At 36.1% G+C, this 144,179-nt stretch overlaps 9 protein-coding genes and 1 long non-coding RNA gene across 23 annotated transcripts; 6 read left to right on the forward strand and 4 right to left on the reverse strand.

The window, feature by feature from the left end:
* Positions 1-3,558: 3,558 nt before the first annotated feature.
* LOC140830833 (apoptosis inhibitor 5-like protein API5) lies at positions 3,559-17,491 on the reverse strand. Of its 2 annotated transcripts, XM_073194342.1 has the most exons (17): positions 17,307-17,491; positions 17,048-17,209; positions 16,370-16,469; positions 16,223-16,288; positions 14,598-14,710; positions 14,442-14,516; positions 14,047-14,196; positions 6,670-6,735; positions 6,521-6,586; positions 5,859-5,969; positions 5,420-5,506; positions 5,229-5,335; positions 4,723-4,837; positions 4,563-4,628; positions 4,164-4,258; positions 3,950-4,074; positions 3,559-3,919 (listed from the first exon to the last, which is right to left on the reverse strand). In XM_073194342.1, exons 1-17 carry the CDS (start codon positions 17,382-17,384, stop codon positions 3,876-3,878), a joined length of 1,626 nt encoding a protein of 541 aa, XP_073050443.1. In that variant the 5' UTR covers positions 17,385-17,491; the 3' UTR covers positions 3,559-3,875. The 2 variants fall into 2 exon arrangements, with proteins under 2 accessions (XP_073050443.1, XP_073050441.1); XM_073194340.1 differs by having other exon boundaries at positions 3,560-4,074.
* Positions 17,492-18,629: 1,138 nt separating this feature from the next.
* LOC140829754 (uncharacterized) lies at positions 18,630-19,305 on the reverse strand. The gene has a single exon (XM_073193047.1). It carries the CDS (start codon positions 18,984-18,986, stop codon positions 18,630-18,632), a length of 357 nt encoding a protein of 118 aa, XP_073049148.1. The 5' UTR covers positions 18,987-19,305.
* Positions 19,211-19,543, reverse strand: LOC140830051 (uncharacterized). The gene has a single exon (XM_073193330.1). It carries the CDS (start codon positions 19,541-19,543, stop codon positions 19,211-19,213), a length of 333 nt encoding a protein of 110 aa, XP_073049431.1.
* Positions 19,544-32,090: 12,547 nt separating this feature from the next.
* Positions 32,091-34,366, forward strand: LOC140830052 (uncharacterized). The gene is made up of 3 exons (XM_073193331.1): positions 32,091-33,103; positions 33,315-33,510; positions 33,848-34,366. The coding sequence occupies exons 1-3, from the start codon at positions 32,091-32,093 to the stop codon at positions 34,364-34,366; spliced, it is 1,728 nt and encodes a 575-aa protein (XP_073049432.1).
* An 8,127-nt stretch (positions 34,367-42,493) lies between these two features.
* Positions 42,494-44,924, reverse strand: LOC140830834 (uncharacterized). Of its 4 annotated transcripts, none has more exons than XM_073194346.1 (5): positions 44,491-44,924; positions 43,940-44,158; positions 43,353-43,378; positions 42,997-43,277; positions 42,494-42,756 (listed from the first exon to the last, which is right to left on the reverse strand). In XM_073194346.1, exons 1-4 carry the CDS (start codon positions 44,872-44,874, stop codon positions 43,055-43,057), a joined length of 852 nt encoding a protein of 283 aa, XP_073050447.1. In that variant the 5' UTR covers positions 44,875-44,924; the 3' UTR covers positions 42,494-42,756; positions 42,997-43,054. The 4 variants fall into 4 exon arrangements, with proteins under 4 accessions (XP_073050447.1, XP_073050446.1, XP_073050445.1 ...); XM_073194345.1 differs by having other exon boundaries at positions 42,974-43,277; XM_073194344.1 differs by having other exon boundaries at positions 42,837-43,277.
* Positions 44,925-64,295: 19,371 nt separating this feature from the next.
* On the forward strand, positions 64,296-71,336 carry LOC140830835 (nuclear/nucleolar GTPase 2). Its single transcript, XM_073194347.1, has 11 exons — positions 64,296-64,605; positions 65,106-65,239; positions 65,362-65,491; positions 65,631-65,788; positions 66,185-66,286; positions 66,370-66,474; positions 67,051-67,179; positions 67,951-68,091; positions 69,855-69,955; positions 70,279-70,336; positions 70,859-71,336. Exons 1-11 carry the CDS (start codon positions 64,374-64,376, stop codon positions 71,129-71,131), a joined length of 1,563 nt encoding a protein of 520 aa, XP_073050448.1. The 5' UTR covers positions 64,296-64,373; the 3' UTR covers positions 71,132-71,336.
* Positions 71,337-80,794: 9,458 nt separating this feature from the next.
* Positions 80,795-81,349, forward strand: LOC140830053 (uncharacterized). Its single transcript, XM_073193332.1, has one exon. It carries the CDS (start codon positions 80,795-80,797, stop codon positions 81,347-81,349), a length of 555 nt encoding a protein of 184 aa, XP_073049433.1.
* Positions 81,350-105,737: 24,388 nt separating this feature from the next.
* Positions 105,738-111,276, forward strand: LOC140830836 (protein FAR1-RELATED SEQUENCE 1-like). Of its 8 annotated transcripts, none has more exons than XR_012117684.1 (5): positions 105,738-105,992; positions 108,865-109,009; positions 109,158-110,194; positions 110,380-110,427; positions 110,987-111,276. XR_012117684.1 is itself a non-coding variant. In XM_073194349.1 (2 exons), exon 2 carries the CDS (start codon positions 109,181-109,183, stop codon positions 109,922-109,924), a length of 744 nt encoding a protein of 247 aa, XP_073050450.1. In that variant the 5' UTR covers positions 105,738-105,988; positions 109,158-109,180; the 3' UTR covers positions 109,925-110,212. The 8 variants fall into 8 exon arrangements, 1 of the variants encoding a protein (XP_073050450.1); XR_012117685.1 differs by having other exon boundaries at positions 108,868-109,009; XR_012117686.1 differs by having other exon boundaries at positions 105,738-105,988.
* A 13,111-nt stretch (positions 111,277-124,387) lies between these two features.
* LOC140830837 (protein SPA1-RELATED 4-like) lies at positions 124,388-129,150 on the forward strand. 3 transcript variants are annotated; one of them, XM_073194351.1, is made up of 8 exons: positions 124,392-126,064; positions 126,209-126,366; positions 126,749-126,963; positions 127,066-127,691; positions 127,777-127,923; positions 128,058-128,369; positions 128,589-128,648; positions 128,738-129,150. In XM_073194351.1, exons 1-8 carry the CDS (start codon positions 125,180-125,182, stop codon positions 128,924-128,926), a joined length of 2,592 nt encoding a protein of 863 aa, XP_073050452.1. In that variant the 5' UTR covers positions 124,392-125,179; the 3' UTR covers positions 128,927-129,150. The 3 variants fall into 3 exon arrangements, with proteins under 3 accessions (XP_073050453.1, XP_073050452.1, XP_073050451.1); XM_073194350.1 differs by having other exon boundaries at positions 124,393-126,064; positions 126,749-127,691; positions 128,738-129,149; XM_073194352.1 differs by lacking the exons at positions 128,589-128,648; positions 128,738-129,150 and having other exon boundaries at positions 124,388-126,064; positions 126,749-127,691; positions 127,777-127,969; positions 128,058-128,321.
* An 8,320-nt stretch (positions 129,151-137,470) lies between these two features.
* LOC140829755 (uncharacterized) lies at positions 137,471-138,105 on the forward strand. The gene is made up of 3 exons (XR_012117519.1): positions 137,471-137,747; positions 137,836-137,885; positions 137,968-138,105. It is a non-coding gene; the product is annotated as an uncharacterized lncRNA (long non-coding RNA).
* Positions 138,106-144,179: the final 6,074 nt, after the last annotated feature.

Here is a 144,179-nt window from a genome sequence, read left to right on the forward strand (position 1 = left end):
TTGAAGTTGTTCTCCCGAAGATCACAACTTGCTATTAAGTATTATAGTTTATAGTAAATCAATTGATTCTCCTAAAGTAGCATAATCTTTTAATTTTATGTTGATATTTCTGAAGTAACACACAATTTTCTATCGAAAATTTAGCCAGATCTAAAATCTATCGATCTTTTTTAAGAATGTCGATGTTAAAATTGTAAATCTAGCAAAATCTGTGACTTAATATTTAATGATCTGTTTATATTCCTAAAGAATATTATATCTATAATTTAAGATCTAAGATATGTCAGTGTTTATGAAGAACGTTAATCTTATAAGACCAAATATCTATCAATATTTCTGAAGAATATTGATCTAAAATCTACTATATGATCTATCAACATTCACGAATAACATTGATATGAACTTAAGATTCGTTTAGCTTCTCCCAATGAATATTGATATAATATTTTATTGATACTCCATATGAATATTAATCCAAATCTAATATTTATTGATATCTTTGATAAATATTGATCTTAAATATTAATGAATAATATTTATTTAATATTTGTCGATATTCAATAAGAATATTAATTTAAGGAATGAGTCTCGTGTGAGACCGTCTCACAGATCATAATCTGTGAGACGGGTCAATAATACTCATATTCACAATAAAAAGTTATATTCTTAGCATTAAAATTAATATTTTTTATGGGTGACCCAAATAAGAGATCCGTCTCACAAATAATACCCGTGAAACCGTCTCACATAAGTTTTTGCCTAATTTAAGATGTAAAATATATCAATATTCTAGAATAATATTAAGAATATTTATTGTTTAAATATGATAGAATTTTTACCAATATTCTTAATTGATGTTGGTTTGATATCAAAGTAGAATCATATATTTGTTGTTAATTATCTTGAAGAAACATGATATATTATTCATTAATAATTAGGATAAAATTAATTTGATTTATTTTCGGTTGAAGGATTTATCGAGGATCTAACAAAAAGATAGATTTTTTATGCAATTTTTTGTTAACTTGTCAAATGGTTTCACCAAATTCTATCGAAAATCCATACAGTTCTCATTATATATTTTCGAACTTTGTTGAAGGAATTTGGTCTCAATCATCATATTTAATCATAAATTTCATTTCATGCAATTCATATTACTATTGAGATGTCCACTACTTTTTAGTTTTAAATCCTACTAGAATTTTTTTTCTTTTTTTTTCATATTGTAAAATTCGAAATTCATCTTTTAAAATACTAAGCATTTCTATAAATCAAAATAGGATAACAAAGTCTCTCGGACGAAGTCTAATGACGCAGCACGTTTTAAACATAAGTAGCAAATAATACATATACAAACACATGTATTGAAAATCATACTTTTATTCAAAATAAATTTATAAACATAATTTAATCATAAATCGTCAAATCGTAAAGCTTTCAATCATTTATCATTTTGGGTGAAGTTTGATACTTGAAAGTGACTAGCTTTTATCCTCTGGTCAGCTGATCAGTCTTAGCTCAGCATTGCGCATGAGGACAGGCACTAGGCACTGACGTAAAATGGAAATACGATCGTTGGGCCCCCTATGGAGCTTTTCCTGTAAACGAGCTACTTCTGGGATCTTCTCCCTCACGATATTCCCAAAAATCATAAATCATTTCCTTTTTGTCACAGTCAATCCACATACTTCAAAATATTTTTTCTTTTCTTTTTAATCATAAAATATTGTGTCCTTTGCACATTTAAAAAGTAGCATTTTAACAGTAAAAATTTCACAGCTTTACTATAAATCATTAAATCTCATATTTTTATCATAAACATTCAAAAATATCATTTAACATGCGTTAAGCTCCCTCGGAACATTGCCAACCACTTTTGTACTACCCGGGTGTAAAATGACCGTTTTGCTTTTGGACTTAAAATTTTTCGTTTTTTATTTTTTCTCACTTTTATTGACTCGAGACTATCATAAATAATTATTTAAGCTAAAATTCAATTTTTAATATTTTTATTTAAGGTAAACTCGACCTTTTTGATTAATTCCTCTTGCTTTCCGAAATCTTTCAAAAAAGCCATATGATGTGGTTCCAAATGAGCATGATTGGGAAAGATCCAAGCTTTTGCTGAAATTTTTGAAACATTTTTGTAAACTCACTTTGCGTATTTCTGGTTCTTTGTATGTTACATCGAACATTATGCTTCATGAAATTAGTGAGGTTGACATGCTTCTTAAGCAATGGTTGGAGAGTGCTGGAGAGTGCTAACTTTGAACTAAATTTGATTGCAAAAAGAATGAAAGAAAAATATGATAAGTATTGGGGATCAACTGAGAAAATGAATATGATTTTATATTATGCTGTGATCTTTGATCTGTGACATAAGTTGGAGTTTGTTGAATTTTCTTTTGATAGAATGTATGGCAGTGTTGGGAAAAATGAGACCATGAAAGAACAAGTGAGACTTGGCCTTTACGAGTTGTTTGATGATTATAAACTAAAGCGTTCTAATAAACTTCCAGACACTTCTAAAAGTTTATGCTCTTCATCAAATAGTTTCACCCTTGGCTCGCAAGATTTGTCTAAGAAACGCTTGTGTGAGGCAGACGATGAGTCTGAAATGGCTATTAGATTGTCGTTGAAGCAAGAGTTCACGATGTATAAGAGTAGAGGAAAAGGTGAACTAGTAAAGTCCGAATTGGAGAAATATTTGGTTAAAGATGTTGAGGAGGAAAAAAAGAACTTTAATATATTGCAATGGTGGAAAGATAATAGTCACAGGTTTCCCATTCTTTCTCAAATTGCACCGTTGCTTCAGGAGCTGCATTTAGCACCGGAGGGCGTGTACTTGATGCATTTAGGAGTTCTTTATCGCCCAGGATAGTTCAATCTCTCATTTTTGCTCAATACTGGTTTTGATGTGATTCAAAACCAATTAATATGGAGGAAGATCTGTGTGATGTTGAAATGATTGACAAAAGTATTTTAATTTTATTTTATTTATTTTAGATATATCTCAATATTTTGAAGTACTAACATTTTATTTTCTTTGTTTATTTTTCAGAGTTAACAAAATTGGGTGTTGATACATCTATTATTGTTGTTTGATTATCATAACTAATTCAACGGTAAAGGTGAAAAAAAATGTAATCAATTCAAGGTTGGAAGTTTATGCATGTGAATCTTATTATTATTTACACTTGTTTCCTGCATTGATGAAAAACATGAATTATTGGTACACTTTATTTTTGTTTTATGATGTTTATTTTGTTAATAAATTTACATCTATGTAGGTAATGAAACATTCCAGATGATATTTTGAAAGTCAAACAAAAAGTTGATTCTGATTTTTTTGGTGAAGATCAAAGTTGGATTTCAATAGTTTATGCTCGATTTAAAGATTTGTTAATTATAATACTCATTCTAAGTTTTGAGATGAATATTTTGTGTTTAACTTTTGTAACATTCACGAGACAATATTGTTTTGATAAGCCTATTTTCTCGTCATATATTATTTGATAGGCACAAAATGATAAAATGTTAATTTGTCAAAAAAAAAAAACCCGAACCCGACCTTTTCGGGTACCCGAAAGACAGGTAGTGGCCAGAATCGGATCGGGTTTCGTGAATGAAAATGCTACCCTAAAAAATCGGGTACCTGATCCGAACTATCCGAAACCTGAAAAACCCGACTCGTGCCCACCCCTACATCAATGTACACAAACGTATTCCTTTCTTGAGGAAACTGAACAGTTGACATTACACAACGCAAGCGGTAATCTGACCATTGGAACCCATCAAATAAATTTAATGTACCCTAGAGCTAGGTTAAGAGTAAGTGCCACCTGGGAAAAATGCCACAAGGAAACGATCTCATTTTAACGGTAACTTCTTCCTCTACCCTGTGCCCTCCACCCTCGACCTCGACCTCGACCTCGACTTCGACTTCGACTTCTTCCATCATTTAACCCTTCAAATGCCTTGTTGAGAAGTGGATTCTGAAAATCCCCTTCTGCACCACTACCCTTTTTTAACGCCCTAGTGCCGCCGGATAAATTGGCAGCACTTCGTTTTTTACTGGAACGGCAAACGTTTGCAAATCAACAAATAGAATGGAAAAATGGTAGGTAATAGTGGTTAAAAAACGTCAGGAATTTTCTTCTTACCTGGCAGCAGCTGCAGCAACGGTGGGGGTGGTTTCTTTCCATGACAAGGTAATTTTCTTGTCACCAATGAATGAAGGTACTTTCGAGTGCAAAGGCTGAATGCAAACCATGATGTATCATATGAGACGAATTAGAAGAGTAATCATCAAAATATAGAAGATCTCAAGTTGGAAAGGAGAGAGACTCGTGTGGTTAAACTCTGCGGCTCTGACGAACGTAAACTAAAGCTTGGGTAATAATGACCACCATTTAAAATCTAGGGTATTGTTGTAAACTCTCTAAAACTGGATAACTACGTTAAATCTTACAAGAAGTTGTTATCGAATGCCATAAATATCATTCAAGGTTTCTACCATAATGTGCTAACAAATACAGTGAAAAGTTGGAAAAAGCACTCACCTGGGTCATTGCAAGTATGTTGTTGCAGGAACGAAGTCCCGTTGTAGCATTCTGTTTCTGCTTCTTCTGCAAGATAAAAGAACGAGGTGAAATTATGATAGGGAATTATACAAATGTCGATGTTGAAAGGAGGCGTCAAAACAATCTCCTTAGGACTTACAATATTGTCTTTTTCTTCTTCTAATTTTGCTGCAACCATTGCTTTATTATGATCCGCCATCCCCTGGGTCAATTTTTTAATCATTGCTCTAGATAAAACCTCAATAGTGCTCAATCTGTTTCATCAATTAACAAGAAATCAAAATTTGAAGGTTCAAAAATGACTGAATGACAATGGCACAAGTCCTAGAAGAAACTAAGTCAATAAAGAAGCTACGAAGCTGATCAGGAGTAGATGATAAAAAAGTTGGTTCAGAACGAAAAATGGGTTTTTACACAAATAAATAAAAAATCAAAAAGCCTCTCCATAAAACCAAGTAACAAAAAATTTTAACATGCAACAATCACTCACTGTAGTTTTACCATTGGCATACTCAGTTTGTCACAGGCAGTAACTGCAGTCATTCCCATAGTTCACAAACTGAAGGCTAATCATAGTGTCCATCCGAATCATTCTAAATTTTGGTTTATTGTAAAGAGTTTGATGACCATCTAGTTCACAAGTACCTCTCTGTAAAGTCTTTATATTGCTCTGAAAAATCTTCTCCAAGCCTGTCAGATGTTTGTCCAGTGACAATCTTGTAGCCACACAGGCTATTTGAGGCGTTAGGAGTCTATAAATTCGTGAATAGATTTGTAAGTCAGTTTAGCAACGCAAGATACACGGATTCACATGTGGAATACAGCCATATCTGTACCTTGTGAGCTAAATGGTGAAATGCATAAAGCAAACACTCGATACTAGTGAAGTTCATTTCTTCAATCTTTCTTCGTACTAAATATTTCTGGGAGAAAAATAGTAATTTAGAAAGAATTCACTGAATATGAATCCAAGCACAATATACCACTCATCAATTTGTTACTTCATTTATATCCACAATAAAAACAAAAACAAAGCTGTTGCTATTATAAGCCTAGTGTTAAGCCGCAATTTATTCGGCTATGCAGGTACGGTTACATTTCCTGTCCGGCTAGAACACTGATGATTTTATAAGTCATCAAAAAGATGGGACCAACTCATCAAATAGCATCAAAATACAAATGAAAGAACAGATTGTGGAACAATATAGCACAAATGATAATATGAACTCAAAACAAATCTTGCACCTTTTCATCCATGATGAATAAAAATAATACCTTCAAAAGCTGAACAACTGTTGGAAGAAGCAGTCTTGAATCTTGAGGTTTTGCAGTAAATGAACTTTCAGCGAGGTTCTTGAGTAAGCTTAGTCTCTGTTCTTCAGGAAGCTAATGCAAAGAATGGTAAACTTTCATCAGATGAGTCGGAAAATAAATTTGTATAAATGAAGCAGTAAAATAATAAGGAAATGTCATGAGATGCCTTAAGCTCGAAGCTTCTCAGTTGTAAAAAAAGAGGCAAAGTTCTTTAAACAATATTTAATGGAGCTGGTCAGGCTTCAACCAATTTCATAAAAACTGTTATCAAGGCACAAAGTTAGAAAACATTATCTATTATAAGCTGCTCTTACAATGTGGATTCTGCAATTACCAAAGCACAGTTTTAAAAAAAAGCAAGACATGGTAAACCCATAAATTTCACCAATTTGAGCATGATGTTGATGAAACCGACAAGGAGAGATAAAAAGGAGACAAAAAGAAGAACCAGGAGTACAGAAAGGTACAATCAAAGGTAGGAGCTGTGCAAAAAGCAAAGCATGGCTTCATCAATAATGGCAGGGATCTAAAAGAGCAAATGAATAAAGCATTGCTACATTAAACTTTTTGTTCACTCAATTTCACAATATAGCCATTAATTTAGTCTGGTCAGTACATATTACCTTGTCAAAAACTGGGAGAATTTGCTTGTTCAGATAGATGAAGAACTTGCTACTTGATGCACCCCTCTAAAATCACATATATGCATGAGATCAACACATAACATAAATTAAACAACTAAAGAAACATAATGATTAGTATTATAGTGCACCATGAAAAATGGAAGGGCCATGTGTAGGCATGATATAAACCGATATATGTGATCTCCATCGGAAACCTGAACAAGGAGGAAGCTTGTTAAATAAAATTAAAAAATATAGACTTTAACTGTTTTTATGTCCAAGAAAGAGCCGGCACTCGCAAGGGAGTGAACTTTTTAAAAACAAAAAAGTAGGCAAATTATGCACACTTTTTTAAGTCAACAATAATGTAATAAATTAAGAAAGAAAATAAGAAACTGCAATCTGGTCTCTGAATAATACAAATGCAGACAAACTCATACCTACCTATTTTCTAAGGGAAGTTTGCTCAAAAAAAGGGCCAAGAATTGCAGTAGTTGTTTCGAATGGAAACAAATATAACAAATTGTAAAAAAGAATCTAGGAACTGAAACCAACATAGGACATATGCAGAGAATCTCACACGCTATCTATCTGTTACGAACCCAATTATTATTAAGCCTAGATACTTAACAAAAAAAACCAAGTCAAGAAGGCCTAGAGGCAGTTACAGATCACGTGGAAGGGGAGAAAAGGAGAAGAATAAATGAGAGGAGAGGAGAGGAGAGGGGGATATTCATTCGGTGGTTTGTTTTGAGGATTGTAACTAGCTTAGCTAGGAAAATACCCGCATTTGGCTAGGTTTTGTGCACAGAGATCATCTTTGGGAAAATATTTCTATTCTATTTGCAATATAATTTGAGTTCTTAATTTGTGGTTGCAACAATCGGTCCGACCTGCCGGATCTCTAGTCGGAACAGAAAGGGCAACCATGCAGTTTGTGTAGCATAAAAAGATGATGCTGCCAATTTCAGATGTGGAGCTGGAAAAAGGACTCACAGCAGTTGGGAAAACGCTTTCTCGGCCTATCTCTATGTGGATAAACTCCTCCGCCTCCTTCATTGAGCTGATAAACTTCTATCAAAAGTGGAGCAGTCACCAGCCAATTCCATGTTAATAGCTTGTTTACCATTAATGGATGCACTGATATCAGAAGATTTTCTCAAGCAATCTGATATTGATGTAAAAGTAGGAATGGCTTCTTGTATGTTACGTTCTCGAGCAAAGGATCGTGTAATAGGCCTTTCGATGGTGAAATCCGACGAATTCAGATTCCACTTGGGTTTATTGGATTTTCTTCCTTGTCGCCCAATTGTGCACGTTGTGGTAAGGCTCGAAAGAGAGAACCTTGCGATCTCGTTACTTGTAAATTTGAAAGATTTTTGATATCCTTTTATTCAACCAACCATCCATATAAATACAAAAGAGTCCTATATCACTTATCTCTAAAAGCGATAACATGAAGTTGGAAAGATAAGTCAGAATCCTAAAGATCAAATCCTAACAGCAACCAAATCCTAAATCTGATAAACAACCAAATCCTAACTACTAAATCTGATAAGGGCAGGAACCCTAATCGCGATGCTTGAATATGCCGTGTGTGTGCCTTTTGTACACCTTGATATCTGGGCCCGATGATGGGCTCGTGACATCACCCACCCCCTGAGAACGGTGTTTGTCCGCAAACACAAAGGAAGGGAAGCGCTCTGTGAATAACGAAGCATCCTCCCAAGAAGCCTCCGCTGGTGACAACCCGTGCCAATGGACCAATAGCTGTGTTCTCCCTTTGTTAACCCGCTGGTCAAGGATTGCCTGAGGGGTTGGGAGTCGCTCACCCGAAGGAATCTCAGGTAGCGTCGGCTCGCTGGTGTCAGTTCCCCGAAATTGTTTCAAGAATGAAATGTGGAAAACTGGATGCATTTTGGCTGTCTCGGGTAATTGCAGCTTGTAGGCTACTGTACCAACTCGTTCCAACACCTTAAAAGGTCCATAAAAGCGAGGAGATAGCTTCCGATTAGCTCTAGCAGACAAGCTTAAGTGTCGATAAGGCTGAAGTTTCAGTAAAACTAAATCCCCCACCTTAAAGTGCAACTCTCTGTGTTTTTTATCAAATTGAACTTTCATGCGGTTTTGTGCATGCAACAAACGTTCCCGAACATCAAGTAACACCTTATCACGCGACAGCAATGCCTGATCCACAGCCTCGAGGCGAGCGAAGCCCGGACAATACGATAAGAGGCGAGGTGGTTTCCGCCCATATATGACCTCGAAAGGGGAAGCACGTAAGGAGGAGTGAAAGCTCGTGTTGTAGCAATATTCTGCCCAAGCGAACCAGTCCCCCCATTTCTTCGGGTAGTCACTTGTAAAACTCCGTAAATACATTTCCAGCACTCTATTAACGGCTTCCGTTTGCCCATCAGATTGGGGATGGTAAGACGAACTGAAACAAAGTTTGGTCCCTTGCAAGCGAAACAATTCCTTCCAAAAGGAACTTGTAAACGTGACATCACGATCACTGACAATGGATTCGGGTAGACCATGCAGTTTAAAAACATTATCAAAGAAAATTTTGGCCACCGAAACTGCAGAATAAGGGTGAGCGATGGCAATAAAGTGTGCGTACTTGGAGAAACGGTCCACCACCACTAGGATCACACTCTTACCATGCGAGGATGGGAGGCCCTCCACAAAGTCCATCGAGATTTCTGCCCAGATCTGGTGAGGGATAGGCAAGGGTTGCAGAAGTCCCGCCGGCTGAAGTTGCTCCACTTTATTGCGCTGGCAAACAAGGCAAGTTGCGACTGCGTCCTTGATATGTAGACGCATACCCACCCAATAGAAGTCGCGAGATACCCTGTGTAAAGTTTTTTTGATAACCCTCATGGAATGAATTATGGATAGATGCAATAATCCGCGGTATCAATGGGGACGTTTGCTGTAGAAAAATTCTGTTTTTATAAAGCAATAGACCTTCAATGACCGACCACTTGTCGTTGGAAACAGCCCCTGTATTAGTCCGAGCAAGCTGTTGAATTTCGGCCGAGGTGTTGTGTTCAGCCTTAATATCCGCTAGGAAATCCCAAGAAGGAATTGAGACAGTGGTGGCATATGCCGTTAACGAATCACGTCGGGACAGGGCGTCAGCCACGATATTCGAACGCCCAGGCTTGTATTCGATTGTGAAATCGAATCCCAATAGCTTGCATAGCCAACGTTGTTGAGAAGGCGTTGCGATTCGCTGTTCTAGGAGATACTTGAGACTATAGTGATCTGTGCGGACCACAAAAGATTGGCCCCAGAAATAGGAGCGCCAATGGCGTATAGCCCTTGTCAACCCCATGAGTTCCTTCTCATAGGCTGGTAATTTTTGGTGGCGTTGCGCGAATGAGTGGCTGTAAAAAGCAATAGGGCATCCATTCTGTTGTAGAACTGCACCAATACCCGAATCCGAAGCATCACACTCAACGATAAATGGTAATGAAAAGTCTGGAAGAGCTAGGACCGGAGTGGTCGTTAATGCGTGTTTGAGTTTCTCAAAGGCCGCTGTGGCATCCATCGACCATTTGAAAGAGTTCTTCCGGAGGAGAGATGTTAATGGTGCAGCAATCAGCCCATAGTCCTTGACAAAACGACGGTAATACCCCGCGAGACCGAGGAACCCACGTAAAGCAGTAGGGGTGGTAGGTTGCGGCCATGCCGAGATTGTCTCGATCTTGGAGCGATCGACTTGAGTTCCCGATCGCGAGATCACATGTCCCAAGTAAGCGACTTCCTGTTGAGCAAAGAAACACTTGGAACGTTTTAAAGAAAACTGATGCTGCTGCAATACCCTTAGCACCGTGCGCAAATGCTGTAAGTGGCTCTCCCACGTTGGGCTGTAAACCAGTATATCGTCAAAGAAGACCAGCACAAATTTCCTTAGAAAAGGCTGGAAAACAGAATTCATGAGAGCTTGGAAGGTGGCTGGTGCGTTGGTGAGGCCAAACGGCATAACCGTGAATTCGTAATGTCCATGATGTGTACGGAAAGCTGTCAAGGGAATGCTGCCGTGGTCCATGCGAATCTGGTGGTAACCAGCCCGTAAATCCAGCTTTGTAAAATAAACGGCACCAAACAATTCATCCAGCAGTTCTTCAATGATGGGTATCGGAAACTTGTCCTTCACTGTTTTAGAGTTTAGAGCACGGTAATCAACACAAAACCTCCAAGTCTTGTCCGCCTTGGGGACTAGAATGACTGGAGAAGAGAAAGGTGAGGTACTATTTCGAATGAACCCTTTAGAGAGCATTTCGGTGCACTGTCTCTCAATTTCATCTTTTTGTGAATGAGCATAGCGGTACGGACGGACAGCAATGGGGTTAGTCCCATGTTCAAGAACAATTTTATGCTGGAAGTTGCGGATAGGTGGGAGGCCCGACGGTTCCGCAAACACCTCCGAAAACCCCTCAAAAAGGCTATGTAAATCTTGCTCCCTTTCCTTGTGTATCATAATTGAAGATAGATGGCCGTTCGATCGAGAATGATCACTGATGTTCCCTTGAAGAGTAATTGGCTCTCCCTGGGACATAAACTGCATACACATCTTGGCGAAGTCCCATTGAATAGGTCCAAAAAGTTGAAGCCAGTTGACCCCTAGAATTGCCCCGAAACTTCCCAATGGCATAATAAAAAAGTCGACGCAGAACTTGTACTCACCCAATTCGAGAACGACGTTACGGCAAACTCCCGAGCATGGTATTCTTCGCCCATTTGCCACCAAGACCCGAAGAGTAGCTTTGGTTTCCATTGCGAGTCCCAAACGTTGGGCCAAGCATTTATCCAAGAAACAATGTGTGCTGCCCGAATCAATTAAGACAAGTAAAGGATTGCGTGAAATTGTTCCCTTAATCTGCATGGTTTGTGCCCCCTGTGTACCCTTGAGTGCATGAATTGAAACAGCTGGTTCGTCCTCTTCGAAAAGAGAATTCTGCACAGGCACGTCATCCACTGTTTCGATCCAAAACAGCTTCTTACAGCGATGTCCCGGTAGGTACAGTTCGTCGCAGTTACAACACAGCCCCTTGGCCTTTCGTTCTTCCATCTCTGCACGATTCAGCCTACGGACAAAAGTACCCGATGATTGTTGGGCAGTAGTGCTGCGGGGAATGGGCGTGGTGTGGGGTTGACGCCTACCAGAGCGTACATCATATAGCCTTGCTAGGCGCATGGCCTTTGGTAGGCCCATAGGTAAATGAATGAGGACCTCCGCCGCCGTGACCTCCTGTAACCCGCTGATAAAGAGTTCAACCAACTGATCTTGCGATAGCGTGGTTGCCCGGGCCATCAGCTGCTCAAACTTTCGTTGGTAGTCTTCCACGGAACCCGTCTGTTTTAATTTAGAGAGTTCCCCCAATTTGGTGCAGCGTAGGATCGGCCCAAAACGTTGGTGACACTGCTCCTTGAAATCATTCCAATTCATATCGGGTATATTTTCTTCTAATTTCAGAAACCAGATCTGCGCCTCGCCCTCCAAATGGAATGCCGCGATCCCCACTCTGTCGTGGATTGGTGTATTCTGATGGCGGAAGAAGAACTCACAGTGGGTGAGCCACCCCAGTGGATCCGCCAGCCCATCATAACGAGGTAGATCCAGCCTTGTATATCGTTGTCCACCAAGAGGGACTTCCCCCCTGTCGTTGCTACCTCTGTGTGATTCATTTGAGAGCTTGGAGGTGCTGCCCAAGTCATGATTATGAATGGCTTCAGTTCGGACAGCTGCCAAGGATAACGTTAATTCTTCCAATTGCGTCCGAAGTCCTTGCTGCGCCTGTTCTTGTGCCTTCTTGTCTTCTAGATACATTTTCATGAATGCATCTAATTGTTTTGAGACTGCCGAATCACCCATTACGCCTGGCTCTGATACCAATATGTTACGTTCTCGAGCAAAGGATCGTGTAATAGGCCTTTCGATGGTGAAATCCGACGAATTCAGATTCCACTTGGGTTTATTGGATTTTCTTCCTTGTCGCCCAATTGTGCACGTTGTGGTAAGGCTCGAAAGAGAGAACCTTGCGATCTCGTTACTTGTAAATTTGAAAGATTTTTGATATCCTTTTATTCAACCAACCATCCATATAAATACAAAAGAGTCCTATATCACTTATCTCTAAAAGCGATAACATGAAGTTGGAAAGATAAGTCAGAATCCTAAAGATCAAATCCTAACAGCAACCAAATCCTAAATCTGATAAACAACCAAATCCTAACTACTAAATCTGATAAGGGCAGGAACCCTAATCGCGATGCTTGAATATGCCGTGTGTGTGCCTTTTGTACACCTTGATATCTGGGCCCGATGATGGGCTCGTGACATTGTATCAGTGAAATCACCAGAATTACTGACAAGCTCCTCCTTATGAAGATGACAAAATGAAGGAAGTTTTCATTTGATTGTATTTTGGTTTGAGGATTTATTTGCACTGCTAGTAGATCTTACAATAAGAAGGCTTCAATTCTCAAGATGATGGCTAAGGTTAGGTATTATGTTAATGTTGGATTTGGAATGTGACCAGCAGATTATTGAAATGTTCCAGCATTTTTTTATAGCTATGAGGGTTGATCACTCAGAAATTATTCTTGAATCCATGGAGACATAGAAAGTACTGATTGTTACCATCACAATTGGGGTTCAACAATTGCATTTGGCTGGGAAGAATGGAAAAGGTTCTTTTCTTGTTATCATAATTGGCCGGATACTTGATCTGAACAAGAAATGGGATAGGGGAGAGAAGTCACCATTTCTAAGGTTCCTTCCCTATTATCATTATTTTTGGCTTAATTGATGCTAACAAGAAATGGGATAGAGGGTGAGAAGTTGCCAAGTCTATTGAAAGAGCATTAGTTGTCATTGAGAAAGGCAGCCTTTCTGAAATTCGACTCTCAATTCTTAGCCTCGAGTTAAGAAGACGGTATTGTTACCAACCCAATTATCATTAGGCCTAGATATTTAACAAAAAAGGGCCCAAGTCAGGAAGGTCCATAGGCACTTACAGATAAAGTGGAAGGGGAGAAAAGAAGAAAAATAGATGTGAGGAGAGGGGAGGGGGATATTCATTTTTTGGTTTGTTTTTAGGGTTGTAACTATATTAGCTAGGGAAACACTAGTATTTGGCTAGGGTTTGTGCAAAGAGATTACCTCTGGAAAAATATTTCTATTCCATTTGTATTTTGTAATATAATTTGAGTTCTTAATTTGTGGTTGCAACACTATCGTATTCTTATGACCCACTATACCATGTACTGCAAATAAATGAGCATTCAGAACCAGAAAGCTGTAAACATCAGAATTACTCATTCTCAAATACCATACTACTCCCAAGATTCAACATTTTGGAAAGATGTAATATAAAAAGAAGGAATTTAATTGTGATAAACAAAAAGGCAAAAATATTACAATAATCCAAACAAATATAATTGATAAAAACTGTTGGCTTGGCAACATCAAACACATATATATAATGATGGGATCGAGATAGAATATATGAACATACATTAAACTGAGCATCTAGATCAGCCTGGCCTTCAATAATTTCAACAAGCTCCTGAACTCGCTCAACAGGTGCGTTCTGTCCAAACAAGCTCAAGCTTTTCAAAAAGTCCATGAACAATTGAAACTCCACTGCAGTCACGTCTTGCAAATTCTGGACCAAGAACATATCAATGTATTGGTCAAGTGGTGTAAATAAGCTTCTAACAAAAGGTTATAGAAGTCGTCAACTTTATGCGCAATCTATGCCCAAAGAATAGAAATGAGACTGTAGAGTATGACCAAGATATTAAGGATTAAAAATTTAATTCCAATGCCCCATCAGTCAAGAATTACCTGTTTGACCAAGATATTAAGGATTAAGAATTTAATTCCAATGCCCCATCAGTTAAGAATTACCTGTTTCACCAAATTAGCTATATGTCTCTCCATTTCAGCTTGTGGCTTCAACAGCTCGGCTTTCAGAGGAAACACCTGAAAAATGGCCACATTTAGATTCACCCAATGTGAAACTTTGGAGGAAAAAATATTAATTTCAAACTAAATCAATTATGCCTTGTCCCGTATAAAGCACAAAACTTTTTCACGGATGGTCTCCCACGAGCTGAGATCCTCAGAATTTCGATCATCCATATTTCCAATGTGCTTGAATAAAGCTGTTAATGAAGCTGAGGCAAACACAGCAAATGGCTTCAGAGAATACACTTAGGCACTCATCTTTTGAATTGCAGTATCTCAAACCATAGACCACGCACTCCAGGCATAGTGAAATCTAGTAAATTTAGTATCTAAACAACTCACAGACTTAAAACGTCAACAGAATTTATGTATACACATATTAGCATTCTGTGTCATGCAACAGTTTAATTTTTGCAGGGTTGCACTAAAGATTTATATGGTTGAGCCATAACTCCCTTCAAGCGGATCCCATTCCATTGTTGCTGATCCATGCACAAGCTATCCATCTAACATAAATAACATCTCCAAAATCATGTTCCCACTAATGCGGAGAAGTTTGCTACACAAAAGACCAAAAAATTCAGGAGGCCAGACTTCCAATAGCCTTATAATGGAATATCCTCGTTTTCAAAGCTACGAGTATTCCATAAGTGTCATTCAGATATACGACTCCTTCCAAGTTTTGGAGTATATAACACCTTAAGAAGTATACAACTTCGTGATAAGAAAAAGTTTGGAGTGAGGAAAAAGTCGGTTAAAGTGTTAAACCAAATTGACTGACCAAACCAAATTATCGGTTTAAATTTTTTAAAGATATTGGTTAAATTGATTGGATTTTAGTTATTGATACAAAAAATCGGGTAAACTGATTTAAACTAATTATTTTAAATAATATTGAATTGCTATACAGGCTTTAATTGCGTTGGGTTGTTGGTTTTCTTTGATAAATTACTGATCTATTCTCGTTCTTTTGCTCAGTAAGGAAGAAAGTAATGCATCGATATCTTCCCATTCTCTTGCCCAGTTGCAGTGTGTGCATTGTGTTATGTCCACAGATTTTTGTCCCCCTAAAAATTAGGTTACCAAACAGAAATAATCGGTTTTGATTCGGCTTGGTTATTTCAGTTTTTAATGAAAAAATCGGTGGGTCGGTTTGATTGAAAAAAATTGGTTAATTCAATTTTGGGCTATTCGGTTCATTCAATGTACTATATAGGACATCTTCTTTTCAACAGTGACACATTCTCATACACAATCCCGGTCTGTTACAATGCTCATGGACAATTTAGTTCTCATTCTGATTTTTAGAAACACAGACAATGCAGAAATGCCAACCAATACAACCCAAACAACTTTTCACATTATAAGAGGCCATTAAATGAAATATTTAAGCCAAATTTCCTTCTAGCAAAAAACTTTTTCAACCTAGCTCCCAAGAATAACATTAACATCCTCACAACCATTATTCAGAGGAAGTGCTTAAAATAACCAAGGCAGATATGTTCCTGTCTTATGTCTGATGATCTTTTATTAGAATATTTCCAGATGGAGAATTTCAAATGCCAAAAAAATTTCTAAAAAGTTTAAAAATTTCAAACAACCGTAGGTTTCGATCGTGCTGTGACACGCGAAAGAATATAAAAGGTCCAGATTATTTTTTGAAATAACTTCCATATACTTTTTTTCTCTTGAAATGGTTAATTTTATTAGCTGGGGCTTACTCTTTGCATCCTGCCGCAATAACAACATAAGGGATTTATGTACCGCATCACGCTCCACATTATCTCCTACAATCACCAAAATGTTTAATCAAACAAAAGAACAAACAAAACTGCAAAGATGCAAACAGACATCAAAAGCTAATATACCAGCTATAAGAAGTTGACCAAGTATGTCAACAATTTTTGCCAGATGTTCAGGTGTATCCTTGCAGAAAAAAGGAAGCCCTCGGATTGCTTGAACTCGAACCTTCAGCAATAAAGAAATGAAGATACAGTAATTGTTCCAAAGGGAATAGGTTCGGTAGATATTCAATCCCATTTAATCATATTTCTTATTAAATACAAATCGCTACTTTTTTGTTTCATACATATTACATTATCCTTGAATTGTGATGTTAATGAATCAAATTTAACTTCATATGACGAGATTAGGCATCCAAATTAGGATTTCAATTTTCTTTTTCATAGGATCAATTGGAAGAATGAGACATTCTTCCGTTTACCATCAAAATTATTAATATATTCTGTTTCTTACCAAAAAGTTAATTTGCAAAAGTTGTGCTCTATTTAGAAAAAATAATAATGATAAAACAACAATCTTTACGATAAATCACAATATCCTCACTAAATATCATGTCCGAGTTTTTTTCCATAGAACTAACACAATATAATACTTATTTGAAAGTAAATGCTTACCCCATAGAACTAATCTTTCAAAAAGCCAATAGCATGAGCAGAAATAATGTCGACTCTACCAGTCTTAAGTGCGAAAAATGAAAAAGCGATCTTCGGAGAGAAATACGTAAATTGATAGTCTATGCTTACCCCTAGCTCCTCATCTTCGCACAGATACAAATGCTGGTCAAGAGCTTGCTCCGAGAGGTCCGGGAAGAATTTGAAAAACTTTGGTATCATCTGTGCCGCCAATTGCTTTGCCTTGACACTTCCATTCGCGGCCGCTATTATTCCCTCGTAATCCACCTTATTCTGCTCCCGAAAAAGCAAAGAGGAGGCATTTGTTAACAGGAACCCAAAATCAGAACCCCAAAATCTTACAGATAACAGAGATAAAAGGTCGACTAACTAGGGACTTGTCTTTGGCTTCGTTGAGTTTTTCGCAGTACTCATAAAGCTTCTCGATTTCTCCAGAATCCTCCGTCATGATTGGATTTGATTGTGAGAGTCAATTTTAGTGGGGAGGATGAGGATTAGGGTTTAAGCAACGTGCGGGAAAACAGACTGGAAGAGATGTTACTTCCTTTTTTAAAATCACAATAGCATCCATGGTAACAAATATATTTCCTGTTAGATAAAAACTTGTGTGAAACGGTGTCATGACTCGTATTTTATGAGACGGATTTCTTATTTGAGTCATCCATGAACAACTATTATTTTTTATGCTAAGAGTATTACTTTTTATTGTGAATATTAGTAAGGTTGACATGTCTCACAGATAAATATTTGCTAAGATCGTCTAACAAGAAACATACTCTTCTCTCGAATATTTGTTGCCCACCATGTCATCAATCAAATTTCACCATTACTCAAATATTTCATATTTTACAACAAAATATTTAACTGTCTCACTTTTATTTTATTAATATCTTTTTTCATTTAATAAAATCTCTATATTTTTTCAATAAATTTATCTATAGTAATTAAAAAAATTATCCATTTAGAGGGTTTCCTAAAGATATATTACTTGTATATGTCAAAAATTCATGTATTTGCCTTCATCTCTAAAAACTCCCTGTCAACATTTTTGAATTATTAACTGTTAGTAATATCAAATTTTGAGAATTTGCATCATTGTTGTATATTTTGTATCTCACGCACGCATTGATTTTTGTGAACGTTTTTGTTTTTAACGAGGATAAATGTCTAAAATGATTGAAATATTATTATTGTGTTGTGATTCTTGCAAGTTGAAGTCTAAGGTCATCTCCAACCCATTACTCTATCTTAGTGTCGCACTAACTTTAAAATAGTGTAATTCTTACACCAAATATAAAATTAATCTCCAATCCATCAACTCTAAACTCTACATTAAAAGAATATTCTCGGAATATTTCTATTATTTATTAACAACAAATAATTTATTTCACAAAATATTTATAAACACAATAATTAAAATATCACTAATATCTAAAATCATTTCTATATTAAAATTCATTATATATATTAATGAATTAAAATATTAATTAAATATATTTTTATAATTACTTTAAATTTTAATATTTAATATTAATTTTAAATACTTAAACTTAAACTTATTACTTAATTAAATGTAATTAACTAATCATTCAAAAAAATTACAATCACACATATAAATATTTTGAACATAAATTACTAACATACAACCAATATTCAAATGATGCTTATAAAATGACAGACAAATATCCAACTTTTAATTAACGGAATTACTATATAAATCCCATAAATGGTCGATTAGTGCATCTCGTAGTGCGAAGTGAGCTTCTCTGTCCCTTATTTTTTTATACCGAGCAAGAAATTCTTGAAATCTTATATTTTGATCCGTAACCATTTCCACATTTGGAGTTGGTGCTTCCAACGCATCTTCGATTGGTGTATCCAAGTCACGTTCATCTTCGATAATCATATTGTGCATTATAATGCATGCAGTCATTATATCTTGCAAGTGTTTCTTCTGCCAAGCACGTGCTGGAGATGCTACAATTGCAAATCGTGATTGAAGTACTCCAAATGCGCGTTCGACATCTTTCCTACATGACTCTTGTTTCATTGCAAAATATTTTTTTTGGGACCGCGTGGATCATGAATTGTTTGCACAAGAGTTGACCATTTAAGATATATACCATCGGCTAAGTAATATCCTTGATGATACTCTTTTCCACCAATAAAGTAATTTGCTGGAGGAGCGATACCTTGCGCAAGATTTGAAAAAAGATTGGATGCCTCGAGAACATTGATGTCATTGTTAGACCCTGGCATACCAAAAAATGCATGTCATATCACAAGATCATAATCAGCAACCGCTTCCAAAATAATGGTCGGAGAACCACTACGACCCGCGTATTGTCCTGCCCATGCTGTTGGGCAATTTTTCCATCTCCAATGCATACAGTCCAAGCTTCCCAACATTCTAGGAAATCCACATTTTTCACCAATATGTAGTAGTCTATCAATATCAATGGAGGTAGTTGACCTTAGATATTGCTCTGCAAACACCTCTACAATATCCCGACAAAAACGTTGAAGGCATTGAATTGTAGTTGATTCTCCCATCTTAATATATTCATCAGCAGCATCCGTTGGTGTACCGTATGCCAACATCCGCATTGCATCAGTAATTTTTTTATTAGTAGAGAGTCTCAGTCGACCAAGACCAATCTACTCGTTGTATGAAATAACGATCATGATTCTTTACAGCTTCAACAATACGAAAAAAAATGCCTCGTGACATTCGAAAACGTCTTCAAAACATTGCTTCATTGTATCTTGGATTATCAGCAAAATGATCGTTGAAAAGATTATGATCCGCCAATTCTCGATCACGCGGAAGTACGATATGACCAGGAATCGACCCTCCATGTTTGACTTCAACTTCATGTTGCTCAGCATATGAAGCCGCTAAAATTGTGTTATTGGTTGCTAGACTCCCCAATAAATTTTCTGTTTCGTTGATGGACTCAAATTGATCTTGAACATGTGAATCAAATTCATCAGATGAGCTAGATGATACTGAATTAAAAAAAATGAAAATTTGGATAATTCATGATGTATATTGATAGTTGGAAATTTTGAAGTACGAGTTGGATAACTTCATATGATTGATATTATATAACAAAACCAAATCTATTCACATTATCTTTATCATCTATCCAAAAATTTTGAACCGATTTATATACCGTCAGATTAGATTTCATTTAATCCGAACCATAGGATCTTTAACATTTATCCAAAAAAATCTGATCTGATTTATTCACCGTCGGATTAGATTTCATTTAATCAAAACTATAAGATCTTTATTTATCATTTATAAAACTTATCGTATTTTGAATTATATATATATATATATATATATATATATAATACAAACAACTAGCCAAAAAGATGATAAGTACTAATAAAAATAAAAAAATAAATAATAATAATAATAATAAAGTTATCATACATCGATGATAAGGATATGATATTATATACAATACACACAAATGGCCAAATATGTAATGATGATAATAATAATAATAATAATAATAATAATAATAATAATAATAATAGGATCATTATCCTATATCCAAAAAATCTGATTCGATTTATTCACTGTTAGATTAGATTTATTTCAGTTGGAACCATAGGATCATTATCCTATATCTACAAAATCTGATCCGATTTATACTCTGTCGGATTAGATTTCATTTAATCGGAACCGCAGGATCTTTATCCTATATACGAAAAATCTGATCTGATTTGTTCACATTGGATTAGATTTCATTCAATCACAACCATCAACTTCATATCATCTAGTATCACTCATTCTATATATAGATATAACATAATTTCATTTCGAGTCACCATTATCATTCTCTATATAATAAATATTATACTTATCTCCCAACATATTTTTGTTTCAATGGCTTCGAATGCACGAACTGCTTCTTATTCATATCAAGAAGACATACACCTTTGTCATGTTTATCTTGACATTTCCCAAGATCCTATCATAGGCATAAACCAATCTCGAAATCAATTTTGGAGTCGTGTCGAGCAAAGATACAACAGTTCCAGGGCACCCGACATGACTGAAGTTCGTAACAAAAGATCTGTGCAATCTCGTATGGGCTTAATATTGACGGCGATTAGTAAATTAAACGCATGCATCCAACAAGTTGAACAACTCCATCCAAGCGGTGCTTCAGATATGGATATTGTGAGTTTTGTTTTGATAGAATATCTATACTTATATTATTATCAGTTTTTATATTATTTAACTTAACTTTAATTTTATATACAGATAATTCGTGCAAAAGAGTTAATGAAACATGATTCTAATTTCAAGAAAGGTTTTAAGTTTGATCATGTATGGTCTATTATGAAAGATATGGAGAAATTTGCAGCTTCGTCAAATCATTCACGGTCAACAATTCAAAGAGGTATTGAATTTTTCGACTCTCAACAATCGGACACACAAGCAACGGATTCCCCCAAATCAACGTCCCTTGGATTATCACTATTTGAGATTAATTTAAGTGATGAAAATATTGGTGGTACTTCGTCACAGCGGCCATTTGGAGTGAAAAAAGCAAAATTAAAAAAGGAAAAAGATGAATATATGTCACAGACAATTGAATCAATGAGATTATGATAAGAAAAAATTCTGGAAATAATCCAAACTGGAAATGCTTATCGTGAACATAACAAAGAATTACAGATAAAACGTATGCAACAAACTGAACGAAAATTGAAACAAAATGAAACAAAAATAGAACAAAATCGACAAATGTTGGATTTGACTAGGTTTCAAGAAGAAAACAAAATTTTGGTAATCGATCTCAACTCAATTCAAGATCCATCTTTGCGTGAAAATTTTAGGGCCGAACAGTCAAGAATTTTGAGTGAGAGGGAAGAAAGGAAACGTGCACGTGATAGTCTCGACTATGGAAAATATTTTGGAGACATTGGAGGATCTGGATCCAGCTTACATCCGTTTTAAATTTAAGTGCTTGTCATCCTTATTTTATTGTATTGTGGTATGATTTTAATAGTTTGTTGTTTATCATCTTGTTTAGGTTTATGTTGTATCATTATCTTTGATTTTAAGTGTTGTCATCTTATTTTATTTATGTTGTATTGTAATGTCAATTTTAATAATTTAGTGTTTTTTATGTTTGTTTATTTAATTTTGTATCATTTTCTTTGATTTTCAAAAAAGTAGTGTTTGAAATCTTAATTTTTTTTGTACTTGTATCTTTGTATTCAATATTAATTACTTTAATTATAACTACATAATTAAGATATTCTTGGGATAATTTATACTATTTTATTTACTACAACTAATTTATCACAAATAATTTATTAACATAATAATAATAATATCTTTATTAATTATGTATTAAATTAAATTATCCAAGTTTTTTAAAATCACTTTATTAAAATTTATTGTTTGAAATAATACATTTTTATAATTAAATTAGATTATAAAACTAATTATATAATATTTAGAGTTTAAGTAAAATTACAATAAAAAACAATTACAAAATAAAAAAATAAAAAAAAAAACAACGTTATTGCTACAGTGTTGCACCAAATTTGGTGCAACACTGTAGCAAATCTCTATTTTGGTGTCAAAACACCATTTTGTTGCAGGGTTAGAGTTGCTCTAAGATGGGCAGTGAGAAGCAACTTCCATGCCATGCACACCAACCAAAATACAGGGCTCTAACAATTCAATAATGAACCTGCACGGGGCCACTTAGTAAGAGAAACTCTCCCTTCTCACTACAATGCAAGGAGTGGCGCGCTTTTACGTTGGATTTCGAGTACTTAAGTATTCGTCTTATCTACTGATTTGCTGATCGTTCCTTGCTTTACTCTTCTTACCATTTCAATTACATGTACTTTCTGATTGCTGGATATAGATCTCATCTCAGTTGTTGAAAGTGCAAATACCTGGTTTCTGCACTCTAAGTGTTTGCATTGCCACAATGAGCACCGTGGGTATTGAACAAGTTGCTACGGAGGTGCAACCGAATACCTCTGCTACTGTTATAAGCATGAATTTCGAGCAGACGAACGAGAATCGGAACTTGCAGGGTAACAATAGCAACTATGCTGATCGATTGGCACCAAATTCTGCACCTACTATGGACCAAAAACTTAACAACTCTCATAAGAGCTATCATGGTTTGGACAATAGGAGAACTCGGGCATCATATGCAAGTCTTTTCAAGAACAACAAAATGGCTAACAGCAATTACAAATTGGAATTTGTGGATACAGGTTCAACCAAGCTTAAATTTGGAGAAGAAGACATTGACTCGGTTGAGAAAACTTATTGGATTTGTCTGCTAGGATATGTTCTGAATAGGAAACCACCTACTGTGGCTTTATTTGATTTGGTACGAAGATGGGGAAAGGAAATACATTTCCAAATGCATGATAGTGGATGGATTGTTTTCACCTTCCCAAATGAGGAAGCGAAAGAACGTGTACTAAGTGGTGGTTCGTATATGATATTTGGGTTTCACTTATTCCACAAAGAAATGCCAAGGTGCTTTCGTTTCAGGGAGGAAGAAATGAACTCAATCCCTTCATGGGTTCAAATTCATGGACTTCCACTGGATTGTTGGAATCACAACATTTTGAACAAACTAGCGCCGAAAGTAGGCAATCCTATCCATATGGATATTCTTACTCATGACAGGAAGAGAATCAAATATGAAAGAGTGTTGGTAGAGATAGAAACTTCAAAACCCAAGATCACGGAGGTACAAGTCGAGCTACCAATTGGGGATATCAATATTACATTTCAATATGAACACGACATCCCAATACGTGAGAACTGTCATCGGGCTGGACATAATGTGAGTAAGTGTATCAGGAAAATGAATGATGTGGTAACAGAGGGTGCAGATACTTAAAATGGTGTGGCAAATTCCAACAAACGCAACAGATCTAGAAGCATTGCGTGGAGAACAAGCACATCTAGGGGACGCTCGAGAGTGGGCAAGAGCTATAAACATGCTCTTCCAAGACACCCCTTGCAATCTGTAGGTACCAACAGAAAATTGAACAAAAGTGCTTCTCCTATTCGTATGATAGAAGGAAACATCACTGAATCCAATGACCGGAAGGCCGAAAATCTAGTTCATGATCCTCCAACCACAGAGGTGATTACTGCTAATGGTAAGGGCAAAAAGCCTATGACTAATGCTAATGAAACGGTACCTGCTACTTCTAGTCTTTCACCAGCTGATAATGATGGATTTGAAGTGGTGTCCAATAAGAAGGAGAACAAGAAGAATAAGAAAAAACAAAATAATAAGAAATCGAATGCTGAGCAAAAAACAGCTATGAAACAGCGGGCAGTGTTCTTTGAAGGCATGGAAGATTCGAGTTCATGTGATACTGAGTATATGCCGAATGATGGTAGTTTAGGAATACATTTTGGGAACCAAAAGAAGGGGCGGCAACCCGAAATTGCCTCCAGTACCCAATGAAGCTAGCCTGTCGGAACATTAGAGGATTTCACAAACCTCTAAAGCAAAGGGTTGTCCAAACTCTTGTGGGCACGCAACATATTGATGTTATTGGTATTCTTGAATCTAAGTTTGATGATAAACCCCTTCATAATTGCGTATTCGATTTCCATGTATGAAAGCTACTCATAACTTTGACATGAACAACAAAGGCCGAATTTTTGTATTGTGGAATCATACTCGGGTGGATCTTACTACCATTTGTTTGACAGATAAAGTATTGCATGCACGAGTTAAATGTTTAATGACACAAAAAGAATTTTGTATCTCGTTTGTTTATGGTTTTAACACGATTGTGCAAAGGAGATTTGAAGAACCTAAAGGGGGGGTGAATAGGTTCTTTTAGGCCCTTTAGCGTTTTTAAAACGAGTTTGCAAAAATTGCAAGCGGAAGACTTGAGGGACAATCACAAATAAAAAATGAATGCGTAAAGTAAGTGCGTAAAATAAATGCGTAGTAAAGTAAATGCGTAAAGTAAAGAGGGATAGAGATGTTTATGGAAGTTCGACGAAGAATCGTCTACGTCTCCCCTTCTCGATGAGGATCGAGGTATCACTATATCGACTTGGCTTTAGGAGCTCCAAGCTAGCTTTTACAACCACGCCTCGATGCGTCTACTTGGCCTTGAGGGCTCCAAGGATAGCCACGAACTTTACAACCCACTCGAGAGTATTACTCTTTTTCTACAACTCTTTTGATATTACAACTCTTTTAATCAACGCACACAAAAGATAGTAGAAAGTTTTGTAAGAGACAAGAGAGAGTGGAGTGGGATGTTTTTGAATGCATCCTCAAAGGCCTATTTATACTAGTCTTGGACGCCAAGGTTCGGATCTTCTGTTTATGCTTCGGAACGTCCGATGTGATTGAAATCAATTTGCGTAATTCTGGGATGACTTCGGATCGTCCGTTCTTGACTTCGTAGGGTCCGAACATATGCTTCGGAGGGACCGATCAAACTACGTTTCTTCCGAACAGTTCTTTCAGACAGTGTATGACAGCTTCGGAAGGTCCGAACTCAAGTTCGTACCGTCCGAACATTCCCGCGTTTCCGGAGATTTGAAATCTTCAACACTTCGTAGCGTCCGATCATGTCCTTCGTAGCGTCCGAAATCTACTCAATCAACAGTCAGATCAATTTGTCTCCGCATTGAAGTGATTTGATTGCTTGTGTTCGGAACGTCCGATCACGTCTTCGGAACGTCCGAACTGGCTCCTCGCAGCTTCCGAACAGCTTCTATTTTGCTTCTGATTTGCATAATTTCGGAACGTCCGAACCAAATTTCGGATCTTCCGAACGTAACCTTGTTCTTAATTTCCTGCATGCCTCAATATAAAACATTAGTACATTTTTAATCCAAGTTTTGGTATCATCAAAACAAAAACTTTGGGATATGTTACAGCATTAAAAACATTAATCTCATCCTCGAGATTTGTATGCGTTTAAGGCGTAACAATCTCCCCCTTTTTGATGATCACAAAACTTGGTTAAAAATTGAGAAACAATAATCAACATAATCTAAATGTTATTAAATAGCTCCCCCTTAATCAAATAACAAATCTAAGAGGTTGAATTAAGGCGAATTTATTTAATAACTATTTAATAGCAATTTTAACCAAATAAATTCTCCCCCTTTTTGCGATAATCAAAAAGACATAAGCATAAAGAGAGACAAATAAACAGGTAAAATATCCACTAATAAATGCAAGATGAGGAACGGTGATTCCGAAGTAGCCAAGATGAGGAACACCTAAAATTTAAAATATTTAGCACATAAATGAATGTTGAGCCATAATTATGGATAAATACAATTAATTTGTATTATCCGACATTATAATGCTCACATTAATAATACTCCCCCTCAATTTAACAAATATGTACGAGAGTATTCGACTAGTGTTTACAACTCAATCATGACAAGTTCACCACGCAAACGAGTAAAAGTAGATTCATCTAGTGGTTTTGTAAAAATATCAGCAATTTGATTCTTGGTGTCAACATAGTGAAGTTCAAAATCATTTTGCTCAATGTGATCACGAATAAAATGATGTCGAATGTCAATATGTTTAGTACGAGAATGTTGAACTGGATTCTTTGTTAGACATATGGTGCTTGTATTATCACAAAAGATTGGAATTTTTGAAAAAGTAACACCATAGTCGAGTAATTGATACTTCATCCAAAGAATTTGTGCACAACAACTACCGGCAGCCATATACTCGGCCTCGGTCGTTGAAAGTGCAACACAGTTTTGCTTTTTAGAAAACCAAGACACCAAGCAATTTCCCAAAAAGAAGCAAGTACCACTAGTGCTCTTTCTATCCACCTTATATCCTCCAAAGTCGGCATCACAGTAAGCTTTTAAATCGAAAAATGAGTTCTTAGAATACCATAATCCGAGATTTGGAGTATTTGAAAGATATTTGAAAATGCGTTTTAAGGCGAATAAGTGTGATTCCTTTGGACATGATTGAAATCGTGCACACAAGCAAACACTAAACATAATGTCAGGTCTACTAGCAGTTGCATAGAGTAGGGAGCCAATCATGCTACGAAATAACTTTTGGTCAACAGGTTTACCTCCCTCATCTTTGTCGAGTCTGACTGTCGTGCTCATAGGTGTGGATGAGGCTTTGGAAGACTCCATCCCAAACTTTTTGAGCATCTCCTTGATGTACTTCCCTTGGTTGACAAAGAAACCATCCTTGCATTGCTTGATTTGGAGACCAAGGAAGTAGTTGAGCTCGCCCATCATGCTCATCTCAAAGTGATCCTGCATAAGCTTAGAAAAATCTCTACACAAGTGTTCATTAGTAGCACCAAAAATAATATCATCTACATATATTTGTACTATCAGCAAATCATTGTCTTTAGTCAAGGTAAACAAGGTAATATCAACTTTACCTCTACAAAAACCATTAGACAGCAAAAAGGTAGATAATTTCTCATACCAAGCTCTAGGAGCTTGTTTCAAACCATACAAAGCCTTATCAAGTTTGTACACATAATCAGATAAGTGCACATCTTCAAAACCAATAGGTTGCTCAACATACACTTCTTCTTTCAAATCACCATTTAGAAAAGCACTTTTAACATCCATTTGAAACAATTTAAAGTCTCTAGAGCAAGCAAAAGCAAGTAGCATGCGAATGGATTCTAGTCTAGCGACAGGGGCATAAGTCTCATCATAATCAATTCCCTCTTCTTGACTATATCCTTTAGCTACTAGCCTAGCTTTATTTCTAGTGATTGTACCATGCTCATCTAACTTGTTCCTAAATACCCATTTAGTTCCTATGACAGGTCTATCAGTGGGTCTAGGTACAAGATTCCAAACTTTATTCCTTCTAAATTCATTTAGTTCATCTTGCATAGCAATAATCCAAGAATCATCAAGTAAAGCTTCTTCTATGTTCTTAGGCTCTATGTGAGAAAGAAAAGCAAGATAATTGCACATATTAGAAGAGCGAGTAGATACTCCCTTCGATGGGCTACCAATGATGAGGTCCATGGGATGATCCTTGTGCGTAGTCCACTCCTTTGGAAGAGGTGCGTCCTCTTGATCTTTAGGAACATCATCTAGGCTTGTGGACTCCAACTTTTCGCCAAGGATATCTATATCATCATCATCAGAAACAACAGGTCTAGGCAAGCAAGGGTTAGTTTCATCAAATATGACATGAATAGATTCTTCAACTAGTAAAGTGCGTTTATTAAAGACTCTATATGCTTTGCTAGAAGTAGAGTAACCAAGAAAGATACCTTTGTCCGATTTAGCATCGAACTTACCCAGGTTGTCCTTACCATTGTTGTGGATGAAGCATTTTGATCCAAAAGCGCGGAAGTAAGAAATGTTAGGCTTTCTCCCTCTCCATAGTTCGTATGGAGTTTTCTTGAGAATTGGCCTTATTGATACGCGATTGATGATGTAACAAGCCGAACTCATTGCTTCAGCCCAAAAATATTTTGGTAGAGAATGCTCACATAGCATGGCCCTTGCAATCTCTACTAGGGTCTTATTCTTCCTCTCAACGACACCGTTTTGTTGAGGAGTTCTAGGACAAGAAAAGTTGTGACCAATGCCTTTGTTTTGACAAAAAATTGAAAAATTTTCATTTTGAAATTCCGTTCCGTGGTCACTACGGATTTGTTTGATCAAAAGATTTTTCTCATTTTCAACCTTTTTGACAAAAAATTTGAAATGATCAAAGGCATCACTTTTATGGGCTAAAAACAATGTCCAAGTGAAACGTGAAAAATCATCCACAATGACAAAAGCATAGGATTTACCTCCTAGACTGGTTGTCCTCGAGGGACCACATAAATCTAGATGAAGTAACTCAAAGGGCATAGAAGTGGATACAAAATTTTTATTTTTGAAGGATTCCTTTGTGTGTTTACCAAGTTGACAAGCATCACAAAAAGAATCTAATTTTAAATTCAGCTTTGGCATTCCGGAAACTATGTCAAGTTTTAAAAGTTTTTCTATGGTGCTCATCCCAACATGACCAAGTCGTCTATGCCAAAGAATGTTGTCATCAACATTTAATGTTACAAGGCTTTTTATTTTTGAAAAAGATGAAATCTTTAAATCGACCTTGTAAACATTTTCACTTCTATAACCTTTGAAACTAATGGTTTTGTCAGTTGTGAGTGATACAGTGCAATCGTGTGGTGTGAATTTGACTTCATAACCCCTATCGCACAATTGACTAATGCTTAGGAGGTTATGTTTAAGTCCTTTCACAAGAAGTACATCATCAATGATAGTGGAGTTAGATATACCTATTGAGCCGATGCCTTCTATGATCCCTTTGCTGTTGTCTCCAAAGGTCACCGATCCCTTTTCTTTTGGTCGAATGGATTGTAGCAGCTTCTTTTCTCCCGTCATATGTCGAGAGCATCCACTGTCAAGATACCAAGTGCTCGATGACTTGTCTCCCCTTTGACCCTATAAGATTGAGATACAATTTGATAGTTGGTACTCGTTTCTTTGGGTCCTTTGAGGTTAGTAGTAGTTGGGGATTTGGGGATCCATTTCCAATAGCTATTCTTATTGTGTTGGTGTCTAAGTTTCTTGCATTTAGGTCTTATGTGGCCTATCTTACAACAGTAAGTGCATGTTGGTGGTGTTCTTAGTTTTGCCTTTGCGATAAGACTAGCGAAGTTGACTGATTTCTTTTCATATCCTAGACCTCCTTTGTCGAAGTTACACTTTTGCATGCTCAAGAGGTTTTCTAGTTTACCACTACTCACATTGAACTTGTTGAAGGCTTTCTCTAAGTCTCTTAGGTTTGTCTTAAGCTTAGTGTTGTCATGCATCCTAGCTTTTAGTTCAGTTTTAAGTTGCTTATTCTCATTTCTAAGTGACTTAGCCTTATTGTACATACTAGTGTAAGTGGAGAGTAATTCATCGTAAGAGGGTACCTCGTCATCATCCGAGTCGGTCAGATGATCTTCCTTCGCCATGAAGCATATGGTAGACTCCTCTTCGTTGTCGCTGTCGCTCCACGTGGCTAGAAGGGCCTTCTTCTTGTCTTTGCCGGCCTTCTTCTTGGAGGGACACTCGTTTGCATAGTGACCTTTTTGTTGACAGTTGTAGCAGGTCACTTCCTTCTCAATCTTTTTGTCCTTCTTGTTGAAGTTGGAACTCCGCATGAATCTTTTGAACTTTCTAGTGAGGAGTGCCATTTCTTCATCGTCGCTATCTTGAAGTTGACTGGTCAAGGCGATCCCTTTCGCCTTTACTTTGTCGTCATCTTTCTTTGTCTCCTTCCGGGTAGATACTTCAAGTTCATGGGTCTTTAGGGTCCCATGAAGTTGATCAAGGTCGTAGGATGCCGCATCTCCCTTGTTGGATTCAATGATAGCCGTGCGCTTTGCATCCCATTCCGCCGGTAGTGCTCGAAGGGCTCTCCTCCACACTTGTTTAGTTGGGTAGTTCTCACCAAGTTGGGCAAGCTCATTGATGATTTGGGTGAGCCGCCGAAACATGGTGTCGATATCCTCCTTGGGTTCCATCTCAAAGGTCTCGTACTTGAGTTGGAGAAGGTCTATCTTCGTTTCTTTGACTTGATTGGTTCCCTCGTGGCAAATCTCCAATTTGTCCCAAATCTCTTTGGCGGAGGTGCAAGCCGAGATTCGGTTGTATTCATTCATATCTAGGGAACAATGAAGAATATTCATAGCTTTAGCATTTTGAGAGATAAGTTTCATATCGTCCTTGGTGAAGTCATCCATTCCCTTAGGAATTTCCTTATCATCCACCGTTTTCATGGGGATATAGGGACCTTTCACCGTTATTTTCCAAAGGTCGTAATCGACGGATTGGATGTATAGAGATATTCTATTCTTCCAATATCCGTAATTAGTACCATTGAAAAGAGGGGGACGATTTGTGGATTGTCCTTGGGCATACTCGCTTGCTAGATTGGCCATTTAAAAGATTTTGAAAAATCTGGCTCTGATACCACTTGAAGAACCTAAAGGGGGGGTGAATAGGTTCTTTTAGGCCCTTTAGCGTTTTTAAAACGAGTTTGCAAAAATTGCAAGCGGAAGACTTGAGGGACAATCACAAATAAAAAATGAATGCGTAAAGTAAGTGCGTAAAATAAATGCGTAGTAAAGTAAATGCGTAAAGTAAAGAGGGATAGAGATGTTTATGGAAGTTCGACGAAGAATCGTCTACGTCTCCCCTTCTCGATGAGGATCGAGGTATCACTATATCGACTTGGCTTTAGGAGCTCCAAGCTAGCTTTTACAACCACGCCTCGATGCGTCTACTTGGCCTTGAGGGCTCCAAGGATAGCCACGAACTTTACAACCCACTCGAGAGTATTACTCTTTTTCTACAACTCTTTTGATATTACAACTCTTTTAATCAACGCACACAAAAGATAGTAGAAAGCTTTGTAAGAGACAAGAGAGAGTGGAGTGGGATGTTTTTGAATGCATCCTCAAAGGCCTATTTATACTAGTCTTGGACGCCAAGGTTCGGATCTTCTGTTTATGCTTCGGAACGTCCGATGTGATTGAAATCAATTTGCGTAATTCTGGGATGACTTCGGATCGTCCGTTCTTGACTTCGTAGGGTCCGAACATATGCTTCGGAGGGACCGATCAAACTACGTTTCTTCCGAACAGTTCTTTCAGACAGTGTATGACAGCTTCGGAAGGTCCGAACTCAAGTTCGTACCGTCCGAACATTCCCGCGTTTCCGGAGATTTGAAATCTTCAACACTTCGTAGCGTCCGATCATGTCCTTCGTAGCGTCCGAAATCTACTCAATCAACAGTCAGATCAATTTGTCTCCGCATTGAAGTGATTTGATTGCTTGTGTTCGGAACGTCCGATCACGTCTTCGGAACGTCCGAACTGGCTCCTCGCAGCTTCCGAACAGCTTCTATTTTGCTTCTGATTTGCATAATTTCGGAACGTCCGAACCAAATTTCGGATCTTCCGAACGTAACCTTGTTCTTAATTTCCTGCATGCCTCAATATAAAACATTAGTACATTTTTAATCCAAGTTTTGGTATCATCAAAACAAAAACTTTGGGATATGTTACAGCATTAAAAACATTAATCTCATCCTCGAGATTTGTATGCGTTTAAGGCGTAACAAGATTGATGTGGAATGATTTGATACGATTTGGTGCAAATTTCTCTTCACCTTGGATTCTATTGGGTGATTTCAATAATGTGTTAACACCGGATGAGAAGCAAAGGGGTCTGAAAGTGAAGAACTGTGAAACCAAAGATTTTGTGGATTGTGTGGCTATATTAGACTTGTTGGATTTAAAATTCTCGGGTTGCTTCTACACATGGATGAGCCCCAAGGTGTGCAGCAAGTTGGATTGTGTCTTGGTTAATCAGGCATGGCTGTCTTCGAATCTAATTGGACATACTGAATTTCAAGCCCCGGGTTGTCTGTCGGATCACACTGTCTCTATAGTATCATTACTCGAGGATCAAAAGCAAGAACCGAAGGCCTTCAAGTTTTTCAACATGTGGACATTGAGTGACAAGTTTTTGGATTTGGTTTTAGACCGGTGGAGATTTGAGGGATATGGCACTTGTCAATATCGGCTTAAGCAGCTGTTCAAAGGTTTGAAAAACCATTGCAGACGCTCAATAGATGGCAACATTTCTTCTCGTGCAGCTGCTGCTAAGAGGAGATTAGAGGAGTTGCAAAGGAACATGCTTCACACATGTACTATACTAGATGAATATAAACAATTAAAGCGGAAAACTGAAATTGTCATGGAGGCTGAAAGATTATTCATTACTCAAAAGACAAAGATCAACTACTTGAAACAGGGAGATATGTGTACTAAGTTCTTCCATGATTTGATCAAGAGAAACAACAAAAGGAATGTTATCTTGGCCATCAAAAATAGCGAGGCGAATTTTGTTACTGATTTGAAGGAAATAGCTCAATGTTTTATTCATTTTTACTATGATCTATTGGGTAAAAAATTAAGTACAGCTCCAATTGACCATGATCTGTTTCGACAAGGACCGTATGTCAAGGAAAAGGATTGGAACTCATTCACTAAGATGATTATAGTTGATGAGATTGACAGAGCATTGCTTGATATCGGCAATGACAAAGCCCCTGGGCCGGATGGATTTGGAGCACTGTTCTTCAAAATTTGCTTGGAACATTATCAAATCTGACGTATGTGCAGCATTGTTTGAATTTTTTCAAAAAGGAAGAATGCTGCGACAGTGGAACCATGCTACTATAGCACTAGTGCCCAAGACATCAAATGCATCAACGGTTAATGATTACTGCCCAATCTCCTGTTGTACGGTATTTTACAAAATTATTTCCAAAATTCTTGTCAACAGGTTGACTACTTTTATGGGAGAAATTGTTGATGACGCCCAAACAGCTTTCATTAAAGATCGATCCATTGTGGACAATATCCACCTTGCACAAGAACTACTGAGGAAGTATGCTAGGAAAAGGGAAACTCCTCGTTGCATGTTGAAAGTTGATTTACGTAAAGCATATGACATAGTTTATTGGGACTTTCTGAGGGAGGTACTTTCCTCTCTTAACTTCCCTATATTATCCATTAAGTGGATTATGGAGTGTGTCACTACCACGTCATACTTGATTGTTGTAAATGGTCAGATGTATGGTTTTTTTAGGGTAAACGTGGGTTGAGCAGGGAGACCCATTGTCACCATTGTTGTTCACTTTGTGCCTCGAGGTTTTATCATGATCATTGCACCATATGTCTAGAACTCCCCCTTTCAGGTTCCACCTGAAATGTGATGTCGTCAATATCACGCACTTGGCATATGCTAATGACTTGCTGTTATTATCTCATGGTGACGTGTCTAGTGTCTCTATGATCATGCATTGCTTGGATCAGTTTGGGGATATGGCTGGCCTCAGAATTAATGCACTAAAATCCAATATTTATACGGCTAGTATGGCTGATAGCGTGAGGCAGGAGATATTGATGATAACTGGCTTTGCTGATGGGTCGTTGCCATTCAGATATCTAGGGGTCCCATTGGCGGCTGCACGACTCAAAGCAGCAGATTATAGCATTCTTGTTGACACCATTGCGAGGAGAATTAATGCTTGGCCCAGGAACTCTTTATCTTATGCAGGGAAAATAGAACTAATTCGATCGATGGTTCAAGGAGTGGAATGTTTCTGGCTATCCATGCTACATGTTCCGTCCTGTGTGATTGACTCCATTCAATCAATTTTCCGGAAGTTTGTTTGGCCAACAAAGCACCTGCCTATTGCATGGACTTCAGTTTGCAAGCCTTTGGGGGATGGAGGATTGGGTCTTAAGGATCTCAAGGCGTGGAACAAAGCTTTACTTGCAAAAACGCTGTGGAAAATCCACCTCAAGAAAGATAGCCTCTGGATTAAATGAGTTCAACACTTCTATCGCAGTTCAAGTGACATTTGGAGTTGGGAGGTGCATAGACAAGACTCGCCACTACTCAAAAAACTGCTCCATCTCCGTGACTTGCTCATAGGTGGTTTCGGTACAAAGGAAATAGCCCAACAAAAAATCTGTTATTGGTTTGCTTCACATCATGGTATGTCTAGGGCATATGAATACTTCGTGCAATCTAAAGGGAAGTGGCCTTGGAAGATCATCTTGTATCGGCATTGCATCTTGCCAAAGCACCGTATCATTTTATGGTTGCTAGCCCATCAAAAACTTCTAACGCGTGACCGAATGGGATTTGTGGAAGACAAGATATGTATGTTGTGCAATGAAGTTGATGAATCAAACTCACATCTTTTCTTCAAATGTCATATTTCAAAGAAAATCTGGGATGAGGTTTGACATTGGTTAGATGTGAAGAAAATCATGGCCACGCGAACCTCTGTCCTCAAAGCGTTTAAAGAAACGTACAGAGGTAAGTCTACTTTAGACAAAATGATAGTCACAGCCCTTGCAGCCACTGTATACAATGTTTGGAACTTAAGGAATCGAGTGATTTTTGAGGTAGAAAAACCGAAGATTGAAGATACCATTAGGAAAATCCAGATGCACACCTACAGATGTGTACCGAATATGATTGATATATTTTCTTAAGAACATTGAGTAGGCGGTTATGTATTGTATGTTGGTATACTATCTCCTGTGGATGTCAGTGTATTTGTACTGCTACATTTTTACCTTTTTCAATGAATTACTTCATTACAAAAAAAATGAACTTGCACGAGGTAGGACCGATCACTTATCGCTTTACCAAAAGTTATAGCTAGTAGTGATTGTGCAACTCAAATATTTTAAACTGCATAGCAGCCCAAGCGCCATAGTTCGATCACTTTACCCAACAGGGACAATTATTGCACCTCGACAATTGGTATCAATGTTGGATTAAGCATGTATAAGTGATAGTAGTACTAGGATGGATGACCTCCTGGACGTTCTCATGCGTCAAGCTGTTGACGTTGTGCCGCTTGATCTGGTTGGCTAAGTGAGCCGTAAAAGAGTGACATCAAATTTTATCTGGTAATATTGTCTCTATTGGGGATATGATCGACGCTAGAAAAATGATAAGACTGATCTATAAGAGATATGAGACAATACCAACAGATAGACATGCACCTCCCCGAACTAATAGGCCTAACAGCCCGACCCATCAGCACCCAAGTAGGTGCACTCTACGCTGCCACAAGTATAAGGAAATACAGTTGAGCATTGGCTAACAGCTATAGATTTTGGTCTAGTAGTAAGCGCTTGATCCTAATACACAACTTGATTGTATAAGTTAAGTTGGGATAATTTCAATATTACATAATTTTATTTGACTAAATGTGAGGTTAGAATGTGTGAGCTCAAAATTTGAAATCACGTATAGTTAATAGCTCATATTTTTTTATAGGAGTTCTCAGCAAAATCATAATTTCACAGTAGTAGTGTATGTAATTATTCTTTAAAATTCTATTAGTTCAAATAAAATCCATACATTTGCTATAATAAAACTAAATTTTCGATAAAATCATTAAATGTTATTTTACATTTTTGCACATAAAATTGTTGTAAGCTTGAAAATGTTTCTCCATGTTGATAATTTAAACATTATTTATAAGAGTTAATTGTACACACTACATTTATGAAATTTTGAAAATGGCTAAAACCTTATATGAAACAAATTTGAGTTAGTAACTCTCCGTAATTTCAAATCTTGACCACATGAACACTAATATTTTATTTAGTAAAATAAAATAATGTAAAGTCAAAATTCTCCCACTTTTCGACTTGCATTCGGTAGGTTTTCCTTTGTTTTTTGTTTTGCAATTCATGTCATTGTGCTTCGTCCCAAGGTTTCAAGTTGAGAAAGAATAATATGTCAAGTAAAGAGGACGATGACTTCCCTATACTGATATTCAATTTAGACATTTAACATCATTAAAAACATGATCATTCACGGTAGGCATTATGTAGGGTACCAAACATATATATAAGGATATATGTGCTCAAAATTTGAAATCTCGAAGAGTTGCTGACTCAATTTTTTTTACAAAGATAGTGTTTGCAATTATCCATTTTATAGTTAGGATAATGGCCTAATTGGTATTATGTCATCATTGTGAATAATGGGTGAGTTGGTGGTGTGAATGATTGGTGGAGTAGCTGGCACAACATGGAAAATCAAAGTTCACATTTTGCTAAAAAATATAGGATGCACATTGATGATGATAGGTGGCATGCGAAAAATATGGGATTTTTGGGATTGTGTTGTGCTGAAAATTCGGAAAAAAATTCAATCTTCACACTATGAATTTCGATTATAAATAGAGGAACAATTTGATCATTTTATATGTAACATTCTCAAGTTCTTTCTTCATCTCATAAACATTCTTATTTAAATGTTTAGTTCTATAAAATTTGTGATGTGTTTTTTCTTTTGTATTAAGAGAACGGGTGTTCTATTTGGAAACACAGTAAGAGTTTGTGACCCATAAATATTATAGTGAAATTTTTTTATCTTGCCCATAATTTTTATCCTAATAAGTTTTATGGGTTTTCGTGTAAATCTCGATGTCCAATTTTATATTTTATTTCATATTTCTATATCAAGATGTCACATCTATGACCAACAAGTGGTATCTGAGCCATGGTATAAAATTTCTTAAAATTATGAGTATGCTCTGTGGTTGCAGCCTTGACTGATTTTTCATAACAGAAAAGAGTTTTGAGTTTTTTGTTAAGGCGAGATTGTTTTCTCGAGTCTACTAAATTATTATAGATAGAGTGGCTAGAAGGTACGAGATAACAAAGTTTAATTAGAACAATTTTATTATATAAAAAATAAAGATACAAGCGATTTTAAGAAAGGAAAATCGCTTTGCGGCTATCCGAGATATACCAGGGGAAATGACGGGCGATTAGAAGTGGAATGAGATGAATGATAATGTTTTTGTCAATTCACACTTTCCCATAGCATAAAAGTGCTGCAAATCTCCGAGATAAAGAGGACAACAGTTATCTGAGATATTATGACACAAATGTATGAGATCAAGTTACTACACAACAAGATTTTCTTAAAAAGAAAGCTTTACACTCTTCGGATGGATGACGGAATCTTCATCAATAACCGATCATGACAACAAAGTAAATATTATATTTTCGCAACTCACTTCTATGGGGTATATAATAGAGGAAAAGAACGTGCAGAGCTTCTATTTCAAAGTCTACTGCATTCATATGATCAATTTATCATCAATTTTACCAACAATATCCTTATGGGATTTCTAAAATTTGACGATTTTAAATTGTGGTTCTCGAAGAATAAAGCCGGCACGAAATAAGGAATATGATTTGGCAATTTCGAAGCAGGTGGATACTTTACCAATGATAAGAGGAAGATTGATGAATTGTTCACATTAGAGTAGATCAAAGTTAAGAAGCAAGAAGAAAAATATTTATTGATTTAAATGTGGCGGTAAATGACACTTCAAGAAAGAGTATACGAGTGTCGAGAGGAGTTCTCAAAAAAATTTGGCTAGTACTTCAGGAAATGGTGAAATATTATTCAGGGAAGTAGAAACAGTTACAGAAGACATGGAAATTTTTTGTGATATATGGTTATGGATTCAAGAGCGGCATGATATGTGACGTCTCGGAGAGAATGGTTCGATAAGTATGAATCAGTCTCATGAATATTAGTATTCATGGAAAATGATCATGGCTTGGAAATTGCTAGGTCGGTATCATCAAAATAAAAAATTTTGCTGGCACAATTCACACCATACGTGAGGCATGACATGTGAAGGGGCTGACTAAGAATCTTTTGTCATTGGGGCAATTGGATGATATTCGGTGCAAAACTCTTACCGAGAATGAGATCGTGAAAATTATTAAAGGAGCGCTTGTGGTTATGAAGGTGGAAAATGTTGCTACAAATCTGTATGTACTTTTAGAAGAAACACAAATAGGCGGAACTAATTGTTGCATCAATAGGTTCTAGAAAAGAATTAATAGTTTTATGACATAGAAATCTCGAGCGTATGTTAGAACGAGGTAGAAAATTCTTTAAGAACGGAAGCCGCTACGGGGCTTACAGAAGTGACTCTACCCTTTATGAGCATTGTGTTACCAGTAAACATTATATATTAAAGTTTGACACTTCCCTGCCAAAAAAAAAAGCTATGTTGGATCTGATTCATTCTGATGTTTGGCAAGCACCGGTTGTATGCATAAGAGGAGCCAGATATTTTGTCTTTTTTATTGATGATTTATTTAGGAGATGTTGAACATATCAAATCAAGAAGAAATCGGATATTATTCTAGTCTTCAAAGATTTCATGCACATGTTGTACTTAATTTTAACAAGAAAATCAAGTGTTTGAGAACTGAAAATGAAGAATAATATACCAGTGATGAATTTAATGTATTTTTCCAACATGAGAGTATCGATAGACAGTTCATTATAGCTTATACACCTCAACAGAATAGAGTGACAGAGCGTAATAAGAACTTTGTTGGATATAACAAGAGATGTGTTGAAGACTATGGGTCTAGCCACGTCATTTTTGCCAGAAGCAGTCGAAATTGCTTGTTATATCATCAATCGTTATCCTTAATTGTCGATTGATCTGAAGACATTAATAAAGATTTGGACAGAAAAGCCGACTGATTATTCTCATTTGCTTACATTTGGAAGTCTTGTGTACGTTTTGTACAATGAGTAAGAAAAATCGAAATTGGATTCAAAATCCATAAAATATATCTTCTTGGCTTATGCTGATGTAGTAAATGGGTTTCACTTGTGGGATCCTATTTCCACAAACTTATCATAGGCAGGGATGTTATCTTCGAGGAAGATAAAGTAAAAAGCGACAAAGACACACTCAATTCAAAAATTCCTATAATTCAGGTAGAAAATAAGACAAACAAAGATCAAATTTCTTGTGAGGCAGTTTATAGCACAAGAAACGAGAACATGTTGAGTATGATGTTTTCAAAGTGAGACAGTCGAATTGAGAGAGAAGGCCGCAAAGATGTGTTTCAGGTTGTCACTGAATTATCTATTAACAGAGGACAGTGAGCTATCAAGTTTTCATGAGGCTACTCAAAGCTCGGATGTATATATATGGATGACATCAATGTAGGAAGAATTGGAGGCATAGACAAGAATAAAACTTAAGATATTGTCACACTACCACGAGTGAAAGTCAATGTTAACAGATGAGTTTATAAGATCAAACGTGATGGAAATAACCAGATAGAGCAATATCGTGCTAGATTGGTGGTAAAATTGTATACTCAGAAAGAAGACATTGACTTCAATGAGATATTTTCTCCTCTGGTTTGGCTTACAATAGTCAAGGTTGTGTTGGCACTGTTTGTGGTGTTTGGCCTATATATAGAACAACTACATGTGAAAGGCATTTCTTTATGGAGATCATGAAGAAGAAATCTATATGCTCCAGCTAGAAGATTTTACAGAAAAAAGTAAAGAGAACATGGTTTGAAAGCTGAACAAATCTCAATATGATTTTAAATAGGCGTCGAGGTATTGGTACAAAAGATTTGATTCTATATAATGATCCTTGGATGCAAAGACTTAGTGCCGACTCTTGTACATATTTCAAGATGTCTGTAGATGTTTATATCATTTTGTTGTTGTATGTGAAAGATATGTCAATAGCAAGCCACACAAAAAATCAGGTCCAGTAGTTGAATGCGCAGTTGACTAGGGAATTTGATATGAAGGACTTGGGATCAACAGAAAAGAATCTAGGGATGCAAATTCACCAAGACATAAGTAATAGAAAATTGAATTTTCAAGAACAATTATTTGAAAAAAAATCTTGCAACGCTTCAATATGCAAGATAGTAAGCCAATTTTGACCCTCATTCTTGTTTACTTCAAGTTGTTATCCAATATGTGTCCTAACAGTAAAGTAGAGAGGATGAAGATGTCTCAAGTGCCATATGCATCAACACTCGGCAGTGAAAAGTTTGATGTTCGTTATGATATGTTCAAGACCAGACATTGCACAAGAAATGGGATCAGTTTGTCGATACATTGAAAATCTTGGACAAGAACATTGAAGTGATGTTAGGAAGATCCTTACAGACATTAAGGCTACTTGAATGTTACATTATGTTTTGGAGGGTCAGATTTTACACTCAAGATCTATGTCTATTCAGATTATGTATATGATCTTGATAAGAAAAAATTTACTACTGTTTATGTGTTTAAATTTGCAAGGGAGCAGTAAACTGTGTTTCAAACTTGAAATGAGACAATATAGATTAAAAGATTATTGAAGGAGATCGAACACAAACAAGATAAAGTTCCTTTGTTTTGTTACAATCAGAGCACCTTGCACATTGTAAGGAATCCAGCTTTTCATTCTAGAGCTAAACACGTTGAAGTCCAATTTAACTTTGTTCAAGAAGTAATAGAAAAGGAAGTGTGGATATGCAGAAGATCCATGCAAGGATAACATAGTTGATATTCTGACCAAGCTTTTGAACACTATAAATTTTAATGCAGATCCTCAACTAGCCTAGAAAAAACGTAAACTACAGAAAATGAAAAGATTGAAATGATGTGTAGATGTGTTTGATTTTCCATAAAATCTCCAACTGGGAGAATGTGAACAATGGATGAGTTGGTTGTATGAATGATTGGCAGAGTTGCCGGCGGAACATGGAAAATCAAAGTGCATGTTTTGTAAAAAAATGTAGGCTGCGCATTGATGATGGTAGGTGGCCTGCAGAAAAGGAAACTGATTTTTGGATTGTGTTGCACTTAAATTCGGATGAAATTTTAATGTTCACACCATGAAGCTTCACAATAAATAGAGGCAAAATTCAATTATTTCATTTATCTCATTCTCAAATTCTCTCTTCATCTAATAAACATTTTTATTTGAGTGTTAATTTATATAACATTTGTGAGATATTTGTTCTTCTGTATTAAGAGAGTGAATATTCTATTTGAAAACATAGTAAGAGATTATAACCCATAAATATTATATTAGAATTCTTTTCATATTACTTGCTATTTTTACCCTAATAATTTTTAGGTCGATGTAAATCTCGGTATCCATTTTTATACTTTATTTACGTAGTTCTATCTCAAGATGTCGTATCTGAGATTAACAATAATATGACACTACATGAATTATATGTACATTCATCATTTGATCGTGCATAAAATAAAATATTTTGTTAACACATATTTATATTACAACGATTGTATGATAACATTGTTTATGTTGAGCAACAATTATGGGATTTTACGGAGCTATAACTGGTCGCTTTTTTAAAAATTTCTTCGGATTGTGTGGTTTATCTTTTTGACATGTGGTCTTATGATGATATGGAGATCATATATTGCATTCTTGTTTGACTGATTGAGTTCTGTTAGATTCATTAGATATTTAAAAAGTTGATTAAAATTGAAATATTTTAGTCTTTGTATCACGTAATCGTACCCAATTTTGATGTTGAATGCCATATTATATGTATCTTTCTAGTGCCAAAAATCGTATCATTTCGAGGAAAGATTGGTAGCAAAAGTACATATACATCTGTCAGATATCGTGAAAATAACTGATATCTACGTACCTCAATCAATTTATCAATAATTTAAATCCTCAAAAAAATCATGTGTATGATTTATTTGTTATTTGTTGATTTATATGATGTTAATAAAATAAAATATTTCTTCTATTAACACTCATTTTTTTTAGTTAGACACATCAATACCACTTAGCATATCATATTGAGTTCGTCTGTTATTGAGATTCGTTATATATATGATATGATATTGCATTATAAAAATGTTTATTTATCTTTCTTCGGTCCGACTTAGGCAGTTGCTGGCTTCGAGGCTGGCCCATATCTCTCCGTTGGGTCGTTCACCAACATATTATGTATAATCTTTGTCAACACTCACTATGTTGTAGTGGTACACACGTCTCCCGAATCCGTGAAAATGCTGCTCATAAACAGATCACAAATTTCGCTCTGACCTTCGTGTGTAGTTGTTTCATATGCATCACAACAATCGAAATATGGTGATGAAGTTCTTAAGTATGAGTCATACTCTAACTATTAACTACAGACTTTAGTACAACTTCAAGCATTTGGTCCAAATTTCCAGATTCTTGTTTCAAACTACTAGTTCTTGTTCCTCAGATACATTCAGTATCTACACATATTGGATTCCATGTAGAGTAAGTCCTAAAAATGCTTTCCATATCCATGTGTCTCATCTTTGAACTCAGAAGCCTGTCTTCACATGACCACCTCAACCACTTTGGGACACCAGAAGATGTCTATCACCCAAATGAAACAATGGTAAGGCATGGACATGGAAAAAAAACAAAATGGACGAAAAACAATACTTACACCTAACTGTTGTGTCTTAATCTCGCATTATCCAAATTCCGTTCCTCAAACATAAATCCACGACAATTTGTTGGCATAGAAATTGGAAGATCACTCGGCATAAGCTATAGAACACGTGAATTTACATTGTGTAACGATCGTTACCTCTTCAAGAGAGTGTTGCTTACATGTTTACAAAATAAAAAATGATTAGATCGATCTCCTTGATCCATTTTCCATTCTCCACTACTCTGTGTCATCAGAATTTTTATCCCCATTGGAACTGGCTGTTCCAGAAGTCTCTGCATCACCCAACAGTGGATCGGACGAGCCTAAGGGTTCATTTCCTCCGTCACTATCACCTTCCATAAAGGAATTGAAGGCAAGTTGCCCCGAGTAGAGGAATAATCCAAGAGCATTTGCCCCAAAGACAAAAGTAGCAAGGTAACACATTCCATTTATTATAGTTCTGCGGATTGATGAAGAAAGATAATAAGCCCACTATAACTAGGAAACAAACTTGCTAGCAAGTTACAAGATTTACCTGATGGTTATGGTTATCTGGCGGACCTGAAAAATGGTTAAAATTTTAACATCAGTGCATTGGACGATAAATTTTGCAAAGTCCTAATGAAGTTCGATAATAAAAATCAAACCAAACAAATCGAACTCGAATTCGAATTTTAAATAGAGCCCAAAACATTACATTTTTTAGTTTCGAGCATTTTCAAGCTCGAACTCAGATATGCAAAAATGACTAGAATTCGGCAGATTCAATATGTTTACACCACACTACCATAATTGATTATTAAATAACTAAACGTCATGGAATTTACCTACACAACACATCCAACCACCAATAACATGATGAAGTTATTAACTACAATCTGATACAAGCTGACTTGATTTCGCCCAAAACACAAGTTAATTGGGACATTCTTGTGTACACCACATCAAGCATTTTTCTTGGAGCAATGGCCTTAAACAGAACCAACATTATTCATCAAAGAAAATTTCAGAAAAACGTTCGATTAGGCTTAACTCACGCCACCTTAATAAGGAACAAATGCTAGACTTGGTCTATGCAAGAGTTTTTTCCTTTAATTAGCACAACTTAAATAGAGAACAAACCGAGTAGCTATCCGAAAGTGTTTGGCGATTTAGAGAAGCTTCGATAGTTGTCGTAAACTTGTAAAGAATTGTCGCAATCACAGCAGCTGTTAATGCACCTAGAAAGGCTTGAACAGGTGAAGGGGGAGACTTGGCTGTAACTGGAGATAAAGACATTGATTTCAATCTATCTACAGCCTCCTCCTTCAAAGATTTCTTTGTCCCCGATGACCGAAATTTCTGAAATAAAATTAACCGTGATTGATAAAACAAAGGCTTGATTAGCAAATTCTACAAGATGGTCGCATTAAAGTTGAGAAATGAGAACAGATTATTATTTGTGATAAAAAATGTAGACGCGAATAGAGGATAAGCAATTTTCAAAGAAAATGACAACTTCCAACAGAAACTTTTCAGTCTGAAAATGATTTCTAAATTACAACGCTTAGCATCGAAGAAATACGCACAAAAGCGTATGGAACTTGAAGGTGAGTTTGATTCATTCTCGCCAAAATCAATGCAACGCCGTACGGAAAAGACGCGGAAAACTAGAAGAACAACGAATGAAGTACCATTTCTTTGGCACGCTGAGCGCGGCGGCGGAGGGATCTGAAGAGAAAAATGGTGATGGCACCAGTGAGGAAGACACTGGTTGCTGTCTGGAGGACGGTGGGGTCGTCAGTGGTATTAAAAATGGAAGGAGCTGAGGGAGGTAACTCGACGGGACCCTCCACCGTCGGCGCCAAAAGGGTTGTGTCTGCAGTTGTAGCGGCGGTGAGTACTTCAGAGAGCTGGGCAAGCCATGTCTTGTGGGCAGAGCAGCGTGAATAGTGATGATTGGGTTTGATGGGTCTGGAAGGAAATTGAGGAGGACGCGAAAACGGCAATGGAGGAGGTGAGAACGGGAAGAAGGCGGCGGCGGAGGAGCGGAGGAGTTGCAGTTGAGGCTGCCACATTTGGCGGGTGGACAGGATTATCTATTTAGCTATTCAACTGATGATAAATTTGTTTCCTTTGATTGATTATGGCACATTATCATGAAATGGTACAACAACCAGATGCATGTGGTACAAGTATGACTGACGCTTTTGTGGGTAAAATTTGAAAATTCATATTAAATTATTATTATATATATATATATTGAAAATATTGAAAATTAATGTATGATGATAAGTAATTATTTTTGGATTATTTTCAAAAAAATTCTATAAATAGATTTCTCAATATGTGGAAAAAAATATAATTGAGTGGAGAAAATTTTACAAATTGTGTATTTTAATATATTTTGTGAGTTTGAGATTTTTATTTTTTACCGTAAATTTTTTTTTTAACATGTTATCAACACGATACTCGAATGTTCTCCATATTTTTTCAAACTCCAAAAACAATAGAAAGGTAACAATATTCAAAAGTAAAAATATTTATTTTATTGTTTATTTATTTTCATTGTGTATATATTTAATATATAATATCATGTTATCGTATGAAAGGAATCCATGACATCACATTATAATAACGTGATATGATTATATTATTACATTGTTTATATTTTTATTGTGTTACTGTTTATTTATTATTATTATATATATATATATATATATATATATATATATATATATATATATATATATTTGAATAATATCATGTTATTATATAAAAGAAGTCTATGCACCTCATTATAATAACGTGATTTGAATATTTCAATGTGTATATATTGTTATTGTGTTTATAATAAATATATATACATATATATATATGTCTAATGTCACTATATTATATAAAAAGAGTCTCTGACACCTCATTATAATAATGTGTTGTGATATATATAATTATTTAAATATGATTAACATTGTATGCACCATATTATTATCATGAAATTATGCATATACATACATTTATTTTTTAAGATTTTGCATTTGTATAAACGGTTAGTTTTTGCCTTATAAATATGATTTCACAAACATATTTAATCACTACAAAATTACTCTTCCTCCCTAAAAAAATGTCTTCATCATTTTTTCGAATAAGAAGAAGATGTTTCTTTCAAAGTTATTTTGTATAATTATTTTAGTTATTATACTTACTAGTTTTGTATTTATCAGATAATATCTGCCTCGCGTTTTTTCTTTATTTTTAAGAATGCTTGTACTTATAATTTATCTGTTACTTTGTATTGTCATATTAATATATTTAGAACTTAACTAATACAATGCATTTTTCTAGTACCACCATGTCAAATTTGTCAAAGCTCGAATTCGTTGCGCTCGACATTACGGGAAAAAATTATATGTTATGGACTCTAGATGTAGAAATGCATCTCGAGTCATTGGATCTAAATGAGACCATTTGTGGGGACCCGGACGCTAATCAAGTTCTTAATCATCATTGGGACAAATTAATCAATTATAAAACAGGGTCTAAATTTTTTTAAAAAATACAAAGCAGAAACGTAATGTAATTTACTCAAATTACATATTAAACGTGAACATACAAATCTTGTGTTATCTACAAGAATTCAACTAGGTTCAACTACATATCAGTGCTGAATCCTATGTTACTTCGAAGCCCGGATCTCCACGCTATCTAATCTTCTCTCATCCTGTTCTTGACCCTGATCCAGCCCCACCTGTTGTCATGCACACATACAAAACAAGATAACAGCCGGATAACTCCGGTGAGATATAAATATCCCAGTATAAACAATGTATACATGCAATCATATAAAGCATATACAAAAGCATATATAAGAAATATTCTTAACCTGTATCAAATCAGACTACATAAATCAATATCAAGCATTCAATAATCATGAATGATATAAAAAATGTAAATCAACATGTCATATCAGACTCAACTCAACCGACGCGTAGTCTCAGACTCGACTCCACTGACGCGTCGTCTCAGACTCGACTCAACTCTAACCTAGGGATCCCGATGTTTGGATATAGGTAATTATATCGAATCTCAGTCGATAGGAATGAATCAATCCCTAAACGGTATCGTATAATTAATATATCCAGTGTCTGGGTGAATCAGCCGCAGAATTGACGACTCAGTCAATAACCCGACGAATCAGCCGGTCATTAGGCGAATCAGCCAATAATCAGACAACTCAGCCTGTAATTAAGCGAATCAGCTTAAGTTTAGACGAATCAGTCAATAACCAGACGAATCAGCCGGTGACTAGGCGAATCAGCCTATAATAAGACGAATCAGTCAATAACCAGACGAATCAGCCGGTGACTAGGCGAATCAGCCTATGACTCAACGACTCAGTAATCAATACATGCAGTCAGTATCTAAGCAAATCAATCAATGACTAGCGAATCAGCAGTCATTACATGCAGTGACTATAAATCAATAGACTACAATCATCAGTCTCATCAATTGCAAATATCAATGCAATAAATGATAGTATGTGATTTAGGGAGACTCGAGTCAAACCTCACTCGAGTTGTGCAATCCCAACTCAACATTAATTTATACCTTTCTTTCTGATATTCTGACTCTGTCGAAGTCTCGAACTCAAAACCTGTCAATATCAATCTGGCAATGACAATACCAAAGAGTATACTATCAATACCCGTTCAAATCAATACTGGATATGTGGGGACCCGGGCTCTAACTCAATTCTTTTGGGATTTATTGGATCTTTGCTCGAAAATGTGGGTCAAAATTTTGCATTTAACATTAATTCAAATGTATAATTAAAACATCATCTGTCTCTAAAATAATTAAACAACATCATGTACATACAAGTCTGTTTAGTACAATCATACACTAGTGTTCAAATCCCAACTACAAACATAAGTAGTACAAATCTAATAGGAACACCCTAGAAATATTCAACGCCCGAGATCTCCACGCTATCATCAATCTCTCATCTAGCTCGAGACCCAGATCCTGCCCTACCTGTTGCCATGCACACATACAGACACGGCAACAGCCGGATAACTCCGGTGAGAACAAATCCCAGTATAAAACATGTATGCATGCAATGTAATAAATCATACACCAATGCATAGCATATATCAATGCACATGAATATAAAATCTACAACATGTAAAGAAATACAAATCTGTATTCAACGTCTTGTTCTTGACTCGATTCTCTAATCTAGGGATCCCGGTGTGAATAAGACGGTCTGTCACCTACCCAACCACTCGGGGAGACGGTACGTCTTATTCCTAGACTTCGGTCAACTCTGTATCGAGGGTCTACACATAGAGATGATCTGCTACTATGCGTCGATACACCGAAACGTCTAGTTTTGGCCGATCTGCCAATATCTCCTATCTCAGAACTTGAATATAAATCAATAAACAAAACATTACATAATCACATGTAATAACAATCTAGTATGTGATTTAGGGAAACTCGTATCGAATCTGAATCGAGTTGTGCAATCCCGTGACCACATGAATTATACCTTTCTTGTCGAATAGTCGGTGTCGTAGTCGAAGTCTTGAGTTCACAATAGCCAGTACAAATCTGAAATGGCATAGTCGATGTGCACTCTATCAATATACATTTCAAGTAACTCAAGGTACAAAGCTGAAATCAGTTTCAATACAATTCAACGGCGTAACGGCGTAGTCTCGCGATACCGATAATTCAAACAATATCATAATCAATCCCAATAACTCAAAATCTCATCCAACCCAAATATGTATACAGAAATCTGTATAATCTCATACTCATATACGCTGGAATTTCGAAATAATAGCATACAGTGTCTGAAAAACGATCCGGTAACGAATATACCATGCTCAAGATATCAAGAATACATATTCTAACTCATATCTGGATTCCTCCCACGTGTATATTTCGAAACATGCTAAAAAGATAAGAAACTTACATCCTCTTGTAGCCAATGATGCAAGGATCAATAACCTCCACTTATATCAAAATTTGGATGGATAAAAGTTGCACAATCTTGCTTTTATTCTCAAAGAACTTGAAGCTATGGAGAGTTTCCTCGATTCTCATCTGCTGAAATGAAGAAAGAATGACTCACATGTGTCAAGTTAAGAAGCAAGGGTGGCATTCTCGCATGCAGCACCGCGGGTGCGCTGGGTTTTTCACCGCGGGTGCGGTGTTACTTCGGCGTGCCTCTCTAAATTCTGAATACTGCATCGCGGGTGCGGTGTCTCCTAGCACCGCAGGTGCGGTATGGCTTCGGCCAAACTTCATAATTCTGATATTCTTGACCGCGGGTGCACATCTACTCTAGGCGCGGGGGCGGTCTATTCAATTTCAAAATTCTGATTTTTATGTCATGCATTCTCATCTCTTCGAATCTAACATCAATGACAACTGATAATTCTCGAGCCTTACAGGATATAAACAGAATTCAATCAAATTCTGTTTCAATAACATCATGTCATAATCTCAATATATCCAGCCACATCATATCAGTCAGATATCACTCCCAACATCTCGTACTCGATAACAATTCAATTCTGATATCAAATCGACTCCAAAACTACTCCGAAAATCATCACAATTCCATAATCAGTCCGTTTCTTAATCTGACTTCGATTCTATGATGTCTACTATGTCAAGAACAACATATATGAGTTCCATTCAATTCTGACAATATCATAATTTCAAAGCATGTCAAAACGTAGTAAAACTTACGTCCAGTTGTAGCTTACGTCGATAGGAACTCGATACCGAAGTCGGATTCGAAATCAGACGGACGGATTTCTCGCAAAAGGCGTAAGGATTTTCTTTGCCAAAGCTTCGACCCTTTCTCTGAATTTTTTGAGGAAATGAACGAGCAATTCTTACATATATATATCAAGATTGCATGCAAGAAACGTGTCTCATTTTCCATGCTGCACGTCACACCGCGGGTGCGCTTCATCTTGCACCGCGGGTGCGCTCATGCTTCGGCATTCTTATCCATTCTGAAATTGCACGACCGCGGGTGCGGTACATGTCGAGACCGCGGGTGCGGTCACCCTTCGATCAAACTGACCAAGTTTCTGTCCATGCACCACGGGAGCGGTACATGCAAGGGCGCGGGTGCGGTGTTGCTTCGGCAACACACTCTGAAATTCAAATAAATGGCCGCAGATTATCTTAAATCGTGTCTCAGTTGACCCTTTCGTAATCACGTTAAATTATACGTCAATAATCCTTGATTAACAGTGATTAATTCTCGGGCACTACACCATTAAAGAAAATGATATCTCATCATCACAAGAAAAGACAAAAGCTATGATATTTTTGCGTCAGCATATTAAAATGTGAATATCTCATTGAAAAAGATCTCATGGCTTTATAGAAAGAATTAAAGGAAAGATTTGAACACATAAAAGAAGTTATACTTCCGACCGCCCGTGATAAATGAAATACGTTAAGATTTCAAGATTTTAAGAAATTCAGTGATTACAACTCGGCAATGTATCGAATAATCTCGCAATTAAAATTTTGTTGACATGAAGTTACGGAATTAAAAATGCTACAAAAAATATTTTTCACTTTTCACGCATCAAATATAACTCTACAACAACAATATAGAGTGCGTGAATTTGCGATATATTCTGAACTTATCACGTGTCTCTTATGGTGGATGAGATGCTAATGAGAAATCATCAGTACCGATCCACTGGATTAACAGCATTTTCCAGAAGTAAATGTTATAAGTAAAATTGAATTTAAACATGAAAACCAAAATCAAAGTCGAAGACAAGGTTTTGGTCGAGGTCGAAATCGAGGTCGTGGTCGTGGACGTGGACGTGGAAGTGGTTGTGGTCGCGGCCGTGGTTTTGAAAATACTCGAGATAGTTACTTCTATAACTCATCTCAAAAAGACGGCACGAACCACCCATTAAAAAGGCATCATGAGAACATGAGTGTTAATGAAAATCAATCAAAATGATTTTAAAGTTCTTGTTTTATATGCGGCACTCCAGGACATTGGTCTCGTATTTGTCGAGGTCCCGAGCACCTTTATAAGCTCTATAAAGAATCAATAAAGGGAAAAGAAAAAGAGACCAACTTTACTGAACACAGTGACCATTTGAGCGATTCAACTCATTTTGATGCTGCAGATTTTCTGAATCATTTCTCTGAAAATGATCAATATACTGATGGAATAGAAATATAAAATATTTTATTTACCAATATGATAATGTCTTATTGTATAATTATGACATGTGTCATAATCAATATACTGGTGAAATAGAAATGTAATATACTCATATGATAATGTTTTATGTGTTATATTTTTCAATAAATTATATATGTATTGTTAGTAAATTTTTTCCATTGCTTTTTTTAGTTCAAATATGGAAAATACTATGAACAAAGCTAAACAAGGAACTAATTCCATGGAAGTTTGCATACTTGATAGTGGTATAACACACACTATTCTCCGAGATAAAAGATATTTCTTGAAACTAAAACCAACAAAAACCAAATTGAATACAATATCAGGTCCTATAGACTTGATTAAAGGTTGTGGTAAAGCACACTTTTTGTTACCTAAGCACACTTTTTGTTACCTAATGGTACAAAATTTCTGATAAATGATGTTTTGTATTAACCACAATCGAAAATAGATTTGTCGAGTTTTAATGACATATATACCCATGGGTATGATACTCAGGTAATAAATGAAAGAAATGAGAAATATATGTGCCTTACCACATATAAATCAGGAAAAAAATATGTAGTTGAAAAACTACCAATGCTCCAAATTGGTTTGCATTATAAACATATAAGTCCAATTGAATAAAAAATTGTAGTTGATAATTTTTCAATATTAATTAATTTCCATGATCGATTAGGACATCCTGGTTCAACAATGATACGAAGAATTATAGAAAATATACACGGTCATCCATTGAAAGACCAGAAGATTTTTCAAAATAATAAGTTTCAATGTAAAACATGTTCTTTTGGAAAACTTATTATAAGACTATCACCAGCTAAAATCCAAACTGAATCACTCATGTTTCTTGAACGTATTCAAGGTGATATTTTTGAGTCAATTCATTTACCATGTGGACCATTTAGATATTTTATGGTATTGATCGATGCCTCCAGCAAATTGTCGCATGTATGTTTATTATCAACTTGGAATGTGGCATTTGCAAGATTACTTGCTCAAATAATAAAATTACAGAATCAATTCCCGATTATACAATCAAGAAAATCATACCTGAAAATGCTGATGAATTTACTTCCCAAAATTTCAATGATTATTGTTTGTCAATGAGAATCACTATTGAGCATCTTGTTGCTCATGTATATACACAAAATGGATTGGCTGAATCATTGATCAAGCAACATCTACAACTGATTGCTAGACCAATGATTATGAAAACAAAACTTTTTATTTTTATATGAGGACATGCAATTTTACATGCTGCTGTATTAATTCACATCAAACCAAGTGCATATCATAAATATTCATAATTGAAGCTTGTATTTGGTAAAGAACCAGACATTTCTCATCTGAGAATTTTTGGATATATGGTATTTGTGCCTATTGCACCACCTCAACGAACAAAAATAAGACCTCAAAGAAAGATCGGAATTTATATCGGTTATGATAGCCTATCAATCATTCGATAACTTGAGCCTTAGACATTCGACGTGTTTACACACGTTTTGCTGATTGTTAATTTAATGAGGAAATCTTCCCAAGTTTAGGGGAATAAAATAAACATATCGAAAAAGAAATTACATGATATGCATCATCATTGTTACATATCAATATAAGAAATAAACAATGTGAAAAATATGTATAACAAATTGTGCACTTACAAAGAATAGTAAATAAAATATCAGATGCATTTGTAGACACAAAAGGGGTAATTAAATCATATATACATGCTGTAAATGTCCCTGTTCGAATTGAAATTCACATAAACAAATCGAAGACACTCATGACATCATAAAACGATTGAAGCGTGGAAGGACAATCAGTTATAAGGATTAAAATCCTAGAAAAAAAAAATGCATAGAGAAACACGATGATCACAAAATAGAGAATGATATTCCGGCAGAAACACATGATGATAAAAATGTGCTGTTAGAACCACAAACTGACGAGAATCATGAAATCTCTATCAATTATATTAATATTGAAAAAATATGGAACTGAAAGGATATAAAAGAAATTGATGAGATGTTTTCTTACAATGTGTCATTTGACATCATAAATGACAATGAAGATCATGAACCAAAATCGTTTGGTGAATATAAAAATCGACATGATTGGATAAAATAGAAAGACGCCATCGAGGTTGAATTGGATTTGCTAAATAAACATCACGTTTTTGGACCTATAGTCCTTGCACATGAAGGTATAAAATATGTTGGGTATAAATTGGTTTTTATTGGAAAGCAAAATGAAAAAAATGAATTGTAAGATATAAAATTCGACTTTTGGCACAAGATTTTTCTCATAGGTCTGGAATTGATTACGAAGAAACGTTGTAGTGCCCAAATTCAGTACACATATAATCCATGCATTCATTTAATTATTAAATAATTTAATTAATTTTAAATGAGTTTTAGCTATGCATAATTTATGAAAATGCATTATTTTAAATAATTCATGTTCGTTGTGATGCACGTTAAAATGTTTTTCGAGTTCATGTTTCAGGCGATTATTCCAGGTGGGATCGAGGAAAAGAGACCGGTGACGATCTTGACAATTGTTAAGCGGGGTATTTTATTTTTTTTAAGTTAAGGATGGGGTATCTTAAATAATTTATAAGTTTAGCATTTTTAAAAGCTAATTTATTGATTTAGGTGATTTTGTGATTTTTATAACTTTTAAAGATATAGCACATGTGTGCATTATTTTTCTTGGGGTATTAGCATTCTAATTATCTTGTGATTTGTCATTATTTATTTAATTAACTTAATTAGCTCTAGTTACCCTACTTTTAACACCAAACACACGCGCACACACCACTAACACACACATGCATTCACGTAAACACCAACACACAGAATACAATTCAGAATTTCATTTTTTTTAAGAGAAAGCCTAGGGTTCCTAGTTACACAGCAGCCGCCCCTCCCTCTCCATATTCTCCAGCAAATTTCAGTGATTTTATTGCAAGAAATTAGTGCCACGTTCGTCCTGGATCAATCCTCGCACTCGTTTCGCTTCGGTGTCGTCGTTTCGGTGACGTTAAAGATTTAAAGACACGTATAATCTCTCTTTTGTTGCATCGATCATGTCATATTATGTGTTGCGTTGTTTTATGCGTAACATTCATGTATGATGTTCATAGTTTGAGCGGTTAATTGTTTCGATCGATTTTGAAGGAAAATTTATAGATCTAAACCATGTTTTTACTGTTTTTGTTAAAACTGCGAATTATTGGTCGAGATTTGAGAAAACTTCCAACAAGAAAAACGTAGAACTTTTTGATACCTTCGATTTGATATAAAATTCGATATTTTTGGACAAAAATTGAGTGAGTTATTGTGTTTTTTGTGGGACTGCTCAAACTGCGACTTTTACGTAAATTATGTTCTTGAAGTTATTTGTTGCAGGATACGTTGGAGATCGACGGGTGATCGTTGCTGCGTATAGGTGCATTGGTAATGATGTTTGGAGTATTTTTGAGGTTTCGTTTCATACCTTTAGGCTCTTTAATTCATTAGAAGTCGTAGGAAACAATGGGGTGTCAAGCTTTCATGTTTTCAGATTTTATGTATCGTAGGGGGAACGTCATTGTTGTGGGTGTCGTACGAGTTTAGTTCAATGCTATGGTGTCTTATGATGGTCTCAAGGTGTTTAATTTCGTTCTATTCGTTGTTCGATTGTGAGAATAGACATTGTGTAAGTTTCCTCGCAGGTTCAGAAAAATCGAGACCACACGAACCCATCCACGGACCCTGACATGGGGTCCGTGCCTGTGTTCCCTTTGAGTAGCCATTTTTGCGAAGCCACCCGGACCTCTACACGAACCCTAGCACGGGGTCCGTTTCTTCATTTCTTCCCGAACTTCACTTTTGCGCAACTACACGGAAATCCACCCGGACCTCAGTATGGGGTCCGTGTCTCCCCTTTTCTTCACGAGTCATTCCACCGCACCTACACGGACCCAGAGCTGGACCTGGGCACGGGGTCCGTGTATTTGAGTTTTTGGGAAATATTATGGTATGCTTTGAGGTTGACGTCTTGGTTTAGTGCAATGTTTAACAATGTCGAGTCACGGGAATTTTAGAACGCCCTAAGGAAATGTATGAACTCGTGAGTAAGCTTGATTGTTACGTCTAAGTTACACTTGTTGAGTTTATGAAGTCACGTTAGTATGTTGCAGCAACAACCCCGATCGAAGTCCAACGGATCCCTCAACGCCAAGTAAGTATGTTGACGTGCAAAAAGAAAATATTTTAAGTTTTTGAGGTATGCTAAATGTCTTGTGACCAAATTATGAATGGGTTTGGAAGTCGGTGAACGTGGCCGAGGACCTCTCCACCCCGTTAAATTATGAACGAGTTAGATCGTGGTTGGAAAGTGTTAAATTATGAACGAGGACCAACCAGCCCGTTAAATCATGAACGGGGATCTCATGTATGTGGCAGTGGATACGTCCCTGTCGGCCCAGTACTGTGGTTTGTCTGATCAAGCGTTTATTATGTATGAGTCACTTGCTTTGAAACATGCCTCTACGCAAAATGAAGTCGTGTATGTTTAAGTATGATCAAGTATGCTAGAATGTTTATGAAAGCTTTCAAGTTAAGGCACGTCTATGTATGTATGCAAGTTCGAGTTCATTTCAAAGCCAAGCTTCAAGTATATATGTTCTATTTTAAGTTGCATGTGGTTTTATTATGTAGTACTTGTTACTTCCAGTTTATACGTGTTGAGTCTTTAGACTCACTAGACTTGATCGATGCAGGTGAGGATGTCTATGAGGAGACAGGAGGTGGGGACCAAGGAGCAGGCTTGGACTGAGCGGGAGGCTAGACCCGAGGACCGCCCACGTTATTTTAATATTTTTATGCAAGTTTAAAATACTCTGATTTTATGTTTTGGTGAGGGATGTTTGGAACAAGTATTTTGTTAGTAAATTTTATTGGTGATGGATGAGTTGACGACCGTATGGATGTTTTTATTTAAGAAAATTCTAAATTTTTCCGCAAATTTTAAGTAGCAAAAGTACGGTTCGTTACAAACGTATTCTCCCGTAATGGATGAAATTACATTTCGTTATTTGATTAGTTTGGCTGTATCTGAAAATTTAGAAATGCGTCTGATAAGGCCAAATTTTACAAATATTTTAGGAATTTGATTTTATAATATTTGCCATTATCTAGAATTTTTATCTCTAATTATGTTGTTATTTGAATTAATAATTGTAGATTTGAATAAAAATGAAAAATGTTTAAATTGGGAGATAAGATAAATTTACTAGGCTTCAAAGAAAACAAAATATCAAAATAAAGGAAATAAAATATTCTGATAATATTGAAATTGTGAGGTTTAAAATTAAGACGACGTAATCCAACTGCAAGTAAATCTAGAGAAAATGAATAAATAGCAAATTAAATTGTTTTAATTGCTTAAATTGATTATGTTGATATGATTTTACAGTAGTTGTTTACTTAAATGCATTAAACTGTATTTTTAAAAGTTATTCAAGTGGCGATCGAGGAACGGAGACCGATGACTGAAAAATAGAAAATGTTTTTATTAAATAATTAATAAAATGGATGCTTTTTCTTATTTTTGAAAATAAGGAGTTTTGAGGTGATTTTATACGCCAAGACGTAATTTTTATCGGTATTCGATTTTCAACAAAAATACGAACATTTTGACAACCCGACTAATAATTTCACAAACTTTCCTAAACGAAATAATTTGTAAAGGAACTATTGGGCTTATTGGGCCTATTATACTATACCAATGGGCCCTAGCCTACACACTTATTATTTAAGCCCAAACCAACCCCAAAATTTATATCATACACGCCCCCTTCCCCTAGAAATCCAGAAGGACTCTCTTCATCACTACAACTCACGACACACACGAACAATTCAGCAAGTAAAACTTTGAATTTTCAATGATTTCCAGTCTAGGAGTCTATGTCGTCGTTCTTCGCAATCGTCAATGTATTTCGAATATTAAACACACAAAGGCACGCCATACTCTTTCTTTTACTCATCATCACACCATAATATGTATAAATATGAATTTGTATGAAAAACAAGCGACAATTTTTATTTATTTTCGTTTTTTGCAGAACACTTGAATTTTTGAAGCATGTTTTGATCCAAAAACTTGATGTATATGTGCAAGAAGGGGCTGCCATGATTAGGGAAGGTTTAAGGGTTGTTTTTACACGAGTTTAAAGGTCCTAGAATACACAAAACACGATGCACACAAGAACGAACAAGCTGGAACCAATCTTCTCGATTTTATGTCATGGGGCTCGGGTTCAAGGGAAATCCATGTATGGCTTGGCTCGGTTGTGACCAGGGCTAGGCTAGGGACGTGGATGGGTCAGGGAAGGAGTCATAGCCATGCTAGGACTCGAGACAAGCGACAGGGAAGAAATCCTAGCTACTCGAGATGAGTCGCGCATCTGCAGTTGCCGCACAAGTGTAGTATGGCTCGGCCAGGGGGCTTAGGGCTGGGCTAGGCTAGGTCACTAGGGTCCTAAGAGGGTGCACAAGGGTTTGTGCTCGGGGTTGGCTCAGTGGCTAGAGTCCTAGGCAAGAAAACGTAGAGTCTTAATGATACTTGGTGTCTCGACCTTGGCTTCTTCTGATTTGTGTGGCTATGGCCTGAGCTGTGATTTGAATCCTAGGGGTTCTAAGGGTACACTAGGGTCCATAGGGGTTCTGGTTCGAAGATGGCTTAGGGTGGTTCAGGTGTGGCTCGGTGAAAATTGAAGATGGCTCGAGGGTGGGTAGTGCTTGGTTCGAAACTTAGGGTTACTTCATGGTTTAAAGTTTGAAACATGGCTCGAAGGGGGTCGAGTCATGGTTCACGAGGGCTAATTAAATATAAAAAGTCTAAGTTTTAAGTTTGTGAATTTTATATTAAAGTTTGATTTAATTTTAGATTAAAACGAATTAACAAGTAATAATTAAAGAATAAATTAAAAGTAATCAATTTAAGCTAAATGAATATACGATAAAATTAATTAAGCTTAAATAATTATTTGAGATGGTCTAGAGTCAACAGAATTAAGAAAAAGTTAAAATCATAAAATTTTACGTCTAGGGGTAAAACGGTAATTTTACACCCAAAATTAGTAAATGTCATGGAAGTGCACTGAATGATGTTTTATATGTTAATATGATTATTTTTCATGTTTATGGAATTTTATGATGAACGATAACGTTAAAAGACATGTTGTATGCTTGGTTTAAAAGAAAAACGTTATATGCATGTCTAGTTTTTATAAATGATGAAAATACAAAATGTTGAAAGAAGTGAAATAATTATGACTGATACGATGATATGTTAATACGTAAGGCTAAGGCTCAGTTGACGGGTGAAAGCATCGCTGATGTCTCCACCGTCAAGTACTGTGGTTACATGTAGATGGACTCATCGCCACAATACGAATACGAAAGTCACAATTAACGATTTGAATTCAACAAAAGGAAAATGAAATACATATATGAAAATGATGAATATGTGAATATGTTGATATGAACATGTTTATGAAAATGGTTATGTTTATATTTATGTATCATTATGGAAATGTTATTTTACGTAAAAGTATTTTCACTGCTACATGTGATCTGTACACGTATTACTTGTTATCAAGAATATGGTTTGCTGTGTATTTAGGCTCATTAGGTGTTATTGATGCATGTGAGTTTGATAATAATGATAATGGAGGTCTTGATGGTTTATCTGACTGGACTGAAGGTGCACATAACTTGAGGACCATCGCTAGATTTCCGCACTAGACTTATGATTATACATTATGATTTTTAGGATTATGTTAAAGATATTTTTATACTTTGATTAGGATTTTGAGTGGTTTTTGAGAGGAAGTTAGTTTTAGCAAATTTGTTAAGTTAGAGTTTGCAAACGTTTGACGATTTTATGTTCTAAAACTATTTCTTTTGATTTTCAAATATAGTTGACTGTTCTATTTTTAAAAATGGTACAACTCATATTTTAAAGTATATGTATTATTTCGGCCGAATCTTGTAGGATAAAAAAATTTCTAGTACTTTTTAAGAAAACGAGTAATTGACGTTTCAGAAATTATGAAAAAATCTATGTAAATCTTGATAAAGATCTTATCTACACTTTTACTCGAAATGGGCTTAAAAAGATTTCAGGATGAGGCCCATTTAGGAGAATAAAAAGAGGCGTGAAGGAAGGCACACGTACGTACAGAAGGAGGAGAGCATAAGAAAAAGAAGAGGAGACGGAAGTGCAGAAAAGAAGAAGGAAGTGAACAAAAGAGAAGGGGAAAAGTGGAAGGAAGCACAGAACAGAAGGCTGCAGTGAAGCAGCAACAGTGAGGAAGTGCATAAGGGAGGAAGACAGAAGGAAAAAGCTGGAGGAATATCTCAACACACGTCAAATCCCTGAGAATTCTTTTCATTCCCTACTTCATTGAATTTATATATGGATTTTCCCTTTTGTTTTGAACTTATGAAATAGATTTTTATAGACTAGGGCCACGATAGAGCCGAGACAAATTATTTTTTATGTTTTGAGTTTGTTTCAATTCTATTATTTATTTTATTCATTGATTGATGTCATTTATCACGTGTTCTCTTAATCTGGTCAATTAAATAGAATATTTGTTGGCTAATCTAAAACCGGAAGGCGATATATTAATATTTGCTTTATACATCAACCAACACATGGTTAAACCGACTAGAAATAGTGTTCGGTTTCAGTGTGCGACTTTAGGTTGAAAAACTGGAATTTCACAGCGATCTAATGCGATTGAATCTAATTAAATTCAGTTAGGAATAATTGGACTGTTACATTTAATTAGGTTTATTAATTTGAAAAATCGTTTAATAAATAATTTTGAAAATTCTGTCGTGAATTAAATAATTAATTTATTGAATATGAATTTGACACGTAGATTATAAGTTGTCTCGATACCGTTGTGCGCCTTAGTCGTTTCTAAATAATTTGAATTTTCGTCCAATTTAATAATTTGGATTTTTTTGCTTTAGTTAAATTTATTTAAATTGTTTAATTTAGTTTTAATTAATTTATCTCCCATAATTTGAATTTTATTAGCCTAAATTAGGAAAAATAATTCCTATTCTAGTATATAAATATCGATCTATGTGGGTACGATACTTGGACACATCATCCAATTACTATTACTTGACCTAGTCCACTTACCAGATATATTTATTCCCAACCGAAATCGTCGGTCAAGTTTGTGGCGCCGTTGCCGGGGATAGAATTGTTTAATAATAGGATTTATTATTTTCTTGAGATTATTTAATTTTGTTGATTTTACTCATATTCGTACATTTGAAGTTTGTTTCTTATCTTCAGGATTTATCTAGCTGTGAATGAGCCGTGCTAGAGGAGACACAAAAGTAGAGCCATCCAGAGATTGAAAAGACTTTTCGACGGAGACGTAGATCACAAAGGGAGAAATCCTCAGACTCTGACGTGGAAGACGAATTTAAACCAAAGGACAAGGTTGAAACAGCAGGGATGGAAGCAATGGAAAACGAGGAGGATGATCGCACTCTCTATGATCTTACTAGACAAACTACTGGAGGTTATGATTCTAGCATCATTCGTCCTACTATGGAAGCAAACAATTTTGAGTTGAAGCCATCCATCATTCAAATGAAACAATATCAAGTGATATTTGGAGGATCGCATACTGAGGATCCTAATGCGCATCTGGAGGGATTTTTATATTTATGTGACACAATCAAATTTAATTGAGTGAGCATCGATGCCATAAGATTGAGACTATTCTGTTTCTCTTTGCGTGGTGAAACAGTCGAATGGCTTAGAGATTTACCAGCTGGCTCTATTACTACATGGAATGGTTTAGTGGAAATTTTCGTGAATCAATATTTTCCGCCCACCAAGCTGGCACAACTGCCAATGGATATTTCATCTTTTCGTCAGAAGGATGGGGAGACATTACATACAGCTTGGGGAAGATTTAGGAAGATGTTGAGGAGGTGTCCTCAACATGGTTTCTCTTCATCTGAACAAGTTCAGATTTTCTATAACACAGTTGATCCTTCCGTGCGTTCCATGCTAGATGCGACAGTCAGTGGTAGCTTATACAGGAAGACTCCACTAGTTGCACTGGAAATATTTTAAATATGGCTGAAAATATTGTGGGTTGGCCAGACATTAAACGAGAAAAGAAGGCTGGAGTCCTTGAAAAGGATGTGTTGAATGCACTTACTGCTAAGATTGATGGGTTTGCTCATAAATTCTCGCAGCTGCAACCGAATCAAGCAAATCAAGTCCAACGAATAGTTATCGAGGAACAACCCAATTTTGATGAGAAAGCAGTGAATTTCATGAAGAATCAATGGATACATCAATCAAATCAATACAGTTCCACGTATAATCCAGAATGGAGGAATCACCCTAATTTATGTTGGAAAAATACTGAGAATTCCCTTAATCCAACACATATTCCTCCATTGTTCATACCTCAACAAGTGAGACAACAAGGATTATTGGTACCTGTAGCACCTCCAAGATTCAAGCAAGAAGATCAAAGACCAATTTATGAGGTTTTTATGATAAAACATGTTGCGGGATGGAAACGAGTCTGCAAAATCATGATGATATATTGCGAAGTTTGGAAGCTCCAATGGGTCAAATATCCAATCAGTTAGTAAATCGACACCTTAAAACACTACCAAGTGATACTGAGCAAAATCCGAAAGGAGTGAATGCAGTGAGTATAGTGATCAAGGCCGAGGAAGAGGAACCAAAGAATCGGAATTCTATAGATGTTGAGGAAAAGAATGAGGAAGGAATGAGCTAGTAAATTGGATGATGCATTGTGGGCATATAGAACATCATTCAAAACCCCTATAGGAACTTCCCCTTTTCGCTTGGTCTATGGAAAAGCTTGCCACCTTCCTGTTGAACTAGAGCATAGGGCATTATGGGTTACTAATTTTTTAACTTTGATGTGCAAGCTACAGGTAATCAGGGTCTACTAAAACTCAATGAGCTAGAGGAATTTGATCTTGATGCATATGAGAATGCAAAAAACTACAAGGAAAAGACAAATAAGTGGCATGATGCAAGGATTGTGAATAGGGGATTCGAGTCTGGACAAAAAATGTTTCTTTATAATTCTCGTTTGAAACTCATGCCAGGTAAAGTTCGTTCCAAATGGTCTGGGCCATTTACTGTTACTGGAGTTTTTCCATTTGGTGTTGTAGAAATTCGTGGAGATTCTGGAAATCCCTTTAAGGTGAATGGACATAGACTGAAAATTTTTCTTGAAGGAATTGTGAAGCAAGAGGAGCCAGTACTCTTTTGCATGAACCGAACTAATTTCTGATGGGAGTTGTCTAGCTATAGACAATAAATTCAACACTTGCTGGGAGGCAATCCAGTGATTTATTTTATTTAGTTTCATTTTATTAGTTTTTTTTTTTGTTAGGGTAATCCTCGGTGATTTTGGCATGTGTAGAGAATATTGGACGGAAGCAAGATATTTTAATTCTGGAAAGCTTAAGCTGTTGAAATAAAATATTACAAGTATTGAGGAATTCTACGAGTCCCATAGAGCACTTCATGGATCTTAAAACAACACTGTCAGGGAAGTTTTCTCTTACTATTCTATATCAAAGTTTTATATGCTTTTCGAATGACATGACACTGAGGACAATGTAAATTTAAAGTGGGGGGAGGGGGGGTTTACTAAACAACACTTAGCATGTGCTTTATTGTGTAATCTTCGAGCATGAAATTTTTTCTGGTTATTCTTTGAGAAACCGCATTTGTGATTACATGACAGATTATTGACTTTCTATATTTTTTATCACTCAAGAGATTGAATCACGCCTAAAATTGATTGAGATGAGCTGTAGTTGTAACCGAAAGATTTGAGCACAAACTAGTTTTGTATCATGTTTTGAGACATCATCTATACTTATCACTAAAACCATCAATATTTCATTCTTAAATAATTTTCCCATTATAACTATTAGAGAAAATATATTCTCATTCTTTAAAAAGAACATCAATGGTAGTGAGTCTATCATAATAATATCTGGTTTGGGTGGGTTTATCTGTCCATTTTATTTTATTAATTTCTTCATCAGAAGAATTTTTATTATTTTCGAACTCTTCATTAAGAGTATTTAAATTGAGATCTTTAAAATTTTCTTCTAGTAATTTTTCTATATAAAAAACAGAAGACTTAAATTTAAAATCTTTTATTTCTGGAGGAGATTGAATGGAAGAAGATGCAATAGAAACAATATTAGTTTCTTCTTTAGTTTGTATATGAACATCATGTTTAATTTGATTGATAATTAAACTAATTTTATCAATGCGATCTTTAAGAGAACAATTTCTTCTCCTATTATTGTAAGATAAAAATTCGTATAATTCTGTTTTTCAGGTATCTGATTAATATGTTTAACATTTATATGTAGCATATAATTATCAAATAATTTTGAAAAAGCAATGAAATTTAAAACTTTATTATTATTTTCCACAATAAAAGATTGCTGAAGAGGATAAACATATTTTTGAATTTGTCCAGAATATAGTTTATAATTTCTTTGAAGAACAGAAATATAATCTATAATAAATGTTTTAAAAACCTAAAAAAAATGTATTAATTTATTTTAGTTTTCACAGTACTTATAAAATTATGTAACAATATATTCAAATTATTGTTCAGAGAAACTTTAAAAATACCATTCTCTAAAAAATTCCCATTTGGGTTGATAAAATTCTACACTGATCGTCGCTCTAGCACGAAATCCTTCAACAAAATTAATTTTTGATTTTATCCATTAAATAGTAAAATTCATTTCTGAAACTGTATCGATTTCCCTAACTTTTTGAAAATTACTTTGATGTATAATATTATTTTGATTAATAATTAAATCTTCTACTGTATCTTCTATAAAAAGATAGACTTCTGTTATTTGAGAAGTAGATGCTTTAGAAATTTGTGGAATATCCATCATATAATATAAAAGAAAAATAAAAGATCGAATAGATTTTGATCTAGCATATAGACAGTACTTCATTAATCTGTATAACTTATTGTAAATCTTTATTTATTATAGGATTTTCAAGAACATATAATTCTGTAAAAAAAAAAGAACATATAAAATTAAGTTATTGAGGTATAATTGAGATCTTAAAATTAAAATATAAGTAACCATTCGGGTTCGGGTGTAAAACAAAACCGGCCCAATTGATTGTTGAAATGCATGCTTTAAAACCCTAGGGTAGGGTTGTGACGGCAAGTACTGAATAATCTCATCGCTGTGAGCTACGAAAATGGTGAAGACCAAAGAAAGGTCGGTTAATGTCTCGGGGAAGCCGAAGCATTCGCTTGATGTTAACAGGAACAATAACAAAGCTAAGGATGGGAGGAGCGCCGCCACAGTGCGGCGGCTCAAGATGTACAACACGCGGCCGACGCGCAACACCAAGGGGAAAATCCTGAAGCACGATTTGCAGTCCAAGGATTTGCCTTCTACTCGGATTATGCCTGATCGCCGCTGGTTTGGTGTGTTCTATTGCCTCTATTTTAGTCATCTGTTCATTAGCCACGTGATTCTCAATAAATTTTTACTTCATTGAAGTTGAATTTGGGCTACACATGAATAGGAAGATTTGAGAGATGAATTATGGGAGAAGATCAGATTTAGGGTGGCCTCGTGGACGATTAACGTACCGATGTTTAGGACATACCATATTTCTGATTTAGTGAGGGATTGGTGTTACATTTTGTGTTGAAATATTAATTGTTATAGGTAGCTGTTGTACTTCGTGGATGGCTCATCCACTCGCATTGTAAACTTTTAACATATTAATATAATTATTATTAGTTTCCAAAAAAAAAAAAAAAATTTGGGCTACACATGGTTTGCTGCTTCCGGGAAAATCTAGGGGACAAAGTAGACGTGAAAATTTGTTTTTTGTACTTTAAAGTTAGTGGTTAGTATTTGTTCAGAAAGGAAAACGAAGGTGCTGTACAGTAGTCTTATTGTTGCATTTTCTTCATAGGCAATACCCGTGTTGTAAATCAGAAAGAGCTTGAATATTTCCGGGAGGAGCTTCAGAATCGGCTTTCGAGCAACTACAATGTCCTTTTAAAAGAAAGAAAACTGCCTATGTCCCTTCTAAATGACCATCAAAAGGTTTGGAGAGCAATACACTCATCTCCTTTATTTTTACAATGATTATCAGACATTACTATTTGTTTCCTTGCTTGAGTTTTTTGTATGCTGAATTTATCCTTCTCTTGTAAATTTGTTTTAAGCAAGCGAGAGTTCATCTTCTTGATAACGAGCCTTTTGCCGATTGTTTTGGTCCCAAGACAAAGAGGAAACGGCCAGTGTTGGTGGCATCAGATTATGAATCATTGGTCAAGAGGGCCAGTGGTTCTCAAGGTTAGTATTAGTCATGACATGTTAGGATATTTCAGGTCTTTCACTCTATCCGACTCTAAGGATATGCTTATTTCTATTGGTTATGATTTTTTTCAGCAACTCAACACATTCCTAATCATGCATGAAGTCTTCTTTACAGATACATTTGAAGAAAAACAAAGTGTTGCTGAACCTGCTGAAGCAGGTGAAGATGGATTCAGAGATCTTGTCCGACACACAATGTTTGAAAAAGGTCAAAGCAAACGCATATGGGGAGAGCTGTACAAAGTGATAGACTCTTCGGATGTTGTTGTCCAGGTAAGTAGGCAAATAACATCTTTTTTCTTATTGCTTTCTCCCAATGAATTTACTCTTCTACTAATTTTTTGCATTTTCTAAAGTGTTTCTCGTTTATGATATCAATATCCAATATTTGACCTGGATTAAATAAAAGCATGTTAACTGGTACTGGATGGTAACTGTTATCTATGTTTAAAAGAGATAATTTTTTTTGAAGCAGTGTGATGGTCCTTACTACAAATATAAAAACAGACATATATCCTTTTGATTTGTGTTTTTTCTGGTGTAATTTAGTTCTTCACTTCCGTTTTAGTACACATGCAGGTGCTATAACTCGGGTTGACTCTTGTTATATTTTCGGTCATTGGAACATTATTTTATTGGCACTTGTCACTTATTGAGTTGCTTTGGCAGGTTTTAGATGCAAGAGATCCACAAGGCACGAGGTGCTTTCATTTGGAGAAGCACCTGAATGAGCATTGCAAGCATAAACACATGATTCTGTTATTAAACAAGGTTTATACCTATTCGACCTTCGCCATTCTATTTGTCCTTAATTATTTTAGGCTCTCTATGTTTAAATACATCTCTCGTCTCAGTGTGATTTAATTCCAACTTGGGCAACAAAAGGATGGCTCAGAGTTCTGTCCAAGGATTACCCTTCTCTTGCTTTTCATGCAAGCATAAACAAATCAATGGGCAAGGTATGCCACTTATCACCTGAAGTTCCTGTTAAGAACTAATGCAGACAAACCCCGCACCACCCACCCCCAATTTTTTTTTCTCATTAATCATTCATTACCTGCCCTATCTTGACATGCAGCCCACTTGGGCAGGGCCACTTGGTTGTTGCTCGTTTGAAAGCAATATCACCTTTTAAGTATAAATAAAGTTTGTAGATGGTCCATACTTCCCCAAGGCTTGTTTGTTATCATTACTTTTTTTTATAAATGGTATGATAGGTTGGAATAGATGAAACTTTAACAAAATTATTTATGCAACGAGAGTTTTTTTATAGTTGTATATGATTTGTGGGTAATGCAAATTGATCAAATATTGTTTCAATGTTTTGGTTGGGTTTAAAGGAATGAAAGAAAAGCATTAGTCAGTCCATGCATCAAAATAACATGTGCATAATAGATTTCCGCTGAGCAATTTCATGGCAACGTCCGAATGAACCTCTATTATTCTGTTTGTGGGAGTGGTTATTTATGCAGTTTTCTGATACCATTTTAAATCTATTTACTTGAATTGAATTTTGAACTTTATCTCACTTTTAGGGTGCCCTTCTCTCAGTGTTGAGACAGTTTTCCCGTTTAAAAAGCGACAAGCAAGCTATATCTGTGGGATTTGTTGGTTACCCTAACGTCGGAAAATCATCAGTTATCAACACTCTTCGTACCAAAAATGTAACTTTTCTTTATGCTGTCTCATTTTCAAAATTGTGTATTGATTGCACTTGTATATTGTGATTTGATTTAACGACAGTTATTTGTCATTCTTTTACCCTTTGCTATAGAATCTAATTGATCATTTTTTTCTTGAGCTTTCGGAACATGTCCCTAGGACTGGGCTTATTAGAGTACACTATTTGCTAAGAGTGACAGCTTGATGGTGCCTCTATTATATATGAGTTCGGATACCAGATAGCGCATAATTTGATTTACCTGTCAGAGGAATGAGCTTAGTTTTGGAGACATTAGTTTATCACAACCTGCCTGATTATTTTTTTTCTTTAGTTTTCATTCGTTGCTTTGAATAAATCTGGCTATTTCATGGTTGAAAAGTTTTTCTGCTTTGTTTCACTCACCTAACGTTTGGCCTTTCTATCAATCTCTCATGAATGTTCGCTTGATCACATCATATTGAATATGTAATTTTTTGAGACATTTGCACAGGATACTACAAAAGTTGTGGGCCTTTTGTTTTGCTAATTCAGTTGCCATTTTCTTCATTCTTAACTGATAATGGTTTCATTTTACTTGCTTATTGGAGCGCCCATCAGTCAATGATATCTCTAATTTGATTTGCTGTTCAACTTACACGCTCCATTTGATTTAATGGAGGACTGCTTTTCTGGTTTTCGTTATGATGATGTGAACGATTATGGTATGTTTGGTTTGTGTTGGTGAGTGGTGTGATGGATCTTCTTTGTTTGTTTATACCTTTTGAATGATTAGGTTTGCAAGGTTGCACCTATTCCTGGAGAAACTAAAGTTTGGCAATACATAACACTTACAAAGAGGATCTTTCTTATTGATTGCCCTGGTGTTGTTTATCAGAACAAGGATACTGATTCGGATATGGTCTTGAAGGGTGTGGTAAGTTCAACTCTGAAAGTCATCAAATCATTTTTATGTTGGTGCTTTATTTGTAACAGACTTGACTCAAATCAACGACAAGCTGATTATATGCATGATTTCGCTTAAACAAATTAATTGGAAAAAAATCTGCTTACTGTTAAAAATCAAATTACATGGGTAAAGAGTTTCTCATCTTTTGTTTCAATTAACATGTGAATTTTGATCAATGAAGTTTGAGCCACTGGTCAACATAGATAAGATTATCGTTGTTGCTGTAACTTAACTGACTAGATTTACAATAGAACAACCGCATTAGAAAAATAGTTTCAAAAAAGCTAAGTGATCGAGTCCTATTACTTAGAAGTAATACTGTCCTTGAAGTGCATAGAAATAATAATTCCCATCATCTCTACTTCTCTCTAGTTTAGTTATAACACTCCATCTTAGTGCCCAAGGAAGGGGGACAGACTAGAGGGTGTTTGTACATTAAGACTTGACAGACAATATAAGCTTTTGAAATTAGCTATTTACTCTTCCTTTTTGCTGTCTATGGTCCTTAATCTAAAATACAAATCCTTCTGGTTTGCAGTTTAAGAGATGATTTGAGTTTTTGAAATGAACTCATTATTTTTTCCCATTTAGGTGTGTGTAGTCCATCAAATATTCAGGTCCTGCTATTTCAGTTGGATTTCATGTAGCTAAAAGTTTATTTATTCATAGTATTAGAGCTGCCAATCATGTCCAGAAACCTGACCAGGGCATGTGTGGGTCGATTGACCCCGGGCAGGCTATTTATGCAAGAATTTATTAAGGTTCGATTTTGGTTCTTAGCTCATCCATCTGATCCATTTACAACCATATATGATTAACCCTCTTAAGAAATATACAAGATGATGAACTATTGGTTTCAAGTTTTCCTAATGATTAATTATTAAGATGAAATGCTTTTTTTTTTATGCAAACACTTGGCGGACATGTTTGGCTTATTTAAGAAAACGTGCCTCTGAAAAATCGCATTGTAGAATGCGATATAATCTTGTTTTATATTTGGGAGAATATATTTTATTGACGGTATGGGCCGTGTGATGCGAGAATATGTTGAATTTGTGATGTAACATTGATTGTTGTAGGATGTAGAATTTGACATTTTAGTAACCGGTGGTAATAGTATAACTCGGTTTTTTTAAACCATATATCAGTCCCAGCAAAATATTTTGATCACACTATCAATTGAAGCAATTGTTGTTCCACGACAATCCTCCTCATAATTGAACAAACTTATAACATGGACATCAGATACTCGAACAATTATAGGATCAAGATCTCGTCGTTTTGTTAAAAAGTTATAACTGATGATTATGTTGTAACTCAATTTATTTTAGGTCGAACAATAGTCCAAACGCCACATTTCGACCTACATAATAGGGTATTGTTTGGTTTATATTCTATGAAATACAATATTTATTTCCAGTTTCATTCGAATCTTTCAATTCCAAACTCGTTGTGGCTTGTTGAAGTTAGTTGATAGATAGTCTTTTAGTTGCACCGACATCCCTCTGCATGAGCACACTTTTTGCCCCAGGCACAATTCCCTTTTATAAAATCATGTAATTTGAATTAAATGAGTTCCAGAAGATTTTATCCTTTTACAAACATGCAGTGGCTCGAATATGTCAGATCTATGTTCTATCCTTCTAATGTTTGTATACTATGACTCTTAAAAGCGTATACTCTCCATATGCCTCGTGTGTCAAATGTTGATGTCGATTCATTTTCTCCAGGTACGCGTGACAAATTTACAGGACGCCTCTGAGCATATCGGTGAAGTTCTTAAACGTGTAAAAAAGGAGCACCTTGTGAGAGCATACAAGATAAGCGACTGGTACACTCAGTTATACGCCATTGGACTAGAACAAATAGTATTTATTATTATACAAAACTTGCAAATAATATGCTTGTTTAATTATATGTCATCAGACTAGAACAACTAGTATTCATCAACAAATCATATCGAAGTTACTTTCTTTACCCTCCCTCGTAGTTTATGCTATCTTGTTCTTTAGTTCTGTAATGTGTCTGTATAGTTATTCTTTGATGAGGATGTAAGGGACAGTCATGTTGTGGGAAAGAAAAACTATGTGGGAAATTTTAAAATTTCATTAACCTCTTAAATATGAAACTCCGCACACCCTTCTTTGTTTTCAGGGAGGATGAAAATGACTTTCTTGTTCAGCTATGCAAGTCAACTGGAAAACTTCTGAAGGTAATGCCAAATTCCATATTATATTTCTCTAAAAGTTCTTGCTGGATGGCAGTCTTGTCCTCTGGGGCTTGGATGTGTACTGGGGGCATCCTTTGTGACTTTGATGTCATGCCTAGCTTGACTATGGTTCTATGACCGGTCATTGGGCTTGGTTCCGATTGAAGGTGGAATTGGAACCAAACTGCTCGAAATATGGTTTCGGTTCAGTTATGGCCAGAACCAGTTTCGATCACAGTTCAAAGAGACCGTGGTTGGGTATAGTAATGTTTAGCTATTATCAACATTCTTAAAACCATGAAGGCACAAACTTTTACCAAGGTTAAATGCTGTCTTCTTTGCCACACCGCCACTCACCGAGAATCTGAAACAGCTTAGCAAAATTGATTTACCAAGTTGCAAAAGAATATTGTTGATCAGCTTATAAACAAGTAGAAATCGCGTACAATCACCACAATATTTCTTTAACTTACCGGCATTTATCTTCTGATAGCTGTCTGGTGCTAAAGTTATCTCGTTATATAGGGCGGCGAACCCGACTACATGACGGCAGCTAAGATGGTTCTCCACGATTGGCAGAGAGGTAAAATACCATTTTTCATTCCACCTCCCAAGGAAGAAGATGATGAGCAAAAAGATGGTGAAGCGGTGAAAGACCAGGTAGCAGACGAGGACGACAAGACGAGTGCTGCTAGAAGAGCTATAGCAGATGTTATTGCATCTCAGCAGATGCAAGACATTCCAGTTCAAAAAGATCTTTTCAGTGAGAAGGAATTGATGGGTGAGACGTTACAGTAGCTTCCACCCTTCCTTTTAGTGTTATGGCCTTCGATGTTAGTGTTGTATTCTTTTCAAAAAATGAATGGGAAAACACAATTTTGCCGCAAAGTTTTTAGCCTGATGCTTTTGGGTATGATAGTTATTTTTACAAATTTAATTTATTGTATTTTGTGATCAGATCAAGATTAAAGTAACATTTTTAATGACACAATATTATGGTTATGACGTGAAAACAATTTCGTAAACGTGTATGCCACATTTTCTACTATGAAAATACGTGTCGTAAAATCGATCTTTGATTTTTTATGAGTAAAATTTTAGATGAGAGAGAGAATTGCATCTATCCGCGTGATTAGATTAAGACTATGTTTGATTTTGATGATAAAATAATAAAATGATTAAGAGAGAAATGATAAAAAGAATGATAGAAATAGATAATGATAAAATAATATTATGTTTGGTATGATTGTTATGAATGAGATAAATAATAATCTTTTGATGAATTGACAAAATTGTTTTCAATTTTGTGGCGGCTGGCCGACCACTAGCCACCGATCGTCGCCACAAAATTGAAAGGGCAATTTTGTCAATTCATCAAGGTCGGAAGCGGCGACGGCGACGACGACGGCGGTCTGGCTATCGGCCGGCGGTCGGTCGACAGGAGGAGGCGGCGGCGGCGGCCGGTCGGCGGTGGAGAGAAGTGGTGGTGAGTTTGGTTTTAGGAGAAGGGTAAAATTGGAAAAATATGATGAATTAAGAGTGATAAATAATCCTAAGAGACAGACTTAGTTCCATACAAAACGCACCGTAATAATCCATTTAGAATATAAAAATATCTTAGTAAAATAATAATTTTAAAAAGGGGAAGACGAAATTAATAATTAATCTTAAATTTATTTTATATATATATCAGTCCATTGAAAACAATTAATTTTTGATACGATAGAGTTAGTGCTTGTCAGAATTTGAGGGGTTGGGTGGTACCGTGAGCTTAGAAAAATAATTAACATATATTTTCAACGATGTTATATAAGGATGATATTTAGATAATTGATTTGATGGTAATATTATTTTTATATAATAGTCTCCCTATCAGATAAATATGGGTGTTTAATTGAAATAAGAGATAATTTAGTTGTGTATTTTTCTATTATTAAATTATAAAACTTATATAAATTCATATATAATTTTATTTTTAGTATTTGTATGAATATTTTCGAAGAAACACTATTTAGATTTTATATTGATGTTTTCGAAATAACACAAATTTTAGTTTTTATGTTAATGCTAATGAAGTAACACAATATTTACCGATCCTCTCGAAACAACACAAATTTTAGGTTTATATTGATGCTCATAAAGAAACACATCATTTAGTTTTATGTTATTGTTCCTGAATTAGCACAACATGATTTTATGTTGATAGTTTTGACAGATCTATAAATAAAATATAAATGTTTAAGATTTATTAATATTCCAGAAGAATATGCATCAAAGATCTAAGGTTTATCAATTAATAACTATAGCAACACATCAAGTTTATTTATACTTCCATGTTTATTTATATTTTATTTGAACAAATCGTGACTAGATCTATTCTTTAGATAAATTAAATAATCATTTACTATAACAGATTTATGAAAGTTCAAAAAAATAAAAAAAATTACATAGTAAAATCTTGACTAGATCTTGATTGCCCTTGCATATTTTGTTATGTCATTTAACCTATTTTTTTTTTTTACCAATAATAATACATTTGTATTCTATAAATACGATTATTCTAGTTATATATTATTTGTTTTTTTCTTTATAGCAGTTGCTGTGACAAATATCATCAAACTTGATTTTGAAGCATTTGATTTAGGATGCTGAAATTCATCTCGTCTTTAAGAATTTAGGAGATATAATAAAAAGAAGGAAACAAAGAATCTCTGCAAGATCGCACAAAAGCACCTATTTTTATTCGTCACCATCTCGATGATGGATTAAAAGTTGAGCATCTCACCGTGAAAGAGCCACAATAAATTTGGAAAAAATTGAAATAAAGGGTTGACCATTAGATGAATTGTAGTTATCCCAAAAACCCATTATGAATGAATCCATATTTGCCTTCAAGATTTCAAATCTGTAAGCGATTATAACTTTGCAATATTCGAGATCAGTTCCAAGCTCAAACTTTTTGGAGACGATTATACCGATCAAGATTTTCTTGAAAAAACTTTATCCACTTTGCAGTCAAATGTATTCCTGCAACAACAATATCGTGAGCATGGACTCAAAAAAAAAAGATCTCTACCAAAATTCGATCAAAGGAAAAGAAAAAATAGAGACAAATTTGGTTGATGATGTTGGTTTGATTGATATAACTCACTTGGATGTTATTTTTATTTCTTTGCTAATACATGTGTGAATATTGATAACTTGATTGGTGGTGAAGTGATAGGAAAAATTGAATAATTTAATGTTGATTCTAATGTTTTTTTTCAAAGTTCAGTTTACATTTAAGTTGTTCTTGATGCTGTCAAGAAAGAATGGAAAAATGGCCATTTGATTTAGTGTCTTTTCAAAGTTCAATATTTTTTCGATTATAGTCGAAGTTATTTCTTTTGAGCTTTGTTTAATAAAGTGTTTCATTTACAAACCTATCTTGGAATTATGACTTGTTAAAATTTTATATCTATTTTTTAGATCGATAATGAAATATCAAGATGAATATCTAACTGATAGTGATACAACACATACTATCCTTAAAAGAAAATGTATTTCTTAGAATTAAAATTTCTTGAAAATAATGTTACAATAATATTAGGTACATAAAAAATTATTGAAGACACACTATATATTAGCAAATCTAATAGAAATTCACACAGCTTTAAAGATACCCGTCGTAATAGATATCATATCGAAATATTGAATGAAAACAATGTTAAACACCTTTGAATTGCATCTATTATATCTGGCCATAAGCAAATAAAAGAAAAATTACGTGGAATTCTTTCTGGGATGTACTACATGATAATAAAAGTAGTGAAGGCAAACATTGTTACAAATTAGACATTTGTTGACAAGAAAAGTTTCATATTATAACACGACCGACTTGGTCATCCTGAGACATCAATGATGTCAAAAATAATAAATCATTCATGTGGATATCATTTAAAGAACCAGGATATTCTTTTGCATGATGATTTTCCATGTGTAGGTTGTTCACAAGACAAATTAATTATGAAACCTTCACCTACTAAGGTTGATATTGAAATTCCAACCTTTTTGGAGAGAATTCATGGAGATATTTGTATGTCTATACACCCACCATGTGGATCATGTCAATACTTCACGGTATTGATTGATGCATCAACTAGGTAGTGACATTTTCATCTCAATATACTTTTTGCTAAACTATTAGGTAAATTTTTAAATTACGAGCTCAATTTCCTGATTACTCAATCAAAGCAATCCGTCTTGATCGAGCTCATTAAGTATTTAATTTAATTAATGGACCATAAGCTATATATGTGTATTAGGCTTAGAGTTTTTTTTAGTTCATTCACAATTTTTGAAAACCCTAGCCTCCACCCCATAGTGAGTTTTTCGAAAATCACAACACTTTTCTCTCCAAAAATTCGGCAACTTCTCTTTGGAGAAAATATTGAGCCGTCTCTCAAAAATTGATCTCCAACGCAAAATTTCTCTCAATTTTCTAGTGCAAATTGGAAGAGGAACAGATCATCTAGTCTTGGACCTGATTAGAAGAAAAAGAAAGGAGTCTCTTGAAGAAAGTTCCTAGGGATTCATCAAGAGCTAGATCCGTAATATCAGATCAGTTGGAGCCAAGTGATTAAATCACCAAAGGTATAAAATTCTTATGACCTTGAATGTTGATTCATTAAACCATACAAGTGCCCAAAAATAAACATAGTTTGATTGTCAAAATAAAATAAAATTTTTAAACTTCCGCTGCGTTTGGGGCACGAGAAAATCGAGATCCCACAAAACTAACACATCCCTCTCCCTTCTCGCTATACATCCAAGGGTCTAGCTTCTCCTTCGACCAAACACCCATGACTCATCTCTACCATCTTACTAGACTCTACAAGGTCTGAAACCCAGCTTGGTTCGAACCCATACATCACAACAGCCCCAACTCTATCTATCTTGCCATACCGAGCAAAAACCAAGACACCACCTCTCGATCTCTCCTCCTACCGCAACACCGAACCATTTTCACTCCGAGGCTCCATCGTGACACCAACATCAGACCCTGTACAGCCCCAAACCGCATCCCCTTGCACCCCAATTCATAAAAACGTGAGTAGCAAAGCATGGAATGCAAAGATACATGCAAAAAACCGAAAACAAACCATGCTCATGCTTGGATCGATAGTTTCACGAACAAATAAAGACATAACAACATGCATATATCGTTTATGATGCATAAAGAATGATACAAATGTGTGCCTTATGAGTTTGAAGATAAAAAACGAGAGGAGAGATGCGTTGGAGAGAATTCGATGGAAGAACAAGCTAAGTCGTGGCCTTCAGCTGATTTTTTTTCTCTGAAACCGTGGGAATTCTGAAAGGAGAGGGACATATATCGGCTGTGGGGGTTACGGGAGATTAAGGGATTTTATTAGGCTTAAATGAGATTGCAATTAAAAAGGTTAATGGGCTCTAACCTTGATAATTAAAGGTTTAAAAGAATATTTAAGCCCGATGAGCTTAAAATTTGACCCGCTAAATTCAAATACACTCCTGAAAAAATATTTCGTGTTGAAAAGTTCTTGAAAATAGTAGCCGAACCCTCAAGACGTCCCCCGATTAGATAAAATTTGCGTACCGTTAAAAATAAAACCTCGCGGGTAAAAATTATCCAATAAGGCCTATTTTTGAAAAATATATTTAAAACATCTTATATTAATTAATAAAAATTAATCTTGTAATAAAAATAATTTTCTTGATAAATCTTCGGTCTCCGTTCCTCGTTCGAGCGCGAAATGCAACTTAAAAATCTTTAATGCATGAACCTTTAAAATTTCATGAAATAAATTTTATCATGCATGAATTATGCATAAAATGCATAAAAATAATTAAACACATAATTAAATAAATTAACATGCATTTTATGCTTTAAAAAAATTTAATAAAATACCAAAGAAATTTAATAATTTGCATGCATGTGGTTCACGTGAACTTTTTGATTTTAGGACGTTACAATCTCTCCCCCCCCTTAAATTGAAATTCGTCCCCGAAATTCGCTTATCCTTGATAATCACAAAATTTAGACTTAGTTCAAGTATCCCAATGGTCAATGCTTCCGCGACGCTACTCTGATAAAATAATAAATCTTAGGATGTCCTTATGTCTCCTCAATCCTAATAACTTTACCCTCGTTTGCGGAACTCAACTTATAACGACCCATGGTAACCTAGTTTCATTTTTTCTATAACCTCAAATTTCTACTTTTCTTAAACTTCCCAATATTAGAAATGGCAGGTCTGAATTTTATTGCGCCTTACTTTTCTTATACTGTACCCGTAATGTTCATTGATCTATTACATTTGTATTATGCGGTTCACCCTAAGAATATTTAGCACCAAAATTTACTGATCGACTTCTATCTTTCGTAACTTACTATTTACATGTATATCCCGTATGTAAAATTGTTGCAAATCTTAAACCTCGAATAACGTTAATCCATAGAACCCAATTATATATGCAATAATGATCTTCTAACTAATTAGTAAAACACTTCTCACATCAGTTGCATGCTTAAATAATTCCCTTCCCAATTACAATATAGTTGAGGTCTAAGACTCTTAGACTTTCCTCCTTGAAACGAATGTCGCATTCTTACGTATCCATACTGCTTAATTATTATTAGTGTATGAAACTTAATAAGTTATCCCATGGTAGTATTAGACTAACTTTAATAAATCAACTTCACTTATAATCCATAGAGTTCTAGAATTCTCATATCAAGCTTTTAGATTTCTTACTTGATAAAAATCTTAATATTCATTCATTGATAACTTATATTGAACACAATTAATTCCATTTTGTTTTTATTTCACCCAAAAATTCCATATGAACAAATATCACATAAATTTGAAATTCAAACTTACCTAATCCAAATAGCCTTGGATAACATAATTCCAATACACATATCCGCTTAGCCCCAAGTTTCTTAATGACTTTCAAAATTCCTCAAGACAAGGTGTCTACCTCACCTCTTACACGTGTCTATCAAATATCTTAACCAACAATCACATCCAACTTTCGAAAAAGTTAAATTGCAACAAATGTATAATTTTAACTCTTAAGATCACGATTAAAAATTATGCTACATCAAACTTAAGTTCATAAAATTTTTTTAGCTCCATGTCTACTCTTATAACTTAACTAACTGATCAACTTCACTTTAAATTGTCATCACTTTAAATTCTTAAGTTGCCACAACATTATTTCACTAACACTTAAATTTTCAAGCCCAAGATTTATTGATCCTACAATGTCCTTGATTACTATTTCTTATAACATTATAACCCAGATATCTCAAGGTTCCAAATATCCCTTGAAATCTAAATCATCAAAAATTTCGGTAATTTAAACATTCACTTCTCACTTACTGCTAAACAAATCCCTCAAATTTCAAATTGCAAAATTAGTTCTTACTTTCCTCGAATATTATCCGATTTATCCTTAATCTCAAGAATCCAACAATTATTCACAAGTTCTTAGTGTTCCTAATCCCACCTTATAGGTTTCTCGTACATATATTTCAAAAAATTTAAATTTATTAAACCTAAATCAATTCTTATAACCTCGAAAAATTATTGATTTACCGAAAGTGTTCCTCAAAGTTGAATTAAATCCTCAAAATTTGGTAAATGCAAAAATAGTCTCTTAGAATTGTATTGTTGCACTTAGGTCCTCAAATTATTGATTAATACAGTTAGGTCCTTTGTTGGGTGCAATAATTGTCCTTGCTTGGTAGAGCGATCGAACCATGGTGCTTGTGCTGCTGTGCGGTTTAAAAGATTTGAGTTGCACCATTACCACTAGCTATAGCTTTTGGTAAAGCGGTAAGCACTCGGTCCTACAATTGGTATCAGAGCCAAGGTCATGGGTTCGATTCCCATTGATTGCAAGGAGTGCAATTATTGGGAGGGAGATTGTTAGGTGCAATAATTGTCCTTGCTTGGTAGAGCGATCGAACCATGGTGCTTGTGCTGCTGTGCGGTTTAAAAGATTTGAGTTGCACCATTACCACTAGCTATAGCTTTTGGTAAAGCGGTAAGCACTCGGTCCTACATCCTTAAAATTATCAATTCATGCAATTCAACCCTTAAATCCCACTAGGTAGAGCATGCATCCTAAATAATTTCTACAATTTTATAATTCCAAAATCGTCGTAGTCTTCGAATCATTATTCCTTACGTCGAGTCCTCAAAATTAACTCAACTAGCCACCACGAATCGTCAGTAATTTCTTAGAAAATCTACAAGTCCCAAAAGCATTCATAATTTTCAAGTTTAACTTATTACCCACGAGTAGAACATCAGTACTACTACCCGAAATTAATATAGTCAAATAATTTCCAACCTCTCCTAATGCCCAATAGCAAAATCCTTATTCATGTCCAATTCCACCACAAAGCCAGCATGCATGAAAATCATATAATTTCTCATTTGATGTCGTAACATGTATAAAAATTTTAAAGCACCTAATATCAAAACATAACAACAGATAAACATGTTCCGTAAAACGTATATCATGTAAACATGCAGGTGATAGCATTAAAAGATTTAAAACATGTAAAATCATACAACTTACAGACTCGAGGCTTGATGACTGAGCGACAGAAGCTGGCGGTGGCACAACCCTATACAGGTTCCTTGCTCTGATACCAACTGAAGCGTCTCGCTCATTTTAAAATTCTACTGGAAATTTTTTTCTAAAAGCTCGCATTTTCGAAATAACATTTAAATGTTTCGCATGCATGCGATGTACAGAAAAATATAACATTTAAAAATGATCTTAAATATTTGACAGTAAAAATAGTGCAATTTAAAATAACCAAACTCATCATAAAATCATACGTAAACATGAACTGTCAAAATCTTAAAAATCATCAACATAGGAAAATATTCATCTCCACTTAATCTCATAAATCATAATGCTGAAAATATGCGGTTCTCGGGTCGTGTCACCGCACCAGGTCTGCCTACTCAGAGTTCGGAAACTCCAGTCCCCTCATCATTAAGCTCACATGCATCACACACGCCTAGTGAGTCTAAAGACTCAACACACCTGCACCATTAATAGCAAATAAATATATATAGCACACAGCAGTGAAAAATACTATACTCGACATACCTTTCATGAATTTTTAAAACGTAACATAAACATCTCGTGTAAAATCATGACATGTAAAAACTGCTCATCTTTAATCATCGTTCATCATTCATCATTCATCGTTTATCGTTCATTATTTATCATTAATCATTCATCGTTCATCATTTATCATTCATCGTTCATCATTCATCATTTATCATTGGCGAAGTCAGTTCACTAGAGATGACTATAATACATCATTCATCATTTATGATGGATCCATCAAACATAGAACCGCGGTACCTGGCGTTTGTCGGACATCAATGACAGGATCACCCATCCACTGTTGTTATGAAAATATTATTCCCAAGAATTTTGGTGTGTGACAAAAACAAATATTCAACTGCGGTTCGTATATCAGATATGCAACAGTTCAACCGCTCAGCTGACTGATCAAAGCTCAAAGCAGTTTCAACCGCTCACTTCAGACCGTTATCAGAATCGGTCATTAAAGAGAACTAGTTATTTCTCAAAGACATTCTCTGATCGGCTTAAATACATTCAAGTATTACGCCGCTTTGAAGTCAACAAATTCTTACATCAATTCTTACACCGCTTTGAAGATCTCAAAGCGCTCAAAAAGATTCATACATTCTCTTCGCTCTATTAGCACGCCTTGAACAGAATTACATTCGATCATCTAAGGATCATTTTTGTGCTACTCAAACAAAATCACTTTTACATATCAGTAACCTGTTGGTTATTTGATTAAGTCGTGGTATCTGGTGAACTAAGTGTTCTTAATATCCATAAGTGTAAAGTGATCACTAAGAGTTCCAATACATGCAGTGTGATAAGTCCTGGTTGGAGTGGGCTGTTGCAAATATTTTGTAAAGTCAAAATCTTTTAGTGGAATCCTTCCTGAAAGAGGAAGAAGGGGTGACGTAGGAGTATTCAATCTCTGAACATCCATAAAAATTCTATGTCATTTACCCGCATTTTGTTGTCAAGTTTGCTATAGAGTGTGAACTGTCATCCGAGAACTGTGAATCGTTTTCCGCACTTATTAGTGGTTCACGTTTTCGACCGTTTGAGAAAGAATCTTTCAACCGCCTAAAAAACGGTTGAAAACAAATTTCAAAACAAGAAAATTTGAAAGAGTTCATTCACCCCCCTCTAAACTCTTTCCCGATCCTAACAAGTGGTATCAGAGCGGGGTTTCTCTCAAACACTAATATCTTTTGAACACTTATGACATCTTTCAATAAAATTCCCATGTTCTCTAAAGAAGATTATGATGATTGGAAAATTCGTATGCAGGCACATCTAGCAGCCCAAGATGATGATATGTGGTACATTATTACTGATGGGCTGATGAAAATCCTGAAAGTAAACACAACTGCTGCTAAAATCGAAGGTGCTCCTCAGATGGTAGAAAAGCACAGATCCGAATGGACTGCTGAGGAGAAGAAGAAAGCAAATCTGGATAACGTTGCAAAAGATATCCTCTACAAAACCTTGGACAAAAATATGTTTTCCAAGATCAAGACGTGCACTACTGCCAAGGAAATATGGGAGAAGCTTACTCAAATATGTAAAGGCAATGATCAAATGAAAGAAAACAAGTTGACGGTAGCTATTCAAAAGTTTGACAATGCAAAAATGAAGCCAGGAGAAACTCTAGTAGAATTCGACGAACGGTTCAGTGGCATCATTATCAAACTCACTTCATTAGGTAAAGATTATTCTAACCGAGAAATTGCTCTAAAGGTTATGCGAGCTCTTCCCAGAGAATGGGACGTGAAGACTATTGCAATGCGAGAATCCAAAGATTTGAACAAACTGGAACTTCACGATCTCTTTGATGACCTTAAAGCATATGAGTTCGAGCTTGGTATATGAACTGAATAAGATCCACCCACCTCTCAGCAGACAAAGGCACTGCCAGCTACTATAGTGACTCTTCTGGTCAAAGAGTCCTCAAGTAAGAAATCGGCCGAGCAATTAAGCAATGAAACTATGTCTTTATTCGTTAAAAAATTCAGTAAATTCATGCGTAAGAATCAATCACAGATGAATAAACCTCACTTCAACAAGGACCGTACTGATGATGGTCAAGCTTGTTTTAACTGTGGAAAGAAAGGATACTTTATTGCAGAATGCAACATGCCAAAAAAAGATGAAAAGATATCAAGTGATAGAAGACGGTTTAAAGACAACAAAAGATACATCAAAAATAAGAATCAGCGAGTCCTAGTCGCAGAAGAAGATAAAGGCAAATGGGCTGATTCAGAATCGGAAAAATCTATTTCTGAAGAATATTCAAGTGAAAGCGAAGATGAGAAAGTAGAGTCTCTCATGGCCAAAGAAGATCAAGAATCTACTGATGAAGTGGTATTTGACTTTAACTCTGATGAATTCACACGAGAAGATCTTGTCACCGCACTTCACGACATGGTAGATGAGTTTAAGAGGCTATCACAGCAGTTCAATGAAGCCACAACAGAAAAACAAAACTTGGAAAACAAGTTAACTTTCTCTAGCTGTTCGCATCAAAAAGAGGTTAAAGGTTTGAAAGTGAAGTTAAGTTTGCTAACGGCTGAGAATGATGATCTACGAAGATTGTTCCATGCTACTTTGAAAGAAAACAAACGGTTGATTAATATAGTCAACACTTGGAACAAGTCCTCTGTTTCTCTTAACAAGATGCATTAAATACAGAAACCAGCCGGAGACAAAACCGGAATATGTTATAGCGTTAATGAATGCAGTTCTTCCGGAGTATCAACTCAACCGCTACTAGAGAAAGAAAATTTAAGATCAATTAAATTTGTCAGATCTAGCACGGTATATGAACATGATAAGACTGAAGATCAAGGCACTCAAAATGAAAAGCTTGAAAATAACAGAAGGCGATGTGGCTTAGGATACGTCGAAATTGAGAATGCTAAAACCAACAGATCATGGCTCAGACGCAGGCCTATTACAACCGCTCACAACGGTTCAAATTGGGCCAGCAGAAAGCCAGGGTCAACTGGAAATCATTCAAAAACTAGACCTAACCATTACCACAACAGCCGACTGTTCAAAAGAGGTATCGATTGAGTGACAATGACAAACGGTTGAAGCAGCATATTGCACAAGCACTGCATAGATCACTTGATTACGCACACAACAACAACTATTTTAGGATACATCATGAAAAATCCTTCAAGATAATTCAAGTGTGGATCCCTAAAGGACTGATAAACTCAGGACCCAAATAGATAAGGGTACCAATTTATATTTTCAATAATGTCAGGTGTCAAAGAAAAAGAACCTGGAAGAATCCATCTGGTTCTTGGATAGTGGATGCTCTAGACACATGACTAGAAACAAAGATCTCATATCAGAAGTAGTTAACTGCAAAGGTCCAACAATCACCTTCGACGAAAATTCTAAAGGTAAAGCTGTGGGTAAAGGTAAGATTATCCACGACAAAATTATCATTAGAGATGTACTTCTAGTAGAAAATCTTTGTTATAACCTGATAAGTATAAGCCAACTATGTGACAGTGGTTACATCGTAGAATTTCAAAAACTATTATGCACTGTGAGAACCACATCTGGTAATATAATGATAACTGGACATAGAGAGCAAAATACATAGAAAGTCAAATGGAATGATGATTGTCTTAGCGTACCTACTTGTTTTGCTGCTTTAAATGGAAATAAAAATTGGCTTTGGCATAAGCGTCTTAATCATCTCAATTTTAAATCCATTGCTACTATCAGTAAACTTAATCTTGTATCTAGTTTGCCTAACATTGATTTTGCAAGATAGAGTTTGCAATGCATGTAAATTAGGAAAACAGGTCCGTTCAACATTCAAAAATAGAGGAAGAAACTCATCAACTGGATGCCTGGAACTCTTTATATGGACTTGTTTGGATCAATACCGGTAATGAGCTTAGGGGGGAAGGAAATATACGCTTGTCGTAATTGATGACTTCTCCAGATTTACATGGGTGATATTCTTGAGCTCCAAAGTTCAAACCGTCGATCAACTAATCAAGCTGCTCAAAAGGCTTCAGAATGGGAAAAGCAAGGCAATTGACAGAATCAGGAGTGACAGAGGAACTCAATTTCTAAACCAATTACTATCATCCTATCTTGAAGATCACGGCATAAAACATGAACTGTCAGCAGCAAGATCTCCACAACAGAATGGAGTAGCTGAAAGGAGAAACCACACTTTGAAGGAGGCAGCTAGAGCCATGCTAGCTGAATCTGGTATTTCACAAAGGTTCTGGGCTGAAGCTATCAACACAGCCTGTTACATTCAAAACCGGTCCATGATTAATAAAAATCACGAGAAGACTCCATATGAAATATGGACCGGTAAACATCCTGATGTTAGGTACTTTTTCATATTCGGTTGTAAGTGTTTCATTCATATTAATAGTAAAACACATCTTACTGCCTTTGATGTAAAAGCTGATAACGGTATATTCTTAGGCTATTCAGCAGTGACCTAAGCATATAGAGCTTACAACCAAAGAACTCTCACTGTTGAAAAATCCATACATATTGTCTTTGATGAATCATCTATATGTCATGACAATAGCAATAGAAGCATACATGATTTGATAAATAATTTTGATGCTACTAACCTTGAAGCAAGCAGTGAGGATGAGGTAGATCTGAGAAAAATAGGTGGAAGCATATCAAAAGAAAATCCAACCGCTCAAGAACAAACTCAACAAGTGAACGAACCGGAAGACAACCAGCAACCGCAAAATGTACAAAATGAAGAAGGAGCTTTGGAACAAGAAGAAGAAATCATTCAACCAACCGAGTTAAATCCATATGGACCATGTCTCCAGTGGAAAAAGGATCATCCACTTGAGCTTGTCATCGGTAACCCTACTGCTCCTCTTAGAACAAGAAATCAAATGATAAATGAATTTATGCATGCTGCATTTGTCTCTCAGATAGAACCTAAGAAAATCGATGATGCACTACTTGACACAAATTGGATAGAAGCCATGCAGAAGGAACTTAATCATTTTGAAAGGAGTAAGGTCTGGCATCTAGTTCCTCGGCCAAATAACACTTATGTAATTGGAACTAGATGGGTATTCAGAAACAAGATGGATGAAAGTTGTTTAATTATTAGAAACAAGGCTATACTAGTAGCTCAGGGTTATAGACAAGAAGAGGGTATAGACTTTGACGAATCCTTTGCCCCTGTGGCCAGGCTAGAGGCCATTAGAATATTTTTAGCATTTGCAGCATTTAAAGATTTCAAAGTATATCAAATGGATGTTAAATCTGATTTCTTGAATGGTTTGTTGAATGAGGAAGTTCATGTAGAACAACCACATGGCTTTATTAATCACACCTTCCCTGAGTATTTTTATAAACTTGACAAAGATCTATATGGACTAAAACAGGCCCCAAGTGCATGGTATGACACATTAACCAATTTCTTGCTTGATCATGGTTTCACAATCGGAACGGTTGATAAAAAGTTGTTTAAATTCTCAAAAAATGATCATTCACTGTTTGTACAAATATATGTGGATGATATTATTTTTGGATCAACTAACCCTAAGTTGTGTGAATGTTTTTTCCAAGATAATGCAGGAGCAATTTGAGATGAGCATGATGGACGAATTAAATTACCTTTTAGGACTGCAAGTCAAGCAGTCCTAAGATGGTATATTTATCAATCAAGCCAAATACACTCGAGATATGCTAAAGAAATTTGGCATGAAAAATTGCTCTCCAGCTTCCACTCCAATGAATTCATCAATTAAGCTGGATAAAGACGGAGGGGGAATCTCTGTTGACACAAAAATGTACAAAAGATTGATTGGTTCTTTGCTATACCTAACTGCCAGTCTACCGGACCTTATGTTTGCGATTTGTTTATGTGCATGGTTTCAAGCTAAACCTATGCAATCTCATTTTACCGCTTCTAAAGGTATACTTAAATATTTGAAAGGTACTACTAATGTGGGACTTTGGTATCCCAAAGATTCAAGTTTTAATTTTGTAGGGTACTCAGACGCAGATTATGCTGGATGCAAGATTGATCGAAAAAGCACGAGCGGTTCATGTCAATTTTTGGGTGATCGACTAATATCATGGGCCAGCAAGAAACAAACGTCAATTGCTACATAAACTGCTGAAGCTAAATACTTAGCGGCTGGAAATTGTTGCGCTCTGATGCTATGGATACAGCAACAATTAAAAGATTATGGAATTCAAGCTACTATATCTCTTATATTCTGCGACAACACTAGCGCAATAGCTATCACATACAATCATGTCATGCACTCTCGAACCAAACACATTGATATCAGACACCATTTCATTCGAGAACATGTCTTGAAAAAGGAAATACGGCTGGAATATATTCATATGGATCAACAGACGGCCGATATTTTCACAGAACCACTACCCGAGGCCAAGTTCTCTCATTTTCGTAATACGCTTGGTTTGATCGAATTATCGTGATAAGGATATTTCTTGTGCATGCTCAGTTTTACTTTGCAGGAAATAAAAGAAAAGAGTAAGAGACGATTGGTAATACAAAATAAGTCATTTCATTAAAATATTAAAAAAGGCGGGGCAGTACATTCTTAATTTCTTCATCAACGTACCCCCTCCAAAGTGCCAACCAGTCGGTCAGCCCTCCAGTGGAGGTACGTAAAAACTCCTCTGAGATGACAATCCTCCTCAGAGTGCTCCGCTCCTTATAGAGCATGATGAGATAAATGCCGTCGTCAGAAAATACGTCAACATTATCGGCCACGCGAAGGCGTCGCCGATATTTCCTCGGTGCTGCCATCTCGCTGGAGGAAGCACCTAGTCCGCCCTCAAGGACGGACTGGAGTTTTGGACCTTAGTTTTTTGGACCTTAGCGGAGGAGTTTTTGGACCACGCGAAGGCGTCTTCTCCAACACCTTGTCCTCCGTAGCTGATTTGCGGGAAGCCACCGCTGCCTTCATAAACTCCTCCGCTAAATCTGGACCGTTATTTCTCTCCATTCTTCTTATCTGATTCGCCTATGTGTTTCAAAGTGACTATATCGCTAACCTCTCTACCTGTATTTATAGATAAAGAACCAAGTGCCAAAGTATATGTAATCATGACTGCAGCGGGGAATGTGAAGCGTTCTGTGTTAAGCAACCGACGATTCATTTTCCAAAATTGTCATTTATGCATTTATTTAGGGGGAACAGTGGTTAAGAATAATTAATATATTCTTTAACCGGCTCCTTCCTAATCATATTACTTATCCGGTTCAAATTCTGTGGACACAATACCTCCACGTCATTTTCGTTAACATTACTCCAACTTTTCGACTGCTTCAGTCTGACGTGACGGCTATCTCTTTGAAATTCGAAAATACTCATTTTATCGCCGTCCATACTTTTTCAAAATTTTAGAAAACCCTCCACTAACAGTCCTTCACGTGGACTGACTGGTGATTAATTGAACCGCACATACATACTCCACATTTGCAGCCGCGCTAAGTTTACTTTGTTTCTGCAACTCGATCGCACTCTCATTTAACTTGCAGGTGCTGAATTCAAACTCTCTCAGTAAATCAAGAAAATGGTTGCCTCTATCACTCAGAACACTGTCGCGGTTAACTTCGCATCCATCTTTGCCATGCCCAACAAATCAATGAAAGCTATGTTTCGTGATATAGAACACTCTGGGCTTCGCTCATTTCTGGGCTACAACTATAAATATTCCGACACACTGCTGAAGGAGTTCTTCGAGTCAGCACACATGAAGAACGGCAAAATTATATGTGTCGTCCAAAACAAAAAACTTCTGTTCACACAAAAGATGTTTGCTGAATTGTTCAGCCTACCCATTGAAAGAGTGATTGATTTCTCCACACTGCCAAATGGAAATATTGATATCTGTCGCCGTACTTTCTCAGACAAAGACTCAACAATCTCTCATCCAACTTGTCATAAACGCGACTTAAAGATTGAATTCAGACTTCTGGCAGATATCGTTGCCAAAGGATTGCTCGCCAAAGCTGGAGCTTATGATAAAATCACCATGGAAAAATTTCTTGTTATGGCTACTATCTCCTCCAAACTACGAGTAAACTGGTTTGACGTTCTTTTTCAGATATTGGTGGCCATGATCAACAAGTAAAATCAATCGCAAGGTTTTGCGGTTCAAATATGCCATATGCTGACTGATGTCGGGGTTCAACCGGTTGATATGATAGATGTTGGCAAAACTAAACTCTTCACCTGGGTGTCGGTTGAAAAGTTCATTAAAAAGAATCGGCCGACAGATGAAGTGTTGGTCTCAATCAAGACAGAAACCTGGGAAGAGTTTGTGAAACAAAAAAAATTATCAAAAATCAGTTCGACCGCCAAGGCAACTAAAAGGAAGCTGGTTCTAAAGACCAGCTCTGATGAAGAGTCCACAGATAACGTTCCAGTTGCTCAGGTCTTTAAGAAAAAGCGAACTACACAACCAGCTAAGATCAAGCTGGTCAAGCATCTTTCAGCACCATTAGTTCCTGCCCCAATTCCTGCAATCGCAATCTCTAAGCTGAAGGGAATTCAAATTGCAGAACCAGAAATTCAGTCATATTATTATGGAATTCCAATAATTCTATCCTCAGATAAAGGCAAACATGGCTTGATTGAAAATCCACCGCAAAACAATGCAGTTCATACAGCCATAGTACTCGCAAGCGAGCGTGTGAATGAGGCTGTTCAGAAAAAGGTCAAGATGTATGATACATGGTTCAGTACCGAACGACTGTAACTTTTGATTCGCTACTTAAATCTGGAAAAATAAAAGTAGCCGCTAAACTTGAGCGGTCCATTTTGGAATGGGCAGAAACGGTTGTTATTCCAACCGCCCTTCATCGACGAGACTTTCTGGAACTTCAAATGAAGGAAAGCACTCTCCGAATCATTATTCAGCTGAAAAGGCAAAATTTTGATCCTGTTAGCCCTACTGCCATGGATGATTCTGCAGTAATATCTCAACTTGAGATGGAGAGTCGCTCAGATGCGTCAAGATCTCAATCTTCCAGCTAGTGCAGAACAGGGCAAGTTTGATTCTGTGATGCAAAATAATGAGGAATTGAGTTCAAAACGGTTTCAAACCATCCCTTCTAAAAAGAGTTCTTCATCTAAATCTCCCGGTACAAAACCCTCTTCACCAGTACTTACAATGTCAGCTCAACCGGGTGATGAAGAAACCACTGAACCTCCTTCTGAAAAACCCACGTCTGAAGACTTAATAAGCACTGAATTATAGAGCCATCTGATTGACACTGATATTCCATCTAAGTCTCCAACTGTCTCGTCATGGAGATGTCTACCCAACTGTCTCAGCCTGATTTTTCAGCTGCTCAAATTGTTTCTACTGATGAGGCAGAAAAGTTTTTATTCGACTTTGATCAAGTTGTCAATTTTCAGGATCAAACAGTTTCTCCACCAAGCTCTCCCACCAAAAATGCTTAAACAATTCTTCAAGAACAATTGTTGACCTCTCCACAAGTATTACAGGACATCGAGCTGATCACATCTTCACTGCCTGCTCAATCTCCTCCAACCAGTCCTTCATCAACAAAACCTGATCAACCAATTGTAACAAGCTCTAAAACCTCTACTTTCATTGATGATATTGATACAATCATTGAGAACATCACTGCTAAACTTCACGAGCCTAAACAATCAAACATTGCTAAGAAGCTCTCTTCCTCTGAACTGATTCTTCTCAAAGACAGATCACTATCAGAAGAAGGAAAACTTGAAGAAGAAGAAGATCTAGAAACAAGTCGTCAACAACAAATTTTGACTAAGTTGAGTACTATGGATCAATCCATTTTGGCTCTCACTCAAAGACAACTTGATCTCAAAGAAGACCTTCGATCAGTCAAGTTGGATCTCCGAAATGATATCTCCACCATGGAAACCGGTTTCTCGATCAAGCAAGCTCAACACAACGCTAAACATATTAACATGTGCCTTGGCCTCTCGGAGCAAATGGCCAGTCTTCAGACAAATTTAGAACAACGCCTCGATGCCCAAGGTGCTCAGCTTGCGGAAATCATGACTTTCCTCGTACATGGTGATATCAAAAAGGGGGAAAGAGAGCGTCAAAAGGCTATTCAAGCTGCTGAAATATCGGTCATGAAGGAATTGCACACGTTAAAAGAACATGGAGATGAGGCGAAAAGTAGTGGAACAAAGTAAAAGGTCCATAGTAACTTTTCTTGCACATTTACGAATTACAGCCAGTTACTCTGTTAATTGTAATTTCATTCAGTTAATGAAATACAATTTTTCTCGCTCTTATATATCTTCGTCTATATCTTAATGTTTCCTGAGCCATACAGCTAAGTTTTGTCATCACCAAAAAGAGAGAAATTGTTAAGAAAATATTATTTCCAAGAATTTTGGTGTATGACAAAAACAAATATTCAACTGCGGTTCGTATATCAGATATGCAGCAGTTCAACCGCTCAGTTGAATGATCAAAGCTCAAAGTAGTTTCAACTTCTCACTTCAGACCGTTATCAGAACCGGTCATTAAAGAGAACTAGTTATTACTCAAAGACATTCTCTGACCGGCTTAAATACATTCAAGTATTACACCGCTTTGAAGTCAACAAATTCTTACATCAGTTCCAAGATTGATCTACATTTAATTATCTTTCCTAGAAAAAGGAAGACCGAGCATAGACCTAAAGTTTTGTTGCCCAAAACAGTTCCCTTAAAAGGAACTCCTCAAGAAAAGCTCTTCAGACTTATGCTGAGCAAAAAGAACGTTTAAATGCATCAATAAATGCTCATTAAGGTGAAAACGACACATCTATTTAGGAGGATCAGGTTTATGTTAATTGTCCTTCCCGACCGTTAAGTAATTCGGCTATATCAACAGAGAAGAATGCAAGTCAGAGACTAGAAAGCATTACTAATCTCTCTCACAGCTGAAAAAATTTCAGCTTGCATACTTGAAGATCTCAGAGCTCTCAAAAAGATTCATACATTCTCTTCGCTCTATTAGCACGCCTTGAACAGAAATACATTCGATCATCTAAGGATCATTTTTGTGCTACTCAAACAAAATCACTTTTACATATCAGTAACCTGTTGGTTATTTGATTAAGTCGTGGTGTCTGGTGAACTAAGTGTTCTTCATATCCAGAAGTGTAAAGTGATCACTAAGAGTTCCAATACAGGCAGTGTGATAAGTCCTGGTTGGAGTGGGCTGTTGCAAATATTTTGTAAAGTCAAAGTCTTTTAGTGGAATCCTTCCTGAAAGAGGAAGAAGGGGTGACGTAAGAGTATTCAATCTCCGAACATCCATAAAAATCTGTGCCATTTACTTCTCGCAAATTTCATATTTTTCAACCGCATTTTGTTGTCAAGTTTGCTATAGAGTGTGAACTGTCATTCGAGAACTGTGAACCGTTTTACACACTTATTAGTGGTACACGTTTTCGACCGTTTGAGAAAGAATCTTTCAACCGCCTAAAAAACAGTTGAAAACAAATTTCAAAACAAGAAAATTTGAAAGAGCTCATTCACCCTCCCTCTAAACTCTTTCTCGATCCTAACAACTGTACCTAGGCCTCATCATCAACATTTATATATACGTCTTAAACATTTACATATACTTCGATATCCACAACTAATTCCCATCATTCAAAACATTACCATTTTCATCACTTATAAAAATCATGAATAAATGCAATTTTTCTTAAATCCAAGCATGCGACGTATATCTTCATAAAATCTTAAAATCGCGATTATGATGCATAAACATTTAAAATATAGTAAATTTGTGCTCAAGGTGCTGCCAGTACCAAAATCTCACTCCGGGTGCAAAATGACCATTTTGCCCCTAGAAACCCAAAAATTATCGTTTCACCCCTGGACCTCTAAAATTGACCCGAAGCTTACCAAATTTTTTAAAATGTCCCAAAACATTTTTAAAAGTATTCCTAGACGTAAACTCGAGCCAAATTCACAACTTAACCGATTCGTTTTAAAACTTGGACCGGGGTCCCGATTTTTAACCCGAATCGACTCGAAACTTAACCAAATTTTTTCCCCACTTGAACCATAATTTATACCACTCCTTCTAAACCAATTACCACTTAAATTAAGTCCTTTACTCCCCTAAATCTTCAGCCATTACCGACTATATTCCTTAAAGTCTCGGCCACCCCCCATTTGTGCAAATCAACAACCTACCATGGCTCCTAATTCTTGAACATTCGGTCCTCCCCTATGCCACCACATGTCCTGCCTTAAGACTCCCCATTAGGACCCTAATGACCCTTCTAAACTAAGCCAAACCAATTCACAAATCCCGCTGCACCAACCACTTGCAAAGCCAATTGAAAACTAACACATCCCTCTCCCTTCTCGCTATACATCCAAGGGTCTAGCTTCTCCTTCGACCAAACACCCATGACTCATCTCAACCATCTTACTAGACTCTACAAGATCTGAAACCCAGCTTGGTTCGAACCCATACATCGCAGCACTCCAACTCTATCTATCTTGCCATACCGAGCAAAAACCAAGACACCACCTCTCGATCTCTCCTCCTACCGCAACACTGAACCATTTTCACTCCAAGGCTCCATCGTGACACCAACATCAGACCCTGTACAGCCCCAAACCGCATCCCCTTGCACCCCAATTCATAAAAACGTGAGTATCAAAGCATAGAATGCAAATATACATGCAAAAACCGAAAACCAACCATGCTCATGCTTGGATCGATAGTTTCACAAACAAATAAACACATAACAGCCTGCATATATCGTGTATGATGCATAAAGAATGATACAAATGCGTGCCTTATGAGTTTGAAGATAAAAAACGAGAAGAGAGATGCGCCGGAGAGAATTCGATGGAAGAACAAGCTAAGCCGTGGCCTTCAGCTGATTTTTTTCTCTGAGATCGTGGGAATTCTGAAAGGAGAGGGACATATATCGACTGTGGGGGTTACGGGAGATTAAGGGATTTTATTAGGCTTAAATGAGATTGCAATTAAAAAGGTTAATGGGCTCTAACCTTGATAATTAAAGGTTTAAAAGAATATTTAAGCCCGATGAGCTTAAAATTTGACCCGCTAAATTCAAATACACTCCTGAAAAAATATTTCGTGTTGAAAAGTTCTTGAAAATAGTAGCCGAACCCTCAAGACGTCCCCCGATTAGATAAAATTTGCGTACCGTTAAAAATAAAACCTCGCGGGTAAAAATTATCCAATAAGGCCTATTTTTGAAAAATATATTTAAAACATCTTATATTAATTAATAAAAATTAATCTTGTAATAAAAATAATTTTCTTGATAAATCTTCGGTCTCCGTTCCTCGTTCGAGCGCGAAATGCAACTTAAAAATCTTTAATGCATGAACCTTTAAAATTTCATGAAATAAATTTTATCATGCATGAATTATGCATAAAATGCATAAAAATAATTAAACACATAATTAATAAAATAAACATGCATTTTATGTTTTAAAAAAATTTAAAAAAATACCAAAAAAATTTAATAATTTGCATGCATGTGGTTCACGTGGACTTTTCGATTTTTTGGGACGTTACAATCCCTGTAGGATATAAGTGGGTGTTTATACTAAAAAAAAATAAAAATGACTAAAATATAAGATACAAAGCAAGACTTGTAGCCCAATTTTCTCAAAGACTTGGAATCAGCTACGAAAAACATATTCAGGTGTGATGAATGACACCACTTTTCGATTCTTGATTAGCTTGGCTGAATAAAAAAATTGGACATGCGACTTATGGATGTGATCATTGGATAGTTATATGGTTCACTTAATAGTGACATATACATAAAATCTAGGAAGGATTTAAACCACCAGAAGAAAATAACACAACCATATGACCATCTTCTCAATAAAGTTGTAAAAGTCATTATATGGATTAAAACAATCCGGGCACATGTGGTGCAATCGTCTTAGTGAATATTTACTACAAGAAGTTTTTACAAATGATGTTATTTGTCCATGAGTATTTACAAAAATAACGAATGATGATTTTGCAATTGTGGTAGTATATGTAGATGATTAAATCTTACAATGACTCAAGAAGAGCTTACCAAAATTGCTAATTATCTAAATGGAGAATTTGAGATGAAAGAATTGGAAAAAAAAACAAAAGTTTGTCTTGGATTGAAAATTGAACATTCAAGGAGTATGCGTTCATCAATCCTCATACATTGAAAAGATACTAAAAAAATTTTATACGAACAATGCTACCCATTGGCATCACCAATGGTTGTTCAATCACTTGACACTAAGAAAGATCATTTTCATTCACTTGAAGATGGGGAAAAGATCATTGGTCCTGAAGTACCATATCTCAGTGCAATTGGTACATTATAATATCTTGCAAACTGCACTCAACCAGATATAGCATTTTCAATTAACCTTATAGAAATATATAACTTTTTTCAATCCGAAGACATTGGAATGATATAAAACTTATATTTACATACCTTCACTGTACAACATACATGAGATTGTGTTGGGTGCAATAATTGTCCTTGCTTGGCAGAGCGATCGAACCGTGGTGCTTGAGCTGTTGTGCGGTTTAAAAGATTTGAGTTGCACCATTACCACTAGCTATAGCTTTTGGTAAAGCGGCAAGCGCTCGGTCCTACAATTGGTATCAGAGCCAAGGTCATGGGTTCGATTCCCATTGATTGCAAGGAGTGCAATTATTGGGAGGGAGATTGTTGGGTGCAATAATTGTCCTTGCTTGGTAGAGCGATCGAACCATGGTGCTTGTGCTGCTGTGCGGTTTAAAAGATTTGAGTTGCACCATTACCACTAGCTATAGCTTTTGGTAAAGCGGTAAGCACTCGGTCCTACAATTGGTATTAGAGCCAAGGTCACGGGTTCGATTCCCATTGATTGCAAGGAGGGCAATTATTGGGAGGGAGATTGTTGGGTGCAATAATTGTCCTTGCTTGGTAGAGCGATCGAACCGTGGTGCTTGAGCTGTTGTGCGGTTTAAAAGATTTGAGTTGCACCATTACCACTAGCTATAGCTATTGGTAAAGCGGTAAGCACTCGGTCCTACAGATTGTTTTATTCGTCAAAATCAAATTCATCTTTAGTAGGATAATGATGATGAAATCTATCTCTCAGATCTACATAAAGCCAGGCATCAAACATGTTATGTGTTTATACGTGGAGGGAAGGACACTACAATATCATGAAAATCAATGAAACGAGGTTTAACATCAACATCGTCGAATCATTCTGAACTCATTGCAATACATGAAGCTAGTCGAAATGTATACAGTTGAGATCGATGATGGAACATATTCAAGAATCATGTGGACTACCTACCAACAATTGAAGATAGTCCGATGACTATATTCGAGGATAATGCTGCTTGCTTTGCACAGTTGAAATGATGACATACTAAAAATCAATATAACCAAACATATAATTTCACACATGAACTCCAAGATAAAGGTGATATTGATGTCCAACAAACTCCCTCTAGCGACAATATATCTGATTTATTCACAAAGACATTGCCAACATTGACATTCAAGAAATTGGTGCATCTTATCTTCAGTGATTGAAGTCATGGGAGTATTAACTGTTGTATTTTTTTCCCATTCGTTCCGGTTTTTCCCAATAGATTTGCTGACAAGGTTTTAAAAAAGAAACACCGGATTCTCCATCAATCATACAAGGGAGAATATTATTCATAGATGATATTTAGATAATTGATTTGATCCTAATATTCTTTTTATATATCAATCCTTTTAATAGAGGTGTTTAGTTGAAACAAGAGATAACTTAATTATCTCATCTTCTACCATTAAATTATAACAAACAATATAATTTTGATTTTTTTTTGCACCAAAACCCCCTATGGGCTATGAAACATCGAAAATACACATTTCACCCCAAGTAAATTAAATAGACATCACAGACCTTGTGTTTTATAGAAATATGATTTATTCTTTGGAACACTAGCCGCTGTTGCTTCTTTGAGACGAATATTTGAAAAATAATACATGAAATGTGATGTAACATCTACTTGTTTTAAAAATGCGGAAATTTTTTTATATATATATAAAGCTCGCATTTTCGAAATAACATTTAAAATAATCGTAATAATTTGACAGTAAAAATAGTGTATTTTAAAATAGCCAAACATTCAAAATCATACGTGAACATAAACATATAAAAATCTTAAAAATCATCAACGTATTAAAATATTCCTTTCCTCTCAAATCTCATAAATCATAATGCTGAAAATATGCGGTCTTCGGGTCGTGTTACTGCACCAGGTCTGCCTACTCAGAGTTCGGAACCTCCAGTCTCCTCATCATTAAGCTCACCTGCATCACACATGCCTAGTGAGTCTAAAGACTCAACCCACCTGCACCGTTAATATAAAGTACATATACATGGCACAAAGCAGTGAAAAATATCATACTCAACATATCTTTCATGAACTTTAAAAAGATAATGTAAACGTGTCACATAAAATCGTGACGTGTCAAAACAGTTCATCGTTGATCATCGTTCATCATTCATCATTCGTGAATTCAGTTCATTAGAGGTGACTATCGTACATCATTCATCATTTACGATGGATCCATCATACATAGAATCGCGGTACCCGGCGGCTGTCGGACATCAGTGACAGGATCACTCATCCACTGTGCCTCATCATCAGCATTTTCATATACGTCTTAAACATTTACATATACTTCGATATCCACAAATAATTCCCATAATTCAAAACATTACCATTTTCATTACTTATAAAAATCATGCACCAATGCAATTTTTCTTAAATCCAAGCATACGACGTATATCTTCTTAAAATCTTAAAATCGTGATCATGATGCATAAACATTTAAAATATCATAAATTTGTGCTTAGGGCACTGTCAGGATCCAAATCTCACCCCGGGTGCAAAATGACCATTTTGCCCCTAGACTTAAAATTTCACGTTTTTACATTTTCCTAATTCCATTGACTCAAACATGTCCTAAATAATTATTTAAGCATATATGAAATTTTCCATATTTTTAATTGGCTTAAATCGATAACCTTTAGATTAATCTTTAAGTATAACATATTAATGCGTTTTAATCCCGAATTAAACCAAACCTTAGCATAAAATTCCCAAATTAAAAACTTAGACCTAATAATTATTTGAGGTTAAATATAATTTTCTATAATTTTATTAAGTTTAAATCTAGACGTTTCAATTAATTTTTTAATTAATGTTTCGTGCGGCGATTAAATCCCGGATAAATCCAAAACTCATTATTTTGATCCGAAGCTTACCAAACTCCTTAAAATGTCTCAAAACATTTTTAAAAGCATTAGTAGACGTAAATCTAGCCCATTTTACAACTTAACCTATTTATTTTAAAACTTGTACCGGGGTCCCGATTTTATCCCGAATCGACTCGAAACTTAACAGAAATTTTCCCAACTTTTTGTCATATCTTAAAAACACTATAATGGTCCTAAAATCTTAATTTTAGACCCTTATATCCACGGCTGATGGTCTAGAATTTGAATGAATCTCTCGGTCCTACCCACTTAAATCACCCTTGTGCACTAACCTCCAAGGTCACGTCCTAGCTCACCACCGACGGTTCAAGCCTCGACTCCACCTTACCTAGACCACCCTAGGACCTTGCTGGACCCACTAGACTCACGGCCCCAGCTACATGCAGGCTGAAACCTGCTGAAAGCCTAGAAACAACACAACCCATCATCCGAGTCCTAGCCCCTTGTAGTTGCACTCGATCAAACGGCCTTGAGGACAGTTCCAGCAGCGGTCAAGGCTCTCTAAACCATGTCTCAGATCCAGCAGGTCCTGGTCCAAGTCTTGGTTCAGTCCTCGCACCGTCGACAAACCAAATCTCTCGATCTTGACCTCACACACCCTCACATGCGCTTGACCGAACGAATTTCCCTCGAGCTTGGCAACCCGAATCTCCAGCACCTATACATAATTAAACACAGCCTGCACAACCCTCTAACATCACTAATTTGACAGCCCCTTGCACAAAAATGGGAAAGACGTGAGTAGTTGATCAAAAGATGCAAGAACATATGCAAAAACCAAAGATTCTTCATGTACAAGGCTGGACCGAGATTTTCACACACGATGCAACATTTAACTGTTAGGTAAGATGGTGGACCCAAAGTATTATGCATGTTTTTCAAATGCTGCAACCAGCAATTCATTTTGAATACGACAACAAGCAGATGAACTTTCAAAGATGGTTGTTGGCAGCTAAGAAAATGCATTTAATTTTCACATGCACGGGAGCTCTATAAATAGAGCTCCCGCATCTCAGTTTTAAAATCATCCCAGAAGCAATTACAAAGCTTCGTATAAGAGAGAAAAAAAAAGAGTTTTTTTTGTTCTCTTGTGTGAGTTAGAGAAAATATTTTCTCGGTTATACTCGGGTTAGGAGTGTGAGATATTTAGTGTATTATTGTATACAATTGTTGTAATATTTCTTTCGGTTATAAAAGATCTGCAGTAGCTCCGTGGACGTATGTAGTGACCCGTTCCAGAATCACCTACTAATCAAGAACTAAGCATGCAACTTAACTTAATTAATAATAATCAGAGATAACAGCGGAAAATACCAACAAATGATAGTTATACAACCCAATCGAAATCAGAAGAACTCAAAATATATTCGGTACAACCATATCGAAATAGAATAGTACTGAAAACTAAACCAACCAGATACTCACTGTCCTCCTCCTGCTCTTCCCGAGCTGTCCAACCTGAGGCCTGCCCCGTGGAAATGGGGACCGAAGATGGTTCGGTAGCACCGAAGGGTTCGGACGATTCGAAGTGGGTTCGGTGGATCCGATCATTAGGTGTCAAGAGTTGATCGACACGTGGGAGTTCGGACGTTCCGAAGTGTAGGTTCGGTGGATCCGATCATGAGGTGTCAAGAGCCGATGGACACGTGGGAGTTCGGACGTTCTAAGTGTAGGTTCGGTGGATCCGATCGTGAGGTGTCAAGAGCTGATGGACACGTAGGAGTTCGGACGTTCCGAAGTAGGTTCGGTGGATCCGAACATAGCCTATAAATAGTGCTCGGATTTCCTCATTTTGTATTGACAATCCTTGAGTTGTGTCTCATATTTGAGAGATTTGGAAGGTTTCTAGGGTTAGTTGCCGGTCGAGCGATAGCCAAGAGCTGCCAGGATTGGTAGTGTAGCGACGCCTGAGTTACGAGGCAATCGACATCAAAGGACTGTCGACGGACGAAGGTAAACCCTAAACCTTTGGTAGTACTAGGGAGTACTGGTTTTGCTAGTTGAGCATGGTAGTATTGTTCATTGGGTGCTTTTGATGCGTAGGCTTGTTCTAGACCTGATTAGCGGTGCTGCGTAAGGCTAGGCTTGCTGTAATAGAGGTACGAAAGTACTATCCGAGATATCCTGGTTGAGTATACATTCTTATATGTGTTGCATGATTATGTGGTGCATTGATATATGTCATATGATGCATGCTATTATGTCACGTTTATTACTGCACGTTGCATTTCATGTTGAGCCGTATCTTCTTCGAGATAGCCTTTACTGTTAAGCTGTATCTCTTTCGAGATAAGCTATATATCTTGTGGGGCCGCTCAGCCCTGTCTTGTCTTGTGGACGCATGGACACCGAGAGTACACAGTGGCCGACGGGTCGGGAGGGCTTCGGTGATCCGGGACATTTTAGGTCCACGTCTGTTCTTGCAGTGGATGCAGTGACCCAGAGGTTGGACCGCGCGGCACTATCCACTTGGTGCCTCTAGACTGAGCATTTTGAGATCTTTTGTGACTCCTGTTTCTTGACTACCCTGGTATCATATCATAGCATGTGCATTTCATATAGGTTTGTATACTCATACTTTTGTACTGGGCGTTCTTATCGCTCACGTCCTCGGTTTTGTTTATCTTGGACACCCCATTTCCACGGGGCAGGCCTCAGGTTGGACAGCTCGGGAAGAGCAGGAGGAGGACAGTGAGTATCTGGTTGGTTTAGTTTTCAGTACTATTCTATTTCGATATGGTTGTACCGAATATATTTTGAGATCTTCTGATTTCGATTGGGTTGTATAACTATCATTTGTTGGTATTTTCCGCTGTTATCTCTGATTATTATTAATTAAGTTAAGTTGCATGCTTAGTTCTTGATTAGTAGGTGATTCTGGAACGGGTCACTACAACGTAGCCTATTTTTGGGTGAACCACGTAAATCTTTTGTTCTTGTTGATTATTTTATTCCGTAATTTTTCGGCAATATTATCATCGTGATCGGCATCACCTCGGGGCAATTCCCCAACAACTGGTATCAGAGCCTTGTTGTAAAAATTCTTAAGAATTCTGAGTATGCTCTGTGGTTGCAGCTTTGTCTGATCTTCCACATCAGAAAAGATTTTTTAGATTTTTTGCTAAGGCTAGAGAAGTGATGGCCGGAGATGATGGATCAGGACCGGGTATCAACAAGTTCGATGGAACAGATTTTTCGTTCTGGCGGTTACAGATAAGAGATTATCTGTACAGTAAGAAGCTGCATCAACCTCTATCAGGAAAGAAACCGGAAAAGATGGAGGATGATGACTGGGAGCTCCTTGACCGACAGGTTTTAGGTGTCATACGATTGACCCTAACAAAGAATGTGGCACATAACGTGGCGGAGGCAAAAACCACAGAAGAGATGATGTCCATTTTATCGGACATGTACGAAAAGCCATCAGCTAACAACAAAGTGCATCTCATGAAGAAGTTATTCAACTTGAAGATGGGAGAAGGTGCTTCGGTGGCTAAACATATCAATGACTTCAACACGATTGTTTCTCAGTTAACATCGGTTGAAATTAATTTTGATGATGAGATTCGTGCTCTTATTCTTTTGGCGTCTTTACCAAATAATTGGGAACCAATGCGGGCAGCGGTTAGAAACTCTGTTGGAAAAAGAAAGCTACAATTCAATGATGTCAGGGATCAAATTCTTGCTGAAGAAGTTCGCAGGATGGATTCGGGTGAAGGAACATCATCGAGATCTGCTCTAAATATCGAGAACAGAGGAAGGGGCAGGAGTAGCGAAAAGAATTCTAACCGATGGCGCGGTAGGTCCAAATCAAGAAATGGAAAAGACAAAATCAACTATGAAAAGAATTTGAAGTGCTGGAGCTGTGGTGAAACTGGTCACTTGAAAAAGAACTGCAGATTAACGAAGAATAATGCCAATGTTGTCACTGAGGAAGTACATGATGCTCTGCTATTATCCATGGAAAGCCCTATTGATTCTTGGGTTATGGACTCGGGAGCTTCGTTTCATACCACTGGTGATCGCGATGTATTTGATAATTACATCGCTGGCGATTACGGAAAAGTTTTCCTGGCTGATGGAAAACCTTTGGAAATTGTTGGTATGGGTGATGTACGAATGAAGATGTCAAATGGATCTGTCTGGAAAATCAACAAAGTCAGGCATGTACCAAAATTGACACGCAATCTGATCTCGGTGGGACAGCTTGATGATGAAGGCCACAATGTGACATTCGGTGATGGTTCCTGGAAAGTGAACAAAGGAGCCATGATTGTTGCTCGAGGAAAGAAAACTGGAACACTGTATATGACTTCCAGTTGCAGAGACACATTAGCAGCTGTGGATGCTGGAGCCAATTCAAGTCTATGGCATTATAGACTTGGACATATGAGTGAGAAGGGAATGAAGATGTTGGTGTCAAAAGGAAAGCTACCAGAATTAAAGACTGTTGAACACCAACTATGTGAAAGCTGTATCTTTGGAAAGCAGAAGAAGGTGAGCTTTTCAAAAGGCGGTAGAGAACCGAAAGCAGCAAAGTTGGAGCTGGTTCATACTGATGTATGGGGGCCATCTCCTGTGACATCCCTTGGAGGCTCGAGATACTATGTCACATTCATTGACGATTCGAGTAGAAAAGTTTGGGTTTATTTTCTGAAAAATAAATCTGATGTTTACGAGACCTTTAAAAGGTGGAAAGCCATGGTGGAGAATGAGACCAACTTGAAGGTGAAGTGCTTACGGTCTGACAATGGTGGAGAATATGAAGATGATGAGCTCAAGAAATATTGTGCACAGAACGGGATCAAAATGGAGAAAACCATTCCTGGTACACCTCAACAAAATGGTGCAGCTGAAAGGATGAACAGGACCTTGAATGAACGTGCAAGGAGCATGAGATTGCATTCTGGATTGCCAAAATCATTCTGGGCTGATGCTGTTAACACTGCAGCATATCTGATCAACAGAGGACCTTCGATACCGCTTGACTGCAGAATACCCGAAGAGGTATGGAGCGGCAAAGAAGTAAACCTTTCTTTCTTGAAAGTGTTTGGATGTCTATCCTATGTTCATATTGATTCAGCAAGCAGAACAAAACTTGATCCTAAATCAAAGAAGTGTTTCTTTATTGATTATGGAGATAATGAATTTGGTTATCGTTTCTGGGATGACCAAAATCGGAAGATCATTCGGAGCAGGGATGTAATATTTAATGAGCAACTTCTGTACAAGGACAAGTCAGACATTGGAGCTGGAGATGAATGTCCTGAAGTCAAGAAAACAGATGAAGTTCCATTGACATATATTCCTGTGAATGAATCGAAAACCAGTAACCAGGAAGATGAAGAAGAAACTGCACAAGATGATGACCCACAAACTCCGGTGATTGAACTCAGGAGATCTTTGAGAACCATTAGACCACCTGAGAGATACTCCCCTGCACTTCACTATATTTTGCTGACAGACAAAGGTGAACCGGAGACCTATGAAGAGACAATGAAAAATGATGATTCAGTCAAGTGGGAGTTGGCCATGGAAGATGAGATGGATTCACTGTCATCCAATCAGACGTGGGAGTTGACAGAACTTCCGCGAGGCAAAAAGGCGTTACATAACAAGTGGGTGTACCAGTTAAAAGAAGAACATGATGGTAGCAAGCGGTACAAGGCAAGACTTGTTGTAAAAGGATTCCAACAACGGGAAGGAATTGATTACACCGAGATTTTCTCCCCGGTGGTTAAATTAACCACTATCAGGACAGTACTTGGAATAGTGGCGAAGGAAGATTTACATTTGGAGCAGTTGGATGTAAAGACTGCGTTTCTTCACGGTGACCTAGATGAAGAAATTTATATGAAACAGCCACAGGGCTTTGAAGTACGGGGAAAAGAGAAAATGGTGTGCAAACTTCAGAAGACCTTGTACGGTCTCAAACAAGCTCCAAGACAGTGGTACAAGAAGTTTGAAGGATTCATGAGTGAAAATGGTTTCCTAAGGTGTCAAGCTGATCATTGCTGTTATGTGAAAAAGTTTGACGGTTCTTATATCATACTACTGCTGTATGTAGATGATATGCTGATAGCTGGAGCTTGTCTGGAAGAAATTGATAAACTCAAGAAAGATTTATCAAAGGAATTTGCCATGAAGGATTTGGGTGCTGCAAAGCAAATCCTTGGAATGAGGATCTTTAGAGACCGGGTGAATGGAATCTTGAAGTTATCTCAAGAAGAGTACGTGAAAAAGGTGGTTAGCAGATTTAATATGGATGAAGCTAAATCTGTGAGTACTTCTTTGGCTAGTCATTTCAAACTAACCAAAGCACAATCACCATCGACGGAGCAGGAGCAGGCTTATATGAATAAGGTTCCTTATGCTTCTGCTGTCGGAAGCCTCATGTATGCAATGGTGTGTAAAAGACCAGACATAGCACATGCAGTGGGAGTTGTGAGCAGGTTTATGAGTAATCCAGGAAAGCAACACTGGGAAGCAGTTAAGTGGATTCTCAGGTATTTGAAAGGTACTGCTAGTTGTTCTTTATGCTTCAGGAGGTCAAAATTGGGCTTACAGGGTTTTGTCGATGCCGATATGGGTGGTGACCTGGATGGCAGGAAAAGTACTACAGGATATGTGTTCACATTAGGTGGTACAGTTGTAAGCTGGGTGTCTAAGCTGCAAAAGATTGTTGCGCTTTCGACTACTGAGGCTGAGTATGTTGCAGTTACAGAAGCTAGCAAGGAGATGATATGGTTGAGATCCTTTCTGGAAGAATTGGGTCAGAAGCTTGAAGATAGCATATTACACTGTGACAGTCAGAGTGCTATTCACTTAGCAAAAAATCCTGTTTATCATGCTAGGACAAAGCATATACAGGTTAGGTACCATTTCATCAGATCAGTACTGGAAGATGGAGTCTTGATGCTTGAGAAGATTCCTGGAAGCCAGAATCCTGCTGATATGCTCACGAAGACAGTAACCACTGACAAACTGAAGTTGTGTTCGACTTCAGTTGGTCTTCAGGAGTAACATTGGAGATATGAGCTGCTGCAATGATGGTGTGAAGGCATGATTGAAATCAAGTCTTCAAGTCGGAGAAATGTTAGGTAAGATGGTGGACCAAAGTATTATGCATGTTTTTCAAATGCTGCAACCAGCAATTCATTTTGAATACGGCAACAAGCAGATGAATTTTCAAAGATGGTTGTTGGCAGCTAAGCAAATGCATTTAATTTTCACATGCACGGGAGCTCTATAAATAGAGCTCCCGCATCTCAGTTTTAAAATCATCCCAGAAGCAATTACAAAGCTTCGTATAAGAGAGAAAAAAAGAGAGTATTTTTTTGTTCTCTTGTGTGAGTTAGAGAAAATATTTTCTCGGTTATACTCGGGTTGGGAGTGTGAGATATTTAGTGTATTATTGTATACACTTGTTGTAATATTTCTTTCGGTTATAAAAGATCTGTAGTAGCTCCGTGGACGTAGCCTATTTTTGGGTGAACCACGTAAATCTTGTGTTCTTGTTGATTATTTTATTCCGCAATTTTTCGGCAATATTATCATCGTGATCGGCATCACCTCGGGCAATTCCCCAACATTAACAGCATGTATACGGCATATGTTATGCAAAAACAAAGGTACAATGCGTGCCTTAGATGTTATAGAAGTAAGGAGATTGAAGAACGAGCGCCCGTTGCAAGAATTGAAGTGACCGAGAGTTGCATCCATGGAGATGCTGAAAACCCACATGAAATGCTGAAGGAGAGAGAGGGGTGTCGGTTGATGTAGAATAATTGGTGTAGGGTAGGTTTAGGTTTAGTTTAAGTGTAGTTTAGGTTAATTAAATTGTATACTAATGGCCTCAATCAAAATAAAAAGGGTTTATTAAAAGTAGGACCATTAAATTCAAACACACTTTTGAAAAATATTTCGTTTTGGAAAGTTTTTGAAAATATTAGCCGAACAATAAAAAAAGTCTCCTGATTCGATAAATTTTGCGTACCGTTAAAAATTATAATCATACGGGTTAAAAATACCCAATAAATCTCAATTATTGAAAAATACTTTTAAAACATCTTATATTAATTAATAAAAATTAATCATGTAATTAAAATAATTTTTTTTAAAATTTCCCCGTCTCCGCTCCTCGTTCGTGCGCGAAATGAAACTTAAAAATTATAGTGCATTAACTTTTAAAATTTCATGAATTAAATCATATCATGCAATAAAAATGCATAAAATGCATAAAAATAATTAAACACAATTAAATAAAATAAACATACATTTTATGTTTTAAAAGAATTTAACAAAATAACAAAAAGTTTTAATAATTTGTATGCATATAGTTCACATGGACTTTTCGATTTTCGAGAAGTTACATGTGAAATGTAAATAAATGCCAGTTTATTAATCTAAAAGAAAAATATATTTACTTCGAAAATTATAAAAGAAAAAGCCAATTCCGAAAATGTGCAATCTACCCCACGAAAATGAAATAATTTTTTAATTTTTTTGGGTTATGGAATCAAATGTCATGTAACAATTGGATGATGATTTATATATTTGGTTTGTTACGAAATTAATTGCCCTATGATGACTTGATCTTTAAAAAGTAATATTTTTTGGATGACTCAAATAAAAGATGTATCTCACAAATAAGAGATCTATCTCACAAAATACGATATGTAAGACTGTCTCATACAAATTTTTGTCAAACGTTAAACGGTATGATGCCTATTAAATTTTCATAGGAGTCAGCGTATATTTTCAATATTTCATAAGAAGATTTGGTGTAAAACCTTATTTCAGACTTTTTTCCCTTCCAAAATGAGAACTTTGTATGAATTATCTATTACTATTATTAAGTGCATGTATGACGTACGGAGAGAAATCCAATGATTTCATGGTCTATAATATATCCATCCATATTTCATGTGCGGAGATACTCTAATTTCTCACCGGACGAATCTGCCCTCCACTGCAAATGGTATTGCGACTCTCTTTTCTTCAATTGCTCGTCTCATCTCTCAAGGCCCCACTAGTTTCGGACACTAGCAAACTCAGCGGCGACGACGCCAATTTCTTCATCGCCTTCGCGCACTCGCCAGACGTATAATCCAGTTCTGTCTTCTCCAATTATTATGCTTTTGCTATTCGACGGCTTGGATCAATAGCGGTTTGTATGTTTTTCCCAATTTCTGTCTTGTTTTCTTGTCGGTTTTATGTCAGAGGGATTCGTGCCTTTTTGCACTCCGAGAATGTTACGCATGTTGATTATGGGTCTCTGATTGAGCATCTTTATTCAGTTTAATTTGATTGCCACCTTTGATGAATGAAGCTAGTATCACTTCAATGTCAGTAGTTTTTTTAGCCTTATTAGATTAGTCCAAATTTTCTGGCGCAGTACCTTTTTTTAATTTGCCTGGCTAATCATGGCCGGAGACATTCTGTCTCCCAGGTGCTAAATCTGGATGCAGTTATAATCATGGTTCGCCGGAACGGTTGCGGTGCTTGGAACGGCAACGACCGTTCCAGTTCCAATGTTATGTTGCGGAACGGTTGCGAAACGGTTGTATAAAAAAATTAATAAATTCAAAAAATTAGTAAAAAAATTTAAATATAAATTACATCATACCAAAAAATAAAATATATGAAGTTATTACAAATTAATATATCAATACAAAACTATTTTATAATAATAGCACAATAAGAAATACACACTAAAAATTATAACATACCAAAGCTAATACCATGAAGAGTGACGCAGATGAGCGAGATCATTGTTAGAGTGACGCGGATGAGCGAGATCATTGTCATATTCTTCATCACTATCTCGTAGATTAAATTGATTTCGAACATTTGGATATTGACGTGATTGTTCATATGGATATTGATTAGATTGAGATGACGAAAGACATTAGAATGGAATGACTGATTTTATAATAGTATTTCGTCACGACGATTATAATATTCGAATCCACGATACACAGTAGTACTATCAACTGTACTTGAAGATCTATACTCGGGACCATGACCTCCAACACCATGTCATATAGATGATGAAAACAAACATGTATATAGAAAGATACCTGTAAATGCTATATAATCGAGACTTATATCATAAAGAATGACATGGAGGAACAAAATCATTAGTGTATTCTTCTTTGAGATTCAGTTGGGAAAATTGATCTCCACGATATAGACCAGGCTTAGCGACGGTTTTACTAAAACCGTTGCTATATTCGCGACGGTTTTATTAAAACCGTCGCCGATTTATCGGCAACGGTTAAATAAACCGTCGCTACAGAAAACCGTCGCTATTAGCGACGGTTAAAACTAAAACCGTCGCTAATTGCGTTCCCATTTCGTTCAACCGTTCCATCTCCGTTTTCCACCGTTATATCGCTTACGAAACGCCGCTACAAGTCATCTACCGATCCACCCCGGAACTTTGGAACGGCAAAGGCCGTTCCCGTTCCGGAACAGCCGTTCCCGTTCCGGAACGGCCGTTCCGGTGGCAACACGGCCGTTCCGGCGAACCATACTTGCATGAGAGCAGATTAGTAACCGAAAGCAAGAGGGGCTTTGGGTATTGGAAACATCTGTTTGAGGAATAAAGCTCTTTTGGGGAAATGATGGTGGAGGTGTTCTATCGAAGTTGAGCCGTTGAGCCGTTATGAAGAAAGCGATAGTGAGCAAATATGGATTGCAAGATAATGGTTGGGATGATGGTTTAGTAAGGAATGTTACATTTAAAAGCCCATGAAAGTTTATTTCTAGAATATATATGGCTTTTCATCCGTTAGTGAGGGCTATGGTTAAAAGGGGTAACAAAATCAGATTTTGGAAGGATAGGTGGTGGGGGATTCGTCTTTCAAGGAGCTATATCCTTGTTTATTTCAGATATCATTAATTCATAATAAGCATATCTCACATTTTGTTCAGTCGGAGGAATTTTCTCTTTCTTCCGTTCTATCTTGGGATTTTCATTTTCGGAGAAACTTGAGGATGAAGAAATGCATGATTTGAGCTCTTTGCTAGGGTCTTCAGAGAATGTTAGGTTGGTTGAGGAGAGTGTTAGGGTTTTTTTTCCAGATAAATCATTTCCGATCAATGGTTTTCTTTCTTTCCTCTATTTCATGTTATTTGGACCAAAGGTTCAAGTATTCTCGTGAACGGCGGTTCTGGGTAAGTTCAACTTGTGATGTCATGTAAAAGAGGTGGCCTACTTGTGTTCTTTGTCCGAGCTAGTGTGCTTTGTTGGAGAGATGTGGAGACCCGGGATTATATACTTATACATTGTCTTTTTACGAACTATCTTTGGTTCAGAGCTTTGGAGGAGTTGGGTTTGGTCTGGGTAGTTCCAAGATCTTTGCACAAACTTTTTGGTGCAGATCTTGGACGCGAACTTGGCAAACAAGTTATAATTTTTTGGACTGTGGTGGTTCATTGTGTTTGCTGGTCAATTTGGTTGGAGCGGTATAAAAAGATTTTTGACAATCTAAAATCCATCTGGATTGAGGAGCCTTTAGAATTTAAAAATTTATCTATATTAGATTTAGTGACGGATTGGAGTTATATTTGTAGTTGATGGGATCGGTGCTTTTGTTTTTTTCTATCTTGTGGATTTCTTATCCGCTGTTTGTAACTTTCAGTTTTTATTTTTTTAATGTAATATTGTTTTTTATTAAAAAAGAAAATTTGAATGCTTGACCTCCCCTTATCCTCAAGGTGCTTTACTGTCGTCATACCCGTGTAACACCCTATTCTCTCCGGTGATTGACCATTAGACATTCTTATGTTTCTGTTTTTTAATCATTCCATAGATAAAATTTGCAAATGTTTTGAAGCGATGATGTAAATTGTGAGAGTAAAGTTTTGCCAGCTTCTACACGTGATGAATATTGTCTCTTCTACTTTGGTATTGGTATATAAATATAGGTGTTTCAATATTGTCTCTTCTACTTTGTTATTGGCATATAAATATAGGTGTTTCTTCTTTTGTGATTTAAGTAGTTGTGGTAATCATACATCTACACTTTCTTTAATTAGTAGGTGCTATACTTGCACTTCTTTGTCAAGAGGAGGTTTGGGCATGCGCCAAATTCAAAATCTTTGTTGTGCAAGATTAAGAAATTCAGGTTCATTGTTTCTAATGCAAAAAATGTTTCGAGGGTTATTGACATGGTATTGGTTGGTGAGATTTTACATCTAAAATTTATATTATATTAAGAGTCAAAATATCAATTTTTATCGTAAAAACTTTTCTTATGATTGGTGAACTTGCTGACTCCAAACGAGGATCAATCTGTGCTTGTTTAAAATATGTGATCTTCTTTACTCAGGGACTAGCTATTGCTTGACGTGAATGGATTTTGAGATTGACGATGAAATAAATGGTGAGGTGTTGGGAAGTTCTATTCATTTTGAAACAAGAACAGACAACAGGAATGTTATAGCGGGAAGTTCTAATGATGGGATCCAGCAAGGACTGGATGTTAAGGTGGATGAAGAGTCCTCCAAAAGGGAATTATTTCAATTTGAAGATCTGCAAGCTGTTAACTGTTCAGGTCCTAGTGATGATCCTTGTGTGGGGCTGGAGTTTGAATCTGAGGCAGCAGCACACGCATTTTACAATGCATATGCAACAAGGGAGGGTTTTGTGATCCGTGTGAGCAAGCTTTCTCGATCCAGGCGTGATGGATCAGCCATTGGTCGGGCGCTTGTTTGCAACAAGGAAGGATTCAGAACACCTGACAAGCGTGAGAAAGTTGTACGGCAGAGGATGGAAACACGGGTTGGTTGCAGAGCAATGATTTTGGTCAGGAAAGTGAGTTCTGGCCGATGGGCTGTCACAAAATTTGTAAAGGAGCACACACATCCACTAACTCCTGGTAAGGGTCGTAGAGATCTCATATGTGATCAATATCCCAATGAACATGATAAAATCCGGGAACTATCAATGCAGCTGGCTGTTGAGAAAAAGAAAGTTGCTATGTATAAAAGGCATTTGGAAATTATTTTTGAACACATTGAGGAACATAATCAATCTCTTTCGAAGAAAACTCAAGGCATTGTGAACAGTGTCAAGGAAATGGAATCTGAAGAGTGACTGCCCTTGATGTTACTAAAACTCAGTATTAATGTCGCTTGCTGATGGTACAGAGACAATATTTGTTGTGCATAATGCTGCTGGATGAAAAATTAACTGGAATTTGGGTTGATTGGTTCTTACAGCTGATTTCTGGCCACAAACCACAAGCCAAAACTAGATTATAAATCGGTTCAATATGCAGTCACATCCCCGTCATATCCGAGTACATGTACTGCAAAAAGTTGGGCAGAGTGTGTGCCTACAGTGTCAACTCGGTGTCATGCCATGGTGAGTGTTTCAAAACATTTTGTGAGTTTTTTACATCTTTCAAGAAAATATTACTATTACTCAGTACAAAAAAGGGTTGCATGTTAGTTTTCTATTATATTTAATATTTGTTAGATCTCCATGCATAACTTTCTGCGACCCTTTTTACTTTTGCTAAAATAAACCTTTGAAATTCCTTTTTATAGCTATCATGTCAATGATCCGCATCAACGGCATCCACTGTCCGACCTGAGGTATTACTCTTCCTGCATGATATTCACTTTCCAGTTTTCCGAATTTTGCTTTGATGGCTTTTTTGGTTCTTTATTGTGTTATGGTTTACTTGTTCTGATGCCTAATAATTCGTATGCACTGCATAATACCGTGATTCAGTATGACCAGTGAATCTTCTTTTGATCACCTGCATAGAGGAGCAGTGTTTTCAGTCGTACATTTTACATTATTTTCTCGTACTGTTCCCAAATGTATGCACATAAGTCTCATATTGCTTATCTTTCTTAACTGAAAATTTTATCCGGAATTAAGCTGTAAATTCTCCTATCTATGCTCTGTTGGCAAGGTTGAAGACCTATTGTCTTTGGTCCTAATTAGATAATGATCTGATCTACAGTTTCTGATTTGTTGTTGGCTCATTGCAGTGAGAGGCTCCTAGCAGTATATGTCCTTTCTGAGCATCCTTTCTTGTTCTATCTGGAGTTTGTTAAGTATCTTGATGATGGATCCTATGACGGCTTTAACTGGACTTTATAAACTACTGCGTCAATTTCATTGTCTATTACTTGATTTTTTTAGGCCAGATAACATGTTGCTGATGAAGGTGCATGCATCTGATTCAAGTCGCCCACAATTGTATTTTCAAAGATTATAGAACATTTTGCGCTACATTTTGAGCAGTACTTTGTAATGTTAGCCATGCATTTTGCGGTTGAATATATTGTCCAACCATGCCTTGTAATAGAATTAATATTAGAAGATCTGGACATATAACTATTTACCTAGATTCAATGCATTTCAAAACTTTTGCTTGTTTGATCTTGTTAACTTTGCCTCACTTTCCAAATGTTCTTCCCATGTTTATAGTTTAGAAGGATTATCGATGTATGAATTATGACCATTGTGTTGGATATGTGACAATGCTTCAAATAATGTAATGATCGACACAATGTTGAGACTGGCGATTGTACTGGATTGCCAAGAAATAAAGTTGGATTGTTGAATGCATGGTTCGCCGGAACGGCCGTGTTGCCACCGGAACGGCCGTTCCGGAACGGGAACGGCCTTTGCCGTTCCAAAGTTCCGGGGTGGGTCGGTAGATGACCGCAGCGATATAACGGTGGAAAACGGAGATGGAACGGTTGAACGGAACGCAATTAGCGACGGTTTTAGCTTTACCCGTCGCTAAGTTTCTGTATTGAGCGACGGTTTATTTAACCGTCGCTGATGTAAATCGGCGACGGTTTTAATAAAACCGTCGCAAATATAGCGACGGTTTAAGTAAAACCGTCGCTAATCCTGGTCATCGTGGATGGAGATTAATCCGGAATGATTTATTAAATTAATCGAGATGATTATAGACGGAACGGATCGGACTAGGACACATGATAAAGGTGTGAAATGTGTGTGCAAGAAGTGAGAGGGCGCACATGCGCGTGGAGTCTTGCGCGAGATTGGCAGCACCTTTCGCGCACATGCGCGGATGAAGTCGCGCACATGCGCGGAGGTGGCCGAGGCATGCGCGCACATGCGCGGACGGACTGCGCGCATATGCGCGTAGCGTCCCGAGCCATGGGCGCATATGCGCGGAAAGCGTCGCGCATATGCGCGCGGCATGCATTTGGTCGAATCGCCACTTGTCTCTTGGAATGCGTGAGATGTATATATATATATATATATCAGCATGCAAAATCTTCAGAAAAGGGGAAAGAAATCGAGGGTTAGGGAAAAGCTTTGTTCTTTTTCTTTAGAAATTGATTTACGAGCAAATCGTTTATCTGAATTGGAATCCGACTTCGGTACTGTGTTCCTATCAACGCAGGCTACAACTGGACGTAAGTTTTATTACGTTTAGACAAGATTTGATTTTATGATGTTGTTAGAATTGAATATGATTCGGATATGGTGTTTCTACTACCGTAGATATTATAGAATCGAAGTCAGATTTAGAAATAGACTAGTTATGGTATTGTTATGCATTTAGAGTTGATTGATTGAGATTGCTATCAGAATTATGCTGTTATTCATTTTACAAGGTACAGATACTAAAGTTATAGATAATTCTGGTAGTGTAATTGTGATGTTAAGACTGACGGGATTACAAGACTGTAGCGTTATGCCGTCCAAACATCAGTTGGTACAGATTGATCAGATTCAGTATTGGTTTCGGTTATCTTGTAATATGGTGGATACGAATCAGATTATAGTTTATTCAGATATTAACCAGACAGATGTTGAATTGGATTACACATTGATACAGTGTATTGATTATTGTCATTTCAGATCAGATATGGACAAATTCGACTTCGAGACTTCGTCTTCATCAGACGGGGACGACAAAGGTATAATTCATGTGATATTCGGGAAGAACAACTCAATTGAGATCGCGTTGAGTTGCCCACTAAATCACATACTATACTCTTGTTATGTTTTATATGATTATGCTATGATTATAAATTGTTATTCATGCATTAAGTTAGGACAGTCTGGAGATCAGGCAGACTCTAGACGTTCGGCGATATCTCAGCTTAGGGGAAGATCACCTCCCCTATTGTAGATGTGGATACAGATCAGGCCGAAGTCTAGGAATAAGACGTACAGCACCTCGATTGGTAGGGTAGGTGACAACCAGTGACGTCTTATTCACCCCGGGATCCCTAGAGTTACAGATCGAGTCGAGTCTAGACATGGTTTGATTAGGACTGCATGCTTATATAGATGTGGCTCCTAGATCATGGGACCCATCGTTATTGCTTCCAGTTGTGCTAGCATGTTTTTATGATTTAGATTGGTTATATGCATGTTTAGCTGATTTGAAGTGCATGCTTGTTGTGATTAGATTTCATAGCTTATGAAATCTAATGTTTTGATTTTATTCATGACAGCATGTTTCATGAACTATTTTATGTATATACATGTTTACCATGTTTTATACTGGGATTTATTTCTCACCGGAGTTATCCGGCTGTTGTCTTGTTTTGTATGTGTGCATGACAACAGGAGGGGCTGAATCAGGGTCAAGAAGATGAGGAGAGAAGACGAGTATAGCGTGGTGATTCCGGACTTGGAGTAGACTTGGTGTTTCTACTTGAACTCTAGTAGTGAAACCTTAGATTAGATTGTTGTATATAATTGTACTTTTAAATATTGAAATGTATTTTCTATATAGAGATGTATATAGTTTAGATTCCATTACCTTCCGCAGTTTTTATTTAAAACGAAAAATTTTTAGACCCTGTTTATCAGAACCGATAATTAAATCCCAACTATGATTAAGAAGATGATTAGCGTCCGGGTCCCCACAACAGGTGGTATCAGAGCATTAGGTTATAGAGCTGAAGGTTCCTAGAGCTGATAGTTCCTTTAGCTATAGATTTTTTAGCGATAGATCTTTTAGAGATAGAAAAGATTGAGCGGGGTAGATGAATTTTCTTTCCTTGCATGTGTGTGCTAGCATGAGACTATGTGTTACTGCTTTAAGATACATGGCTACCTGACTATTTGATTTAAATTGGTATTATGTATTCTTGAGTATGAATCAGATCGGATTCATGATCAGCAGTAAGATGATCATGATCAGAAAAAGATTGGCACAGATTTGTAGTATTGGGTTACTAATGTTTGTGGTAATCAGATATACCTCCCCGAAGGATTTTGGAAACAGGCAGTACATCGTATGAGCAGCCATATATACCAGAACCGCAGATAGATGTGTCAGCGACTCCGATGGAAACCAAATTGGCAGAATTTCAGTTATTTCAGCCGCCGATTCTGAGTGGTACAGAGACGCCTGAAACGTGTCAGCACTGGGTTGAGGACATAGAGATATTGTTTGATCTACTGGATTGTACAGATGACCAAAGAGTTAAATTGGTATTTCACCAATTACAAGAGGCTGCCAGAAGTTGGTGGATTACAATCAAAAGAGTATTAGCACTACGTGGTACTGTGATCACGTGGGAAGTCTTCAAGACTGAATTCTATCAAAGATTTTTCTCCGCCTCGTACCGAGAAGACAAGAAAGCAGAGTTTGAGAATTTAAGTCAAGGTCAATTGAATATTGATGATTATGCTGCTAAATTTTCTACTCTGTTGCGTTTTGCTCCTCATATGGCTAGGGATGATGAAGCTGTAGTGAATCAATTCATTAGAGGATTGAATTCTGAGATAGTTGCATTCATGAATCTACAGCGACCCTATCACTTTGCTGATGTCTTGAGTAAAGCAAAGAGAGCAGAAGAGAGTCTGATTCGACAATTAACGAGGTTGTGTGTGAAGCAACCCCAGACACCACAATCCCCTTCGGGATTTGAACGTGGCAGCACGAGTGGAAAGCAAGATTTGCTGAAAGCTCGAAAGAAGTCATTCAAGAAGTTAGGCAGTGGTTCCTCCAGTTCCAGTGGTTCCAGTCCGAGTTATACTGGAGTCTATTGCGCTAGGTGTGGAGGGAGACATCCCACCGAACAATGCCAGGGAGTGACTGGTAGATGCAATATCTGCGGACAGCATGGGCATTTTGCTAGAGAGTGTCCTCAGAAGGGTTCCCAAAGATTCTGGGGAGCAGGACCATCGGGTGGCAATGCGTGAAAAACAGACCCAGTAGTTACAACAGGTACCATTCTTTATGATTATATTGCATACGTATTGATATATACTAATGCATTCGTTATGAGTATCTGTGAATGAGTAGTATGGAGATATGCTATATCTGTTGGGTCTGTGTATACTGTAGTATTGATTCCTTGGCTGTTGAGAAATATGTTGATATCAGAAATTTCTGTGACATATTATATACTACAGTTAGATGAGGATGGGACTGGATTAGATTATGATGTACTTGTAATTGTCTGATTTGGATTGCATTATTGACATGTATATGCTAAACAAGTACAGAAATATTGTAGCATGTGTTCCAGAAATAGTAAGATTAAGACCAGATCTTGGTGATAAATGAGGATTTTCGATCCAGAAGTCCTTAGAAAATTTTAGGGTTTAGGACTCGATTATTACAGAAAGGAACAGATGGTATCCTTATGTATCCAGTAGATCCACTGAAATCGAGTCTAAAATTTGATAGTAAGATAATAGTTAACTGGTGTTTGCTTAGATAAGATGTCAGATGGGTTCTCTATCAGAGAGAATTGAAAGAATTGACAGAGGAAAGTATGGGCTAAAGAATCCAGTTGATTTTGTATTTCTCTTGAAGACATTTTAGTTCTGTCTCTAGATTGACAGATTATGTGTTCAGGGGTATTTTGAAGAATTATGCTTGTTATATCTATGATTCCGGGATATATCCACAGCATCTGATTGTTATATTGAATATTTGAAGACTGGGTTAAATATTCCGAGAACTGTGATTATTGTATACAGCAATGGGTCAGGTATGGATCCGAATGCAGTTATTGATACAGGTTTATATTCAGACTATGCGGTATCAGGAATGTCAGAATTAGCAGAATGTCAGATATGTTAGAACTTTCTTATCTAATTTGGACAGATTATCTTATTCTGATTATCTTCTTCTTGTATTGCTGTATATCTGCTGAGTATTGTTATTGTTCTAAATCAGTATTTGAGACATTTTATATTGGTTGGGAGTATATTCTATTTGCAGATGAGATATAGCAGTTGATCTGGGCAGTATGAAGATTTGGTCAGCCAGCCAGAATTTATTATGTTATGAGTTTCTTAAACTCACTAGATCTGTATAAGTTCTTTCTATTCAGAATTCGATGTGACATTACCGTTATTGTGAATCAGTGTAATACAGTTTATTGTAAACAGTTGAAATCAGAGCAGAGTATCGTTTACAGTAACAGATATGTGACTTTGTGTTTGTATCAGACAGACTACTTCTATTGTGTGATGTCAGAATGTTTCAGAATTATTTATAGCTTTTGATATGGGTAGTCAGAGCCGAATGCCAAGTAGGTATTTCTTCATTATGTTATTAACTGATCTTTTACAGCATAGTTCGAATCTGAACTCTCAGACAGTGTCAGAAATGCACAGTAAGGGATTCAGTTTCATTCAGATGGTTCAGAATGTATGATTTTCGAACAGATAGTGTTGGTATAGACAGATGAGATCAGTTGGGACAGCAATTTATGTTGTAAGGTTGGTAAAAATAGTACTGATAGGTCTGGATCGCTAACAAAAGAAGCCAAAAACTAGGAAATAGAAGATTATTACCGACTGAGTATATTCCTGAATAGAAATGGGAGTACATTTCTATAGTTTTTGTAACGAAATTACCACCATTTTCTTCAGATTGGGATATGGTATGATCGTGATTGATAGATTGTTCAATCTATATCTAGTAGTTTGTAAAGATGATGTACAAACAGAACTAGATGACAGAGATCCCTGTCAAAGAAATAGTCAAGAATGATGATTTCGAATAAAGTATATCAGACTATGATTACGATTAAGTGTGTACTTGTGGTAGATTATATCATAAGCTCTCTCTGGCAGATTGTTCACAAATTGACAGGTAGTCGGAGTGTCTTGTTCAGATATTGAAAGTTATTGGTAGAACTCTAGTGCTGAATGTTAGCACTAGTTACCAAGATAATTCAGAATGGATAGATGTAGGAAACCAATGTCGGATGATGACGATTGGTATTTGGAGCCAAAGAGGGAATATGTCCTTAATTGGAATAAACAGATGAATTAGCCACTACAGGTGGTATTGCTTTGTTATGGATTGCAATGGGCGTATACGGGTGTTGTATAACCAGTAATATGAGATTGATTCGGCTAGTGATATGAGTTGGGATGTTAAACTCTTCTAGATATACATTTCTTCTGATAGATGTGGATTGATGATTGGTGAGTTCGAGGACGAACTCAGATCTAAGAGGGGGAGAAATGTAATGCCCGGAAATTTAATTACCGTAATCTGAAATGATTTGGATATGATTACTGTAATCGGAGATTAATCCGGAATGATTTATTAAATTAATCGAGATGATTATAGACGGAACGGATCGGACTAGGACACATGATAAAGGTGTGAAATGTGTGTGCAAGAAGTGAGAGGGCGCACATGCGCGTGGAGTCTTGCGCGAGATTGGCAGCACCTTTCGCGCACATGCGCGGATGAAGTCGCGCACATGCGCGGAGGTGGCCGAGGCATGCGCGCACATGCGCGGACGGACTGTGCGCATATGCGCGTAGCGTCCCGAGCCATGGGCGCATATGCGCGGAAAGCGTCGCGCATATGCGCGCGGCATGCATTTGGTCGAATCGCCACTTGTCTCTTGGAATGCGTGAGATGTATATATATATATATATCAGCATGCAAAATCTTCAGAAAAGGGGAAAGAAATCGAGGGTTAGGGAAAAGCTTTGTTCTTTTTCTTTAGAAATTGATTTACGACCAAATCGTTTATCTGAATTGGAATCCGACTTCGGTACTGTGTTCCTATCAACGCAGGCTACAACTGGACGTAAGTTTTATTACGTTTAGACAAGATTTGATTTTATGATGTTGTTAGAATTGAATATGATTCGGATATGGTGTTTCTACTACCGTAGATATTATAGAATCGAAGTCAGATTTAGAAATAGACTGGTTATGGTATTGTTATGCATTTAGAGTTGATTGATTGAGATTGCTATCAGAATTATGCTGTTATTCATTTTACAAGGTACAGATACTGAAGTTATAGATAATTCTGGTAGTGTAATTGTGATGTTAAGACTGACGGGATTACAAGACTGTAGCGTTATGCCGTCCAAACATCAGTTGGTACAGATTGATCAGATTCAGTATTGGTTTCGGTTATCTTGTAATATGGTGGATACGAATCAGATTATAGTTTATTCAGATATTAACCAGACAGATGTTGAATTGGATTACACATTGATACAGTGTATTGATTATTGTCATTTCAGATCAGATATGGACAAATTCGACTTCGAGACTTCGTCTTCATCAGACGGGGACGACAAAGGTATAATTCATGTGATATTCGGGAAGAACAACTCAATTGAGATCGCGTTGAGTTGCCCACTAAATCACATACTATACTCTTGTTATGTTTTATATGATTATGCTATGATTATAAATTGTTATTCATGCATTAAGATAGGACAGTCTGGAGATCAGGCAGACTCTAGACGTTCGGCGATATCTCAGCTTAGGGGAAGATCACCTCCCCTATTGTAGATGTGGATACAGATCAGGCCGAAGTCTAGGAATAAGACGTACAGCACCTCGATTGGTAGGGTAGGTGACAGCCAGTGACGTCTTATTCACCCCGGGATCCCTAGAGTTACAGATCGAGTCGAGTCTAGACATGGTTTGATTAGGACTGCATGCTTATATAGATGTGGCTCCTAGATCATGGGACCCATCGTTATTGCTTCCAGTTGTGCTAGCATGTTTTTATGATTTAGATTGGTTATATGCATGTTTAGCTGATTTGAAGTGCATGCTTGTTGTGATTAGATTTCATAGCTTATGAAATCTAATGTTTTGATTTTATTCATGACAGCATGTTTCATGAACTATTTTATGTATATACATGTTTACCATGTTTTATACTGGGATTTATTTCTCACCGGAGTTATCCGGCTGTTGTCTTGTTTTGTATGTGTGCATGACAACAGGAGGGGCTGAATCAGGGTCAAGAAGATGAGGAGAGAAGACGAGTATAGCATGGTGATTCCGGACTTGGAGTAGACTTGGTGTTTCTACTTGAACTCTAGTAGTGAAACCTTAGATTAGATTGTTGTATATAATTGTACTTTTAAATATTGAAATGTATTTTCTATATAGAGATGTATATAGTTTAAATTCCATTACCTTCCGCAGTTTTTATTTAAAACGAAAAATTTTTAGACCCTGTTTATCAGAATCGATAATTAAATCCCAACTATGATTAAGAAGATGATTAGCGTCCGGGTCCCCACAATCGACTTCCTCCCCCCTAAGCCACCACCTTCCAGGGCATGGTGGCGGATCTTTGGCGAGTGAGACGATCCCAACCATTACGAGTACAAATCATTTCAAGGTGGAGTATGTTAATACTCGAGGCTTATCCTGCCAATCTCTTATTTCCATTTGAAACATATTATATTATCATTTTTGAGTTACCCAAAATCATTCTCTTTGATTATGGATCCTAATCACTATCTAATTATTAGTTCACAATTTTTCATTTTCCCATAACAAAGTTTTTCTTGAGAAAGTATATTCGTTGCAGATATTTGTTTTCAGTTTTTTGAAAAGAGAAATCGTTCGGGCAAGGCAGCCCTAACTAAATGGTTAGTTAGATAGTTGGATTAGATGTCACCAAATTCACACGTAATGGAGAGGAATTTTCAACAAAAAGTGCTCTTTGAACCGAACGAACCAATATTTACATATAAAAATGTGTCTGAGAACTGGGGATGTCTTCATGCTATGGCCACTAACTTCTCGGTCGAAAAGGTTTTTGTCTAAATACATATGATCAATCAAAATTTGAGCTATCGGGATTTTGGTTTCCCGTTTTTCGGGGCAACAAGCGTAATTGAAGAAAAAGGTATGAGACGGAAAGAAAAAGAACGCAGCTAAAGCAGAGTGTGCTGACTTTTTTAAATAATTGAGTTTGAATAATTGATAAAAGATAAAATAAAAATATTATCTTGATAATTATCTACAATACTTTATCTATAACACCCTTTCTTAGATGATTATCGATTTAAAAAAATTATTTCTAAGAGATGTGGGGACTCAAAAGTGCCTCGTTAAGACCTCGTCTATAAGACTCGATGGGAAAAACCTGAACGAAGATTTCTTTTCTTTTTTTTCTTTTTCAAAAATAGATACTCTCCCCAATCTCAATCATCTAATATCTCTTAATTGATGGATCTCTATTTTGTGCACCAATTTATTGAATTTTGAAACTAGCAATGCCTTTGTGAATAAGTCAGCTATATTGTCACTTAGTGAATTTGATGGACATCAATATCATCATTTTCTAGAAGCTCATGTATATAGAAGGACTTTGGTGAAATATGTTTTGTTCTATCACATTTGATATAACCTTTTTTTAACTGTTCGATGCAAACAACATAATATTAATGTAAGACTATATATGATTGTTGGCCACCCATAGGATTCTTGAATAAGTTGTCATGATCTCAACCATTCACATTCTTGAATTGCTTCGTGCATTGCAAAAATATCAGAGTTTAATTGAAGACGTCGCTATTAAAGATTGATTCAACGGCCTCCATGATATAGCAGTGATTCCTCGTGTAAACACATAATCTGTATGAGTTTTATCTTTATGTGGATAAAAAAGATATTTTGCATCTATATATCTAACTAAAAAAACTTTGATTTTGTCAAATAAAATAATCTCATGTCACTTGTACCGCGAAGATAAAAAAAAAGTATGTCTTTTACACAATTCCAATGTCTTCGGATTAGTCGGAGTTAGATTTCACTAAAAAGTTAACATAAAATGCTATATTAGGGCAAGTACAATTTGAGAGATATGATAATGCCTCAATTGCACTTAAATATGATACTTCTGGACCATGATCTTTTCTTCATTTTTAAGTGGTCGTAAAAGTTATTTGTTAGCATCAAGTAATCGAACAACCATTGATATTTTTTCTGCATATGATGATTGATGAAAAGTATCTCTTATTGTAAATATTTAATTTGCAATTCGAGACAAAATTGTATTTCACAAGTCTTTCATCTTATAATCATTTTTCAAGTGACTGACATTTTAGTAAGCTCTTTCGTAGTGTCAATAAGATTTAGATCATCAATTGAAAATCTCTCGTATGTCTTTTTTATAAAAAAACACATGGACAAATAACATAACTTGTGTACACTTTCTTTAACAAATATTCACTAAGACAATTTTACTACATACTTCTGGATTGTTTTATTTCATATAAGGATTTATCGACGAGTAATGCAGAATGAGTCTACTGAAATATTTGAACAATAGTAGAAGTATTGAAAAGATACAACTATTTTTTCTAAAAGTTCGAAGTATAAAAATCTTCTGTATCTCTCATTCTTATGTTTTCAGATGGTTTTCACTAAAATACTTTGATATTTACAGTTTTTGTAAACAACCATTTCAGTAGGACTTAACATTGCTTACTGAAATTCTTATTATCAACTTCCTTACAACTTATGCACTAACTTCTTATCAGAATTTTTTTTTGCTGTCAGCTAAAAATATCTACTCAAAATGCTAAACAATAATGAGATCCAAAAAAAGAAGAAGATGTCACAAGATGATCTCTTAGAAGATCTGATAAAGCTTGTACGAGCGTGTTTCTGATTTATTTTCAGCATCAATTATGAATAATAAGATATGCTCTCTTTGAGTGTATTGTCTCTTGTTGAATTATGATATGACTTTATATAGATGATATTCAAATGGTCGGATCTGAACAGCTATAAATTGGTCGTATCATGATCATTAATGTATTTTTCCAATATGTCAAATTTAATTTGACCTGCTCCAAAAGTTAACACGTAAGGTCAAGGCTCAGTTGACGTGTGCGAATGTTGATGATGTCCCCGCCGCCCAATACTGTGGTTATATGTAGATGGATCAATTGCACAATACGAATACGAAAGTCACGATTAACGATCTGAATTCAACGAAAGAAAAATGTATGAATATGAATATAGATATGAATATGAATATGTTTATGATAATATGAATACGTTTATGATAATTTTTATGAAATGTTTATGTTTAAAGTTTATGCATCATCATAAAAATGTTTATGTTTAAAGTTTATGTATCTTCATGAAAAAGATATTTTAAGTAAAAGTATTTTCACTGTTATATGTGATCTGTATATGTAGTATTTGTTATCAAGAATACGTCGTGTTGAGTCTTTAGATGCACTAGTTGTGATTGATGTAGATGATTATGATAATAATGTTAATGGAGGTCTTGATGGTTGATCTGACTGGACTGAAGGTGCAAATGACCCGAGGACCAGCGCTTCTAGTTTTCCGCACTTATGATTATGTTTATTATTTATGTTAAAGATATTTTTACGATTTTTAATTATGATTTGAGTGATTTTTAGAAGTTGGTGGTTTTAGCAATTTTGCTAATTTGAGATATGCAAACGATTGACGATTTTACGATTCAAACGGTTTCCTTTGATTTTCAAATGTTAGTTGGTGGTTTTATTTTAAAAGAAAAATGGTGCAAAATATTTTATAAATATATAGATGTATTTCGGCCGAGCATCAAGGGCAGGGGGATTTTTTTTTAGTACTTTTTAAGAAAACGAGTAGTGGACGTTTCATCTCTCTAAACTCTTTTTCATCCTAACAAAGTCCTACGGCCAAGTTGACTTTACGAGTTTAGGATTGTGGTGATCACCCTAATAATCTCTCATTAAATGCTTGCTTCACTGATTAATTAGACTTTTTAATTTTTTATCCTATAAAGTCAGATGAGTTTAGCCAAGTATCAATCCGTCTAATGACAAAGGTAAGATCTCATGTTCTATGTTCAAATCCTACTTGTGTGACTACTACTGTAGGTAATATAGTTTAGATACGAAATATTCCCCGTTGTATTAAAAAAAAATGGAGTATAAAAGTTTTTCAAAAAAATTATTTGATTGAAATACTTATTTTTTGTTAAAGAAATAGTAAGGAACATAAGGTAATAACACGACATGCATGACATCCAGTTGAATATCTATGCATAAATTAATGGAGGAAGAGATATTCACATTAAAAAAAGGTTATTGTTCTTGAGAACTAAAAAAAAATATTTATTTAAAAGCTATACATATAATATTGAAATTTAAAAAATTATTGGGGTTTGACCAATCTGAGGATGATATTATTTAAAACACGAAATTACAGAGTAAAGGGTGGCCGAGATGTTTCCAGCAAAATACTTCAAATCTTGGTGGAAAAAGCTTTGCGTGGATTGAAGGAAATCAACCCAATTTGTTCAAATACTTTATAAATCCATTGATTTCATATCGATCATCTTTTTATATAAAAAAAATTAGCCCAAACCAATTTTCAAATCCCCGGACTAATAGAGTTATATATACTATATTATACGTTTGAAATTGAGACCCTCATAGTAACTATATTATATTTTTACGTTTGAGATCCTCGTAGTAACTAACTTTGTAATGATATGTTTTAATAATTATATATATTAATAAAGTATTAAAACTTTAATATAAATAACATGTAACTTAGCGGATATAGAACATTTGTTTTCTAAACATCAAGTGTTCAATTCTTATTTTGGATTTTTTAATCTTTTTTTCTATTTATTTTTTCAATTCATATACAAAAAATTACAGTGTTGTCTCTTATTATTTCTTATAATTATATTTTGATCTTCATTTAAATATACACCAAATAAATTATAAAAATAATTATACAAGCACGTAACGAGTGCGTCGATATACTAATTTCAAATAGCCATCTCCAATAAATAACCCAAATTTTCGGGATATTTAATAAAATAATCTTGGTTAGTTTTTGTTTTGTTTTGTTTGTTTGTTTTTTTTTTTTAAATTAACCCTATCAATGGCTCAGTGTCTTCGAAAACGAGAATTTAGTTTGACTAATTTTTTTTTTTTTCAAAATTTCCCAAATGTTATTAATTTGTTGCAAAATTGCTTTACAATCTCATTATGAATATTATTTATATTTATTTTATATCAATTATTATATATTATAATTGATTTAAAAGCCATGTAAAATATAGTTATGATATGATAAATACTATATTATTAATAAATGAAATTATAATAAAATTTAAATTATTTGGAAATTAAAAAAATTCATATTATATTGAAATGCTAAGCCCATAATAATATAAGATCAAAATTGATATTTTGAGAACGGAATAATATTTTGAAACCATGGATATTTTCAAAGGCAAAATCAATTGTTCGATTCGAGGAATCCGAATAAAGAAATGCTCCTGGCAATAATTTCACCACGTTTTCCGCGCTTTGGAGTTTGGACGATCGCATTCGCATTAGGTTAAAATACTAATTTCTTGCAATTTAGGGTTCATGAATTTGACCGTTCGCGGTTTCTAAGGCCCTGTTCTGTAATTGGAAATGGAAGATTTCATTGGGCCACAGTTTCAATATTTTATTAAAATAGGAAAATTTAAACTTGAGGAAGAGAAGGCGCCACGTAGTGGCTACGTACATGGAAGGTATATGCAGATGCCGTGGCCTAGGGTTTCTAGAATACTATTTTTTTTAAAAAAAAAACCCACAGAAATGAGAAATCATTTAATGCATACTTGTAAATTCGGGAGTTGGGACAAAAAGTTTTGTCTTTGTTTTTCCCTTCGCCGAAATTGAGGAATTTTACGAGGGGTCTGGTGCAGTGCTTCATGTCTTGTTCCTCCGTCTGTTTTCTACCTGGTCTGATCTCACCCGTACATGGTACAGCTTGCAGTTCATGTATCTCTGTAGCTATCATATACTGTGTGTGTGTCAAGTACGGAAAAGAAGGTTCTGAGAATTCTTTCTTGGTGATCTGAATTTTGATTTCTCTTTTGCTGATTTGTGGTGGGTACTGAAAAGGGTATGCGGTGACTTTTGATTTTGCAATGTTTAAAAGAAGCATAATTTATGCCCGAGTATTGTAGATGATCGGCCACGTATGTGTTATTTTTCTTGGTTTTCGAGCAAATGAGCTCATGAATAGGGATGGGGGTTGTCGTGGGGAAACCCGAAAGACATTGGTAGAATTCTGTTGATCCTCCCATTGTGCAATTCTTTATGTGTATACATAGGTCCTTCTGCAAGTATACGATGAGGGAGTCCTCTGAGGGTGGTTGGCAGAGGTCTGATAGCTGTAGGGAGTTAAATTCATCACCCCGGAATAGAGAGCTGTCAGATAGTTCTAGGGGTTTTAATTCGAATCTCAGGAATATGCCAGGAAGTACAAACAGGTTTTCACGGGATACTGCATCACATGATTATGGGTTTATACCAGTAAGGAAAGGGAGGGAAAAAGCGCTGTGGCCACGTATCCACAATTATAGTAGTCCGGTTGGGGGAGTTGATGGTGACGAAGTGGGAGGCCCTGTTGTTCAGGCCTTGGAATGTAATGATGTTAGTTTGAGACATTGGTTGGATAACCCACAAAGGACAGTTAATGCCCTTGAATGTCTACACATATATTCTCAAATTGTGGACATTGTGAATGCAGCTCATTCTCAAGGAAATGTTGTTCAAAATGTACGGCCCTCATGCTTTGTCTTGTCCGCATATAACCGTGTTTCTTTTGTTGAATCTATTTCTTTCTTAGCACCCCAACATAGATCAAATAGCCTAACGGCTGAGGTCAAATGTTCTTCTTTGCCTCTTGACTCTCTCTCATCAAGTCTAACTGGCACCCCAGGTTCTTGGCTGGCAAGGAATCCAGTTAATACTGATTCGCGGTTTAATTCTGAAGCCAATTACTTTGAGTCATGCTCAGATCAGGTCATTCATTCCTTGGAAGACACTAGCAACGCACAAACGGGAGATGAGAAGTATTCTTTTTCAATGAAACAATTGCTGCTCATGGAATCAAATTGGTATAGCAGTCCAGAAGAAATTGTGGGTGATCCTATTTCTCGTGCTTCTGATATTTATAAACTTGGAGTCTTGCTTTTTGAGGTCAGTGATGGACATTTCAATAAACTAAATGTTTTAGATTTAATTTTCTGGGATTGCTAACCATTTTCCTCTTCGCGTAGATGTTTAAATATGATGGATTTCATATCTCACATGTCACTAATATAACTGTTTACCTGTTAGCAGCTATTTTACACTTCTGCTTCCCTGGAAGAGAAGAGCACAACCATGGAAAACCTGAGGCATCGGGTGCTTCCTTCTCAATTGCTTCTTAAATGGCCTAAAGAAGTTTCATTTTGTTTGTGGTTGCTGCATCCTGAGCCAAGTAACCGCCCTAAGATAAGGTAATTTTTGTCCTATCATTCCATTTTGGTGCTGAGCTTCAGCTAATGCTTGCTTTTATCTCTATTGCTTACCATCAAAATTCCAAATAAAGGTTTCTAGCCGCTCTACTCTTTCAGGTGTATGCTCTTTGATCATGCACATTTTTTTGAGTCAGATAGTTTTTTGTTTGAGTGTTCATGTTTTTGTTCAGTAGAATTTACATCTTCAAGAAAATTGCCTCTCTGTTGTAAAGTGATGAGTTCAAGGTCCAAAATACGACCTTATAATTGTAAAGAGATGTAAAATATAATTGAATGGAATCATTTGGTCCCTGTATCTCCACTCTCATTTATTGAAATGTAATATGTGCCCATTCTTACTTCCTTTTACACTCTCTTGCAGTGAAATGTTACAAAATAGTTTTTTTAATTCCCCAAGAGATGAGTTAGATGAACAAGAAGCTCTTATAGAGCTTCCAGAAAAGATAGAGGAGCAGGAGTTGCTACTGGAATTTCTCATGCTTCTGCAACAGAGGAAACATGATGCGTCAGATAGCTTAAGTGAGACAATAGCATTTATATCTGAAGATATAGAAGAAGTCACAAAGCTGCAAACAGGTATCAGGCTTAAAGGAAATTCGGAATTAAAATTGGACAAAAGTACGTATTCATCCTCTGATTTGATGAAGGTCGCTCCTCATGAATATTTTGGAAGCTCAGGGAGCAGAAAGCGAACCAGGCAGGAATTTTACCCTAAACTCGATGACTCTAACTGCATAGAGACACCTGGTGGAGATGGAGCAAGTATTCTCTCCAGAAGTTCTCGGCTCATGATGAATTTTCAGAAATTGGAATCAGCTTACTATGCAACGAGACGCAGAAATGTCAAAGCAACACACCAACCACTGCCTAGACATTCTCTTAGCAGCAGTGATGGCAAAGGATCCGCTGTTGTCAGTGAAAGAAGCTATTTGACTAATCCAACATCTAAAGAGATGCATAATAAGCGTGAAAAAAGTGGATGGATAAATACTTTTCTAGAAGGTTTATGCAAGTATCTATCTTTCAGTAAGCTCAAAGTTAAAGCAAACTTGAAACAAGGGGATCTCTTAAATTCATCTAACCTGATATGTTCCCTTAGCTTCGACCGTGATGGAGAGTTTTTTGCTACTGCTGGGGTAAGCAAAAAGATCAAAGTTTTTGAATTTAACTCAATCTTGAATGGAGATCGGGATATTCATTATCCTGTGGTTGAAATGGCAAGTGGAACTAAACTTAGCAGTATATGTTGGAATGGTTACATTAAGAGTCAGATTGCTTCAAGTAACTTTGAAGGTGTGGTGCAGGTAACATGAATTTAAACTCCTATATATTGTTTGCTTTACATATTCTCTTTGCCCATCATCGATTTTCACTCTATATGTTGTCCAGGTATGGGATGCCACAAGAAGTCAAATTTTCTTGGAAATGAAAGAGCATGAACGGCGTGTATGGTCGGTCGACTATTCCATGGCAGATCCAACGATGCTTGCCAGTGGGAGTGATGATGGTTCAGTTAAGCTCTGGAATATCAATCAGGCAATTCTATTTTTGCACTTGGTGGATGTCAGCTTTGAAACTAAACGTACTATGGCATCTAGTTATCATTTGCTGTATGCATTAGATTCTGGACATTTAATAAGTTACTTTTCTTACGTGGATTGCTTCTGCAGGGAGCAAGTGTCGGTACTATTAAGACAAAGGCCAATGTTTGCTGTGTTCAATTTCCCTCAGACTCTTCTCATTGTCTAGCATTTGGTTCTGCAGATCATAGGATATATTATTACGATCTTCGTAATTCAAAAATGCCCTTATGCACTCTAGTTGGGCACCATAAAACAGTGAGCTATGTGAAGTTCATAGATTCAACTACACTTGTCTCTGCTTCCACTGATAATACGCTAAAGCTCTGGGATTTGTCAATGTGCAATTCAAGAGTTCTTGATTGTCCTATGCAGTCATTCACGGGTCACCTGAATGTCAAGGTATGGTTTGATTGTCTTCTTTAACGTGAAGGAGTATCTTCTGATTTTATCTTTTGGCCCCTCCCTCCAGATTCTCTCTGTCCAAAAACCATCACTCAGCCCATTGGTATTCGAAATTTGTGAAGAAATGAATTTCTTAAAATAACCGTACTTGTACTTCTCTTGTCGGGCTTGAGTCTTCCATTTGAAACCTGATGATTAAACAATAATTTGTTTCAGAATTTTGTGGGCTTGTCTGTTTCTGAAGGATTTATTGCTACTGGTTCAGAAACAAATGAGGTATCTTATAATATTCTACGTAGTGCTTCTCGTCTAGCAACTTGTTATTTTTATCGGTATTTATATCGAGATATTCCATTGCCAAGCAGGTTTTTGTTTACCACAAGGCTTTACCTATGCCTGCCATGTCGTATAAATTTAGCAGCACCGAGTCACTTTCTGCCGACGAAGTGGACGACTCGGCACAGTTCGTTTCATCTGTGTGTTGGCGTGGTCAGTCTTCCACCTTAGTTGCAGCAAATTCCATGGGACATATCAAGGTTTTGGAGATGGCTTAATTGGTGAATAGAACCAGGTAGTTCAAACAATCAGCAAAAACAAATTTTTCCCTTAGAACATAGGGGGAGAGATTAAGATGAAATTTCATCTTTTGATGGAATGCAGCTTGTGGACAAAACATTAGGATAAAAGGGTGTTAATAATATAGTCAATTTTCTTTCTGTATTATGTGAATCTTGTGGAAAAATGTGGCCATTTCATTCATTCAATCTTCTTTAGAATCAATTCATCAACGTGCGGTTAAAAATCGAATAGGACTATTTTAAAAGAACACCACTCAATAGAACTTTTTTAAGAATTGCTTAGAAATTCAATACTCTTGTAAATATGTGCATTCATTTTTTTCTTTGAATATTTTAGAAATTCGCACTTGAGAGTTTGTTTTTCCCAGAAGTCAAGTAGAAACTTCAAATTAGGAGAATAGAATTGATTAATAATTTGATGATTTTTGTCAAAAACAATTGAGTGAGTCTCATGTGATACCGTCTCACGGACCATAATCTGTGAGACGGGTCAACCCTACCCATATTCACAATAAAAAGTAAAACTCTTAGCATAAAAAGTAATACTCTTTCATGGGTGACCCAAATAAGAGATTCGTCTCACAAATACGACCCGTGAGACCGTCTCACACAAGTTTTTGCCAAAACAATTTTGTAGTCAACCTTTTGATATAACTTACTTTTTTCGAGAATAACAGAAATCTAATTACCATTAAAATATAAAACAATTTAAAAATTAACGTAATGATTAAAAATACAAACATGAACAATTTCCTTTCAAGTTCATGAAGAGGTGCATCGTTCCGGAACAGTGACATCTTCGTCTTTGGGAATTATTATTACATCTTTTTGGATTTTATATATATATACTCATAGAGAATAAATTATTGGAACTAATTTTGGAGCCATCATTTTTTTAAGAAACACATACGTTTTTCACAGTATCAAAAACCCGGAAATATAGCCATCCAAATTCTTACTGTGTGGTGTACCTTTCATTATAAATTCTTCATACAAACTTGTGATGGCTCCAGAAAAATCGAGGGATTCGAATTTTGGTGTTAGAGGTTTTGTATCATGGAAAAGTTAGTTTCTCATTAACCGTTTCTATCTGAGTGTGATGGATTAATATCTTTAAAAAACACATCTGGTTGTCATGGGCCAATCAAACTTAAATTCCTATCCTCTAAATAAAATGAGTGTAATAGTAAGTATGATCAAACCTACATATAACGGAAGATTTATTTCTATAGAAAAAAATAATTAAAAAGGGGGAATTCGTTGGATAAAGACTAAATTAAATCCTAAAACTAAAATTAGCAAGTAAGGATAAATAATAAATTTAAATAGAATTAAATAATCAAAATGGGTTTACTAAAAGAAGAAATTCAATCTTATCAAATAATGATTCCAAGAATTCCAATATTCAATTATCACTGTTCATCAGCTAACATAGTATATATTCATTCAGTTACAAGCAATTAACTTTAAAATTATAGGAATAGCCGATATATTCATTGTGTTTTCCTAATTTAATTGACCAAACCCATCATCTAGTCAAAACTTATCAATAATCAGTTTGGCATGATAGCATTCCATATTAATTAAAGATATCATACAGTTAATCTTAAAATCTAACAATCGAGATAGTTGAAATTGATAGATCCAGTTTTGTTGATTTATTTAGATTAAGTATATTGTGATAGCATAACACACCTAATATATCGCTGTTCATATACCAATAAGTCATGAAAATTATGGGTTACAGAATTCATGGATTACAGTAAAAAATTATATATCGAATTAAATTGTTAGATTAATCAACATACAATTTTCATAAAAATAAATTATAAACCAAGAAATACTTGAACAAAACAAAAATATTAATTAAAGCGCAAAAAACTCATAGTCATAAATTTGAAGTAGTAGAAATCGTCTGAATCTGAAATAAAAACTTAGCCTAAAGTTCTTGAGAAAAGAAAAATTCTTATATCTCCTTGTGTTTCATGTTGAACAGAGAACAAAAAGAAGAGAGAAGTCTCAAGATAAATCCAAAAACTAGAATAAGACCTAATAATACTAAAAAGATATTAGGTTTATCCATAAGAAAACTAGAGTTTTATGGAATAAAACTCTATCAAATCTTTCATTATCTCAATAATATATTTATCTCTCCAAAATTCTTTAATGAATTAAATAACACAATTAGGAGTCTTAAAATATGGCATTTTATTATAATTTTCGAGCTCTATTGTCACGCCTCGAGCCCTGGCTCGCGCCTGCGTGACTGCACAATGGGCTCCTATAGCAACTACTTCGTATTCGTCCTCGCTTTACGAAAATGATTAACCTAAGTTGCTATAGAAGTCCATTGTAGCCCTTTATAAACTCATTTAAATCTTTAATTTTTCAGATGTGGGACAAGGATATCACAATCACCCCTCCTTCAGAACGCGACGTTCTCGTCGCAGCCTGACCACTCGATCCACTAGCACCGAGAATCTAGAGGTGGCTCCTACAGGTTCAAGAGGTGGCTCTCGTCATGTAGCACTTTGCCCCGCATAGCACTTATTTCCCGGTGTTCCATGCCGGTGACCGGCTCTGATACCATCTGTAACGTCCCAGATTCAACGACTATCCTCACTGTACCAAGACGAGTCTTTCCAGCGTGCTTATGTCCTCACTCACACACGCATCCTAGGAAATTTTCCAGGAGGTCACCCATCCCAAAATTGCCTCAAGTCAAGCACGCTTAACTTTATAGTTCTTATGTGATAAGCTACCGAAAAGAAGATGCACCTTCGTGATATGAGTAGTACCAATCAAATCTTTTAAGCCCTCTTCAACTGTACAGTCCATTACATTGAACAGTCTCAGAATCCTTCTCATTCCCGTGTGGGTCGGTTCATTCATATTCCCTCCACCTAGAAGCCTGCCAGGAGCCGCTCATTGTCCGTGCAACTGATGGCACCGGCGATCACCCCCCACCCTCTTCGGCCCCGGGCCTCACATGTCCACCAGCTTCCGCTTGGTTCGTCCCCGAACCACACCGTACTAAGAGAGGTCGGCTCTGATACCACTTGTAACGCCCCAGATTCGACGACTGTCCTCACTGTATCAAGACAGGTCTTTCTAGCGTGCTTATGTCTTCACTCACACGCACCATGGGAAACTTCCCAGGAGGTCACCCATCCCAAAATTGCCCCAAGTCAAGCACGCTTAACTTTAGAGTTCTTATGTGATGAGTTACCGAAAAGAAGATGCACCTTCGTGATATGAGTAGTACCAATCAAATCTTTTAAGCCCTCTTCAACTGTACAGTCCATTACATTGAACAGTCTCGGAATCCTTCTCATTCCCGTGTGGGTCGGTTCGTTCATGTTCCCTTCACCTAGAAGCCTGCCAGGAGCCGCTCATTGTCCGTGCAACTGATGGCACCGGCGATCACCCCCCGCCCTCTTCGACCCCGGGCCTCACATCTATATGCAGTCACAAGATAGCTGCGAAGCAGTCAAAAGGCGTGGCCACACTTTATTTCAAGACTTCTTCTATTTTTGTCCATCTTTCATAGCTTCATCTTGACAACTTCAAATGTGATAATAAAATTACATTTTTAGTCCAAATTTGCTCCAAGACCATAAAACTTCCTTCTAAAACAGAATATATCAATTAAATATGTCGGAAGTTAAAACAATTAGAAATTTGATAACAAAAATACGAACTATTACGATCTTATCAAAATCAACCACACCTAAACCATGATTGTCTTCAAGCATAAAATAATTCAATTCATTATCTGAACTCTTTATTCTTCTTCTACTTCCTCTACTTATCTGTAAAATTTTTCGTGCATGGAAAGCAAGGTGAATGTTGAGCATCTCACATATCAACGTCATGAAAAATTATTTCCATCAAAATATATAGAAATTAAAATGCATGGAGGCTAACAACCACTGATTCGCTCATTATATTCAATAGTGTCTAGAATATGTATCAAAGAGCTCTCATTCCAAAACACTGAAAAGTTTTACCATAAGCTTGCAAATATATCATATCCTTCCCCAAATGAATGGATTAAAACGCACAATCAAAAAGAGTTGTACATGGGTTGTAGAGCGTGTAGAGGTAAGGTATGATAAAATAAATATGACATCAGGTTTTTGGAATTGAAGAAATCATCTAAAATTTCCACAAAAAACACATCCAGACAACATCCAAAGGTTCTTCAATCTCATTATGACATCAAAGAATGATGGTTTGTGTATTTCTTCTATTTATCTCGTCATTTTCTTCTTTCTCACCCCTTTTTTTCTTCTTTTTTTTTTGTCGTTCTTTCTTTTTGTACCAGAGGTAGAGAAGAAGATTACAAAACTTAGAGCTTGAATAATAAAATCTTAGCAATTTGCACTCTTGGATCAAAGTGATGCTACTAATGAAACTTTTTGAGCGATGCGATTTGTCTTATGGCTAAATTATGTTACAGGTTTGAAAGCCGGAGAACGTGTCCGGGGACCTATCCAACCTCTCCGGAGGATTATGATATGTTAGGGAGCGGACATCCAGTCAAAGGGCTATGGTGATCCCTGCCGGCTCAGTACTGTGTGTTGGATGCAATAATTGTCCCTGCTTGGTAGAGCGATCGAACCGTGGTGCTTGTGGTGCTGTGCGGTTTAAAAGATTTGAGTTGCACCATTACTACTAGCTATAGCTTTTGGTAAAGCGGCAAGCGCTCAGTCCTACAATTGGTATCAGAGCCAAGGTCACGGGTTCGATTCCCATTGATTGCAAGGAGTGCAATTATTGGGAGGGAGATTGTTGGGTGCAATAATTGTCCCTGCTTGGTAGAGCGATCGAACCGTGGTGCTATGCGGTTTAAAAGATTTGAGTTGCACCATTACTACTAGCTATAGCTTTTGGTAAAGCGGCAAGCGCTCGTTCCTACACTATAGTTTAATTTGATCAAACGATTTATGTGTATGGGTCACTTACATTCAACAGAATTCTACGCAAAATTATTTACGTTTATGATTATGCATAACAAGTATGAAAATATGATTTTATGATTTTTATGCAGGAAAGTCACGTTATACATATTTATGACTATAATATTTTATGTACAAGATAAGTTTAAATTGCATGGTTTTTTATTACGTATTACTCGTTATTCACGGTTTATGCATGATGAGTCATTAGACTCACTAGACTTGATCGATACATATTACGAGAGGTGGTGATCAGTGAGTAGGGAAGGAAATTTTCCCCGCGAGGAAAACCTAAAACAGGGCGGTTTCGGGGGAGAGCTATCGATTTCGGTTTCGGTTTCGGTTTCTAGGATTTTTAAAATCCCAAAATGATTCGGGGACGGGTATGGGGATGATATCCCCATCGCCGAACCCGCCTCTATAATAATAATATAACAAAAAAAATATCTAACCTAACCCCTGAATTTCCATTCTCCCATTCATCATTCACACCTCCACCAGTTCCACTCTCGATTCTCAAATATCAAGTTCCAACCAACACTCCAGGTTTCCATCTCTTCATGACAGCTCGTTCCGATTTCCGACGATTTCTCACTTTTAAGGAATATTGGACCTCAACACAACGTAAACCAGGTTCGATTATTGACTTCTTGTTATTTGTAGATCGATTTGAGTAATTATTGTTTAAACCACGGGTTTGAAATAAAATTGAGATTTATGGGATTTTGTTTTCTCAATTTTTCTATCATTATGTTCAAAAAGAATCTACATACACAAATAATGACTTCGATTGATTCTTAGGACATGGGTTTGTTAAAAATTTATTGAAACATCTCGACAGTTGAAGGTTCCAAGCGCTAAAAAATGGGAACTTGATTGCAAAATACGTTGGAGCTTTACATATTTAATGCTTAACACTGCATTGAAGTATAAAGACGTGTTTGCTTGTTTGAAACACCGTGAGAGTTTGTATAAAAGAGTTCCCACAGAAGATGATTGGTCAAAAGTGAGATATATTTCTTCTAAATTGGAGATTTTTTATGATGCCACAGAATTGCTTTTGGGGACCAAGTATCCCACTATAAATTTTTTCTTCTCGACTATTTGTGATATTATGTTGGCAATTGATGATTGGATTTTTTTGGATGATAATGTGGTGAATACAATGGCAACAAATATGAAATTAAAATTTGAAAAGTATTGGGAGATGATGAATTGTTTATTAGCAATTGGGAGCATTTTGGATCCGAGGTATAAGTTGAAGACAATTCAATTTTATTATCCTATTGTTTATGGTGATATGTCTTCATTTGAGATTGAAAAAATAAAAAAAGTTGTATGAAATTGTTGAAGAGTACAAGAAGAAATCCAAACAATCTCAGGAAGTGAAAGATTCACGATCTTCATATTTAAGACCTCCACTTCCTATGCGTGGTAGTTATGCTGATAAATTTGGGATATTCATGGATTCCAATACTAATACTGTAATGCCCGAGGAATTTATCCCGTTAATTCGAAATGAGTTAGCGATGATTATTATAATCTATTGGTGATAATCGATTTGATTATAGACGAAACAGATCGGACCGGAAAAGACAAGAAATACATCAAATAATGAGAAGGGCCGAAGCCATGGCGCACATGCGCGAAGAAATGCGCGCATATGCGCGACATGTCCAGAAGGTTCGGCGCATATGCGCGACGTAGATGGCGCACATGCGCGGGAGGGACAGTAGGCTTGGCGCATATGCGCGAGAAAAATGGCGCATATGCGCGAGAAGGAAAAATGCTGGTTCTAAGAACTGGCGCATATGCGCGACTTTGGGCGCGCATATGCGCGAAACGTGCAGCACATGCACGATTCCACTTGCCTTACATGCACGGAATGTATATATATATATGTACATGTAAAGCTCGATTCTCCCTCAGCCAAAAATCAGAAAGTTTAGGGAAAGGCTTCGTTCTTAATTTGGAAACTTGATTTACGAGCGAACCGTCTATCTGAATTAAAATCCGACTTCGGTACTGTGTTCCTATCAACGCAGGCTACAACTGGACGTAAGTTTTCCTACGTTTTGACATGCTTTGAAATTATGATATTGTCAGAATTTAATGGAACTCATATATGTTGTTCTTGACATATTAGACATCATAGAATCGAAGTCAGATTAAGAAACGGACTGAATATGAAATTGTTATGATTTTCGGAGTAGTTTTGGAGCCGATTTGATATCAGAATTGAGTTGTTATTGATTATGAGATATTAGAATTGATATCTGACTTATATGATAGGGCTGGATATATTGAGATTATGATGTTATGTTGTTGAAACAGAATTTGATTGAATTCTGTTTGTATCCAGTATTAATTGAGTGGTGTATTGATACCATACCCTCGATATTGTTATTGTCAGACTGAGTATTGACAGGCTTGGGGTTCGAGACTTCGACAGAGCTAGGGTATCAGAAAGAAAGGTATAAATTAATGTTGAGTTGGGATTGCACAACTCGAGGAAGGTTTGACTCGAGTTTCCCTAAATCACATACTTAGTTTATTACATTGATTCTTGTAATTGATGAGATTGATGTTTGTTGTCTATTGATTTATAGCCATTGCATATAATGACTGCTGATTCGCTAGTCATCGATTGATTTACTTGGATACTGAATGCATGTATTGATTACTGAGTCGTTGAGTCATAGGCTGATTCGCCTAGTCACCGACTGATTCGTCTGGTGATTGACTGATTCGTCTAAACTTAAGCTGATTCGCTTAATTACAGGCTGAGTTGTCTGATTATGGGCTGATTCGCCTAATTACCGGCTGATTCGTCGGGTTATTGACTGAGTCGTCAATTCTGCGGCTGATTCGCCCAGACACTGATATATGAATTATATCGATGCCGTTTAGGGATTGATTCATTCCTATCGACTGAGATTCGATATAATTACCTATATCCAGACATCGGGATCCCTAAGTTAGAGTTGAGTCGAGTCTGAGACGACGCGTCAGTGGAGTCGAGTCTGAGACGACGCGTCGGTTGAGTTGAGTCTGATACGACATGTGGATTTACATTGTTTATATCATTCATGATTATTGAATGTTTGATATTGATTTATGTTTCTGATTTGAGACATGTTATGAGAATTCTTATATGCTTTCGTATATACTTTTATATGATTGCATGTTTACATTATTTATACTGGGATATTTATATCTCACCGGAGTTATCCGGCTGTTGTCTTGTTTTGTATGTGTGCATGACAACAGGTGGGGCTGGATCAGGGTCAAGAAGAGGATGAGAGAAGATTAGATAGCGTGGAGATCCGGGCTTCGAAGCAACATAGGATTCAGCACTGATATGTAGTTGAACCTAGTTGAATTCTTGTAGATGACGCAAGATTTGTATGTTTATGTTTAATATGTAATTTGAGTAAATTACATTACGTTTCCGCTTTGTATTTTAAAAAAATTTTAGACCCTGTTTTATAATTGATTAATTAGTCCCAATAAAGATTAAGAACTTGATTAGCGTCCGGGTACCCACAAATACTGAAGTTGAGAAATCGGAGTTGGATTATTATTTAGAAGAGTCTTTGTTGCCAAGAAATACAAGTGACTTTGATATCATATGTTGGTGGAAGACGAATGAGATCAAATATCCTATTTTGCATGATATTGCAAAGGATGTGTTGGCCATTCATGTGACGATTGTTGATTCTGAATCAACATTCAGTACTAATGGAAGAGTTTTAAGTGATCATCGTAATCGAATTCATCCTAAACTGTGGAGGCTTTGATGTGTGCTCGAGATTGGTTATGGAGTGAAATTCAAGGTATTAAATAGTTTCAAAACAAATTGTTTATGATACTTTATTTATATTTTTAATTTATAATATTTTTATTTTTTATTTGTCTTATTAGATTCTATAGCTTCGAAGAATCAAAAGTCTAACAACGATTCTGATATAGAGGTATGTAATAAGTTGATTTTTTTAATTGTATTAAAGTGTTTTAAATTTATATATTTTTTCTCCCTGTCTTGTTATCTTTTAGGAGCCGGAGTCATGCACTAACAGTAATACTGGTTAAAGCATTGAGTGATGTGATATAATGGAGAAGAAAGTAATCCGATGATGATAAATGAGTTTGATCTTTTATATTTATTGGAACTATGGTTTTTTTTTTTTTTGAGAATATTGAACTATGGATTATTAATGTTATGTAAATTTTATGGATGTCACTAAATTTTTGTATGAATACTTTTTAAGTCAAATTAAAAAGTTTTTGTGTCAATTCAATAAATACTTAAATTTTCATAAAAAAAATTCAAGCGGGCCCGCCCCCATCCCCGCTAGGTCGGGGATGGGGATTCCCCGATTTGGTAGAATCGGGGATGGGGCCGGGGATGGGGACGAGGATATAAATCGGGGGCGGCGATGGGGATGGCAAACCCAAACCCGCCCCCGCCCCGGCCTATTGCCATCCATATCAGTGAGCAGGCTCGGGCCAATGACAGTGCAAACCCGAGGACCTTGTAGTTTAAGTTATATTATTACGAACGTTTTTAAACTATTTACTCTTACTTCTTATTTAATAGGATTGGTGACAAAAAAATTTAATTTATGGTTTTTGTTAGAATATTTTTAAATTAAATTAGTAGTTTATGGATTTTAGGATTAATTGGATGTTGGTGATTTATTTTAAATGATGGATTTTTAATATTAATTTTATTTTAGTTTGAGTGGTAACCGTTAATTTATTTTAAGAACTATAATTTTAATAAATATGTTTCCACTGCAACAAGCCTAGACATTGGAGGCGTAACTGTAAGGAGTATCTTGCCCAAAAGAGTTCTGGCCATGGTATGTTTTACATTGAAATAAATGTCTCAATTAATTTCTTTTCTTAGGTATTGGATACCGAATGTGGTTTTCATCTATGCAATGATTTGTATGTGATGGCAAGAAGCAGGAGACTTAGAGGTGATGAGACATCTATGAGATTAGGAAATGAAGCAAGGGTTGCTGCAACTGTCAATAGAAATGTTACTTTGATTTTAAACAATGATTTTAAGTTACTTTTGAGAGATGTTTTTATATGTTATTGAGTTGGTTAAAAACATTATTTCTATTTCTATGCCTGATAGAGACAATTATTCTTGTGTTTTTGCTAATAGTGTTTGCAATATTTACAAGAATGAATGTTTGATAGGAACCAACGAATTAATGAACTATCTCTATAACTTAAAATTAAAAGATATTTCGCTGAACAATATCCAAGAACAAATGAAAACAACAACAAATAAAAGAAACTAATGAGAAACTGTCATGTCCCGTATCTGACATGTCACTTGGCAAGAGTAACATGAAGCTCAGAATTAGGGGTGAGAGTCCCCTTTGCCATCCGAAAAATGAATTCTTCGACGCCAAAATTCCCCATGTTTGGCAAGTCGGAACGGGAAGACCTAGGATGTAGAAGATCATACCATGAATGATTCGGCAATTTGGATTTTCCTCTTTCAATGTGAATCCAAAAATATGACACGTTAGACTATGTCACATTTCCAAAGGAAAGATGCAAAAACTAGTGAGAGAAAGCATGTTTGACTTATCCGACATCTACATACTTGTGAATCTTGTCTAAAAGAAAAAATTACCAAGACCCCCTTTAATGGAAATGTGAAACGTGCACATGGTATACTGGATTTTTCCATAGAGACATTTGTGGCCCGTTAAGTGTTAACACAAAATATGAGCAATCTTACTTCATTAATTTTACTAATGACTTTTCGAGGTAGGGGTATGTATTTGATGAGACATAAATCTGAAGCATTTGAAAAGTTCAAAGAATTCAGACCAGAAGTGTAAAAACAAATAGAAATGATTATTAAGACACTTCGATCTGACCGGGGTAGAAAATACTTGAGCACTGAATTCTTGAATTATCTAAAAGAGAATGAGATTCTATCGCAGTGGACTCCACCAGCAATACCACAATTGAATGGTGTTTATGAACTTCATAATAGAACTTTGATGAACATGGTTCGGTCTATGATGGGATTCACGAAATTGGCTACATAGTTTTGGGGCTTTGCGCTTGAAACTGCAGAAATGTTGTTGTATAATTTCCATATAAAAGCAGTTGATAACGCCATATGAGATATGGACGAGAAAAACTGTGAAGTCTCGAAAATTTGAAGTCCACATTAACCATGTGTGTGCAAGTTATTAAATTTATTATGTATTTTATTAAATGATTTTAATGTATGTTTATTTCATTAGATTGTGTTTTAATTCATGATTTAAGAATTTGCATTATTTTAATAGTAATGTTTAATTGATACACGTTAAAAATGTTTTCTTGAGTTTTATGTTCAGGCGATTATTCGAGACGAGATCGTGGAAATGAGACCGGGATGATTTTAGTAATTTAATTGAGATATTTTATTTTTTTAAGTTAAAGAATAGAGTATTTTAAATAAATTATAAGTTTAATATTTTTAAAAGTCTAATTTAAATATTAAGTTATTTTAGGAGTTTATATTTTTAAAAGTTTATTAATAGTGGATTTTATTTTAATTTAGGGATGTATTATTTGTAGTAAAGAGTTATCATTTTTATTTAGTATAGTAATTGATTATTAGTATTTTTATTATATTAAGTTAAAATCCTTAAATATTATTAATTAAATAATTTATTTAAACTTGCAAAGCATACACAATTTGACTCTCACACACACTCACATCTTTACACACACCTATATGCGTACACTACACACACCAAACACAACACTTTTTCTATCATTTTATTTGACTAAAAGAAGGAGAGTTGTTTTAAACTTCTTTCTTTTAAAACCCATGCTATTATATATATATATATATAAAAAAAAAACACGTAAGTCACATATACACACACCAAACACAACACTTTTTCTATCATTTTATTTGACTAAAAGAAGGAAAGTTGTTTTAAACTCCTTTCTTTTAAAACCCATGCTCCATTATATCTCTCCACCTCCCCTTCTTCAATCGGCCCTTCTCTACAAATTTCCGGCAATACTTTTAGTGAGTTTTCTTCAAAGAAAATTGAGCAAAGTTCGTCCCGGATCGTCTCCCGTATCATCTCGGCTTCGGTATCGTCGTTACGGTATTTTTAAATATCAAAAGGCACGTATAATCTGTTCTTGCTGCATCGATCATGTCATATTATGTGTTGTGTTGTTATTTATGCGAAAATTATATGTGCGATGCGTAGAAGTTTGAGCAATCACGTCTAGATCATGTTTGAAACAATTTTGGATCACCAAATTCACGTTTTCGCTATTCTGTAAAATACTGCGATTTTTCAGTAAAGGTTTTGGGAAAACTTTCAACTACAAAAACGTAGATCTTTTCGATACCTTCGATTTGATATAAAATTCGAAATATTTGGATGACAATTGAGTGAGTTATGGCGTTTTTCGTAGGACTGCTCAAACTGCATTTTTTTTTAGAAACGTTTTTGCTGTTCTGAAAAATACTGCGATTTTTCAGTAAAGATTTTGAGAAAACTTTTAACTACAAAAACATATATCTTTTTGATACGTTCAATTTGATATAAAATTCGAGTTATTTGGATTAAAAACGAGTGAGTTATGGAGTTTTTAGTATGACTGCTCAAATCATGTTTCAAGAAAGTTATGAATTTTAATATGTTCTTGAAGTTTTTATGTTGCAGGATTTGTTGGGGATCGACGGGTGATCGTTGCTGCATATAAGAAAGTTAGTAATGATGTTTAGAGTATTTTTGAGGTTTCGATTCATGTCGTTAAGAGTTTGAATTATTAAGAAGTCGTAAGAAATAAACTTTAATTTAAATGACAGTATTTTTGGGTTGTATAAATTGTAGGGTGATTATAAAAGTTTAGTTCATTGTTATGGTGTCCTAGAATGGTCTCATAGTGTTGAATCTTGATGCATTATGTGTTAATTGGGAGAATAGACATGTCATAAAACTTTCATCAAATAATTCGTTGGGCAGACGACACGGACCCCTACACGGACCTAGGGACGGGGTCCGTGCCCCTTCTTTTACATGACACATATGAGGCAGTACCTACACGGACCCGGGGCTTGACCTGGGTACGGGGTCCGTGTAGTTTCAGTTTTTGGGATAAATATTTTATCACTTAAGGTTTGGTTTGAGGTTTTATGCTATGATTTAACATTGATGTTTTACAAGGTTATGTCATGGGAAATTATAGAATGTTCTAAAAATTTATTTAGCTTGGGATTAAGCATGAAATTTACGTTTAAGTTGTACAAGTTAAGTTTATGTATTCATATTAGTATGTTGCAGCAACGACCCGATTGACATCCAACGAATCCCTCAATGCAAAGTAAGTATGTATGACGTGCAAAGAAAATATTTGAAGTTTTTGAGGTATGCTAAAAGTCTTGTGACCAAAAGTGAATGGGTTTGGAAGTCGGTGAACGTGGCCGAGGACCTCTCCACCCCGTTAAATTATGAACGGGTTATGAAGTTAAGGATTGGAAAGCATTAAATTATGAACGGGGACCAATCCGCCCGTTAAATTATGAACGGGTTAGATCGTGGTTGTGAAGCGTTAAATTATGAACGTGGATCAACTGGCCTGTTAAATTATGAACATGGATCTTATGTATGTGGCAGTGGATACGTCACTGTCAGCCCAGTACTGTTGTTTGTCTGATAAGATATTTATTATGTTATGGGTCACTTGCTTTGAAACATCCTCTACGAAAATGATGAAGTTACGTATGTTCAAGTATGCAGTATGTTTATGAAAGTTTATGATGATGGCACGTCAGAGTATGTATGTACGTATGTTCAAAGTTATTATGCAAAGTTCAAAGTTATTATGCAAGGTTTAAAGTTATTATGCAAAGTTCAAGCTATTATTCAAGTTCAAGTTTCAAAGTATGTATGTTCAAGTTTTAAGGTTATTATGAAAGTTTTAAATTTATTATGCAAGTTCAAGTTTCAAGTTATGTATGTTCTATTTTTAAGTTGCATGCGATTTTATTATGTAGTACTCGTTATTCCAGTTTATACGTGTTGAGTCTTTAGACTCACTAGACTTGATCGATGCAAGTGCTTATGTTGATGAGGAGGCAGGAGGTGGAGACCAAGTGGCAGGCTTGGACTGAGCGGGAGGCTAAACCCGAGGACCGCCATGTTTACGTTTTTATGCAAAGTTTAAAATACTCTGATTTATATGATGTGATGGGAGATGTTTTGAGCAAGTATTTTGTTAGCAGATTTTATTGGTGATGTTGAATTTCAAATATTTTATGAACGACTCTTTTGACAACCTTTTCTTATGGGGGATTTGGTTGTGGTATTTTATGGCAAATATTGAAGATTATTTTATATTAAAGAAAATTTTAATTTTTCCGCAAATTTTGAATGGTGAAAAGTACGGTTCGTTACAAAAACTCCCAAATATTCTTACTTGAGAATATGAGGATGTTCTGATTACGGAAAGCAGACGGTGAGAGAAAAATTGGATATTAGATCAATTTTGTGCTACTTTGTGGGATATCCCAAGAATTTTTTTGGATATTGTTTTTATCATCCCAAGGAAGTAAAAAAGTTTGTTTCAAGAAATTTCACCTTTCTAAAGAAGGAATTTCTATTAGATAGAAGTGGTGCGATTATAGAACTTGAATAAATTCAAGATACGCCTCAACTATAGACGTTGAACCTAATCCCCAGCAGTACACGCACTTAGAAGTTCTGATAGGATTATTAGATCATCTTCCAGACATACGCTTCTTCATGAACAAAACCATGATGAGCCTTGTGATCCAATGAACTTCAAAGAAACGATATCTAATATTGATTCATCAAAATGGCTTGAAGCCATGTAGTCTGAAATGGACTCTATGTATTCAAACTAACTCTTGACATTAGTGGGTCCACCCGAGGGAATCGTTCTCGCATGATCCAAATGGATTTACAAAAGAAAGCTTGGGGTGGATGGGAAAGTATTGACCTTCAAAGCAAGACTAATATCAAAATTTTATACTCAAAGGTCATGAATTGACTATGAGGAAACGTTTTCACTAGTTGCTATGTTTAAGTCCATTAGAATACGACTAGCCATAGCAGCATGATATGACTATGAGATATGACAAATGGATGTAAAGACAACATTACTCAATGGAGACATTGAAAAAGATATTTATATGTCTCAATCTGAGTGATATACATCAGTAGGAAGTAGGAATAGAGTATGCGAACTTC

The sequence above is a fragment of the Primulina eburnea genome, chromosome 4 (genome assembly GCF_022965805.1).
Source record: "Primulina eburnea isolate SZY01 chromosome 4, ASM2296580v1, whole genome shotgun sequence".
Classification (NCBI taxonomy): domain Eukaryota; kingdom Viridiplantae; phylum Streptophyta; class Magnoliopsida; order Lamiales; family Gesneriaceae; genus Primulina; species Primulina eburnea.

Coding starts and splice junctions, on each gene's coding strand:
- LOC140830051 (XM_073193330.1), bottom strand. CDS start 19,543: ATGCGGATGTTGGCATACGGTACACCAACGGATGCTGCTGATGAATAT.
- LOC140830836 (XM_073194349.1), top strand. CDS start 109,181: ATGGATTTTGAGATTGACGATGAAATAAATGGTGAGGTGTTGGGAAGT.
- LOC140830053 (XM_073193332.1), top strand. CDS start 80,795: ATGTGGTACATTATTACTGATGGGCTGATGAAAATCCTGAAAGTAAAC.
- LOC140830837 (XM_073194350.1), top strand. CDS start 125,180: ATGTGTATACATAGGTCCTTCTGCAAGTATACGATGAGGGAGTCCTCT. Junction 126,065..126,208: donor TTGGAGTCTTGCTTTTTGAG/GTCAGTGATGGA, acceptor ACCTGTTAGCAG/CTATTTTACACTTCTGCTTC. Junction 128,370..128,588: donor CGGGTCACCTGAATGTCAAG/GTATGGTTTGAT, acceptor AATTTGTTTCAG/AATTTTGTGGGCTTGTCTGT.
- LOC140830052 (XM_073193331.1), top strand. CDS start 32,091: ATGTGGAATGATTTGATACGATTTGGTGCAAATTTCTCTTCACCTTGG. Junction 33,104..33,314: donor CCGGATGGATTTGGAGCACT/GTTCTTCAAAAT, acceptor TCTTGTCAACAG/GTTGACTACTTTTATGGGAG. Junction 33,511..33,847: donor ATTGGGACTTTCTGAGGGAG/GTACTTTCCTCT, acceptor TGCTTGGATCAG/TTTGGGGATATGGCTGGCCT.
- LOC140829754 (XM_073193047.1), bottom strand. CDS start 18,986: ATGAAACAAGAGTCATGTAGGAAAGATGTCGAACGCGCATTTGGAGTA.
- LOC140830833 (XM_073194340.1), bottom strand. CDS start 17,384: ATGACGGAGGATTCTGGAGAAATCGAGAAGCTTTATGAGTACTGCGAA. Junction 5,507..5,858: donor CAGTTGTTCAGCTTTTGAAG/GTATTATTTTTA, acceptor TTTTTCTCCCAG/AAATATTTAGTACGAAGAAA. Junction 4,629..4,722: donor AAGAAGAAAAAGACAATATT/GTAAGTCCTAAG, acceptor TTTATCTTGCAG/AAGAAGCAGAAACAGAATGC.
- LOC140830834 (XM_073194346.1), bottom strand. CDS start 44,874: ATGTGGCAGCCTCAACTGCAACTCCTCCGCTCCTCCGCCGCCGCCTTC. Junction 43,379..43,939: donor CACTTTCGGATAGCTACTCG/GTTTGTTCTCTA, acceptor ACCATTTTTCAG/GTCCGCCAGATAACCATAAC. Junction 43,278..43,352: donor CAGATAACCATAACCATCAG/GTAAATCTTGTA, acceptor ATCAATCCGCAG/AACTATAATAAATGGAATGT.
- LOC140830835 (XM_073194347.1), top strand. CDS start 64,374: ATGGTGAAGACCAAAGAAAGGTCGGTTAATGTCTCGGGGAAGCCGAAG. Junction 65,789..66,184: donor CTTCGGATGTTGTTGTCCAG/GTAAGTAGGCAA, acceptor TTGCTTTGGCAG/GTTTTAGATGCAAGAGATCC. Junction 69,956..70,278: donor GCATACAAGATAAGCGACTG/GTACACTCAGTT, acceptor CTTTGTTTTCAG/GGAGGATGAAAATGACTTTC.